At 35.0% G+C, this 121,206-nt stretch overlaps 1 protein-coding gene and 1 long non-coding RNA gene across 9 annotated transcripts; both read right to left on the bottom strand.

The window, feature by feature from the left end:
• Positions 1-22,930: 22,930 nt before the first annotated feature.
• On the bottom strand, positions 22,931-43,705 carry LOC141378224 (uncharacterized). Of its 5 annotated transcripts, XR_015511560.1 has the most exons (6): positions 43,610-43,674; positions 43,439-43,513; positions 31,410-31,474; positions 31,063-31,277; positions 23,505-23,706; positions 22,931-23,305 (listed from the first exon to the last, which is right to left on the bottom strand). It is a non-coding gene; the product is annotated as an uncharacterized LOC141378224 (long non-coding RNA). The 5 variants fall into 5 exon arrangements; XR_015511561.1 differs by lacking the exons at positions 22,931-23,305; positions 23,505-23,706 and adding an exon at positions 42,517-42,617 and having other exon boundaries at positions 28,669-31,277; positions 43,610-43,705; XR_015511558.1 differs by lacking the exons at positions 22,931-23,305; positions 23,505-23,706 and having other exon boundaries at positions 29,441-31,277; positions 43,610-43,696.
• A 454-nt stretch (positions 43,706-44,159) lies between these two features.
• mroh1 (maestro heat-like repeat family member 1) lies at positions 44,160-119,710 on the bottom strand. Of its 4 annotated transcripts, none has more exons than XM_087287211.1 (43): positions 119,497-119,710; positions 117,368-117,464; positions 112,195-112,340; positions 109,793-109,924; positions 107,714-107,876; positions 106,961-107,059; positions 105,497-105,648; positions 103,554-103,694; positions 101,804-101,896; positions 100,151-100,229; positions 97,849-97,962; positions 97,646-97,719; positions 93,702-93,824; positions 93,226-93,333; positions 87,766-87,910; positions 86,962-87,005; positions 84,551-84,692; positions 83,926-83,978; positions 81,692-81,799; positions 80,570-80,689; positions 77,876-77,998; positions 77,459-77,605; positions 75,591-75,617; positions 74,837-74,959; positions 72,535-72,614; positions 72,263-72,401; positions 72,048-72,143; positions 71,857-71,961; positions 67,247-67,382; positions 66,986-67,098; positions 63,725-63,877; positions 60,059-60,213; positions 59,794-59,959; positions 58,055-58,260; positions 57,047-57,184; positions 56,657-56,771; positions 55,004-55,150; positions 54,522-54,710; positions 53,351-53,500; positions 53,075-53,209; positions 52,178-52,280; positions 46,824-46,889; positions 44,160-46,537 (listed from the first exon to the last, which is right to left on the bottom strand). In XM_087287211.1, the coding sequence occupies exons 2-43, from the start codon at positions 117,396-117,398 to the stop codon at positions 46,461-46,463; spliced, it is 4,956 nt and encodes a 1,651-aa protein (XP_087143337.1). In that variant the 5' UTR covers positions 117,399-117,464; positions 119,497-119,710; the 3' UTR covers positions 44,160-46,460. The 4 variants fall into 4 exon arrangements, with proteins under 4 accessions (XP_087143337.1, XP_087143336.1, XP_087143339.1 ...); XM_087287210.1 differs by having other exon boundaries at positions 117,368-117,467; XM_087287213.1 differs by lacking the exon at positions 75,591-75,617.
• Between the last annotated feature and the right edge of the window lie 1,496 nt (positions 119,711-121,206).

Below are 121,206 nucleotides of genomic sequence, written 5' to 3' on the forward strand. Positions count from 1 at the left end.
ATAAAAGATGTTATGGAAAGGTGCAAAGAATTTCTCAACTTTTCTAATTGCATACAATTAATTGACAAAATCTGTTGTTTTTGTTAATTAAGTATTATATATAGTTATAATTAAATGTGTTAATGCTCAACTATAAGGCATTCTTTGAATATTATCTAAGACATGCATTCAACGAGTCAAATAGGCTGAGAACCACTGACTTAATATACCTGTACAGTGAAAACAGTGAAGGATTCATTCTTATATTGATTAAAGTCCATTCTGTGAATCAATCAACTTCAATTTTCAAAAGGTCTTATTAAATAACAATAGCTCAATTATCTAATGCAATAATAATTGATCTGCAACAATTACTACACAGCATTGCATTTTAATAAATCAAAGGGTGTTACAGCACAAAAATAAACTGGTAAAGGCAAAAGTAAAAGACAAATGATTTATGATTCAGTTGATTCATCCTAGCTCTCATCAGTGCCCAAATATGTATTAATAATAATAATAATAATAATAATAATAATAATAATAATAATACCACTTATCATTATGATTACAATGTTTTAAGTTATTAATAAATAACAATAATGGTATCTAAATTAAATAAATAATTATATATTTTATATTCATATTTATATTAAATATTAATTACTGAATGATTAATAATAACAACAACAACAACAGCTATCATTATTATTATTATTATTATTATTAATTCATTCATTTTCTTGTCGGCTTAGTCCCTTTATTAATCCGGGGTCGCCACAGCGGAATGAACCGCCAACTTATCCAGCAAGTTTTTACACAGCGGATGCCCTTCCAGCCGCAACCCATCTCTGGGAAACATCCACACATACATTCACACACACACACACTCATACACTACGGACAATTTATCCTACCCAATTCACCTGTACCACATGTCTTTGAACTGTGGGGGAAAACCGGAGCACCCAGAGGAAACCCACGCGAAGGCAGGGAGAACATGCAAACTTCACACAGAATGGTGTAACCAATAATATTTTTAATAATACTTATTATTATTATTATTATTATTATTATTATTATTATTATTATACCACTTTTTTATATTTGTGTTTGTATGAAATATTTTGTAATTAATAATGTGAGCTGTATTAATTAATACCTGATGGCTTTTAGACTGCCCCTTTGTCATAAAAAGTTAATGTTTGGACTTTAATTGCATGCTGTGTTTATCACTCCGCTATTCAGCTGATGAATGATTGGCTTGATTCAAGCAAGACTATGATGAACAAACAGAGTCGCGTACAAAGTGCTGTTTATGCACACACGGTGAATCTGGACAGAGAAATCAGTCAAGATAATGAACAGAAAAACAATGGGCTGATAATTAAATGCTAAGACAGGCTCAAAACAGCCGCATCTTTCACTCACTACACCTGCAGTGCCATACACTAATATTAGCACCCTTAGAAAATAGGAGCAATGATGGATGTGAAACGAATATCTCTATTGTTTAACATTGTCATCTTTTGATCAAAATATTAACAATAAATAAGCACATTGATATTTGACATACTGAGGACAGCTGGATGACTAGAAACAGGAAACCTTTTAACCATGATCTGTTTCACAAGGATAGAAATATGAGGTAACACATATGTCAAACTCACTTATAGTCTATTCACTTTCAAATTCACTTAGTCTCATACGTATATCATAAAACACCCGTATACCCTTAAACAGTGCACTATTTGAGGGAGCAGCCATTTGTAGTGGTGTCACAAACAATAGTGGACATTCTGAAGTGCACATAATCAATCCTATTATACACCACATTAGAGAGAGTGTAAAACTGATTTAGAGAATACACAAAATGCACAATGAGAGTTTTCATGCCTAATAAATTCGACAAAAACTAGTATACACAAGAAATGCCCCTTGTATAGTAGTGAATAGGGATAAATGTAACAGTCAATTTGGCATATGAAGCCTCACCTTCTTGTACCAGAGCCAATCATCAATCACTAACGATTCTCATTTCCTGCTAAACACTCTAGCATTACCAAACATATGCAATCTCAGCAAGTACTTGCTTCACATAAAAAAAAAATATATATATATAAAAATATATATCCATATAAAGCTTGAATATAGCAAATGACCCAACTGCACTTAAAAACAAATGTTCTCTGGTTCTGTAATCCGTATGAAATACAGTCAGTCCCGACTGACCTCATGAAGTCGCGCCTCCACAATTAAAATGAAAATCTAAATGACAGCAACTTCTTGAATGCCCACAAACTCATAAACTAAGAGGTCGTTTTGATTTTTGCAAGAAGATTTCGCTTCAAGACCAATTCGGGAATTACTTATAAAGAAAACAAAGAGGTATTACTCAGTGGATGACATTGTGTAGCACAAAAACAGAAATGGCCATAAGGGAGGTGGGTGTCTTGAACTTTATTTTACGTTACAGAAATCAAATTACTTTGATAACTACAAGTCAGCTCATTCATCTATTTATGTAGACTACATTATATGTTATAATAGGAATAATTTATTTTCTTTTTGGGAAACAACATAAATGTTAATCATTTTAGTTCCAATGCAAATGTTTATTAATTATTTGTATATCGAATTGTTTGTACTTTTTGAGTATATGCTTAAGTTCTAGACTGTGGGAGTGTGCATGGTTCAGGTGAAGTTTGCTGCTTGTCTGTTTGTTTTGATTTGTTGTACTCTGCAAATGCATACTTCTTAGGGACGCCCTTGAAAATTAGATGGTTAATCTCAAGGGGTTATCCTTTCTAATAAAGTAAAAATATAAGGGGTGATTGAAAGTAGGTATATCAGCAATTTTAGTTACAGGTAAAATAGATAATAGGTAAAGCCAAAAGAAAGAAGATGCTGAGCTTCACGAAATGAGAAATTGCTAGAAAAAAGCAAAATACTTTAAAGGTGCAGTTCCACCACCTGGGCAATAATTATTAAATTTCAGTCAACTGTAAGAGTTGTGAATGAGCCTGGAAGAGGACATGCTTCCATCTTGTCTTGTCATTGTCAGAATGATGCTTTGAGTGGCCAAAAAATCTTTAGGAATAACAGCTACATAACTGCAAAAGTTAGTGGAGTCTTGGGCTCAGAGAGTCTCCAAAACTACAATTCAACGTCACCTACATCATTACAAATAGTTTGGAAGGTTTTCAAGAAGAAAAAAAATCTCTAACCTCATGCTCAGGCTTTGTTTCTGTGACTTTAAATTCTCCAAAATATACTTACTTATGTTTATATCAAAGTTGATTTTTAGCCGCACAATGTTGCCGTTTCATAACATCAAATTTTTACAAGATGGGTTATATAGCAAAAAAAAGCTCATCCCCCAACCTGGAGGACCAGGACAAACAAGCATACACTACAGACAATTTAGCTTACCCAAGTCACCTGTTGTTGCGTAAGGATGCTTTGCAAACCGGGGTAGTTCCAAATGCAGCTTTATGATGAGAATAGTCAATCAGGCAGGGGTCAAATATCAGCATAAACAGTGTAGAAGACCATCCAGAAGCGAGATCCAAAAACAGGCAAAAGGTTCAGGGCAGGCAGCAAAGGGTCAAAAACACAATAAACAGTCCAAGATCAAAAACACAGAAAACATAGAGAAATGCTTACGTACCAACAGCAACAGCTAAACAATACTCAGCACAAGTGTGTGAAACAGAGGGGTTTAAATAATCCAAATAATCAGTGTGTGAACAGCTTCAGCTGTGAGTGTGTAATCAGTCTGGATCTGGAATCGGTTGTGTGTGTGTGTGTGTGTGTGTGTGTGTGTGTGTGTGTGTGTGTGTGTGTGTGTGTGTGTGTGTGTGTGTGTGTGTGGCATGATTGGGTGTTGTAGTCCATAACATGGCAGATTTGTAGTTTATGTGAGACTGAATGTTTACCAGCAATCTCTGGTGGTTAGATCACTGGTACACTGGTAATCATGACACCTGTACTGCATATCTTTGGACTTGTGGGGGAAACAAGAGTACCCTAAAAATATAAAATAAAAAACTGGCTCAGCCGGGGTTCGAAACAGCAATCTTCTTGCTGTGAGGCGACAACGCTACCCACTGCACCATCGTGCCACCCAAAATATACTTCTAACCACAAATAATCATTTTATACATCTTTGCTGCATATCATTTTAGCATAGTTTGTGCTGAATTAAATCAAATTACATGACAGCCAAGTGTATATTATAGGTAGAGCATATCAGAGATTATACAAACATCCCAAGGGCCCCAAAATCATCTTAGACCCCAATGGGTTAACAACTAATGTGTTAATATTTTGAGCAAAACATCAATCAATAATTTATTTTTCAAACCCTTCTGTGCTCAAATTTACCATTTCTGCCAATATTAGTGGAGAACACTGTTGGTACAGAATTTCCCTCAAACATTTCCTTTTTAATCATTTGTGAATCACAAGAGCATTTGGGGAATGTGTGAGATTTCGAAACGATTAAATATGAATTAGTTGAGGCAATTAATCAAAATTACAAACATCTGTGTACATCTTATAAGCCCATTTAACCTTGATAAGGGTGTGTTCTAATTAGACGCACTGCTTGTCATTACTCGGTTTAGAGGTGCAGTGTAAAAGTTGGACTCTTATCAGCAGAGCGAGTGATTAAACGGCTCTTGGAGGATCATATGAATCTTCACTCCGTCTGGGCGTGGTTTTCCAACAGACTCCCACAGAGCACCAGTCTGCTTGTCAACACCTTTATTCCAGATGGTGCATGACAACAAACACACATAAACACACACACACACGCTCACATTCACAAGCTTTTTGTACCATTCACCAGGCATTGCTCAATAAAAAAAGATGTGAAGCTTTGACAGATGTTAAGCTATTATTACAGATGGACATGGAAGGAATTTCAATACATGGAGTTGTTTCCTCAGATATCACAATAAAATATGTACAGAAAACTCAGTCAAAAGCTTAAAGTACAATTAAATGTGTCTGATGATCAACATATACTTGTCTTAATTTTTAATTGTTTGTGTTTAATAATCCAAAAACAGTAAACATATTTAAGATAAAATTGCATAAAAGAATAAAAATAAACAAATAAATAGAATAATTTAATGTACAAAAACACATAATGTATCAAACACCGTCTCTCTGTTTTGGTTTCTTTTTTGTGTGTGTTTATTTATTTATTGCTAAAAAAAAGTAAGATTTTTATTTAACCATTTTTTTGTTTTTGTTATAACCAAAACTCACAGGATTAACGTTTTCATTTACATTTGAACAAAAACTTTAAGCCAGAATTTGCTATGGGTATGAATAATTTTGAACTTCCTTTGATCCTCCTTTTTGTACTATTATAAATATACAAACAGTATTTACACATACAGATACAAACACTCAGCGGCCACTTTATTAGGTACACCTGACTATTACCGGTTTGGACCCCCTTTTGCCTTAATAACTGTCTTAATCCTTTGTGGCATAGATTAAACAAGGTACTGGAAATATTTCTCAGAGATTTTGGTCCATATTGAAATGATAGCATCAGAGTTGCTGCAGATTTGTCGGCTGCACATCCAAGATGTGAATCTCCCCATCTACCACATCCCAAAGGTGCTCTATTTGATTAAGATCTTGTGACTATAGAGGCCATTTGAGTACATTGAACTCATTGTCAAGAAAGCAGTCTGAGATGATTCGCGTTTTATGACAACAAGCGTTATCCTGTTGGAAGTAGCCACCAGAAGATGGGTTTACTGTGGTCATAAAGAGATGGACACGGTCAGCAACAATACTCAGATGTGGCGTTGGTACTAATGGGCCCAAAGTGTGCCAAGAAAATATCACCCACACCATTACACCACCACCACCAGCCTGAACCATTGATGACAAGATGGATCCATGCTTTCATGTTGTTGACTTCAAATTTTGATCCTACCATCCGAATGTTGCAACAGAAATTGAGACTCATCAGACCAGGTGACGTTTTTCAAATCTTTTGTCAAAATTTGGTGAGCCTCTGCGAATTGTAGCCTCAGTTTCCTGTTCTTAGCTGACAGGAGTGGCACTCGGTGTGGTCTTATGCTGCTGTAGCCCATCCACCTCAAGGTTCAACATGTTGTGCATTCAGAGATACTCTTTTGGATACGTTGGTTATAGTGGTTATTTGAGTTACTGTTGCCTTTCTATCAGCTCAAACCAGTCTGACCATTCTCCTATGACCTTTATCATTAACAAAGCATTTGCGCCCACAGATAGAACTGCCGCTCACTGGATATTTTCACTTTTATCTGACCATTATCTGTAAACCCTAGAGATGGTTGTGCGTAAAAATCCCAGTAGAACAGCAGATTTTTAAATACTCAGTCTAACCTGTCGGGCACCAACAACCATGCAAACAGAAATTGGGGAAAAAAATAAACAGGGGGCTAATAATTCTGACTTTAACTGTATATACAGTATGTATGCTGTATTGTATTCAAAAACCGGAGCACCTGGGGGAAACCCACGTGAAAGCAGGTAGAACATGCAAACTACACACACCAGCGACCTTCTTGCTGTGAGGCAACAGAACTACCTACTGTGCCACCACGTCACCCAATCTGCATTTACTTTTTACATTTACTATTAGTATTGTAATGCATGTTAATAGTAATGCATGTATCGTTGTAAAATTAAGACAAATCAAAAAACTGTGTCTATTTCAATAAGTTCTTAAAAAGTAATAATTGAAGCAAAACACAGCAAGCAATGTTACTGCAGTCTTCAGTTTCACATAATCATTCAGAAATCATTCTTATATGATAATTTGCTGCTCTAGAAACACATAAGTGATAAAACAAAAACACACATTATGTCAAATCAATCACTTGTTGTATTCATCATCATTTTATGCCACTCTAAATTGTAAGTCTTAGAGAAGACATTAGTAAGTATGTACTGTAAGTCTTAGAGAAGACATTAGTAAGTATGTATTGTAAGTCTTAGAGAAGACATTAGTAAGCTAATGATTTTTTTTTTCAGGATTCAATTTTAAATAGTTGTCCATGTTCATAAATTTAATGTATTTTTGTTGAACAAAATAGAATTAATTTCTTTAAATAAAAAAAGATTTACAGCAAACTATAAAACACTGACACGCAATATGTAAAATCTAAGCCTCTAAGACATGCTTTTTTACCTCTGTATCCAGACGTTTACCCTGCCTGCACTTTCGGTGATAATAACACAAGCACAGATAAGATGAAAACAGCCCAGCATACAAAGTTACAACAACTCTCTCACCCTCTATTTCCACAAAGAGGTCATAGCGTGGGTGTTTGTTTGTTTGTGTGCAAGCTATCACCCACAGCACAACACACCATTTCCATATGAAAACAACCCTGGCTGTCCAACCTAGGTTGATTAGGTAAAAGAAAAAAAGATGCATTCCTGCAAAAGTCAATGAGACGTCAGCATCAGTCTGTAAGCCTCCTGTGTCATCATCACAGCATCCAAATAGAGTTACATTAACAGCACTGATTAACATAAGTGTCAGTAGAAATCTGCCCGAGAGCATTCTAATGAGTTTTAAATGGATCCGTGGAGGAAGCAGCAGGTTTAAAGCAGCTCGGGTGATAAAAAAATCAGCTGGAACGAGTAAAGACTTTTTTCTTTGGAGATCTATTAACAAAATGGTAAGTAAATAAGGGACACACTGAATGAACTGAACTTTTTTTGTGAGTTCAAATTCTGAACTGTGCATGTTTTGCTTGGGGTCTGGAAGAGCTAATGCATACAAATATATAACAGAAATATATTTGTAAAAAGATGGATAACAGAACGAAAGAAGGATTGAGTTTGAAAACTTATTTAACACTTTTAAAACACCATCATTTCATAATCTTTAAGCAAAATTCAAAACTTTGAGGATAAAACAGACAATACAGTCCTATTAACAATACAGAGAACATTTCCAACAGATAAAAATAGCAAATTGGTTGATCATTTTTAATAGATATGCACAAATCTCAGATTTTTCGAATTCAAAGAGTCAAGCTTCTAACAATCTCCTCGAAAATTATAGACCTCTTTTTGATTCCTTATTCTGAATTTCGTTTTTTTTTATCCATATGTAAAGTTTAGTAACTAAGCTACTCCAAAAACAAGAAAATAGAAATAAATAATTTAGCAAAGAAGGAAGGAAAAAAGGAAGAAGGGAAGGAAGGAAGGAAGGAAGGAAGGAAGGAATGAATGAATGAATGAAGGAAGGAAGGAAGGAAGGAAGAAAGAAAGAAAGAAAGAAAGAAAGAAAGAAAGAAAGAAAGAAAGAAAGGAACGAAAGAACGAAGGAAGGAAGGAAGGGAGGGAGGGAGGGAGGGAGAAAGGAAGGAAGAAAGAAAGAAAGAAAGAAAGAAAGGAAGGAACGAAAGAACGAAGGAAGGAAGGAAGGAAGGAAGGGAGGGAGGGAGGAAGGAATGAAGGTAGGAAGGAAGGAAGGAAGGAAGGAAGGAAGGAAGGAAGCGAATGAAGGAAGTAAATAAGCAAATGAAGGAGGGAAAGTAAGAAGCAAATGAATGAAGGAAGAAAAGAAGCAAATGAAGGAAGGAAAGAAAGAAGCAAATGAAGGAAGGAAGGAAGGAAGGAAGGATGGATGCAAGGATGGATGTAAGGATGGATGGGTGGATTAAAAGACAGTTTATGGTTGGATGGATGTAAGGATGAAGGGGTAGACTGTTGAAAAAAAATGCAACCATGAATGAAGTAATAATAGAAGGATGGTTGGATGTAAGGATAAATAGATGGACGAATGGGTGGATTATAAACAAACAGATAGAATATGGATGGATGGATGAATTATTAATAGACAGACAGACAGACAGACAGACGGACAGACGGACTGACGGAAGTACAAAAGGGCGGATGGATGGATGGATTGATGGATAGAAGGGTGGGTGGTTTGTAAACAGACAGATAGATTATGGTTAGATGTATGAATGGGTGGATGAAGGGATGGACCAAGAATGAAAAAAAGTATGGAGCAATGAATAAAGGAAGTATCAATAGACTGATTTAATAAGCTGATTTAAATTAACCTTATGAGTCCATTGAACTTCTATTATGCTAAAGTGACTTAAAACAGCTTGTTTACCTTATAAAATTAAGCAAGTACATGATTAACTTAGTTTAATGAGTTACAATGACTCTACAACATATGCTGTCATGACTAATTTTTCATATACTAAAAAGTGTGGATGAATGGAAAGAAAGAAAGATAGATAGAAAGAAAGAAAGAAAGAAAGAAATAAAGAAAGAAAGAAAAAAAGATCGATCTGACTAGAACAATAAGATACAGTATTAATAACCCATTATCTGTAAATGTGGCCATTTTGCAGAACATGTAAATACATTGTCTTGTAGTATTTAATGTTAGTGCTTAAGTCCAGCTAATAAAAAATTTCGACGCAGCACAACTATTTTCTAATTGCTTTATAACGACATCCGGTAAGCAAAATCTGATAGCATATTTTACTACATACTTTGAGGTAAATTACACTAATCGCTAAAGCAGCTTCTTCATTGATTTTTTAAATTGGATCCAACATGAGCAAATTAAGACTCATACGGTTAATTCACATTATGGATCCAGCAGGATGTGTCACAGGATTTACTTGCAACCATCTGAAAAACTATGATAAGCTATGTTTGGTGGACCTGTTGATGCCGGTGAGGACTTTCAGGTATTTTAAATACAAAATACAGTTACAAAGACTCACCTTTTTAAATAAATCACCTGATAATTTTTTTAGGCTAGCAAAGTCAAATTACATTATACACAAAAATAATTAATATACATGTTAAATACATAAAATGATTAAAATACTGCATGCCTTCATACATACACACACACACACACACACACACACTGTAAAAAGATATCTATAAAATTTACAGTTGCCAAACCTGTACCATTAAAATATGGTCGTGTAACAATAAGTGCTGACAACTGAGATGGAGTTCCAAGTGCAGTGTTATTTGAAGATAATGATCAGCAGGCAGGGGTCAAAACAGGGGCAAACAACAATGTAAAAGTTATTCAAAAAGGGTAAATTCAATAGGCAGGTGGCGAAGTCGGGGCAGGTGGCAAACAATCACAAAACAATAAAGAGTGCGAAATCAAGAAAGCAGGGCAAAACATGAAACCAACAAATACTGGCAAAATCCACAAATAAATACACAATACACACAATCAAGCTGTGTGTGTGTGGTGCTTAAATAGAGTGTGTAATGTGCTGCATGTGTCAGTGTGCAGACTGGTTAACTTTTTCATCTGTGAGATGCAAAGCATTATGGTAGGTGCAGTCCAGGTGAATGGCTGGTGGAGTGTTTATATAGCTGGATTGTCCTCTAGTGAGTCTGGTGGGGGCGAGGCAGTGGCGCAGTAGGTAGTCCTGTCGCCTCACAGCAAGAAGGTTGCTGGTTGGCGTTTCTGTGTGGAGTTTGCATGTTCTCCCTGCCTTCGCGTGGGTTTCCTTCGGGTGCTCCAATTTCCCCCACAGTCCAAAGACAAGCCGTACAGGTGAATTGGGTAGGCTAAATTGTCCGTAGTGTATGAGTGTGTGTGTGAATGTGTGTGTTAACGTTTCCCAGAGATGGGTTGTGGCTGGAAGGGCATCCGCTGCGTAAAAACTTGGTGGATAAGTTGGCGGTTCATTCCACTGTGGCGACCCCGGATTAATAAAGGGACTAAGCCGACAAGAAAATGAAGGAATGAATAAATGAGTCTGGTGGGTACTCCAGCAAATGACTCGTAACTATTTTATTAATTAATGGTGTTTATGTTTTCCTTCATTCATTCATTTTCTTGAGCCCAATGAGCCTTACATCTAAAAATAGAGCAAGGGTGTTTATTTAGTGATATCGCTTTGACTCACACACTGAAAATGGCAGATGTAAACAAGAAACTAAGGATATGATCGTGACGAGCGGGAAAACAGCTCCAATTGGTCCACCATTTTTATGTTGTTAAATTAAAAAAAAGGACTGTGTGTTTATATCACCCCAATATGACGGTCTATACTCTATACTAACACACATGTCTATCCAAACAGCTTGAAAAGTAGATTTTTCACCATAGGTGCCCTTTAAGTAAAGCAGTAAACATTATTTATGAAGATGATTATCTCTCTTTTGTTGTTAAAACCTCTTTTTTCCATCATCGTAATCACACTTTTTCCTTCTTCTCTAACTCTTGCCAATGCTGAAATCTTAGTCCATGCAGTAAATCACATCACGTCTAAACTATTGGAATGTGTTTTTTTGGACTGCCTAAAAAACTTATTTTAAGGTTGCAGTATGTTCAAAATTCAGCAGCATGAGTTCTCACCTCCACCAGGATTTCTGCTCCCATTCTCCACTACTGCACAATCTTTACTGGCTACCTGTGGCATTGCAAATACAATTTAAAATATTGCTCCTGACATTGAAGACATTAAATAGCCTTGCACCTCCATATCTGTCTGACCTACTGCACTCTTACTCTCCTGCCCGATCCCTCAGATCATCTGAGCTTGGTCTTTTGTGTGTTACTCGTTGTGGGTTGTCCACTGTAGTTGGAAGGTCATTTGGTGTTCATGCTCGCAAATTATAGAATACCCTTCCCTTATCACTTAGAAATATAGCATGTCTGTCTATCTATCTTAAAGTACACATGAAATTTAAACTAACCATATTGATTTTATTAGCTCACATTGCTAGTTTTAGTGGTGAACAATTCATTTGTGCATGTCATTAAAAAAAAAAAAAACATTTGTTTACCCTTCTAATCTAAAACTAAAATCTTCCTGTTTGTTTTCAGTTCAATTCTCAGATTACGTCTGTCTGAGGTTAATACTTAACCACGCCCCTCCAACTGTCAGTTTTGACAGCACTATGATGACAAACAGAAGTGGTGAGTAGGAGGTGTCTGCTAGGCTGTAATAATTTCCCCCAAACACCCACCACCCAAATCCTTTTCCCGATCTTTCTAAATGAAATATCTACTTTACTACATCCAATCAGCTCGCAGCAGAAATAAACAAGCCACGCCCACTGTTTTCTCATTTAATATTTCCTTTCTCTAGGAAATGCGTCAAATGAAATAAAAATGGTCGCAGTTTCTGGTTTATGCGAATTTTAAGGCTCAGCCATAACATTCTTTTCAATAAAAACCTATACATAACTAAAATAAACCATAACATACTTAATTATACACATAAGACAGGCAATATAAGTACTTTTACATAAAACTGAAAAATGTTGAGCAGGATATTGTGCAAGAGAGATATTTAAGGTTTAATATTGTGCAAAAGAGTTATTTAAGGCTGAAGAAAGCAGTGCAACATGACTGTGGTGCATTTAGAGTAAACATTGCTTTCATTATTGAGTTCTTGTAAGAGGTAGTTTAGATAAAGTGTCAGGTGCGTAAGAGAGAAGAGTGTTTCTACAGGTGGTTTGTCAAGCCCTCTCACTTGAATGAAGTACAATTTGAAATGGTCATCACTCCATTTGACATGACAAAATGATGTCCGCTTTGTTAAGCAGTCTTGAGCAATGGAGAGGCACTACATAAATAAAATGTCTTCATCTCTATCTAATTTATCAACATTGGATTGATAAACTATCACTGAAAATGAAACCAATAACATTTAAACTCTAATGTACAGTACATTAATGATTGAAAAAAAAAGAAAAAGAACCAGAGCAATGTTAACGACAAAAAAAAAAGTCTCATGCAGAGAATTCTGGGAAAGTCAATTTACAGTTATTCACTGTAGAATACATATTAGGGACGCTTACTGTTAACCAGGTAACAGATTTGTACAGTTTTTCATGGATGGATTTTTATGAAAAATGTCAGTTAAAAAGATGCAGCATAGAACTTGAGATCAGATTAAAGGTCTGACTTAAAGGACACCTATGATGAAAATCATCTTTTGGAAGCTTTTTGGACAGAACTGTGTGTAGGTATAGTGTGTTCACGGTCATATTGGAGTGATATAAACACAATAAATAGAATCGAAATCCCTCCCATTTTGAGGCCGACCGCAACTTGACATAGGACTGCGGTTTCTCCACCCACCGAATTGATTGAAAGCCACATATTAACATGTCTCCACAGTAATGCGTATAATCATATCAACAAGCCAGAATGTGCACAAAGCAACTGGGATTAAAAGATCTGTTCAGCTTGCTTTGATCATCAAACATCATCAATTGTGTTTAAGAATGAGTTTTTAAAGTTTAAAATGTTTTTAAATCAGTGCATGTTTGTAATGAATTACAGCGATTTTACTGTTTTTATCACCACAGCCGCGTGTCAGTACAATTAGAAAAAAAGATGCTTCAATCCCAATTTGTGAATGTTAAATCAGGTTTATTTTGTACTTTAACATAACGGATATCCATACAACAGTGGATATTACGGTGTATCCTGTCACATTTGCCATTCAAAGTTAAACGCGCGCTGTTTGTGTGAACTTTGTTACAGCATTGTGTGCGACTCATCCTTGCAGAAAGGCTTGAATTAACTCCACAACAAATAGATCAGATAATCAGTGAGAAAGATCTTACTCACAAACATTACGTGAGATCTGCTACCTTCATATCTGTCACTGTGCTGTTTATCTGATGCAGCCAAGGTGGCAATTGAGGCACACTCTGATAGGCATGTGGAAACGGTGGGTGGGGAGAACTTGCATTAAAGGCACAGGCAACAAAAACAACTACATTGTGTTCAAAGCAGAAAATTCCAATATTCTGAAAGGTATAATAAATAACCTAATGGGTGTTTTAAGCTGAAACTATACAGACACATTCTGGAGAAACAAAAGACGTATCTTAAATCTGGACAAAGGGGTAAAATAGGTGCCTTTTAAAGTGCAAGTTCACCCAAAATTTAAAATCCTGTCATACTCATCCTCCACTTGTTTAAAACCTATTTTACTTTAACTCTTCTGTTAAACACAAGAGAAGATATTTCGAAGAATGCTGGAAATCTGTAACCTGTGACTTCCACATCTGTTTTCCCTACCATGGAAGTCAAGCGTTAGAGGTTTTCAGCTGTTTTAGAATATGTTTGTTCATGTTCAACATAAAAATAAATCTTATAAAGGTTTAAAACCACACAAGGGTGTGTAAACTTTCATTTTTGGTTGAACTATCCCTTTGAGCTCGGAGGTTGGAGAGTAAACGCTCACAAAAAAGAGATCTGTTAGAAGGAAATCTGCTTTTGGAAGAAGAATCAGAAGAATACAACACTTTAAAAAATAGGATGTTCAGTAATGTGGCCTCGTCAGATCAACACAAAAATATATGATTTAGCTCATTTCAAAATTCCTATCAATTTTTTAAACATACGTTATCAGGGAACAGACAGCTTTAAAAGAGTATACTGCACATGGCGTTATGAGAGTTATCATAGTACACATACTTGTTTATATTCTTGACATAGCTTAACAATCAATAAACAAGTACAGTAAATTGCTGCAAGTAAGCCCACCAAGTCAAGGCTGAGTCAATTGTTCAGCCTCTGAGTGCGTCTGAGTAATCATAAGTTCTGAAGCGTTCAATAATTCAGCATGACTCTGCAATAATCATAAGGATATTGCAGAGAGAATAGGTGTGCTCAGTCTTACAGTACGATTATTCCACTTTCTCTTTGTGTCTGCTTATTCTAAGGCCGGGTTGTGAATGTTATTGCGAACTTGCCTTGACTCTTCAGGGTCCTCTTTACCACAGTGGATTCAATGAATATGCAGCTCTTAAGAAGGCACTGTTTATTTTTTTCTTTTACTTTTTCTTGTTGTCTTTCTTCTCATTCTCTATGCGGCATACTGAAGAAGAACCACTTTGCTTTCAGCAGTTACAATACCACCCCAGCTTTCTCTCGGATACAAACACTCTACTGTGCTTCACAGTTATTCTCAGTTTGTATTTACACCAACAGGTGGGAGATGTAAATGCCAGGTGGAGGCTTGCTGTGGGTGTACTTGTTGTTTTTACTGAACTATAAAGGTTTAGGCAGTGGAATATTCATTTTTCTCAATTCAGTCAGCTTTTTTTATATTTATGAGCCTTTATAAGTTTTATTCGAAGTGTTGTTTCCCCAGTTACCTTTTGCTGTTATATCACTGCCTTAAAGGGTAAGATGAGCAATAATCTTGACTTTTTTAACACTTCATAAAGAGAGACCATAGGATAGATTCAGTAACTAGCTATATGATTTGGTTCATTTTAAAATAGTTCATTTTCATCATTTTCTCGTCGGCTTAGTCCCTTTATTAATCCGGGGTCGCCACAGCGGAATAAACCGCTAACTTATCCAGCAAGTTTTTATACAGCGGATGCCCTTCCAGCCGCAGCCCATCTCTGGGAAACATCCACACACATATTCACACACACACTCATACACTACGGACAATTTAGCCTACCCAATTCACCTGTACCGCATGTCTTTGGACTGTGGGGGAAACCGGAGCACCCTGAGGAAACCCATACCAAGGCAGGGAGAACATGCAAACTCCACACAGAAACGCCAACTGAGCCGAGGTTCGAACCAGCGACCTTCTTGCTGTGAGGCGACAGCACTACCTACTGCGTAAAAAAAAGAAAAAAACATTACATTGTGTACACTAAAAAGAGACATGGTTGTTCTATTTTAAAACTACTTTAAAATGAATCTTTATAACTATATTGCACTAAACACTACATTTAAATAGTTTAGGGGGGCGTAATGCTTTTTGAATGAATTAATACTTTTATTTCAGCAAGGATGCCTTAAATTCAGCTAAAGTTACAGCAATAGATTTCTATTTCAGATGAAGAAATGTTCTGTGAGGACCAAACCACCATATTAAACAGGACCGTTCTTCTATTTATTTTTTCTATTTTTTTGTTTCAAATTTTATTTAATTATGAGATTTAAATACTTTTAATTTAGTGAAATTTTAAACACTATTTTTTAATTAGCTTGTCGGATGGTCATCATAACCACACTTTTTGATGTAACAAAAATATTTCCTAAAGATTTATAATAAAGAAATGTGAAATAATACCTAATTTTAAAATACAGATTAGTACACATTACCACGTGATTATCGAACATCATAGAAAAAAATTGGAATTTGTTAAAATCTTAAATTAAAATCTGTAGTCCATTGTCATTTATTAAGAATATAACAAACTGTCAAGCACATTCAACTTTCCTCACAATTTGGCCATTTGAATAAAATAAAAATAAATAAATAAATAAATAAATAAATAAATAAATAAATAAATAAATAAATAAATAAATAAATAAATAAATAAAGTCTCTCTTGTAAAGAAAGTACATTTAAAAATTCATAGATAATAACAATAGCCAAAATAGTATTCAAATCAATGTCAATATGGTCCCCTTTTGGTGCATAACACCTTTTTATTGCTCATTTTTATTTCAGAAATAAGGTCCAAGATTTAAAATAAAAGTTACCTGTACAATGTTTTCTCTGTTTAAAAACAATACAGTAGCGAAAGAAGACTTCTCTTAGGTCAGATTATAAAATGAAAAAACTGATTAGCTAAAGTCACACCGAAGCGACAGCCAATTCCACTTGGTCCAAAAGCTTTTTCGATGGGTTATTTTCACTATTTATGATGCCATAGCAGTCAAAATAGGTCAAATGAGCTCATGAATGGGGCAAATTCTGGACCTTTGTCAGCAAGGGGAAACCACCCGAATCCTCCCTGGCTACAGGCCTGTTAAAATAGTTTATGAAAACACTGAAGGCTGAATGCCTTGCTGCTGAAAATGTAGCTTTGAGTCAAAGATAGTTAAAAACTAGCTGTATTTAACTAAACCTAACTGAAATTGTAACAGTCATTTACTGCTATTTTAAATAATTAAATTAAAATAAAATTTAATAGAATGTAAATCCGTACATAGCATTGAAGGACTTTTACCTCTGGTGACTGGAAGAATGGTTACAAGCTTTAATTGTTATAGATACATTAAAACCAAAAATACAACTCAACTACGGCTCATTCACAAACTGCGGTCATACACTAAAAACAGAGCGGCACCTATTTCAAACGGCGGCGGTACCAGCCGCGGCGTTAATAGCCACTTTGAACTCTCACCTACTGTAAATGAATCTCTGTCATCTCTGTTTAGGCTTTTTTTTTTTTTTTTTACTCTATTTTATGACAACCTAAATATAATTATTTGTGTGTATTTCTGTGTGTGTGTGTGTGTGTGTGTGTGTGTGTGTGTGTGTGTGTGTGTGTGTGTGTGTTACAGTAGGCACCTTTCATCCTGTCAACAGTAAACAAAATTAAATGACAAATAAAAAAGAAAAATAAATAAATAAGAAACATTCAAGTTAAAATAATGTCAAATTGATGGAGTATTTTGTCAACTGTCTCAAAAATCTAAGATTTACTTGAGTTACTAGTGTTTAATGTTTACTAAACTCAATTACAGCAGCGAACCTTCCCTGAGGCAGGAAAATATCCCATTATTATGCAAACAGACAGGAGAGGACAAAATGAAAATCCCACAATCAGAAGTCACCTTCCTGCCATGAGCATTGACTACAGGTGGCTTAATCTGTGAAGCTAATTATCAGGATTCTGGTCACACGAATGCACCGGCGGATCTCCTAAAGAACGAAGCGGCACTCCACATCTTAATGCAACATGCCTGTGACCTGTACCACAGCAGGGGCGAAGGGGGTTGCAACATGCAGATTTCATTTGATTATGTAAAGCTCAGTGAGGTGATATGGATTAGGACTAGATTATTTAAACTTGGATATCCCACGAGGGTCGAGGACAGGGACATTTTAGTCAGCAAAGCTGAAAATCAGATGTGATTGTGCATTTGGTGGTAAAGCAGAGACAACACTGTTAATCATGTATATACATTGCCATCATATTCTCATCTTTTCCTAACAGTTTTCTCAAAAACTAATCAACACTATAATCCATGAGAAATCAGTCTGTGTGGTCAGCTGCCACAAGCTTAAATCTTCTTGTTCTTGTTTATGGGTTTTACATTTTGCTGCAACTATAAAAAAAGCATTCAATGGTTATTCAGTACAAGTAAAAAAAATGTTTTTTTGACATTGAACAAAAACCTGTGACAATGAGAGTCTATACAAGGAAAGCAAAGAAAGCTAACCAACTGAACCTGGAACAGGGGTGTAACTCAACTAAAACCCAAACTATGATCAAAGAAAACTAAACCAAACATGACCATAACACTTTTTACTCCTCCTCAGACAAAAGATGATTACAAATGTTCATTTAGTCAGTGACTCACTTTCACATTGTTAGTTTTACAATATTATATATGACCTCAAATCCCTTTTGCCAGCATTAAATTTGTAAAATAGCACATTTAAAATTTTGTATGCCTCTTGGGCAGAGCTGAGCTCCAGCAAGGGGTAGCTTGAGCTCCAGCTCCTCCTTCCTTGTAGCTCTTTTACAAGTGATGACACTGGGGGTTGGGGTTAGTGGTGGGGTGGGGTGGGTGTACGCATTAAAACAGCCAATTGGAGGAGAAATCGGAGCTCAAGCTCCTCCTCATTGGAGCCCAAGTGGCTCTGCAGCGAGCAGTGACTCGAGAATGATGGAGAGGATTGGGGCGAATATGATTAACACAAAGATCTTCATTTCTAATTTGACGTAACCTTTTTTGTTAGTTGTAATGCTGAGCTACAAAAAAAAGCAAACTGAAATTAAATGTTTCAATTCAATGTTGTAATTGAATCTGAGTTTTTAAAATGTAAATAATGCAACTCGACGGATAAAAGACTATGCAAAAGACTTCGACAAGCAGATCAAGGCAAAACCTAGTGTAATTCTGTTATAAATGTTTTGTTTTTACTGTAATAAATTTATTTTAATTGTAAAAAAATACTGTATTAGTTAATGTAAAGTAATGTTTTCTTGTTATTTTTCTATTTTATTAAATAAATTAGGAAAATAACCATGGCAACTTCATTTATCTTCAGCCCACTAGCCTCAATCAAGTTTAGTTTTTAGCCCTTAATAAGAAAAAGTTTGAGCGCCCCTGCTCTAAATGTAAGTATATAAATATCTTGTGATACTTTTCTAACTCCTGTTTATGTCTCTGCATCCACATATTGTTTTTTTTTTTTAATTCAGAAAATTTGCTCTGCTGCTGGTACAGGGTTGCTTTTTCAAAGCAGAACAGGTGAAATACAAGCCAGGGAGAAAAATATGCAAACACCAGGTAAAATGCCATGCTTTATTCAGCAAATGCATTTTCTGTTGTTGATTGGTTTAGATTAGGATAAGCTTTAATAAACGTAATAAAACAAGTTGCCCCATTTATCTGCCATTTGATTTCTGAACTGCCACAATATATCCATAAACCAACGTCACAAAATATTGCCATCTGTCTCTGAGAAAACTGAACACACTTTTGCACCATTCACAAGATATTTCACTTTTTAAAAATGTACAAAAAGCAAAGAATATGGGTTTTGGTGTTATGTGAACATTTTCTTCCAAGAGGATGGGTTGCATAATCAGCAAAATTACTGAATAAAGATTTTTGTTTGCCTTAAGTATTATTATTAGAATCATTTTAAATGTAACAACCACATGTTGTATGGCAGTTTTTCACATCTCCAAAAGCAAGTGTGAATCTCTCCTTCTCAACTATGATTTTTCAAAACTTGTTTTTGCACTTGTAAGCAGATTTTCAGTTTGGCAAGGGAATACATATTCTTAAAGCTGTATATAGATGCATTACTATAAGTACAGTAGCTCTATAATGCTTAAAGTTTAATGCAACTGGGCCTTAGGCAGCAAATAGTTCAAAGTGCTATCTATAGAATCCTTACAATAGAGATCTGTAGGAAAGTACAGTACATGAAAGCACATACTGTATTAAATTTGACTCATCCTAATCTTTCATGCATGTGCAAACCTTTCTACGCTCCTGTTTTTCATATAAACCTGATGAACTGGTAGTTTCTAACAGAGGTTTCCAGCAACCTGAAGAGCCTTTATTTATGCTACTCTGACTCCTTCTCTCTAGGTGTCCTTGTTGTGATGGAGGTGGCTCCGAGAAAGAGGGTTTTTATTGGACCATGAGTGATTTTTGAGTCTCTCGACGACTCTGAGTGGGTTATTTCCGCCGTGTAGCCCATCAAGTTCTGGGTCACCATCTGGAGTACCTACACCCTCACAACCAGCCAAGGAGATTGCTCTTTATCTGCCTGTCTCCTTTCTCCCTCATCATCTCTCTTTCCATCCTACGTTCCTTTTTTTTATTTACCGCCTTACAATTGCTTGAGAACCTGCCAGGATAAAGGAGATGTGTAATAGGGGAAGAAAGGAGGAAAAAGATGAGAGCAAAGCTAAATCTCACCCACATCTCCCTGGACCAACCTGCTCCACGTGGGGAGTCCAATATCTTCATACCAATTCAGTTGTGGGATTGATTTCAGCTGTTGGTCAAAAGCCCAAAACTTCCCATGGGAGTGCATTTTCTGTGATTTAATAAGCAGGGATCGAATGCCAAAATCATATATATATAAAAAAAAAACTGGATTGCCTTGAGCAGAGCTCATCTAATATTATTCACTTGGTCCATTTTTTTTCTCTTACAGACATAATTTGAAGCATCATGGTAAATCAAAAACCAGCTGCTAAGGGAAAGAAGTGAGAAAACTGGGGAATGTAAATGGGATAAGCAGTAAAGGATAATAGCAAACATATAAAGCAAACAAAAGCCAAAGAAAAGGTAAGAAGAAGGGAGGGAAAGTAAGATCAAAAGTGAAGGGAAAAATAAGTAAAGAGAAAAAAATCAAGTTAAAAGAAAAGAAAAACAGAAAAAAGCAAAGCAGACTGAATAAATAAAGCAAAAGGAAGGTAAGTAGTGAAAGGAGACAGAAAATAAAAGAGAAATTTAAAAGGAAAAAGAAATAAATCCCGGCTGCACGGTGGCTCAGTGGTTAGCACTCTCGCCCCACATCAAGAAGGTAGCTGATTCTATGTGGGGTTTGCATGTTCTCCCCATGTTCGCATGTGTTTCCTGTGGGTGATCCAGTTTCCCCCACAGTCTAAAGACATGCGCTATTGTGAAATTGAATAAGCTAAACTGGCCATAGTGTGTGTGTGTGAATGTGAGAGTGTATGGGTGTTTCCTAGCGCTCAGTTGCAGCAGAAAGGGCATTCGCTGCATAAAACATATGCTGGATAATTTGGTGGTTCATTCCGCTGTGGCGACCCCTGATAAATGAGAGGACTAAGCTGAAGAAAAATGAATGAATGAAGAAATAAATGCACAGGAAAATTTTCATTGTATATGTAAAGAAAGCAGAAATATTAGAAAAGAAAAAAGACAACAATTTAATTTTTTTTACTTTCTTTTCTCGTCGTGGAAAAAGACGAGAAAAGAAAGTAAACATGGAAAAAAGAAAGACATTGGGATAAAAAAGTGTAGAGGCTCTACTGAAAAGAAAAACGCAAAGGAAGGATACAGGAAGGAAAAAAATCAGGTAAGGAAGAAAAGGAAAACAGAAAACGAAATTCTAAAAGGAAACAGGATTCGAAAGAAAAAATGTGGAAAGACAAGAGGAAAATATGATAAAGGGCAAAAGAAAAGTTGAAGAAAACAACAAGAGAGAACAAAAGCAAATAAATACAGAAAGGGAAAAGAAAAAAATGGGATAGAAAAGAAAAGAAAAAGGAAACAGAAAAAGTAAATAGAAGAAGATAATTCTGGAAAGCATAGCAGAAAAATAAAATGTAATTTACAAACAAAAATAAATAAACAAAATAAACAGCAGTCGAGAGCATAAAACACAAGACCAATAACTTTTGGATCCTTAACAAGTGGGCACACATGTAAACTGTTGTAATTCCTACAGCGTTCACCTGATTTGGATGTAAATACCCTCAAATTAAAGCTGACAGTCTGCAGTTAAAGCATGTCTTGCTTGTTTCATTTCAAATCGAGTGGGTTGGTGTATAGAGCCAAAAATGTTAGAATTGTGTTAATGTCCAAATATTTGTACACCTAACTGTATACCGAGGAATTAAAAGGTATTAATAGAAGTAATACAAAGATAAATGAAATAAAAAACAGTAAACTGTAAAGAGAAGATACCAGAAAATGAAATAAAACAGTCAAAATTAAGAAAAGAAAAAATGAAAGGAAAAGCTGTCAGAGGAAAAGAAAGGTAAAGATAAAGAAAAAGAAATTAAAGAAAGTGGGAAAGGGAAAAAGCAAGAATAGGAAACAAACAATGAATGGAAAAAGAAGGCAAATGTGTATAATTAAAAAAGAAAAAGAAGGAAAAATAAAGAAAAAGACAAAAAAGGCATAAAGGAAAAGGTAAAACATAAAAAGGAAAAGAAAGGAGCAGTGAAATGTTCTTAAAGAAAAAATAAACATAAGCCATTAAAATGAAATCAATTGCAGTAAAGATGTCTTACAGGAGTCTGTGTGGGATTCTCTGCTTCCACTTCACCACATTTACAAACACAAGCGATTCCCCGAGGAGCTTTTATTATAGACAAACACTTCTGCTTCTACAGCATAACTATGTGTAAACCCACACTTATTCTCTACGAGCATTTAGAAACACAGCCTCATACGCAGTAGAATAAACTTTTAGAGTCTGGAGCCTCCCCAAAGCTTAAAGTGTGTGCGTATGTGTGTGCGTGTGTGATGTCTGCTGTCCTCGATACAGGCTACCTGCTGCTTTAGGCTGATTTTCACCCTGCTTATCTCTGGTTTACATGGGACACAGGTTTTAGGGAGCTTTTATTGTGCACTGTATACACAGCCTTGGAAAAAAAAAAACTTAAGAGACCACTTCAAAGTTCTCTGTTAATAGGTATGTGTTTTGTTTTATCCTGATAAATTAATTTCAGATATGCAATTATGATCATTTAGAGCATACACTCACCAGCCATTTTATTAGGTACATCTTACTTGTTTCTGGTTGGACCCCCTTTTGCTTTCAGAACTGCCTTAATCCTTTATGGCATAGATTCAACAAGGTAATGGAAATATTCCTCGGAGATTTTGGTCCATATTTATCACGCAGTTGCTGCAGATTTGTCGGCTGCACATCCATGATGCAAATCTCCCATTCAACCACATCCCAAAGGTCCTCTATTGGATTGAGAAATGGTGACTGTGGAGGCCATTTGAGTACAGTGATATCATTGTCATGTTCAAGAAATCAGACTGAGATGATTCACGCTTTATGACATGGCGCATTATCCTGCTGGAAGTAGCCATCAGAAGATGAGTACACTGTGGTCAAAAAGGGATGAACATGGTCAGCAACAATACTGAAGCGTTGACACAATGCTCAATTGATACTAATGGGCCCAAAGTGTGAAAAAGAAAATCACCCATACTATTACACCACCACCACCACCAGCCTGAACCGTTAATACAAGACAGGATGGATCCATGCTTTCATGTTGTTGACAAAAAATTCTGACCTTACCATCAAAATTTTGCAGCAGAAATAGAGACTCATCAGACCAGGCAACATCTTTACCAATCTTCTGTTGTCAAATATTGGTGAGCTTGTGTAAATTATAGTCTCAGTTTCCTGTTCTTAGCTGACAGGAGTGGCACTCGGTGTGGTCATCTGCTGCTGTAGCCCATCTGCCTCAAGGTTCGACATGAAAGGGGCTTTTGACAGCCTAGCAAAGAGAGAGAACCATGCTCATTGTTCACATTAACACACTCATAATATTATAAAAATACAATATTAATAATAATATTATTAAAATTACCTGCAATTTTCCGGAAAGGTGTGTATGTGTGAACAGGCCCTTTTTGAAAATACCGGTAAATTCGTTCTGGCTATTTTCTGGAAAGAGAAGCTGTAAGATTACCGGTAATTTGCTGGAATGCTGTACTGTGTTTGCCGGATTGAGCGCGTGCACGTGTAGAATTGTTTATGAGAATAAAAGCCTTTGAATATTTTTCCAGACACATTTAGCTGCTAGATGTTAGTCAGATAACGTTTATATGTTCATCTTAATGCCAACCGTGTAAATAATTATCGATAAGATGCTTATTATAAGCCGTTGTTTGTTTACCTTCAAGCTTTGCGTGTGCCTGTGAAACAGCCTGTGAGCGCCAGCACACAGACATTTCATGTACATCTCGACATGCGAAAGTGTTTCTCTATGTGTTTTCACCGGAGTTGTTCACAATACTGATCCATCCACAGAGTTTGTAATTTAGTCAAATGTTTACGAATACAAGCCCAGCCGTTTAGAGCTCATTTCTGGTTATTGATGTCAGAATTTACCAGTATTTTGGAATGGGTGTGTGAATGCTCTTTTCTGGAAAAATTCCGAAATGTCCTCGCCTGTGTGAACAGCGCTTTTTTGTCGTTCCGTAAATTTTCCATATATTTACCGGTATCACTGTGTGAAAGGGGCTTAAGATTCTTCTTCCGTTTTATTCAATAGTTTTATGATTGATATGAGCATATTTATAAAAGCTCAAATAAGATTGTTGTAAATTTGACTCAAATTATATAATAATTGCTGGTTAAATGTGTTCATTTTTATCATATAATATATTTTCCATGCATAAAATCACTTGTATTCAATTCAATTGTATGATGGTTGATCTGTATATTCTAAAAGCAGTGTAAACTAGATTATTGTAAATTTGACAATAGTAATTTTTTTAAATTATTTATATGTTAATATGAGATTTTTTCTATCAGACAATATCTTTTCTATTCTCCACTGTAAAAATTCTAACAATATTATTATTATTGTTGTTATATTTTATAAGGGATTATTTTATTGTTTTATCATGTAAATGTTGTTTATCATGTTTATCATGTATTGTTTTATCAAGTAAATATAAATAGCAGTGCAAATTAAGGTCACACTTTACAATAAGGTTCATTAGTTAATGTTATTTAATGCATTTACTAAGATGAACAAACAATTTACTACTGTATTTGTTCATGTTAGTTAACGTTAGTTAATGGAAATACAATAGTTAATTGTTAGTTCATGTTAACTCACGGTGCATTGTAACAAGCATGGATTTGGATGTTAATAATGCATTAGTAAATGTTCAATTATGATTAATAAATGCTGTACATGTGTTGTTTATGATTAGTTCATGTTAGTAAATGCATTAACTAATGAACCTTATTGTAAAGTGTTACCCAAATTAATGTAACTTGTAAAGTTAACATAATGATATAAAAAAAAAAATCTTGTTTCTGTCCAATATTACATGTTCCATGCATACTGCCACTATAAATAAAAGTTATTTTTTGAAGAATTTGACATCTGGCCCTTCACTTTACCATAACCCTTACTTTTGCCATTTGTAGGTTTTAGTAATTGTTTTGGCTTTATTTTTTAAGATCTAAAGGTCTCAAATTTCAAATAAAAATACAGTCATTTAGAGCAGTGTTTTTTGTTTTGTTGTAATCAAAATCATGTTTTTTTTTTTATGAATCATTTATTTCTTAACTCTTAAGATGTTAAAACGTTGGTATTGTGTCGTTTACTGAATTAACATTTAAAATGTCTGAAAAAATGTGTAATTTTTGCAACAAAAAAAAATATTAATAATAAATGACCAAAAAATATTTTAATTTGTCATTTCTAGTTTACAGATCACCCAAATGCATAATTTAGAAAAAAGTTGAATTATCAAGAGTCTTCAAACATTCAACATTACAATTATTTATGACAGATATTTATTTATCTGGAATATTTTTAATTGACCTAATGTCATTTTCTGTAAATAAATGCTGAATTTAATTTTTTTCTTATTTGAAATGTTATTACATTATCAGTAGTTCATAAAATAAGTACCAAAAAGAATATTTAGCTCAAAACATGTATCTGCATGTATTTATTTTTATTTTTTCCCAGAGCTCTTTAACTCATAAATGGCCCAAAACTGACCAAGAATTTCCAAAACATATGATATGTCAAATGATATCAGACGCCAGATTTGCTCCGTACCCTCTATTGTGTCTGCCCCTCCCCCAAAAAATATTATGCAGACGGGACTCATGAATATGCATGATTATTTTGGGATGAATAAATTCATAGCATTTGAGTTTTTTCTTTTTTTTCCACAAATAATTCAGCACTCGCGACTCTTTGAAATTCAAAGCTTGCACAGCATGCGCACGCAATTGATTTGGAAAAAAAAACATTCAAGAAAATAAAACAGTGATAAAAAGTAATGATTTACAAACTGAGCTGGTGCATGAGATGCTGCTGCTGCTTCTTATAATTTTGTAATTCGGTATTTTTATATTTATGCAGAAGCCTGAAGGAGGTTTGCTGACTTGGCCATTTCCTCAATAATAATCTTGTCTTATCTCTTCATTTAGTCTGTTTTTGTGCCACCACACCTCATTATTCCTTCTCCCCTCTGCTTACACTTCCCTGAAAAGCTCCCAAATAACCCTGAAGTGCCTATTCACCATATTAATGTTGTGCTGGAGCAACAAAGGCAGAGAAGAGCAAAGGAAGGTGGGAGTGTGGTGAAGGGGGGGCTTTATATATGCTCAATGACAAAAGAGCTGGCAGGTCTGAAAGCAGTCTGGACCATCACACAAAAACAGGCTTTACCAACACATCACTTTTACTTCTAACACACCATTACGGCCAACACAAACAAAAGCAAAGCATACGGTAGGTCTCCATATGGGACAACTACAACTACAAAATATCAGCTAAATATTATGTGTCTTTTGATTTTTCCTGTTTATTAAAATTATATTTTATATTTTCTTCAACATAATAATTTGGGTGTACAAATTTTAAACTGATTTCTAAAGTTTTTTGTTTATTAGTTCCAGTTTTGGCTTTGGCAATGACTAAACTAATGTATATGCACACATACAGTATATTATGGTAAAGTCCTAAAGAAATTATTAATTAAAAAAAGATCTGAGTGGGGTGTACTCATGTATTATTTCAATATCTTTATTTTCAACTATATCAACTATGTATGTACAGTATATCAAATATAGTTCATAGTAAAAAAAAAAAACAGAGAATGTGGATAAAGATCTAAGCCATTATTTAAAAGAAAATAAATGTATTGTATTTATGTACAATAAATATATTTCAAATGTTTTCATGTATGTAATATAATAATATTAATAATAATAATAATAATAATAATAGTATCAATTAATCAATAAATCAATCCTTTATTTGTCACACACACTTTCATGTCGTGAAATACAATCCTTCCACTTTTTTTTTTTTTTTTTTTTTACCATATGGGTCACCCCTGTTGAGTGTCTATTCTGGTTTTGTGGGCAGTAAGGGGGACAATTATACTGCCACTGTACAGAAATATTTAATGCAAGATCTAGATTTAATTTAGTCGCTATCAGTGTGAAACAAACTGGCAGCCCCAGAGGTCTGACATTGTCTGATAAGAACCGTGCCACCAGAACACCCCAAAACACACACAAACATACACACACACACACACACCTGACACTGGCACCTATGAATGGTGAACATCCACCAGAGGCAATGACATGTAATAAAAGAGATCCCCAAACTGGTGGTCTTCAAAATGGTCTGCGAGTTGAATGAGTGAATTATGAAATAATTAATTTTGAATTTGAATAATTATTAATTAATTATAATACAGGTCCCTGCTAGAATTAGCATGATTATTTTTTATGTTGAATTATTACATCCAGAACTTGTCATCTTATGCTCAGTTAGTTTAAAAACACTGACAAATGGATCCAACACATTTGTATCAGTTATTAATTATACCTTATACTGTATATCAGTTGTAACACTTTAAGTTGTGTTTTGCATGTGCTTTTGTCATTTACAGTTAAACAGATTTAAATTTAAACACTTTATAGGGCTAAATTTTTATTTCACTTATACTAAATTTTCATTTTAATTATTTTTTTTATTTTAATTAATTTTCAATAAATTTCATTTAAACATTAGTTTGAGTTTTAAGCTTTCGTGATAAGCTTTCCAGCATTTTATTAATAGTTTTTAAAAAGTTATTAAAATGGTTTTAGTATTTTTACTACATAAATTATTTTAGTTTCAGTATATAAAAGTTTAAGCCTCCCCCCACTTTATATCAGATTATACAAATCTATATAGAAATACACACCTCTTCACCCTTGTGTATTACTCCGGCCACATACAGCGACAAGCAGAGGACACTCTACAGTTTGACAAATATTGCTGCTGTTGGACAAAATAATGTACTTTTGAGGCGTTTTAGTCGCGCATGTAGTTGTTTAGGTAGCAAATATGTTTATTTATAAGTTTATTTTTATGTTTATTTATAAAACTAAAGTTATCACCTATTTTAAATATTTATTCATTTCAGAGAGACAGCACGTCTGCGGCCATTAGCCTGTCATTGATTAGAGCAAAGACAGTTGATGTTGTCCATCCACAAGATGGCGACAGAGATCGAATAAGAAGCCCTTAAAAACAGAATAATTTCTTACTACAACGGATCAAAACATTATTATACTGGTAAGTGACTTTCTAAGTCGATCTCTCTCTTTTGTATATTGTATATTGTAGTGCTGTATTTATACCATAGTAATTGTAGTGTATTGAGTGTGAGATTTGTATAACCGTGAGTTTAACCCTGAGTTTTTGGTTTGCCCTTTGTTTGTTTCTAATGAGTCTCTTGTTTTCATTACTGCAGACTTGTCCAGTAAAAAGAAAGGAGAAAGAAGAAATGCCTGCATTTGTTTTTCGTTTTATCGAAAACACAACAGTAATCTGGTAGTGTTTGTGCTGCTTTGGCTTTTTTAGAGATAACTATTGTGATTTCCCAGTTGCAACAGAGAAATACTGGGAAATCTCTCTAGACTGATGGCATTTCATGTTTTTCAGCCTTATAATCTTAAAATTTGAGCAAAATCTCCTGTTTTGTCATCACTTTAGATATTACGCTAGAGAATCATTCAAATACTAGCTCATGACGTTGGTGAATTAGTAACGGTTTCTGCTGTTCTGAAGTCAGCTGCGGATCTGAATGAATAGCAGAAGAAAGTAGTTCCTCGAACAAAAGGGTTTTTAGACTCTCCATGTTTGATTTTCTTTTTTATATATACACGAGTATAGCATCAAACTGTTGTATAAATGCAATATCACACTCGTAGCAGTGCAATATGGCTGTATATCATCACTGGTGGGACACTAAGGCACTTGGCCTATGCTGATATACAGCCACATCGCACTGCTACGATATATATTAAAAATTCACATTGAGAATTAAAAGCCATCTAACATTAATTTATAAAGTGATTAAATTAATTAATTAAATTAATATTTTTAATGTTAAATGTCAAATCCTAATAGCAGATATTTTTAGTATCAAAATGTATCGAAGCTGAGATTCAAAACACCACAAAGAAATAACTGAACCTGTTCATTCCATGCAAGTCCATCCAAAACAATCACATTACACTAAAAGAAGACAAAAGGTTCGAGATGTGTGTACAGCATGTCTATAAGACACACTCGAAACGCAGCAACACATGCCAGCAAGCAATCCTACAATGCAACTGCATAATAAACAACCACACCAGCAAACAAAGCAGGCGTCCATTGTCCAACGACTGTCTTATCAGTCCACTCAATAGTGATTTTGCAGAGCGCTGATAGCACACAATGAGAAAGGAAAGCATCAAGAATGCAGTGCTCATTATCACCGATGTGTGTGTGTATGGAGCTTAATGTATTCTGGCAGCCATGTGCTAGGCAGTGTGTGTGTATCCTAATGTATTCTTCCAGCCGGGCCACTTAGCATGCGCTACAGGTCTCCTTTGTCCCCCGAGACAGTGATGAACGAGTACTTCTCTCACATAAAGACCTGGGAGTTTCACCCAGCAAACACTCGCACGCACACACTCCACAAGTGAAGTGACACACTCCGATGAGCTATAATTAAAATGGGCCTGAAATAAACATATTCGGCTGACAAACGGGGCTCGAGATGCTCCTGTGTGAAGAAGCGTAAGACATATGGCCTGTGTTACATGCGGCCTCGCACATATACATATGTATGATCGCATGTGCGCTGCTGTCTGTATAGATAGAGGCTGACTAATGTACTGTACAGCAGCACAGTTCACTAATCTTTCAATAATAGAACATACAGGAACATACAAAACGCTTGTAAGGGTGCTGTAGGTACTGAGCGGATGAATAAACGAACAGTGTGGAGAATATATTGCACGCATATGGATACTGCGCATTCATTGATATTGTTGTGGTGTAATTGATCACTTATTTATTACTATTATTATAGAATACATTAATCTGAAGATGCATATTTATGAAGATAATTATCATGTTTAATAAAGCTTAATCCTTTTTAAAATAATTCACAACTTAATATAAATTGTATGTACAATTTATTTTGTTATTGTATGTGCTTCTGTCATTTAAAAGTAAACAGATTTTTAATTTAAATATTATTTTACATATACCAAATTTTCATTCTAATATCAATTATCAAAAATAATTAATTTTATTTTAGCTTGAGTTCTGTATAATTTAAGTTAAATATATTTGAAAATAAAATCTTAAAGCTGAGAAGAAAAAAATGTAGCCTAGAGACCAAAGAAAAAAAGGTTTGACATGACTAAAGCAAAAGGCAGCTGAAAAAACAATAACAGTTAAAGTGTGGTATATCAAGGCTTAATCAAATTCAACTTCAGTTGCTTGCTTCACTTGTGATGAAAAGTGTGGAAATGTGTGTTTTTATAATTAGTCTCTGTTGTGGACATTATTGCAGAGCTCTGGGATGTTTTAGCGCCTGAGGTGCAGCATCACACACTTAGGTCTGTTAATAAGCTGTCCACAAGCACAACATCTGGACCCGTTCTGCTATTTTTAACTGTCTATCTCTCTTTTCTCAACATGAAAACTTTGATATCTTACTTTCTTCAAAGAAAGTATGGCATGTGAGATATTATATTCTAATAAATTCAACTTCATCAACTGCTTCAGTTCAAAAACTGTCATTTTACGCACAGTAGGGTGGAAGTACAGAATAAGATCTGCCAACATGCTGTTTCATGTAGAGGGTTGTGTCTCAATCCTCTCTCTTTACACTGGCAAGTGAACCATTTCTAGCAATGTCCAATTATCAAAATATTCCAGCCAACTCCATAGAATGAACTTACAGCATTCACTGTCCAGAATTGGTGTAAAATTATCAGCGCTTTCTGCAGGTCAAGGCCCAACCTCTGAAACATTTAGTGACATACTAAATATTAACAAGTGTTTTATTTTTAATTACATACAGACATAAAGTCTACCAATGTGCAGATTGGAAACAGAGAGATGACAGGATGCTGTAAGGATAGTAGTCAGCTCACCTTTCTGCAGCATCAGTGCTTCCTGAGGTCAGTTCATAGAGTAATGTCACTCAGCCAGCCATGATCTGGACAACAAACAAAAATTAGTAGACACAGGTAAAACAATGAGGGTGACAAAGAGGCAAATGATATTCACAAGTGTCCTATAGTATATGATTTAAGAATTCCCAAAGCAAGAAATTATGAAAAATGAATTTTTTAAAGGCAACACAATCATTACAAATGCATCATTAACAGAAAAGCCTAAATAATCAATCGTGTAAGGTTTAAAGGATGCAGGTTTTGTGGTTTACTGTCCTTATTTTTTAAGTTTTGTTATACTAATGAGTATGTTTGAGGTTGTGCCATATCACAAACATGAGCATCTTACAGAGACCTGGAAGGAACATGATGGTGGGGAAAAAATGGGTGGAAGAAAAAAAACTTTAAGTTTCTTTTGCAAAGAAGTTTTGAAGCAAATTAATCTCTCGTTTCGGTTTGTTTTGTTTGATAGCAGAGGTGGTTCTTTAAACACTTTAATGCACAGATATATAATAAAAGCATTCATATACTTTAGTAACTGTTTGTGCTCATTTAAGAGGAAATTAGTATAAATGCCACATGCAGGATAAACATGTTTACATATTATTAAGTGTATTTGTCAGTTTAAACACACACCCAAATTCCAAAGTGTCCTGCAATTTTACTTCTCCTTAAATGGAGTGTACAGAAGGCGATCTAGGACCAGTTTATCATACGGAACGCGTCCGTCAGTCAGTCCGGATTAAGAGGTTGCATATGAAGGGTAATGATCGACGCACAGCTTTAATGGAAAGAAGGTGAATGCAGACATTTTTACATTAATTTCAACATACTTTCAAGATTAAAATTGTGGGAAAAATATGGAAAAATAGTTTATTATAGGTTGATAGTGGGATAGAATGGTAAAATATGGTAATCTTGGGAGAGTTGACATGTATGAAGTGAACGGGAAATGTTTGTCAAATAACAGTTATAACGAGATAATGCAAAACTTCTTTGCAAGGGAACACAAAAACGTAATATATATATATATATATATATATATATATATATATATATATATATATATATATATATATATTCTCCTATCACCAGTTTTTTTTCTTCCACCCATTTTTCACCCATCATCACGTCCCTTCCGGGTCTCCGTAGCATCTTGACTTCAAGATGCTGTCAAAATAATAAATAAAAATTTCTTATGATTTGTGTGGCCACTTGTAAACCACTGCCTTGAAACACAAACTTACAAAGTCATTTGAAATTTGTCTCATTAGGATGCCAGATCTGAATAACGTCAAATTTACTCTCAGCTTCATAGATGCTGGATTAGAAACACCATGCTTGAGCAGTAATTTGTTTTTTGTGCAAACATGGTGCAATCCATTCATAACTGCATATAAATATTCATACATTTTTAAAAAAATCTAAATATTAAAAACTTTCAAATATTTAAGATTATGATGACCGTTAAATGCGTCATAACAGTCTTGTGAAAAGGTTCCATAAGAATAATCATAAGACTTTGTGTCTATCTTTATGCAAAGGGCACAGTCATTAAACTGGCATGGTAAATTTTACAAAGGTTGTCATGAATTTTTTTCTTTCGCTTTTCTGTTAGGTGACATCTCTGCCACAGACACTACAAGCATCACCATATACTTTAGAATTTATTTAGATAAACACTGAATCCAATGGTGTGCCTTGGAACCCTTTCCAAACCCTGCGTCCTTACAAACTCTGCTTTTCTAGCCATCAACTTACGAGTAAGTAAAGCAACATGGCACCTGCCTAAGGTTTCAGACACAGCCTATATATGTTTTGAGCTTGAGTTGACGGAAATGCATTACGTATTTTAAAGTGCCGCAGTCATTCCCTCCTCGTTTCTCCTTAGGGCATCCCACACTTTTTTCTCCGAGAGCAGTCTGGGCAATTATTCCAATTAACTACAGAGCGAAGTTATTAAGCATATGCACAGATCACTGAGGGAGAATTTCACCAGGTGTTTCTCTCTCTTTAGCCTCCTCTGGGCCTGCTCCACCATTTAGAGGGGGGAAAGAGAAACAGAGTGTGGAATTTCTCCGTCCTGCTCGTGTCAGACTCTATCGTTTGTCTCTCAGGGACAGCAGATGCTCACTCGGTAATTATTTTCGGTGTGGAAGCTGGCGGCTGACAGAGTAGATGTGCATCACTCTAAATTGGCTGGGAGTGACCCCTGGCCATCCAGGAGCACACGGGGCCAGCAGAGATGGAGGAGAGGGGAAGCGAAGGAAGACAGAGGTCCTGGCGTACTAACAAGCAGCCAACTCAGGACACCGAGGGCCGCAAGCATCAGTCCGACCTGCAGAAACTTTATTCTTTCTCTGTGTCTGCCTCCTCTTTTCTTACCATTACATTTCTCGATTGTTCTGCCTTCCTCTGACTAACAAGCAGTTGAATGTGTATATGGGATCATTGGCCAGCTCAGCATCACTCACTTGTGCTTCCCAACAACATAACAAGGATAAATTTGACCACTTGCTACAACCTAAACAGAGCGGAACTCACCTGTTCATACTGGGGGAAGGAATTGCACTCAGAAAAGGAGGTATTTGTTTGCACTCTGCTTGTTTTGTTTTAGAAACTATGCAACAGACTGAACCTAGCCAAAAAATTGTGTTGAACTGACTTTTCTTTGTGCAATTCTGCAAGAGTAACAGAGGCTAGCTAGAAGAAGCAGTGCAGGTAAACCTATCCCTCCTGGCCTCAAGACACACTTGAAACTGATGCTAGAGGCTGAGACCTTTAGTGTTGCAATCAGAAATGGTGCCGTAACCCAGATAGGCATTCTGTATGGGGGATGAAAGTTAAATACCTGGATATACAGTCCCTGACAAAAGTCTTGTCGCTTATCTATTTTGTAGGAACACCTGCTATTAATTTGACTTTTAATTAATCAATCTGTGTTAGAAATAGCTCATATGAAAAGCTAAAAACCGTCTCAAATGATGTTTAATGCACAATAAATTTGTTTCAGTGAAAAATGATTTATCATTTAATAAAGACAGAAAGGTCAAATTTCGGCAAGACGAAAGTTTTGTTGCCTATACAGAATACATTTACTGCAAATCTGAAATTTATTTTGTTAGCAAATTAAGTAGTGTTGCCGTGAGATCCAAATTTGATATCTTGTATGACTTCCATGAGCTTGAAGGACTGCATACATGTGGTTTGGCAAGTATTCATACAATTTATTGATGAAGTCATTGAGAATGGCAAAGAAGGCAGTCTTGCATGTTCTTCAATGGCACCATCCTGCTGCAGAATTTGGCCTCTTTTATGATTGAGAACATAAGTGGTAGCTAAGATTTCTTGTAATTTTAGACTATTGATGTTATCTTCCACCCTGCAGATCTCTCGCACACCCCCATACTGGATGTAAGCCCAGACCATGATTTTTCCACCACCAAACTTCACTGTTTTCTGGGTGAATCTCGGATCCATGTGGGCTCCAGTAGGTCTCCTCAATATTTGCGATGACTGTGGTGTATTTCAACAGAAGATTCATCTAATAAAAATCCACCTTCTGCCACTTTTTCAGCATCCATCTTTTTAGCAGGCTGTGGGCCTTGGCAAATACAACATGGTTTTTCAATTGTCTTTTGTTTAGTGCTGGCTTCTGGTCACTGATTTGGCCATGGAGGCCATTTCAAAACAGAATCCAACAAACTATTCTGACACAGATACTTTATGTGAAAGGTGTCATGGAGCTCTGCTGCAGTGGAAAATAGGCTGGCCTTAGATTTTTAAACGGTCCTCTTGAGCAGTTGTCTTGTGGGGTCTGCCTGACCTGGGCTTGTCAAAAAACCTCTCCAGTCTCTTCAAATCCTTTTTTTTATTCTCTGAACTTGACGCTGAGACACATTGAAGGTGTCCGCCACATCAACAGTGAATCTGGTCTTCAGCCTCTTGATAATCAACACTTTACTCTCAGGGTGAATCTTAGACATGTTTGCAGAGGTCTAGTTGCCGTTGATGTGAATCACTAGTGTACTGGGGTTCTTTTTATATTCACCTGAGGCCCAACTGACACTTACTGAATACAAACATTGACTCATGGGTTTTACCAAGCTAGGAATATTAGAATACTTTTTGACAGTATCATTTACATTGAAACATTATTACAAAAGCTGCTGGGATTAAAATGAGCCGTTTCTTGTCAAAAATCTTGATTAGAAATATATTTGAGCAGCACTTCAGGTCAATTTGTACACAAGCGACAAAACTTTTGTCAGGAACTATATTCAAGTAAAGTTCTTTGTCCTTTTAATCAGATGGACAACCCATAAGATTTTTCCTTTCACTTAGAATAGCAACATCTACTTTTATTATAAATTAGGTCTACAGTATTTGGGTATCTGAACTAATAAATCAAACAGATGTTTCCAGAGGTTAAAATTCCAAAACACGCCTATTATACAATCACATTGGACCAACAATAGTCCAAACGTGAGTACCAACTGGAGTGAACATTGCTGGAAATTTTGCATTGGTGTGCAATTTCGAATTTAAAACAACATGAATTTGTTTTGGCTTCATTTTCTTTGGAATTATCCTGTTATTACAACTTTAACACCGCCTTAATGGAGGCCAGATAAGAGCCGTAAGTAAACCTCAATCCTCTTGCCTTAAGGTTTACTGGCGACTGACACAATAGGTTGTAGTTTGTAGTTTCCACCAATCTCCTATAACAAAGATGCCACTTCAAATGCCTTGAGCAGTGCACGGAGAACTAAAGGGGTAGCACTGGTCCAATGACCTGAATGGGAATGTATATATATATATATATATATATATATATATATATATATATATATATATATATATATATATATATACATATTATCTTGCACCACTCTATTAGGCTTTCCACTAGGGGTGCATTCACACCTGTGAATCGATTCAGTAGTTCCGAAACAGAGATTACAAATGTTACATTGTTGCTCTTTGCGCGGTTCGCTTTCACACTGCAAAGTTTCTTATCGGACCAAAATATCTTAAACAAGTCACGTGCGAGTAAACTCTCCTCACATTGGTCAGTGTCAGCGTTTATTTTGCAGAGTCCTGCTCAGCTGTCAGGAGAGGTGGTGGTTTGGTGGTGTTTGACAAGGTGCGCGCGACGTGACTTAAGAGTGAGGAGAGATGCGGTGGGGAGGGGTGAGAAGGGTGCACGAAGTAGCCTATTTGAGGACCTGGATGGAGGCGCGAGATTATCGGGAGATTATCATTTGTTTGCGGGCATCTGGAGACTCGCGAAACTTCCCGCCCTACTCATAATTCTCTCTTTATATAGCCGTATGCCTATTACATATCCATAAAACACAGTGATATAACGGCGCTCAGATCGGATCGCTTTCTCACTACAATCGATCCGCTCCAGAGTTCGTTTCAATCGAGCCGAGACCACCTCATTCAAACGATCTCGGAGCGAGTTATTTGGCGCGGATCCGAGAGCAATTGGTGGTTTCACATATCCCAAACAAACCGTGCTAACTGGGCAAACAAGACAGGTTCTGAAACAAAAGTGTAGGTGTGAAAGCACCCTAAGACTCCTGATTGGCCTAAATGAGATGGGATTTGTTACAAAGTTTTGCAACATCTCTTTCATATACTCTTGACTTTGTTCTGTCCCTAAAACTCTGCTCTAAAACCTATCTCTCTTTTTTTTCCCATGCCTCCTTGTGGACCTCAACAGAGGTTAACTTTTCTGTGTGATCCTGGGTCAGAGTTAAAAGGAGTCACAACATGCTGACATTACAGCAGCATGCAATTATCACCTCTTACTCAGAGATGTCTTTAAACTGGCTGTCCTCTTCTTAGACACATATTTCTGAACAATTATGAGTAATTTCAACATGTTTGAAGTTTGCCCTCAGAAGATCTTGACATCATTAGCATTAATATTAGACAACGGCACAGAGCTGTGATGAGTTTAACCATCTGAGAGTTGAATTCATTAATTGACAGTTATTAACACGCAAAGGTAGCTTGTCCTCTACCAGAACGACACTTTAAATTGATTCTGAGTGGCTCAACCAGACGTTTAATTTGAAGAGGCAGAGTAATTCTCTGAATGTCCTCTTGACAAAATAATTCTCCTCTCTCCCTGAAGGACGTTTGTCCTCTTCAACTACTGAAAACAATTTAAGAGTCCTTCTGATAAAATGAATCAAATGTTGTTTAATTAGTTTAAAGGAGTAGGTGATTTCTGGTTAATTAAGATTCTATTAACAGTAGTGATTCCTCATTAAAAATTGAGCACATTTAACCAAATAATTCCCAGTGCAGATGGTTCTGATGTAGCATGGTGTGCCTTTTTGTCACTCTTAAAAATAGCACCTGTGGGTCCATGAAAAACCTTTAGCAAAGAGGATATATATCATGGTAAAAGCTGCTTCAGGTTATTAAAATGCTCTTCACATCAAGAAATCTTTACAATTTTTTAGGAGAAAAAAAAACTGTTCAATTGGATGATTGATATTACCAAAGTCCCTTTCAAGGAAAGTCTTCAGTGCTCACTTGGTGGCCATATTAAAAGCTCCTCCATGAAGATCCATCCAAAGACCAAGTCCTATCTAAATCAATGGGGAGGTCTAAAATCTTAAAAACTGCTTTCTTAACTCAACAACCTATACAAACCTCTCCCTCAAAGATAAAGATTGATGATTAGTTAATCTGACCGGAAGGCAAGTCTTCCTTCTTTGTGGCGGACATACTAAGCATTGCAATTTACCCCATTCACTGTAATACAAGTGAACCATTTATGAATAGTACTTGATAGCCCCCATCTGGAAGCTTTATTATAAAGCCTGTTGTCAAGTGTCTCTTGCTGGGTAGAGATATGCATCTATATATAAATCAAACATCTAACTTGACTGTTAATCAACAAACCAATCAATAAAAGAGTCAATCAACCAAGGAATGGACATGAAATTTCACAAATATTATATACATAAAAAAAAGTTTTATAATGCTCCTGCATGGTGGCTCAGTGGTTAGCACTGTCACCTCTCAGCAAAACGACGCTGGTTCGAGTCGCGGCTGGGCCAGCTGGCATTTGTGTGGAGTTTGCATGTTCACCTCATGTTAACATGGATTTCCTCTGGGTGCTCCGATTTCCCCCACAGTACAAAAGACAAGCGGTAGAAGTGAATTGGGTAAGCAAAATTGTCTGTAATGTATGAGTGTGTGTGTGAATGCAAAAGTGTATAGGTGTTTCCCAGTAATGGGTTGTGGCTGGAAGGGCATCCGCTGCATAAAACATATGCCAGAACAGTTGGCTGTTCATTTCGCTGCGACGACCCCTGATTGCAGAGACTAAGCCAAAGGAAAAGGAATGAATGAATAGGTGCATCCCAAATTGCATACATATGCACTGTTCTATGCCATTTTGTAGTATAAATAGTGCAAGCAGTGCGTTCACACTGCAGCCTCTAAAAATAATAAGTACACTTTAAATACTCGGATGATGCACTTAATAAACCGTTAAAATTAATTGTGAAATGTTGGACACTTCACTCACTCAACAGCCACTGATTTGCTCATATAGTAGAAGGGGCGGAGCCTTCAGCACTGATGTTGGATTACTTTATTTATTTTGGATTGTTAAAGCAGTATTTTCCTTCGAGAGTGATTACACCTCCCAGTGGTGAATGCGGTTATACACATGGCAGGTATTATTTGTTAGTTTGGTCTTTCATTTAGCTAATTTGGCATTTCATTTGGGATAACACTACATGCATATAGTATACTAGGCAAGAGTAACACATTTTTGTTTTGATCAAATAATGAACAAAGTAATGGGGTTAGACAAACCCTATTTTTTAACCAACAATACACAAGCCTCTCATACAAAGCAGCAGTAAAAGTATGATTGCCGGACCTATGGTTTCTGTGCAGTACTGCCAAAAGTGCCAGGAGTAAAAATTGTATTATTTACCCCACCTGCGGGTCAAGTTGTAACAGTCAGAGGATTAGTAGTAACACGTGCTTATAAAGTCATATTTCACACAATTAATTTAAATCCAATTTACTTTAAATAGTAGCTATATTTTTTTTTATTCTACATAGCACAGTATGCTTATTTATTTATTGGTAGGATAAACAATAAATTTAAATGTATCACTTATTTATTTATTGGATTTATTTGCATTGTTATCCATTATTATACAATTCATTAACATTATAAGCAATAAAAAATCTATATTTTAAAAAATGTAAATATTTTAAAATTTAAAAAAATTTATAATAAAAGTTCTCAACAATACACTCAAAATTAAAAAAAAAATTATTGTATTAGTTTAACTGGTGTCCAACTGTGCAGTGTAGCTACAAAACTGGCAACTTGACCCTGGGCCTAGGGGAGTGCATTTTAATGTACCTATAAAATCAAAATGTACAATTTTCTTATATTTATTAGTGAAATATTGCAGTTCATATTTATCGATGAACATGCATGATGTTGTTTCTTTATTTTCTAGCGCCGACAAATGTATGTTCCCTTCTGCCAGCAACTGTTGGTATTATTGAGGCAAGGGCTGATCCAAACATACAAACATTTGCTCATGGACAAAATCAAACACCACCCCTATATATTTTCTTGATTGAAAAGCCTTTTCACTAAGTTGGGAAGAAAATCACATCTTCCATCACATGGCACCTTCAAGCAAAAAGCTAACATTAAGTCATCAGAAAACAAGGCAAAAGCATTAACTTTACGTAATATATAAACAAAATAATACTCTTATCCTCTTTTTGTCTTCTTTTAATATTAATGTTGCCATAACTTGGTTTCCAAAGCAATATTCCCTGAAAAAAAGCAGCAGCTAACGCAGAATTCCATTTAGAAAAAGTTTAAACATCCACAAAGCTACAATCTATTTTGGCCCTGGCCTGCTCCGGCATCATCCACACTGAAATATAATACCCTCAGAACTCTGGAAGGATTTTCTCCCATTGCATCACAGGGTATGAATTGATGGGCACTATCACATGTGAGCCAAGCAATCGAGTCTAAGATTAGATCCATATGTTCTCAGAGAGCCAGGTCAACTGCAGATACGCATTCGCTGTCTCTCTCTCCTGCTCTGACACCGGGGAATGAATGAGTGTAATTTCGGAGAAAGGGTGAGGGAGAGCCAGAAGGATGGATAGAGAGAGGGAATGAGAGGGAGATAGAAACTTTCCCTTCAAAGTGTGCGGAAATCATTATGGTGCAGAAATCGCGGCATTTGTGGAGAATAAACAATCCGAGTTCTGTAAAGTAGCCCTGACAGAAAATAACATTCGGGAAATTATTCTGAAACCCGGGTCGATAAAAGTAAATAAACAGCATGTGCTCTTAGTTTTTTGCTCTGTAGGTACAAAGACATTTCAGGAGATTACTACTGTATTTATAAAGCTGGAATGGGGTACATTACACAAAAAACAAACAAAAAAAAAAACACTCAATGCTATTTATAAGCAGTGGTGTAAAATATCAAATTACAAATACTCAAACTACTGTAATTAAGTAGTTTTTCTCAGGAATTTTACTTTTTAAGTATTTTTTAAAATGTGTACTTTTACTCTGAGTACATTTTTAGTTCTGTATTTGTACTTTTACTCCACAACTTTCCCTCAACATGCAGTCACTATTTTATTTCTTCTCGTCTATGGTACAATTGCACAATCGCACATCTATCGGATGGGACGTTAAACCGAGGTCCTGACTCTCTGTGGTCATTAAAAATCCCATGGCACTTCTTGTAAAAAGCAGGGATGTAATTTCGGTGTCCAAGCCAAAGTCCCTCAATTTGCCCTTACAAGCTTGGCCTCCTAATCATCCCCATCCACCTTATTGGCTCTATCACTGTCTCTTCATTCCACCAATAGCTGGTGTGTGGTGAGCGCACAGGCGCCGTTGTCCTGTGGCTGTCGTTGCATCATCCAAGTAGATGCTGCACACTGATGGTGGTGTGGAAAGACCCCCCTCAATTGTGAAGTGCTTTGGTTGTATGGCCATACACAGTAAATACGCTATATAAATACACACCACATTACATTACATTACACATAGAAGTAGAGGTAAATCGCATCATAATGAACTACCACAAGACATGGGCGACTTACAATTGCAGCAAACTGTTTGGAAGCATTAAAAGTGTCTGAGATGTCCAAAATCTTTACATGTATTCACTCAGAGACTGTTTAGATGCATGTCACTGATGAGAAAATGACAGATATTTACTGTATGATGACCGAAATGGCCTGAAACAACGCGCAGGCACAAGACATCAACATGACGTCAGATTGGAGTTGTACCCCAACTTGGTGGGGATGTTACATTTTGTTTGGAAATGAAAATTGGGTTGACGTCAGAACTCAACGTCAGCTCAAAGTCAATGTCCAACGACCAAACTAAAATCAATCCAATATCAACATCTAATAATGTTACACCTTGATGCTGTGTGGATGTTACCACTATGACGTCTATCAGACATTGGATTTTAGTTGAAATACCTGACAAATAAATGTCAGTATCTGACGTCAATGATGCTGATTTAAGATGTTCGCTCGACGTTTGATTTTGGTCACTTTCTAACACAACCTAAAATCAACCAAATATCAACGTCATTTTACATCGTTATTGGATGTTTAAAAAAACAATGTCCTTAGACGATGGCTAAATTTTGGTCACTTGACAACACAACCTAAATCTAACCTGATATTAATATCTGATGATGATGTGTGCCTGCTGGGCAATAACTAAATGCACTACAGAATATCACGTTTACACACACATCCACAAATTAGATGTAATGCATCAGCTTTTTATAGCATAATACTACGCACTTCTCTTGAGTACTTTTGAATGGTCTACTTTTTACTCATATACTTTGACTAATTTTTAGGCAAGTAATGGTACTTTTACTTGAGTATGATTTTTCAGTACTCTTTCCACCACTGTTTATAAGTTATATTATTACTGTAAATATTACATTGAGCAGTGTTAAGCCAGTTCTTTAGGTAGGCCTACAGTAAATAGAAAAAAATACAGTAGTCTACTCACTGTGTGATTGTATCAGCTGAACTTCAGCTCTTGGCTTCAAATGCAGTGATGAAGCCTCCAAATTCTGAATGAAGCCCTGAGGAATTATCTGATGTTTCAGCCTGTTTTTAATGAAAAAGGGCCTGTCGTAATAATTGCTGTGATGAAAGGAGCCGTATTAATATAAAAAGTGAGTTATTTGCAAGCTGAGTATTTGTCTGTGTGGCCTGGGAGACACGTAGGATGACTGAGGATGCTTTAAAAGTTCATTTATTTTCCCATTTTCAGCCTGTTTTTAAAACTGAGGGACGTGCACAATGAAAACGTTATCAAACTGCAAACAAATGAAGGCTAATCTGGCTGCTATAGCCGGCAGAATAGGTGGAGAGAGTCAATAGACGTGAGCCGAAAGGCAAGATGAGTTTGATTAGTGAGAAGGACGGCGGTGCATCCAACAGAGAAAATTACCCTCAGGTACACACCACGTGTCCACAGTCACAATCTCATGTAGTCCTGCCTCTAATCTTTCAAACACCTTCATTAAGGATTAAAAGGCCTTTCTATTTGCCTGCAAATGTAATGTGATTTTGAAAATCAGAATCTAATCAAGGTAGCTTTGACCTTTTGGTCCAGTAGAATTATTGTTGGATGAGCAATCTCATTCAGTTAGGCTGGTCATTTATGTTGTTAGTCAGCTTTTAATGGTGGGAGAAGTGTCAAGGGGTTTCTTTTACACACAACGTGGCGGCCTCTTGTGGCGGGAAGTGAAATATACACTGTAGTATACGTTTCAGGTTCCAGTACAGAAAAAAACACAAAAACGTGCACGATTTTATCAGATGATACAATAGTACTTGTGTGTTTGGAGTATCTCTGCGTGAATGTGTTTTATGATCAGTATCATGGTCTCGAATTGTGTATTTCTTTAAGAGGAAATGCTTACCTTCACAACAAAGCCTCGTTATATCGTCAGAGAAAGCGTAAACAGTCACGACGACGTCTACCTTTTGATAGCCAACTATTAATGTTAAATATTAAGACATTATTGAGAAGAAGATAAATGCCTGTTTTAAAACATCTTGGGGTATTGTTTGTTGATCGAACATCAAATTACCTGAATCGGAAGGGCAGCCTGTTGAAGGCAAACATTTGAAGCACATGCGTAACTCAGGCCACTATAACGTACTTCATTAAATAAGACACACTTATCAAAACCTTGGGTCGTAAGATTTTTTTTTTTATCAGCCTTTAGTTAAAATTTTGTATTTTTTGAAAATTATTTACATTAGCCTACATGTTTATTATGTAAACTTTTGCAATATTTGGTTAAATGCACATTGGTTGAAGGTTACCTTGGTTTAACATAACAATATTAGACAAGATAACATAGATTAACTGTGGTTTTGCTATAGGTCTACGTCTACTACTAACCAGTTCAACCATGATATTTGTACTGAAACTGTGCTTCTACAAATGGTAATAAATCCACCAAAATCATAATTTTACATTCACTATGATAAAAATGGGGTCAATATTCACAGACAGACAGACGGACGGACGGACGGACGGACAGACAGACAGACAGACAGACAGATAGACAGATAGATAGATAGATACAGTAGATAGATAGATAGATAAAATAAAAGCAGCATGACAGTTCCAGATTGTCACGTATAATAACTTTAATGATTTAGAATTACATATTTCCATCTCCATCATCCAGAGATCAGCTACATGATACAAAACTATTTTGTCAAACAAAAGACATTTAAAAACAAGTCGATGACTGTATATGACCGTACATCAGACAACATGATCATCCAGCAGACCTGTGAAACCTCCAGTGGCAGTTTGATTGCAGACACGAGCATTCAGGGGTTTTATCCAGGAATTAATTCCACAATCATTACTTAAATAAGTTCCTGACCGAATGGAATAACTGCCACTGATTGCTAAATTCTAAAGTATTCAGATTAATGGTCTGTGTCCTTAGTACAATAATGTCTTTTAATTGACTTGTGCTAATACATATTCAACAACCTGAGCAACAAAAACAGATGCAATATTTTTCTCCGTCCACATGCAGAGCTGCAGCTCCTTCTTATGTCAAATCAGATCCACCATTTTGGAGAAAATTTTTTATAGATAGTTTAAATATCTGAAGTAAATCTCCTCCTGTTTTCCAGTAAAAGAAAAATATTGTGTGAAATATTTGTGTTATTTTTGTAACTTGCATATGATGATTTCATGCTCAGTAAGCATTTGTATTATTGCCTGCATTAAAACAGTCATGCTGCTCAATTTTATTGCAAAAACCACAATATAGGTTCTGCTTTTAGAATCTTTAAAGAATAGAAAGCCACATCAAACCACTTATATGAAATATAAATTGTATGTAAAAATGCCTTTACTGTCAATTTTGATCAATTTAATGCATCATTGCTAAATATAAATACTCAATGACCCCCAAAACATTTGAACTGTAGTGTATTATACTGTATATATTTAAATATACTAGCATTTGACTCATGATCACTTTAATCATTTAAGACTCTAATGTTTGCAATTAAAAATGAGACTTTTATGAAATTTAGAATCACACTGACATTCACAAATTAAATCATTCATCACCACTGATCGTTCCATGAAGAACCTTTAGCAAACTTCCATTCAACAAATGGTTCTTAATAAAAAATAAGCTAAAGTAAATCTTTAGATGGTTCTTTGAAGCACTGTTAAAGTGTTCTTTTGAGAACCAAAAATGGTTCTTTCATTACATCACCCTTTATTTTTAAGACTGAATGCTGTTTAGAAAGGGGTTTGTTTACTAATTCTTTAATGCCTACGTTCATTAAATATTAATCAGCCAAATCAATTAAGACATTATTAGGCTATTTACACTTAAAAAGACCCACTACATCAACTGTTTAATTTACAATTCTGTGGTTACATAGTGCTTCTTGAGGAGGTGTTTTTCTTATCAAATAAAATTTTAAAACACTTCACTTAAATTCTCTCCATGCTTAAACTCTGAAACAGCTGCAATAATTGTGAGCCTTTTAACATTCACTTCACAGAAATAACTTACAAAACGGAACAAGACAGCTGGCACAAAAAGGCCAGAATTTACGTTTTGCTACACAGAAACAGGTATGAATTTTTCAGAAAACCTTAATATTCACTGTAATGCGTTTTATTCTTTACAAATCTACGTTTTGGCACTGTTTTCATTGCTTTTCTGACTTGGACGCACAAGAAGAACGCACAATTGTGTCTATACTGTAGTGCATGAGATACAATCAGAACCACAGATGTCACAGCAAAACACTTGAAATGCTTACAGTAAATATCATTTGTTTGATTGTGGAAAAACAGATTTCGGTTGCTCTTAATGGCTTAGAAGCTTATAATAATAAACATCCCTATTAGGGTGATTTATTGCTGAAGCTTTATGGTGGTCAATATGACTCAACCGTCTGCTTTAAACATTGGATTAAACTCTGAGCACTACATCAGATTTCATTACCCCAAAAAAACCCTGCGGACTGGACTTCGGTTTACAATATATCGATTCATCCTACATACATTTTTAATGGTTTAACGATTCGAAGTGTTGATATGCATTTAGCACGCTACAGGAATGGTCAAGCAAGTATTATCAGTGTACCCATGTAGAAACTTTAGCTAGACTCGCTTTAAAGGGTTTGCAGGTACTTTTCTCACTTTAAAAACTGCCGCAGATAGAACAAAAAGTCATGCTAGGAATCACACGCTGAACTTATAAGTGCTGTAACGTCAATACACGTCTTCTCCTTTTTATTCTTCTCATTTCTTACTAGTGCACAGTCTTTGGTCGATAATAAAAACCGTTCAAGGCTTATTATAAAGCAACAATTCAAGGTTTCCTCCTCATTTAAAGCCACAAACTTAAAATCAAAGACTAATCTGATTGGTCGCAGGCAACGTCAGTGGAAATGACCCATGGCTTCTGCGGCTTTTACTCGTACAAGAGGATCTGGATCCTGCAGCAGCATCACCAGACCTAGAGTGGACAAATGTATGATAGAAAATCATTTACTTTGTCCATTAAATCAAAGTCAAGGGATTGCTATTGATAATCAACCCACAGCGTGGCTGATTTGTTGGTATAATAGCTTTATACTGTACAATGCACTCCACCAGACGGGATTCATGTTAAAATAGAAGCAGAAATAATAGATTCCTTAGGTGCCACGAAACAGCAAATGTAGCACAATAACAAGGATGTGCTGTCCTTCCTTAAATATATCTCATGACTGCAGATATTAATATAGAACTGCAGTACCTACCCTTGGTCACTGACCCCATATTCATATGGGAGAAATGCTCATCAGGCAGGTTTCCAAGCAGAAAGCCTAAAAATACACAAAATATGGTTACAAAACAGACACAAAAATATATAAATACTAAAATAATGTTGGTTTTTTATATTTCCCTGGAATCCTTCTGTTTGCTCTCTGTCATTTGTGAATTAAATGTCAGCTAAGTATTACCAGACTAGTTAGAATACTTTTGTGCGCAGTTAAAAATTGTTGAATCTTTATTTAACATTTTCTTCTCCTTAGTATCAGCACAGGGGGCATGTTTATGAGCACTTCGCACTGTTGTATACCCTAGATGCTCACACGCAACTTCCTGTTTGAAACAAAGCAGTCATAAACTACTGTTCAATAGTTTGGGGTCAGTGCGATTTTAAAATGTTTTAAAATAAGCTTATCCTGCTCACCAAGGCTGCATTTATTTCATCAAAAATACAGTACAGATTGTAAAATAGTGAAATGTTACTGCACTATAAAATAACTATTCAAAAGTAGTTTATCATTAATTTAATCATTTATTCCAGTCATTTTACAGATGAATTTTCATTGTTCCAGTCTTTAGAGTTACATGATCTTTCAGAAATCACTCTAATATTAATTATTATTGTTGTTATTATTATAGTTATTATTATTATTAATTATAATAGTAATAAAGAAAGCAGTTATTGAAAATTGAGTATTTATTTTTTTTATTTACATTTTATAAATGCTGCCTCAATGAACACAATAATTTTCTTGTAAACATTTATTTTTTTTTTTATTTAAAAACTGGCCCCAAACTTTTTACAGTTAATGTATATGTGCTACAGTGTATGTGAGCAGTGTAATACATGCCGCATAAAAAAACACATAAAAAAGTGCACACAAAAAGCGCAGTGCTCTCGTGAACATGCATCCTATACTGACACCGAGAAGAAGACACTGTTAAATAAAACAAAATATAGAATATAAAATAGAGATTAAACCACTGAAGGCATATGGTCTGCTTTGATTTTTTTTCTGGACTTTGAATGAGTCAGGAACCTTGCTGTCTATGGAGAATCTGGGAGCTCTCATATTTCATTCAGTTGTTCATTTATTTATTTATTCATTCATTCATTCGGCGTACTCTCTTTGTTCATCAGATGTCGCCACAGCGGAATGAACCGCCAACTTATCCAGCATATGTTTTACACAGCGGATGCCTTTTCATGCTGTAACCCAGTACTGGGAAAATATTTCATTTAAAACATCTGAATTAGCAAAATTTCATACAAATTTTTCAAACAAATTTTCATATTTGTGTGAGCTAACACTTCAAGATGTTGAATAAAGCATTTTCTTCCCAAAGATAAGATATTTATAATTGATTTATTTTATTTTAAAATGGAAGAGCCACATAAAAAAGGCAGTTGTGTAATTGGGTGTGCTCATCACGAAGTACGTTTACATGAACACCAATAATCTGATTTTAATCCAATTAAGACAATTCTCTGATTAAGAATCTACCATGTAATCAGCCATTTTTTATTAATTGAATCCGATTAAGGTCATAATCGAACTAAACAGAAATTGAATTAAGACACTTTGAGTATATGTCGGTTTTATTCACATTATGGAAGTGAAGTATAGACATGTAAACACCACAATCAAATGATTACCATTGTGTAAGGTTTTCGCCACATTTTGCGACAGGATAGTCTAAACACACACTGCTGTTTGACACTATTCTCTACACCAGTAGTTCCCAAACTTTTCAGCCTGCGACCCACAAAATAACAATGCCATTGACTCGCGACCCCCAATATCCTCTGAGGTGGTTATAAATACAGAAACCTTGCATGCAATAGCGCACACACACCAACACACCCAGGTCTAATCTTCGTTTAATTTTTTTAATGTATGTGAGTGCTGTAAATGGGCCAGAAAGTTAAACCTGGTGTTATAAAATCAATCTGCTGCATCTGTCTTTAGGATAATGTAATTACCACAGGGGTCATAATCCAATAGAACAAGTAATTATAAGCTAGTATCTATATAGTATATAGTAATTATAAATGACTATTTTTCCTCTTCAGTAGGTTATGAATACAATATGGTAATTCTTATGGTTTAATAAAAATAGATTTTTGGACACCAGGCGACCCCCCCCCTTCATTGTCCAGCGACCCCTAGGGGGGTCCCGACCCCCACTTTGAGAACCACTGCTCTACACCTTCTGAGTCAGTGAAGGACCACAGACACCTGCATTGCGAAATGCAAAGATTTTTTTTTTCCCCATACGGTGTGCGGTATCAAATTCCATTAAAACAACACTCTTACAGCAGTTCATACTTGTAACCAATATCTTGTTTATCACGGAGACATGAATGAAATGTTCCTGAATGATAATGAAAGTGCCAAACTGCAGTTAAAGACAACAAATAAAAGATGAAACACCTGAAATGACTTAAAACTCTGGAGGAAATGTGGGTAGCGTGGTGACACAAAGACGCTAATCAATCTGTGTGCTATAACATGTAAAACGGGATCATGAAAGGAACATTCAAAAAGCAACTCATGTAAACACCTTAGTCATATTATTGTCTGATGCAAATTAGGCCAAATAATTTGATTACGGATGTCCATGTAAACGTAGTCACTGTCACTTTTAGCAAGCCATCCTAAAGCACACCAACCGACTAGTTGAACAACAAAATCAGTTGTAACAGTACTGCTGATATTCCAAATCATTATTTATTATAGTCCTACTTATTATTAGGTGTTTTTAACTAAGTACTTAATAAAAAGATCAATTGGATAATTACATGTATTGATCATGTTCATGTTTTTTTATTATTATTACAAAACACTTGTTATTTTTAAGCGAATGTGTGAGTTTGGTGTTTGTGTAGGCTTAACAATTGCTGTAAAAATTGTTGTACTTTTTAAGTGCTCTATGGTGGAGTCCTTTATACAACGTGTATGCTGTAAATATTGGATACACATAGCTTACTGAGTAACAGAAGGAAGCTTTGAAATGCTTGCATGTATTTTTGTGTGTATTCGTTCTGAACAGCATTCATGACATGCGGCTGTGCGCACGCAGTTAAATGCATTTGCATCTTCAAATGCTTTTATGATGTAAAATTAATGTAAACACCGCCTGTTATGTCTTAAGGACAGAGCAAAACATCTGATATGTTAAAACGGGTCTGTGCATTAGTGTGAATGCAGCCTGTTAGACCTGCTGCTGTCTATGATGTCATCATTAATAATCAAACAGCGATAATGCTGTGAAAAAAATGCATCATCGCGCATGTCTGGAACAGTCAGATGGTTAAAGCACTCTTACATACTGAAAGGACTTTTCATTGATTGTATATGAATGTTCTCCTTTATTCCATAAATAAACACGCCTTACTGTCTATCTAAGTTGTGAAGCTATATTTAGTTAGTAGTATATTTAAGATATTTTTGTTAGTGGTTCTGAATTTTGTCATCAATTACTCTCCGTCCACTTGTTTTAAACCTGTTTAAATTTATTTCTTCAGTTGAACACAAAAGAAGATATTTTGAAGAATGTTGGAAACCAGTAGCCATTGAATTCAATAGAATTGTTTGGATGGACGTCAATGGCAGTTTCCAACATTCAAAATATCTTTTGAGAAAAAAAAAAACTCAAAAAAGATCTGGAACCACTTAGAGGTGAGTAAATGTCAAGATGTTTTTTAATGTATTAATGGGTGAACTGTCCCTTTACGTCTAACATCTACAAAGTTGCTGCTACGTGCACAAGTTTCTTCTTCTATTTGGTCTTTGCAATAGCAGGATGTATGCAAATATACTGTACAGAATATTACAGGGAAGTTGTTACATCCCTCAAATTAGTTTTATTCATAGCATTTTGCAAGTAAATGTTTAATGCTCTACTGCCTGTAGAGAAAAAAAGAGGAATTTAGCAAATCCAAATGCGTTTCATGCAAATATCAGAAATTTCTTAACAAAAAAGGGTAAATATACAGTTGAAGTCAGAATTATTAGCTCTCCTGTTAAATTTTAATACTTTCATATTTTTTTTAAGAAAAAGTTTTTATTTTAACACATTTCTAATCATGACAGTTTTAATAACTCATTTCTAATTACAGATTTCTTTTATATTTGTCATGATGACAGTACATAATATTTGACTAGATATTTGTCATAATACTAATAGTATTCAGTTTAAAGGTCAATTTAAAGCCTTAACTCGGTTAGTTAAATTAACTAGGCAAGTTTGGGTAATTAGGCAAGTCATAGTATAATGATGGTTTGTTTTGTAGACAAATCGCAAAAAAAATGGCTAAAGGAGGCTAATAATATTGACCTTAAAATGGTTTTTAAAAATTAAATAAAACTGGTTTTATTCCAGCTGAAATAACAAAATTAATACTTAATCTAGAAGAAAAGTGATCCGAAATACTGAACAGTGTTGCCAGATATAGCTGATTTTTTCCAACCCAACAGCTGTCCAAAATTAACCATTTTAAACCTTACAGCAACCAGCACTAGCAGTCACAGAACCACAGCATAACCGGATCATTTCAAAACGCTGTCCCCTCTCACCCACACACTGCACTTAATGTTGTTGAAGGGTGTTTTTTTTAAAAGTAAAAATTATTTTTCTATTCTTTTAAAACATAATTAGGTGCTGAGTGTCATCAATCAGACAATGCTTTGTGTTCTTGGTGTCAATTGCAGAAAAAAATGATCGATAAAAGTGTCATGATAAAACTCTGTGAGTTTAACTGCAGGTTCTGCATGATGCGCGTGTACGCGAAGGGGAATCTGATTTTGATACAACTTTCCTTCACCTCCTCTTGGGTGTGGGTCCACGCAGTTTGCACAATGCACTGGTCACTACTAACTGAATGGAGTAGGAGCACACAGTTATGTTTTGTTAAATAAGTTGCCTATAAAATTTACGTATCAAAACTGCCCAAATGTTGTCAATTAAACCCACACAATTAAATTCAAAACCTCCTAATTGGATGGGAAACCTGACTGTGAAAATGTCCATACTCCATTAAATATTACTTGAGAAATATTTGAAAAAGAATAAATATTTCACAGCAAAAAAAAAAAACACCAACAAATAAATATGAAATAAGGTCAGCTGTAAAAATAATGTTTTTACTCTGTTTCTTTAGTAAATCTTGACAGCAGTTTATGAAAGCTTAAAGAGGGTTGCACTGTTGCAAACTGTTATTAAATATGGCTGTTTATAAAAAAAATGGGTGCAAAAAAACTATTCATCAAAAAAAAAGCACATTAATGTAAAATATTTAAAAATACTAAACACTGAATTAATTTAAAACATGCTTTACCAATAAACATGGCAGCACTGGCCCTGATTTCAGCCCAGTTACTCTTGAAGAACTGAACCACTGTGATGTGGTAAAAGTTCAGCATTCCTGGGAAATCCTGGATCTGTGTGGAAACACAAGATAATTATTGTTATGTGCATATCAGTAGCAACCAGGGAAGCATTAACATTCTGTTAGTCCCTGTTTCATAAATTACAACTGCTGCAATCCTCAACAACACTGAGAATTTAAATACAGTTGAAGTCAGAATTATTAGCCCCTCTTTTAATTTTTTTTCTTTTTTAAATATTTCCCAAATGATGTTTAACAGAGCAAGGAAATTTTCACAGTATGTCTGATAATGTTTTTTTGTCTTCTGGAGAAAGTCTTATTTGTTTTATTTTGGCTAGAATAAAAGCAGCTTTTAATAAAAAAAAATATATATATATATATATTTTATGGACAAATTTGTTAGCCCCTTTAACCACATTTTTTTCCGATAGTCTACAGAACAAATCATTGTTAAACAATAACTAGCCTTATTACCTTAACCTGCCTAGTCAACCTAATTAACCTAGTTAAGCCTTTAAATGTCACTTTAGGCTGTATAGAAGTGTTTTGAAAAATATCTAGTCAAATATTAATTACTGTCATCATGGTAAGATAAAATAAATCAGTTATTAGAAATGAGAAATAAAACTACTATTTTTAGAAATGTGTTGAAAAAAAAATCTTTTGGGGAAAAAATAAACATGGGGGTGAATAATTCAGGGGGGCTAATAATTCTGACTTTAACTGTATATAAACACAACAGAAAGCAATGCTACTGTGACAAAGAGCAGTGATTTTAATAATCTTCAGAACTTATAAAAATGTGGTTTGAATCAGATGAACATAATGAACTGAGCAATTACATACCAGATATTTGGTGAGGTCATTAATGAACTCCCCATAATGCAGACCCTTTTCCTCAAGAAGATGATTCTGGAACATGGCTGAGATCTGCTCTGAACCTACGACCGGAGCACATATACGCATTGCATACTTGCATGCCTGAGGGAACAAAAGCACATATACACACACAATATTCTCAATCTATTCTTTAAAAAGGTCTTTTAACAGTGTAGTTCTTGTAATTGACTTTCAATATTTACAGCCATTAGAGGAAAAGTAGTTGGTGGACTGAACACTGACCTTCACCACGTGTGGGTTGGGATCACTGAGGTGCAACAGCAAGCTGACCAGAACATTGTGGATTTGGTCTTTAAAGACCGGTTCACCCGAGCCAAACTTCGAGAGGTTCCCCAGCAGCATGATGGAAGCACATCGGATCTCATCGTTCTCCTAAAAGAACATGACAAAGCAGTAAAAGCTTACAACAAAAACAAAAAAATTTACAAACCCTGTACTCTAAAAGCCTGTATTTACCAAATCAATTAATTATTTTATAATTAATAGGGTAATTTTACACTTTATATAAAACTGACAATGACTGGAAGTGTTCTACTTTTTATTAAATGCCGACTGTCAACAAACAAAACATGTATTTATGTGTGTGTTTATGTGTGTGTGTGTGTGTGTGTGTGTGTGTGTGTGTGTGTGTGTGTGTGTGTGTGTGTGTATATATATATATATATATATATATATATATATATATATATATATATATATATATATATATATATATATATATATATATATATAGCTTTTTTTATGTCAAAATATGGGTTAGCTAACATTATATAGTGTTACTCACAGCATTACAAACTGTACTTGTACATTTACATTAAAGAATAAGTGATCATACATAATTATATTTTAAATGAAAAAAACGTGCTCAGAACCTGAAAAAACTTAGTGGTTTAAAGTATAGTGGAAGGGTTTAAAATGTACTTAGTATTTTGGGTCAAAGCTAGATCTGTTATTATTCTACTTTACAACTGTTGTACTGAATGTAATGAATGACATATTAGTAAGATGTATGATACGATGGTCATTATTTTTGGCCCAGAAATAAAAACAATTTAAATTAAAAAAATTGGGTTCTAGTAATCACTTACAGTGTTTGTTAAAATGTTATTGGAAAATAATAAATAATGTTTTAAAACATATATTTAACTTGTTTATGTACTGTAACTTATTAGTATTATTATTATAATTAACAATAATAATAAATGGTATTATTGAAAGTTTAAATTATGTTGTTTCAAATGCAACAACATTTGAACAGCTGACTAAGTTTTAACCAATAATCATTTGAGATCACCTTCTATTTTCCATTGAAAAATCAATAACATTTTTACAGCTACCTAACTTAGGTTTAGATTGTTGTGTGTTATTGCGTGCCCTCTCTCAACACACTCACGTTCTCCAGAAAGGGTTTAATCTTCATGAAGATGTACACCACCAGCAGATTGACATTCTTTTGGTCCAGGTAAAGCAGTATTTTTGACATTCCTGACATGGCCTCCAGTGTGATGAGTTTTCCTGGATCATCTTTCTCTTCCATACCTGAACTCATGGCTGCTAAAAGCTCTTTTGCATACTTGTTTACCTAAAAAAACAACAAACATGCAGAGAAAAAACAACATATGATTTGATGCTTACCTTGATGATTAAAAATGCTATTAAACATCACTCGACTATAGAGAGACAACATTAAATGCAAGGAACAGGGTGCGGGGAGTCATAAGCAAACAACACTGTGAACTTTAAGGCAGCAGTTTTTAAAAGTTATTTTCTTTCTGAAAGTTAATAAACATGTTGCCAAGAATCACTCCCAAAAAAAAATCAATGGTGACTCCTCATCCAGTGAGAGTTTTCAGATGTCCAGCAGAGTGTCTCTACCTTCTCAGGTGAGCCCACAGCGATGTTGCCCAGGCCTCGGACAGCCAGCATGCGGACTGTACCACAGGTATCGGTGATCCTTTCCATCATGTTGTTCATCAGCATGTCCAGAATCATCAGTTCAGTCGCCACGTGATGGTTCAGCAGCTTGAAAAAATTAATAAAAAAGTAAACATATTGATTCTTAATGTATAACTAAGTGCACACTAAAATGAGAGTAAATAGTTACTCAAAAAAAATATATATATATATATATATATATATATATATATATATACTTTGAGTGCCAACTGCACATGAAGGCACACTTTTCCACTGCATGGTACAACGCAGTTCGGTATTGCTCACTTTTGGGGATTTTCTACTGTGATGTGTATAAACAATCCCAGACCACTTTATTAGGTACACCTGTCCAATTGCTCATTAAAGCAACTTTTTAATCAGCCAATCACATGGCAGCAACTCAATGCATTTAGACATGTAGACAGGGTCAAGACAATTTGCTGCAGTTTATACCGAGCATCAGAATGGGGAAGAAAGCTGATTTAAATGACTTTGAACGTGGCATGGTTGTTGGTGCCAGACGTGCTGGTCTGAGTATTTCAGAAACTGAAATACTGGTTTCTTAAACATGACAATGAGTTCACTGTACTCAAATGGCCTTCACAGTCACCAGTTCTCAATCCAATAGAGCACCTTTGGGATGTGGTGAAATGGGAGATTCGCATTATGGATATGCAGTCAACAAATCTGCACCAACTGCATGATGCTATCATGTCAATATGGACCAAAATCTCTGAGGAATATTTCTAGTCTCTTGTTGAATCTATACCATGAAGGATTAAGGCAGTTCTGAAGGCAAAAAAAGGTCAACCCGGCACCAGTAAGGTGCTAGTTAGGCCGTACTGTTACTGAAACATGATTATATATATATAACTGTTATATATATATATATATATATTATATATATATACTCCTGATCATCGATTGGTGTAAGGAAATCGTCACTACCAGTGTCATTGGATTTACAAGACAAGATTCTAAATCTGGAATATTTATATTTAAATAGTCAGCGGTCACTTCGGTATTGTTGGTTTGCAGGACTAAACCAATTTTATACCACTGCAAGAAAAATGGTCTCTTGTTGTCAAAAGAAAAGGTCCAGATGCTCCTCTTGTTGACATCTTGGGATGACACAGAACGAAAAAATTTTTCTGCTTGTCACACAGCAGTATAGGTGCCGCAACTACTCTATAGCAATAGTAGTTGTGTTAAATGGTACAAATCCACTTTAAATGGTACCAAACGGCAGTGGAAATGCATACTCAGCCTAGCAAAACTGAACACAAGCAAGCCGAGCTGTGCCAAACCATGTCGGAAACAGAAAAGTGTGGCAAAAAATGTGGAAGAGTGAAAAAGAAATAGCGAATATACAGCAAAATTGATTACGTTTTCATATCACCATTGTAAAATGTAAATGTGAAATGAGCAAATTAGTTTTTTTATTTAATATACACAATGATAACACTTTTAAAACTTTTATTTTATTTAATAATGATGTACTAATTTTTGCTAACTGACATTAACACAAATTGTTCAATGTTAAAACCTGAGGGGAGGGTTAAATCACATAATAAAATATAATTTCCTCACCTCAGAGAAGAAGGCTGTGACAGTGATCCTCTGGCACTCATAAATATTACAGAGAGAAGGGCACAGACTCTCCACAATGGCAGGCAGTCTTGGACCAGCATGTTTTGCCATCGCTCTAACAGAAAAAATGGCTCCGTTAAAATGTTGCATTACAGAAAAACACACTTGACTTGTTAGCTGCTAACTCTAACTTTTATAGGTTTGACCCTGACAACATCCCCAAATAATTTGCCATATGTGATCCAACAGCTTGAAAATGACACACGGTGTTCCCAAAACATTTGTGTCTTCGAGAGCGATTCTGCTGTCAATTCTGCTTGTCTCCTTTACCAAAGAAAACAATCAACAGTCCAAGTGCAGTGGTGTGTGACGAAGGACAGGTGTGTATACCTGGAGAGCAGAGTGACTCCTGTTGTGTGCTGCTGCGGGTCCTTCATCTTGTCCCAAGCTCCCTCCTGATCTAATGGTTTGACGACAGCGTCCAGCTGAGCTCGAGCCAGCAGGACCCGCAGAGCCTCCACTGCCACCCTGACAAATGAAAGACAAAACACAGATGACTTATTAACTCCAAACTCACCTGGTACTTCATTAATATACACCATGTTAGAACTGGATTGGATCTACTTCTGACTTCACAAATTCTACAATTATTCTCGAGGCACTGCGATTACAAAGGGATGGATCCATGCTTTCACACTGTTTATGGCAATTAATCTGAAATCTAGACTCATTAGAGCAGGAAATCTTTTTTTCAATCGTTTATTGAGCAATGTTGGTGAGCTGTGAGAATTGTAGACTCAATTTTCTGTACTCGGCTGACAGGAGTGTCACCGGTGTGCTGGTCTTCAGCTGCTGTAGCACATCTGCTTCAAGTTTAAATGTGCACAGAAATACTTTTTTTGCAGACCTCAGTTGGATCGAATGGATATTTCAGTTACTATTGCCTTTCTATCAGCGCCAACCAGACAGGCCATTCTCTTACAACCTTTAAAATCATTTAATATTAAGTAAATAAACGCTAACCCTAAGTCTTTTTCTGTTTCTTTTCTGTGGGCTCGTATCAGACTAAATAGCACTTTTGAACGATCTTAATCATAAAAAATAACCTCCACAAACACATCTTAAAAAATATCCTAATTTGACTAAGGCCTTGTTCTGGCGTAAGGTCTTAAGGTAAGGTAAGGTAAGGTAACATTTTGTTAAACCTCTCCACTCGTAGCTCTCTTGTCATCTGTCTTTTCACATTCAAGCAATCATTATTAACTCTTAAATCAATATATTGTTCAATAATTTATATATTTATCAGAAAACTATGTAGTAAAACCGCAAATTCAATTACTTTTGTTGTCTGCATAAGAGCTGATACAAAGAGCCGAATTCTGTATTTATGCCACTCACCCACACACATCAAAATTGATCACAGTGTTTTTGTTGGTTGCTTTGCGGTCTGAAATGATGCTGTTGCTGTTGAGATCTTTTGGCAGCTGAACTCCCACACTGGAACCCAATCGCACCAGAAGAGCGCTGAAGAGCTTCGGAAGCAAATGTGCCACAGCATCAGCTGACTGTCCATTCAGCATCATCTCACGCAGGGCACAAGTCATCTAGAAAACAGTTCATAAAAATCAGCAACTATCAATTGGCAAACAGGACACACAACTGACAAACATCCTTTTAATTGTTATTTTGGAGTATACATTTTATCTTACATGGATGCATTGAACTGATTGACAGAACATAAATACTGTACGTTTATATGTCACAAAACACTTATATTTAAAAAAAAATGTCCTTCTGAACTTTCTATTAACCAAATCATGCTTCCGCAAACACATCAAGCAGAACAACTGTGTTAACATTACTAAAAACTCTTTTTAACACTAATTCTTAAGGACTAAATCAGCATATCAAAATTATTTCTTAAGGATTATACAACATTGACGATTAGAGTGCATAGAGTGTTATTTGAAATAGTTATAATATTTGAAAACATTACTGTCATGTTTTCTAACAAATGCAGCCAAGGTGAAGAGACATCTTTAAAAACATTGATAAAACTCACTGCCTCTTTTTAAATGGTAGTATAGAAGTCACTTAATGGCACAGACCTTAATGAAAATCTTAATGAATGTGTTTTTGTGAAAAAACTTGCAAACAGACATTTGAAAATAGCCACTGACGTCTGTAGTAGTATTGATGTTTTTTTTTCTTCTCTTGATGAGGCCAATATTTAGAAATCAGGGCAGCCAATGGCCAAAATGAGATGCAAATCTTTTGGCCTGTTACGTTTGGCAGATTTACTTTTTCTGTCATTATTTAAAAAATGCAACAGTTATGTATTCAGATACAGAAATTTGCTTAAATTAAACTTTCATTGAAAAACAAAAGGCTGATTAATAAGTGCAATATAATGAACACCTTTTAGATTGATCGATTGTTGCTATGTAATCACAAGTAAAAATTGCACAATTTTAAAATAACCATTTCACAAAAAAAAAAAAAAGACTATTTAAAAATATTTTAAATTATGGTATACTTTGTATGTGAACCCATTTGGTAGTGAAATGGTGATTTCATATATGATTAGATGATTGATTTGAATGAACAGTGTAAATCTATAATGACCTCTATGAAAATAAATCAAGGAATAGCTACTGACAGGCTTTTAATTACACAGATTATTCAAAATATATTCTTTTGAGATGAATAAGAGAAAAAAAATTTAGGCCTGGGAAAAAGTTTAGAGTAAATTACATGATGACCAAATTTTCTTTTTTGAGTAAACTTTCTCCTTAATAAATAAATTTAAAAAAAGAAGCAGAAACATTTAGCACCATTTCCTAAATAACGGAACAATAAAGAATCAAGCATTTATCCGCTTCCAATAGCAGATCCGTTTTAACAACCTGTCAAAAGCATTATGTAAAAAGATTTCATGATGTAAAGTTCCTCTTAAGTAAAATATCTAAATTCTTCTTCACAATGCAGCATTTTAAACATGCTTTTTAACATTATTTGGTGCAGTTCTGTTGCTTTCTCCTTCAGTGAAGACAGAAAAATTATATAATGCTATATAATTGACACATTGTGCCTGAAGTGTTAGGCGTTTAAAAAAGGCTGTATATATAAAAACTTACAGCCAGTGGATGACTTGTAGCAACTTTGGTCAACCCGGGCCTCAACATGGACTCCTTCTTATCTACATAGGGAACCATGACATTGAGCTTCTCGATAATCATCTCCATGATTTGTAGGGCCAGAGTGCTGTCCGCTCCCAGAGCCATCCACATCTCACAGCTCCAGCTTGAGAGAACACACATAAACACATCATTATTATTATGCTTGGGACACATGACAGACAATGAATTCCAATGCACAAAAGCACACACGGATGCTAATCACCTGTCGTATGGTAGTGGGTAGGCGACGAGCGTGTTGACCACGGTTTGCAGATGCTGCGTGGCAAGGATGAGGATGGACTGACCGATGGCCACCTTCACCTGCTCTTCTCCAATCACCTGCAGCCGATTGTGCAACACCTCCAGCATTTCTGGCACCTGACAGAGGACCAAGGACACAGGAAGTGAAAACTGACAAGATAGAAACTAATAACTGTTTCACTGAACATGAAAACAAAAGCATGAAAAGTTCTGGTCAGCGAAAAAATACAGGGTGAAAATGGCATTTTCAGATTTCATCGGAAAGAGAAAAATGGATAAAAATATGAGTCAAAAAGACAGAATAGGAGATTTGTATGTAGCATATTTGCACTTGCAGCTTGCAATAACTCTACTGTGCTGTCATGGCAATGCTGGTACAATGATGCCCCATTCACTGTCAATAAGATTTTAGAGTGTACGTACACTAGGCTATCAGAACCGTGCCCTGGCACATTTGACCCCCATTTTCCGGTTTGTTTGACAAGTGTGAGTGCTCCAAACCGGGAACAGCCATGGTTCAGTCGGCATGCCCTGGCCCGGTTGAAAAACGTGTGCCAGATCGTGGTTCGATTGGGCTTTGGCATAGTATGCTTAAAGTTTAAGTGCAAAGCATGCCTAAGCGTGAAACTGAAGGAGCAACTTCCTAAGCCTGATTTATACTTCTGCGTCAAGTGACCGGCGTAACCCACGGCGCAGGCAACGCGCGTGGCTGTGCATTTATACTTCTGCGCGCTGTCTCTGTCGGTCTGCATTAACACTTCCGAAACGCTAGTGGGCAGTGAGGTGTTAATGTTCCTCTGTGTCGAGTTTCTTCTCTGCTTTTTTGCTTTTCCTGAACACTCCGGGATGTACAAGTGGCTCAAACTCGCTCATTTTGAGGCAGGAACCGGCGGACGTGCAACAACTTTAACTATGAGGTAAACACAACACAAAACTTTCCATCCGGAGCTCCTTCACGGGACTCCACACTTGTAAACAATCGCTCGCGCCATTCGCGCGGCTCTCGGTCCCGCCTAGACTCATCAGCGCTACCAAGCCGACCAATCACAGAGCTTACGCTACGCGTCGTTGCGACGTGTAGTTACATTTTTTAAGAGGTGCACGTCAGTGACGGCGATGGCCACGGCGAAGGGATATGCGTCAGCGCCGTAGCATACGCCGACGTTTGACGCAGAAGTATAAATCAGCCTTAAGGGACTGTTTCATATGGATTTATTAATCATTCTTACTTTTCAAAAAAATACAAACTGTTATAAGCCCCTTTCACAAAGTGATACTGGATAAATATCCAGAAAATTTCCAGAATGATTTTACCAGTAAAATTTAAAAAACAATGTTCACACAGGCCAGGAGATTCTGGAATTTTCCCAGAATAGACCATTCACACATCCATTCCAAAATACTTGTAAACTCTGACATCTAAACCAGAAATGAAATTGTCCCCCCACCCAACACAAAACATCAGTAAAATAGTCTCATTAATTTGTGCTCTGTTTGTGTTGCAAAAATATTTGTTAGTGCTGTTTTGATTTTTGAAATACAAAAATAATATTTGTACGTCAGCCCCCAACATACTTCAAATTCACCTTAAATAGTCTCTTTGGTTTGTGCTTCGTTTGTGCCGGTGAAAGTTGTGCTGTTTCCACTATTAAAGTATTGCTCATTTAATTATGAGCGATGACGTCAACAGCCCCCTAACATGCTCCAAATTTATCCAAAATAGTCTTGTCCATTTGTGCCTTGTTTGTGCTGGTTTGTGCCGGTGAAAGATCCGTTTGAGTTGTTTCTGTTAATAAAATGTTACACATCGAATTATGGAAAATGGTCAGAAATGAGCTCTAAACAGCTGCACTTGTATTTGTAAATAAAGAGATGTCGTGTTTTTGTTGATTGTTTGACTTTTATTTAAAGCTTTATGCATAGCTTCATGCAGCTGCTTTGTCCCAGAGACATCCAAAGGCAGAACCGCGAACCATAGCTAAATGTTTACACATTTGACTATATTAAAAATTCTGTGGATGGATAGGTATTGTGAACAACTTCGATAATAACATATGGAGGAACACTTTCACATGTCGAGATGTGCATAATATGTGTGTGAGTGTGTGTGTGTGTGTGTGTGTGTGCTGGCGCTCACCGGAGCACTTCTTCACGAGCACACGGGTCAAGTAACTGAAACAGAGCTTGAAGGTAAACCAACAACGGTTTATCATAAGCATTTTGACAAAGTATTTTTACACAGTTGGCATTCAGAAGGATCAATAAAAAGTTAACTGACTAACATCTAGCAGCTAAATGTGTCTGGAAAATATTCACAGGCTTCTATTGTCATAAACAGTGTGGATGTAAATGCGTTTGAATGTTTGAACGCGCTCTTTCTGGCAATTTTCCTTCTGCGTTTACACAGAACAGCAATCCGGCAAATTACCGGTAATGTTACAACTTTTCTTTCCAGAAAATACCAGAACGAATTTACCAATATTTTCAAAAAGGGCCTGTTCACACATGATCCCTTTCCAGAAAATTGCCTTGAAAGGTCTGTAAGTGTAAAAAGGGCTATTGTTTGTTAAAGATACAAACCCTCAGCTGCACGTCAGCTGCCACCTTCAGATACCTCCTAATACATGCAACGCAATAATTTTCATGAACATTTATGAGCGTCAAAAGTGGTGGAACTGTTCAGCAAAAGATCTGATTGTTTGTCACTGCATATCAAATGACTTAAAATAATACAAAACAAAATAACTAACGCAATCTCCATTGTATGGAGCGAGAGTGATTCTCTTCTGTTAAACTAAACAGTCGCATCTTCAATGACGTAAGAGTGCGCAGGTTTGGAAGGCAAAAAATGCAATGCGAGTACATGCTGAAGGGGAGAGGGGAGGGGGGACAATCGCACCTGGGAACGGTTCAAGACAACGGTGTCTAGTTTGAATTTGAAAAGTCCTACAGTATTACTTTATATTATTTAATAAATTAATAAACAATCACTACAATGCATTTTCGGTTTTCACACATCATTTTGGTCTAGAATTTTCATTTTGGTTTATCCCTAAAAAACTTTTCTTATAATTCTTTTCTTATAATAAAGTTTCAAATAGTTCATTAAAAATGTAAGCCTTTTTCAGTGAAAATCTTTTACCAATGTCAGGACAGTTTTTTGTTGTTTTGTTGCAAAACTTTGTGAATTATTTATAATTCCTAAAATCATCATCTGAGACTAAAAACTGAAATAGCTCTCATTTTTATTTAGTTTAACAACTAAACCTTAAAAAAATGTAAATAAAAGATAAAAAACCCTTATACATATTTAGGAAAAAATTAGTTTAATTAAAATGAAAATGAAATACACGTTACTTAGTTACTAAAATAACTGCTTTGCCATTACAATAATAAAAAAAAACTTCAAACAATATTTCATAATATTACTGTGTTTTTACTGATTTTACTCAAACCCAGACTTGGAGAGCACAAAAAACTCTCACCGACCACATGTTTAATTTATTTACCCCCTTTTTTTTTCTTTATTTATCCTTTCAAAACAGACCAAATAAATACTGACTGATGTAAGAATGTTTGCTAATGCAAAATGTTTGATTTCCCAGAATCTGATGAAACTGTAATGTACCAGATCCTGCAGGCCCGCGCCTCGGTTCTTCAGTAATGTGTTGAGGATCACACTGGAAGCTCTGGAACAGTTGGACTGAGAGTCCACCAAACCATCAAACAGCATAAACAGCAGGGTGCTCAACTGCTGCTGGGGCAAACGCTTACTGATGATCTAAAACACAAGAGAGATGGAGCAAAACAGGCCGTTTCAGAAAGAGAGATGCTGCAATGGGATAGTTTAGCCAAAAAATAAAATTCCATCCTCATTTATTCACCCTCTGCTTGTTCCAAACCTATCTAAGCTTCTGCCTTTGATTAAACACAAAAGAAAGCATTTTTGAAGAATGTTAGAAATCGGTAGCCACTGAATTCTATAGTATTGATGGATAGCAATGGCTGCCAGTTTCCAATATTCTGTGTTCAACAGAAATAAGAGACCATTCACACAGAACATGTTCCGTTTCAATACGCTACTTTTCTGTGGGTTTTATTAATGTAAACATGTGTTTGATGGACATGTGTGACGGTTATGCTCATGCAGGGGCGGAATGAGCCAATAAGCGGAGTAAGCAGCTGCTTAGGGACCTAGGAAATTTGGGGCCCCCCAATAAATACCTAGAAGTATTGTATGGTAACAAATTAAATACATTTTAATGTAATCATAACATAAAACACAAATTTGTCTCACTCCCCCCAATCATGGAGCAGTCCAGTAGTCCAATTAGGTATAGATTTAGTTTTAAAAACAATTTATTATTTTCAATTTATTTTATTGTTTTGTTGTTGTTGTGAATTAATTTTAGAAAACAATTCGTTAAAATGTTAAGATTTCAATGAACATGGAAAAGGAGATTCAGTGTTATAGAAAAAAAAACCTGTCAAATAAATAAATAATTTATAAAACTACAAAGGGCTTCGATTTGGTAATGGGTTTGATTTTAGATCTGTTGGACCCCATGGCTGGAACTACTTAGGGCCCCCAAATCACTTAGGCTACGTTCACACTGCGAGGCTTAGTGCTCAAATCAGATTTTTTTCTCAGATCTGATTTTTTTGCATTGCTGTTCACACTGCTCTTATAAATGTGGGCAATATCAGATTTGCAGTGTGAACAGATCATGGTCCTAAACTGACCCGCATGCGCAAAAGTACAATTACGCAGAGCACAAAATGTCAAACTGTGCACACAATGTGTATACTGTATGTAAGCACATTGTCAGATCATGCTTATATGATTATTACCCTTTTCACAGACAACCGTGATGTAATTTATGAACTGTAAATGATTGTTCTGCTACTACTAATGTGTATGTCGGCATTTGAAATCTAAAATAAGTCTTGTGACTGAAAACACTAATCATTTGTGATTTATGACAACCACGGCGCATAGCGATCTGACCACCGGTGTAGTGAACTCATCAAGGGTTAATAAGCAGCCGCAGACTGAACTGTGAAGGCGGAGTTGGTTTATCTCCGTTTGCAGAGTTATTTTTTTTTTACTTCATTATAAATAACAGACACGTACAGAAGGGGGGTTTGGGTGCTCGAGCACCTGCCCTTTTATCTCTTGGAGAGAAAGTTCTCCGTCCTTTGCACACAGATCCCCTATAACACGCACGACGCTCTTCAGCTTCGCGATCAACCTGTGCCCCAATCGTTAACAAGCACCAGCTTTGCAGGCAAAATCTTTTTCAAAATAAACAAGCAACTTTTGTGGTAAAGTAATTGCCATGTTTGCTATTCTACTGTGCTGCTGAGGAGTAGATGATGTTTGCAGCACAGAATGATAACGCATGTCGCTCAAAGATTATGTAAAAGTCACATGAGATCCGACATAACCGTTTACACAGTGGTCGCATTGCAGAACGTCACATCTGTGTCTGATTTAAGACTACATCTGAAAGTGGCACAGATCTGACCAGAAAAGATCAGATTCCGTGCGGTTTGGGCTGTTCACAGTGTCATTACCTGAGTCCAAAAATGGGAATGTGGGCAAAAAAATCTGATTCGGGCCACATTTAGCTGCAGTGTAAAAGTAGCCTAAATCCGCCCCTGTGCTCATGTTTTGCATGTTTTGTAGCGTTTTTTAGATGCTGTGTCTAGTTGAAATAAATTTTTTTTGCGTATCTTTTTCAAAATAAACAAGCAACTTTTGTGGTAAAGTAATTGCCATGTTTGCTATTCTACTGTGCTGCTGAGGAGTAGATGATGTTTGCAGCACAGAATGATAACGCATGTCGCTCAAAGATTATGTAAAAGTCACATGAGATCCGACATAACCGTTTACACAGTGGTCGCATTGCAGAACGTCACATCTGTGTCTGATTTAAGACTACATCTGAAAGTGGCACAGATCTGACCAGAAAAGATCAGATTCCGTGCGGTTTGGGCTGTTCACAGTGTCATTACCTGAGTCCAAAAATGGGAATGTGGGCAAAAAAATCTGATTCGGGCCACATTTAGCTGCAGTGTAAAAGTAGCCTAAATCCGCCCCTGTGCTCATGTTTTGCATGTTTTGTAGCGTTTTTTAGATGCTGTGTCTAGTTGAAATAAATTTTTTTTGCGTTCTTGTGAAGACCGGTCTTGCCAGGTGTCCTCGGAAGAACGAACTCTGGAGACTACGAGAACAGAGAACGCATCCTGTGAGAAATGAGATGCTGCGTTCTTCCTGATGGTCACATGACCTTTACATATTTTAAATGGAAAATTATTTAAACAGTTAAGCATTCATAAAACGTTTTATTGTTTTTCCCCTTTTTTAATAATAAATCTAAATAAAATGCTGCGCTTCCCACCTCCAGTCGCAATGACTTCTGGGACTTCTAGAGCGAGATCGGTGCTCAAGTCTGCATTGGTGCAACCTCGATATCAAGATCACATCAGGGAAGTTTCATGCGTCCTCCGTTCTTGCAGTCTTGAGTATTGGAACTGAACTTTGGAAGCTGATGATGACGTTACACGAGAACACGAGGACGCAAGACCCCAGAAGAATGCATATTGAGAAACAGCCACTGTCAGTTTTACAGCTGTCGACCAATCAAAAAAGCTCAAAGGCGGGGCAACCGTTGCAATTTTCTGTTTCCTGTGCTTTTTTTTTTTTTCAAACTACCCACGTGTTTTTAGAAAGCAAAGACGCATTTAGAATGAATGAGCCTTAAAAAGCTCACAAACATTTGGAACCACTTGAGGATGAGTAAACAGCCAGCTGATTTTTATTTATGTTTGAACTACCCTTTAGATATCCCTTAAACATTAGTTCTTAAGGAGAACATTATATTACCTTAGTCAGCTCAGAACAGGTTTTATACAAGACGGAATGGTCAGGATTGCTAAGCTTCTCACGAACATCTAACAGAGCCTCAACTGAATCATCTTTGTAGTCCAGTGAGAAACCTGTTAGACAAAGACAAATAGGCATTGTAGGAATTTCCAGCATCACGTAACATTGTAAACAACTTTATATTGACACAGTGTCAATCTGAAGCCTACTGAATGTTAGGTCTTTCAAAAGTGAGCTGTGTTTTGATAGTTCTGCGAGTACCTTCATAGCGCAGCTGAATGTACATCAGGCTGTAGATGCAGTCAATTGCTGCCCGGCGAACCTCAGGGTTTGGGTCCGTGCAACGCGGGGCCAGACGGCCCACAAGAGCTCCCAGATTATGAAATGTGACTAGATTCTAGACACACAAGAGACAGAGAGAGATTCTTTATTACAATACACAATACATACAAGCAAATTTAAATAAAGCATTAATCAACACAACTCGCCTTTAATAAGACTACTGACAATTTTACAAAACACTCACTCCCTTCGGTAACATGGGGGTGTTCATTAGACTGAGACATGACACCTTTATAATCATAACATGACGTGTTGTGAAATTGAAGATTTCAAGCATACTTATTACACTGAGTGTCTTTAGTTCAGTCTTGTCATTTTAAATGCAAAGATGACAGTTTGAAATGTCTTTGTTATGACAACTTGACATAACCAAATGCATCAGAACTGAGCCAATGATATGACTGAGCCATTGATACGTAATGATAGTTTTCATAAGACTACATATAATCGTATTCATATTCATGACATAACATGAATATAAATATTTAATGACACCTTTTTAAAAGGCTGTACAAACCAATTGTTTGAAAACCAATTCATTTAAACTGTGTCAGTTAATTTATTGCTTAATAATAGTTTTAGTCAATAGAAATTCTAGACTTTATAGAATTACAAAACACTAAGCTGTTACATACACCGTCACCTTGATTAATTGTTCCTTGTCATGTAAATTGATATTTTCGCATGACCAAGAATAAAATGATACAACTGACATTAATATTTTTGGTTCTTTGGATACTTAAAACCACAAATGGAAACCTTTAGAGAGAAACTATCATTAAAACATTTAAGAGAGAGAGAGAGAGAAAGAGAGAGCGAGCAAGAGCAGGAGAGATTCATCAGCGCTGAGTTTGAGATCTATTAAGATTTTAACTACAGTACATTTGTTTCCCAAAGCACATATTTCATTAATCTGCGCCTTGAGGAAAATAAAAAAAGATTTTGGGGAGAACAGAATAAATGATCCTACTTAACATTTCAGCTTGGGCAGAATAAGACTAATAGCTGTTTAATGTGAATGCTTTGCATTTAAAGAATGTGAGACGAGTTGCCAAGGTCTTGAATATATTGGTTGACAGTGTTCCGGGTATAGACTAACAAATAACTACAAACTCAAAGCACAAAGTAACAATTTACTCATACAATTTACATTATGAAGACTTCAATAAGTTTATGAAACATTAAATATATGTAATCAATAATATTTATTTCCAAATTTTTGGATTATAGTTTTAGTCAAACTACTTTTCATTTAATCTGTGTCAGCCTGAAACCGTGTATGTACATTTTCAGTGGCATTATTTTTCATAAATCACTGCTATTGGTGACTCTTTATGTTTTACAAAGGTTTTACAAATCTGACTACACCTCGTACAGTACACCTCAATTCAGTTCTTAAACCACATAACTCTGACTCCCAATCTCTATCTCGAATTAAGTGCCACACACAGGGGTGCCTAAGACTCATTCATTCATTTATTTTCCTTCGGCTTAGTCTCTTATTTATCAGGGGTCACCACAGCAGAATGAACCACTAAATATTCCAGCATATTACGAAGCGGATACCCTTTCAGCCGCAGCTCAGTACTGAAAAACACGCACACACAATTCACAATTGCACTTATACACTAAGGCCAATTTTCATTCATTTTCTTGTCGGTTTAGTCCCTTTATTAATCTGGGGTCGCCACAGCGGAATGAACCACCAACTTATCCAGTACATTTTTACGCAGCGGATGCCCTTCCATCCGCAACCCTTCTCTGAGAAACATTCACACACACACACACACACACACACACACACACACACACACACACACACACACACACACACACACAAACACACACACAAACACACACACAAACACACACACACACACACACACACACACACACACACACACACACACACACACACACACACACACACACACACACACACACACACACTACGGACAATTAAGCCTACCCAATTCACCTGTACCCTGTACCGCATGTCTTTGCAGGAAGAACATGCAAACTCCACACAGAAACGCCAATTGACCCAGCTGAGGCTCGAACCTGCGACCCAGCGACCTTCTTGCTGTGAGGCGACAGCACTACCTACTACACCACTGCGTCACCAGGCCAATTTTTGTTTACCTAATTTACTTATACCAGATGTCTTTGGACTGTGGGGGGAAACTGGAGCACCCGGAGGAAATCCACATGAACATGGGGAGAACATGCAAACTCCACACAGAAATGCCCGCTGGCCCAGCGACTTTCTGGCTGTGAGATGAGAGTGTTAACACATGAGCCATCGTGCCACCCATGCTTTTGAATGGTATTTGCAATTTACTGTACAAAAGGTACAATGTTGTACCAAAAAAGGCACAAACCCTTGTAACTGGGGCAGTACCTTTTTATGAAACAGAATTAAACCTTAAGACAAAGAAACAAATTTGTACCATTGCAGTTTGTACCTTTAAGGACATGATTTGTACCAGGGGAAACCGAAATATACCTTTGATTTTTGAAAACCTGCAGATACAATATTGTACCCTCATCAAAGGTACAAATCTGATCCATAAAGGTACCACTACAGTGACAAGACACTTTGTACCTAACAGGGTCAAATGTGTTCCTTCAAGAACTATTAAAAGGCATTTTGCTATGTTCAAAATGCGTCAATTTATTTTCATTTAATATAAAACATCAAATATATTTTAAACAATATTTTTTAAAAAGTTTATATTTGTGTAAATGCACCTTTTACATTTACAATAAAGAATAAAAAAATACTTCAACATAAATCAAAAGATCTATTTTTTGCTAAACATTTCACAACTTTTCACAAAAATAATACTGAAACACATTCTCCCATGTACAATATAGAAAATTTTTTCTCCAATTTTCACGCAATACCTTTGTTATCACTTAAAAGTTTTATATTTTTTTTTTTATAAAAAGTTAATTTAATTTACTGAATTTTAAAATAGAAATGTAATTATGCAAAAGTATTGTAACGAGCACAATGTTTGATTAGTTTTACATTGATAAAATGTCTGCATGAACACTTTGCATATGCAGTGGAAAGCAAACGCCAAAAGGTGCGGATATCAATCATGAAACTGTATTTTGTCAGAAAATGCTCACCAAATGTTAATTGACAATGCCTTAAATGTTCAGCTAACAATACCCATAGTTTTGTTTTACCAGTTGTTTTGTCTTATAGAACTTAATAATTAATGTGTATGAGTTTCTTTAAACATGCTTTTAAATGATGGAAATTATTCATAAAATCACTTTTAGTCATAATTTATCATAGATATTGTAATAAAAGAGGAGTTGTTCAACACTTATGTACCTTTTTATGAGAACAACTGTGTACCATCATTTAGGCTGTACCATAAAAGGTACAGAACAGTATCATAAGAGGTCTTTTCTACACCATATAAGGTACAACTTTTACAAAGGTACAAAACTGTTTCTTTAGGAACATTATTTGTATCACCATGTACCTTCTTTTCTGAGAGTGTAGTCAAATAATGTTTTAAAAAAAAAACTTTGCAAAGTGTTTAGCTAAATGTATTTAAGAACTACAATAATTCTGCATCTACATTGGTAAAATATTACAACTTAATAAAACTGCATAAATGATTGCATTTTTAGACATGTTTATATCATAACATGATTATATTTTAGACAACAAAATACATTTTTTTTAACTTCAGAAAGCAACATATAAATATAAACATACAGTATTCACTAACAGCCAAGTTAAATGAGCACTGTAAAAAAAATGCTAGTAATCAATTTTGGTTGCAATAACTCTATAATTTTCAAATGCGCTGTAAATTAACAATTGCAATTTTGCTGTATGGCTGTTCATGTCACGGTGGCGACCCCTGATGAATAAAAGGACTACGTCGAAGGAAAATGAATGAATGAATTGTGCTGTAAATCTACCGCACAGTTGTAATTGTTAATTTACAGTGCTCTTGTGCATTTTGCCAGTAATTCTGTAAAAATTACAAGAGCACTGTAAATTAATAATTACAATTGATGAATAAATGAATGAATGAATGAATGAATGAATGAATGAATGAATGAATGAATGAAGAGTATGCTGTTATATTTGGCACGTCGTTGTATTTGCACTGTCATTTTATTTGCACTATCTGCATTTTGTACTGTCTGGAGCCAGCACCTAAGCTTTTCCCTCAACATAGCACACGTGCTGCTGATGATGTGACAATAAAAGTGATTAGATTTGATAAAAAAACGGTGCTGTAAAACAACAGCACAACTGTAACTGTTTACAGTGCACATGTAAATATGACAGTATTACTGACAACCAAAAATGCAAATGATATTGTACATTTTACATCTTTTTGACAGATCAGCCTATGTTATTAGTTATCTGTTATTGAGGAAAATATGCATTGGAATGCCATGATTGACAAATCAGAATTCCAGACACAACAGTATTCCATAATGCCTTGAAATAAAAGCAGATATTGTACCATCTCCACACAAGTCTTTACCTTGACACTGAGATTGTCCAAGTAAAACTGCAGTAAGTGTGCCGTGGTCTTTACTGCCCTCTCCCTCTCGTGGTCCTGTCCTGAGCTCAGCCAGCTCTCTATATGCTGAGAAAAAGCCAAGGCACTCAATAAACCAGATTTATACAAAAGCACTACAAAACGGCACATAACTTTTACACTTTCTCCTTTACCTTGAACACAGCCTGCAGACCGTCAGGACTCAGATCTCTGGCTAACACATTCCTTAGCAATTCATGAAGAGCGTTAAAAGTGTCTGAATATAAGACCTGAGGGGGGAAAAGCACTGCAGTGAAAAACATACTTTATATTTAAAGCATACAGGAGACGGAGAAAAGGGATGAAAAGTTCCAAGGGATGTGCATAAACATCTATATTTAATTCTGACCTCTCTCTGCTGTGGATCCAAAGCTTCTTCATCTTTCCCTTTATCTGGAGTGTCCGCAGTTGGAAGCCCGTATACACCATTCAAGCAGGTTTTTAGCAAATCAAAGTTCTCGTTTTCTGTTAAAGGAGGATCTAAGTTTCTGAAGGTTAGAGTTAAGTATTTAATAAACTGTGAGCATAAGAATGAATTTTATGTTTAAAAATAGCAGAGATGAGCACAAGGAAGATTAAAAATAGCACACATTAAGTTGATAAAGAAGACTGTCAGGATACATAAGGTTGGCACACGTAGTCAAAACAAGATAGCGAACGGGAGTCCGCATGACTTCTGGTGGTTCAGCTTTGATGAAATCCTGCAGGAAAATAAAAGACAATGTCAATCAAGTCACATGATGTCTCGTTGATCGAAATATTTAGTCACCTTGGAATTATAAGGTTCTATCTGCATTCTGAATGGTTTTGAGATATTGAGCTTCAAAGTTTTTGCATTCCATAACAAACAGTACATGTGTAACACTTGTTTTTTTAAATAAAAAGTCTTACAATGTAAACAACATAAAAAAAAATCCCATAATGAAAATAAGTTGTCATTTAATAAGAATACATGTCAATAACTCAATTTTGACTAAAATGTCAGATAGAACCTTATAATTCTAAGGTGACGATTTATTCAAATGAAACAGGTCTGTAAGATGTATACAATAATGTGTATTAAACATGAAGGATTACTGTTCTTTAGATTTTGATTGCATCAATTGTCTGATTTACTAGTCTAACAATCGATTAAAAGCATTTATTACCAACGCTTTATTCTATTTTCAACTTTTTTAGATCTGTGTATTTAAAACATTGCTTTTACACATCTTTCTCAAAAAAATAAATAAAACTGAGCTAAGACAAAAACGCTTTATAACAATTACAATCTATACACTTTCTCTCTCTTTAAAAAGACTTCTTTTATAATATTCAATCATTTCCTTTTCGTTTTATTTTCTTTATTATTCAGGGGTCCCCACAGCAGAATGAACCACCAACTTATCCAGCATATGTTCCATGCAGCAGATGCCCTTCCAGCTGCAACCCATCACTGGGAAACACCCACACAATCTCATTCACACACATACACTCTAGACAATTTAACTTACCCAATTTACCTATAGCACATGTCTTTGGACTTGTGGGGGAAACCGGAGCACTTGGAGAAAACCCACGCGAACAGAAGGAGAACATGCAAACTCCACACAGAAATGCTAACTGACCCAGCCAAGGCTTGAACCAGCGACCTTCTTGCTGTGAGGCGACAGTGCTACCGACAGCGCAAGCTTCTTTTATATTATTTAAAATATATAATATGAATCATCTTCATTAAATTCTTCAACCATTTATTCTCATATTATTTTTGTTAATTGATATTTAACTTTCTTTCTTCCTCTCATTTATCCATCCTTTCCAAACTCAAAACATACTAATGATATAAAGATCTGCATTTCATACTCATAATAATCACACACCAATAACTCACATAATTACATGTACATTTAATCTCATTGATTGTGCTTTTGTTTTATTTTGCCATTAGTTGTTAGACCTGCTGAATGTATGCACAACCATTTTCTCCTATTGTGCAGTTTTTTTCTTCTTCCTTTCTTTTCCTGTATGTCCTAATTTGTCTTGAAAAGCAAAAAAACAAAAAACACTATATTCCATATTCTACATATTGTTGTATGTGTATGCCTTTTATCACTTCTTTTGTCCTCATTTGTAAGTTACTTTGAATAAAACATCTGTCAACTGATGAAAAGTAAATGATCTTCAAGTTATCAGGTCCTGAGAAATTAAAATATTTTTTTTAACCTGTTAGCATCAGTATATTAATTTTAAGGATATCTATAAGCTAGTGTGCTCCAAAGCCCATTAAATAGCTTGCAGCTTTTCACTTCCACCTAAGCAGATCAATGTTTTTTTATCTCATGTCACCTCATACTTCTCATCAAATTTTGACCAATCCAATGCTCTTTAGTATCTGACATGTCCTGCCCCCTTTTAAGTAATTTCTCATTTGCTTTTCATTTGCAGTCTCACTGTGAAAAAAAAAAAACTAAATGCTACTGACTGTTTTTTAAAGAGGATGGGCTACTCTTTTTCCCACTCCCTTTTCATGTTTCCAATGAGATTATGTCAAACATTGAATAAAAACACCCATTTCAAATCACTTCATTGGACCTTTAAAGTCAGGTTTAACCAGAATTTCCTGACACTTTTCTTTCAGTATGTTGATGTACTTCCGGCTGAAATTAAGTATTGAGTAGGAGGTGGGGCTTTGATTTTACACATCATTCCCTCATAGGAAACTTATAGTAAGAGGGACATGGTTAAGAATATTACGAATGAAGCTTTAAAGTTGATGTCAACAGAGAAGTACCGCCACTACAAACACAAAAGCAAATGGTCAGAGTTTGAAGATTACCAAAACAAACTTTTTTTTTTCAGTAGATTAACGTGAAAGGATTACCTGTTTGCCCAAAGAATAACAATGTGCTAGCAAAATAAACATTGTAAATTGAAAACCTCTTACCGTCATAACCCCCATTAGCTCATGTTTTCGAGTGAACATGAAGCCCTGTTTACGAACACTGTTGCTGATGGCCTTGGCAATGAGTCCGACACTATGAATGAGACTAAGCTTCATAGTCAGGTCCTATGATGTGCCCACATACAGACATATACAAATACACACAAAAACAGAGAAAACAACAAAAAGTATGCAATCAAAGTGTGCTTGCCAAACGTTTGACATACTGCATGTCAATCAAACAGCAAAGCCAAACAATCCACCTAGAATTAGAGAAGCATTTCCTGGTCACAGTCACACCAAGCATGCTCATCATAAACAAATATACATGTAAACGTAGTTCTATAAAGGATTAAAATCACAATGTAGAACATAATTGTGATTCGATAGAAAAAGAGTTGAACTGATGAACCAAGCCACCTACAGAAAAGCCAGAAAACCAAGTGTCTGAAGGTTATCGTGTTAGTGAGCACTTTTTGAACTTCTCAAAAAAAACAGTAAACTTATATTTACTAGTATGAAATGTCATCCTTATATTAACAACTAATATATCTAGAGACCTTATAAAAACATAGATCAGGCTTTAAAAAACTCTGTAATAAAAAGATACCTGGGTGGTTTATGCATTTTTCTGAGAAGCTCAAAAGGTTATGCTGTAAAGATTTTGATTGCGGCATCAAGACTGAAGAGAAAGTGCGTTAAAGTTTAAAAGTCAAAGATGAGAGAAGGTCCTTATCATCAGTTTCCTTCACGGTACCTTGGTCTCTACTTTAATTCCCAGAACCTGTTTAACAATAAAAGTAATGATGCAATGTAATTCAACAAACATGAGAGAGAATCCATTACATTTACCAATATTCAGAAAGTTTTCACAAAGTTTGTGGTCCAGCATTATATCAAGTAACCTTAATTACTACATTTAATTTAATGGTTTTGTACAATGTACATATTATTTATACATGTTTTTTACAATGTACTTACATTTTTAAAAAATTATCTGCATATAACCACATCTGTAATTAATATCTGTAATAGGGGATATACAGAAGGACTTTTCAGTAACCTGGGTCAAACGCTTCCGGTGAACTGTAAACAGTTAAAAAATCAGCGTGTTTAAAGTCTATTTTCTTTAAAAACAACCATCTCCACTGTCTGATTCACAAACGATATAAAGTGGGTCTCAAAATGTACAAGAAGCACCATATCTTTAAAATATTACCATTTATTTTATCCCAGTGTTTTAATGAAGTTTCTGCGCTTGCCTGCTGATACTGACGGGCATGGGTGTGTAAATGGCTTTTCATCTCGTTTTACGCTTGAACAACTAAACGAATGTCAATTGCTATTTAACTGATTGTATTTTAAATACATTACAACATCAATGCTGTAAAAAGAACTGTATAAAATTATAAAGTCACATTAACTGTTCAGCGGAAGTTTATCGATATGAAAAGAAACACTAGCTGTGCATATATCCCATTATATTTATAATTGCAACAAGTACATCTTAAGTCATCTTTAAACCACAGTATACTGTAAAAATGCTGGGTTCCACGCAATCGATTTATAGTGGGAAAACTTGAAGGAATTATGTTAACATATTTCTTACCAATTTAAGTAAATTGAACATAAAACAATCAAATAAATTTTAAATAAATAACCTGAACAAACGTAACAAACTTTTTTGACTGCATAGTAACTAATATGTCCTTTACCCATATCCAACCTCAACAGCACGATAAGTGTTGTGCAGTACCAATATGAACACAATCAGTACATTGTACTTATTTTTATTTACATAAAATTAAGAGCACCTAACATAAAGTGAGACAAACTTTGCCATACAAATGATTAAATATGTGTCCCTTTAGATACTGTATGTACATTGTAAGACAAATACAAATACCTTTAGTCTTTCATATATAAAACATCCGACTTTAGTGAATTCACTGACAAACTTCTAAAATCTACACCAAAAACATTGAGCTAAACTTTGATATTTAAACTTGGAGTGCAGAAAACAAAATGAGTTACATGGTTCCCTAACAGTGAAATGATTTTAATTGCGCTATTACATTATGAATATTGATGAGACATGATTCAGCACTCATAGAAAATTAATGATCCTTGTCATTAAAAATCATTTAGATCAAACTGTCATAACCGCAGCCTCAAAAGCAGCCGAGTGAATCTCATCAACAATACACTAGGACATTCAGAGGACTTATTTAAAGCACCTCACAGCAGCAACACATCATTTTTTTTTCACTTTTGTGCCTCGCTGCTGCAACAAACAACAAGAAATGATTAATGTATTATTTCTGATCAAATAAATGAGCTGTTCATCTAACATAATAGAACTACGGAGGCATGACCGTTTCGATGTTTCCAAAAAAAAGAAAACTCTGAATGCAAATGCAAGCTGACTCGTCAATATGTTTGATCCACTTTCCCAGATGAACGAGACTGTAGATTATAAATGTGTACATCAGCTAAAAGTTACTTTTGTCAACTTAAAGGATTACTCTAACATACTGACTAAATGAGACAAACCTCAAAGGAATAAATAAACAACCTTTTAGAATTTATAAATGCTGACAGGCAAACAAAAAAGTTGTGCTTTACCTTAGTGTTGAAGTTCTTGGAGATGTTTTGGAGAATGTCGCTATCGATGCGAGTGAGTAGTTGATCTTCTGGAGCGTGTAACGCAACATAGCCGTAACACAAAATGAGTGTGCTCTTCATTTTCTCCACGTCAACATCATTCTTATCCTGAAGGACAAAAAAGTGGCAATTTACATGTAGTATTTTAAGAGATATATTATAATTACTTAATCTTTGCACTGCAAACCACTGTATAAACAAAAGATTTGACAATTATTATTATACAATTATACAAAAAGTTTATTATACAATTATTATTACAAAAAATAACTCGATATAGTTAAACATAAAATTTAAAATAAATTTTAACCTCCCAATTTTAGAAATGAGATCTTTTTCATTAGCATTACGCAAACAACTCTATGAAACTCGTCCTACTTTGAGAAGACCAAATATCCCTGAGGCTTTTCTGAATGCATCAGACTTCCCAAACTCCTCCAGTTTCTCCAGAGTGCCGTCCAGATGGCTGCTGGCACACAGCCCGATTCCCATGGCAACACCCTGCCAACCAATTTTCACCTGTTACTTCCAGTATCGTAAATGAGCTTTTAAATAACTAAACAAAAAACTTTTGGATCAATTTTGCACCTAATTGTGTTGACAGTGTTGTCTATAACAGTTGTTGTGATAACTGGTAGTAGCTAGCAGACAGTAGAAGAATGACTTTAAAGTGGGTACAGTTAACTGATCATCTAACAATGGTCTACTGTATTTTCTGTAACATTCATTGTTTTCTGACACATACAACTTGCACTCACCGGCCACTTTATTAGGTACACCTTACTAGTGCCAGGTTGGACTCCCTTTTGCCTTCAGAACTGCCGTAATCCTTTGTGGCATAGATATTACAACAAACTGGAAATATTTCTCAGAGATTTTGGTCCATATCGATAGTAAATCCATGATGCGAATCTCATGTTCCACCACATCCCAAAGGGAGGCCATTTGAGTACAGTGAACTCATTGTCACATTCAGGTCTGAGATAATTGTTGCCATGTGATTGGCTTGTTAGAAATTTGCGTTAACGAGCAGTTTGACAGGTGTATTAAAGTGGCCGGTGAGTGTATATCGCAAAGCCATTTACATTACACAGCTACCATCAAATAGGTCATGCAAGCTTAGACATTTGAACTGTGTTACAACCCTATATTGTCATGCTCCATCTGTCTCTCTGCTCTGCCCAGGAAGCATTTGATTTCCACTTCAGACTGACTGCTTCCTCCCTATTGGCCTACAGTATATTAAAAGCTGTGACACAACTTTCTTGGTGGCCATCTTAGTTTGGTGACTCCTGCTTTGTGTTCTTTAAAATGTTTATATGTTGGATAGTGCAGATTTTTGTTTCATTTTATGTTAAAGTTTGTGATAATTGTAAATTAATAAAATACATCAAGTTATAATTTCAGAGTATTTGTACAAGTTGAGTTTCAAACTCTGGCCATTTGAAGCACAGTTACTTTGTGCACACGCACAGTCCACTAGGCTAGTGGTTCCCAAAGTGAGGGTCTTGGGATAATGGGGGCGTTTCCCTTGGCGAATTCCAATAATTAAAATAGTTTCATTAAACTATAAAATTACCATATTTTATCATCAGCCTTAATTTTTTGAAACCCCTGGGGTGATTTCAATCAATTAAAGACACAGCAATAGCAACAGATGGTGCACATTGATTTTATAGGTTAAACTTTCTGTCACATTTACTGCACTCACATATATATAAAAAAAAACTATGGCCACAACTGAACATGGAGGATGGTCTCAGAGAGGCGTTCTTCAAAATTAAACGATGAATAGATTTGGGCCTATTGGTGCGTTGTGTGCAAGGTTTATATATTTATAACCACCTGAGAGAATATTGGGGTTCGTGAGGCTGGCATTGTTGTTTTGGGGGTCACGGGCTGAAAAATTAGGGAACCCCTGCACTAAGCTACATGAGATAGAGATTCTTTATGACCCTGCCAGTCAAACGCAGCTTCGCTAGGTCTCAAAATGCTTCTGAAAAGGCCGGTGCTTTGAATAGCTTTGCTCACGTAACCTGGGTGTTTCTAATCACCTTAGTCACGTGACCTGGGTGCTTCGGATAATGCTTTGAAGCAGTGTTTCGAAACACTTGCGCTTCAGGATCGAAACGTCAGTTTTATGTCAGCCATCCCTACTTTTCTGCCCGTTGACACTGATTTTTTGGATTGTCCCTCAAATGCAGTTGCTTGTTGTGTAAATAGTTTGTAAATAGTAAAGATAATGTTGGAATAGTAAGAAGTCTAAAGCCAGTTTATTTGTAAAACCTTTTGATCTGTTTTTTTTGTTAGTTGTTTTTTGTTATTTAGGGTAGTTAATTGTATTTTCTTTTCTTTTCAACAGGTAAGGTAAGCTTAAAATAAAGAAATCTGTTTGTTATTTTGGCCTTGTTAGCTGCCAAATTCAAACCACAAATATATTTGATGTCATATTTTCAGTTTTGTCTTTTATGTTGTGCACCTTCCCTAGACAGTGCATAACAAGAGATTGGTGGCTTTTCCATTGACTGTATGCTCTATTAGACTCTGTGAGACTATTTACTTTGCTCATTTAGAGAACCCAGAAAACTAGAAAGGTATTAGTATAGATTATTTCAGTACACACTGGTTATTTCAGTTTTCTTTGATTAAATTCATTATTATATACATGTATATTTTTACATTTTTATTGTGGAGTAAGAGGAACTTTAAATACATATTTACTCTGGAGTGTTTAAAATGTTTGTATTTTTCTTTACATTTTACATTATTTGTGACCGTGATAAAAATGAGACTTGTCTACCAGATGTGACAGAGCTTTTTTTCTTCTTTTTTTCTAACAATAATGCAATTTTTTAACTAGTTTGGGTTAGGTGCATCTTTCTAGAAAACATGGGAGTCAGTTTGGTTTATTTTCCTAATATTTGGTTTAGTGTGTGGAAAAAAGGGGTGACCTATGAAATTATTTTGTTGTGCTGTCATGCATTAACAAGCTGTTTGACTCTCAGAACAACTCTAATTATGCCTATATGAACTTGTGAAGTGTTTAATGTACAAGCGCTCAGAGCCATGTACCGTTCTCTCCACTGCATCATTGTGACGAGTGTTGATCAGGATCTCCTGCAGCTGTTTCCTGACCAGCTCTTTATTATAGCACTGCTGAAGAATCACACCAACACACCTATACAAAAAACTCTGGAAAACAGAGAAGGAACAGTTTATCAAATAGATATAAAATAGAGTTTATCAGAATAAGCAAGGGCATTGAGTTATATTCACATTCAACCGCTTATTTAGTTTGGGCAAACAGTGATATTCATTAAAGAGATTAACATTTTATCACCATATACATTATGAATTTCTTCCTTCTGCTGAACAGAAAACAAGATATTCAGAAGAATGTTGAATAAAAGCAGATACTGCAAAGAAATATAATGTAATTATTTAACGAGTGCCGATCACGACCCTTTAAATTATACTGTTTACAAGAATAACGCAGCAAACTTTAAATACCGCAAGAGCGCAGTGTACTCTACACTACTGAACTAAAAGCAGCCGCTGATATAAATAGTAGGAACAAAAATGTTTTTTATTTCAACATTCTTCAGAATACCTCCATACCTTCCTGTGTGTTTAACAGAAAAAAAACACATCAAACATGTTTGGAACATGTGGAGGATAAGAAAATGATGGCACAATACTCATTCATTTTTGGGTGAACTATCCCTTTAAGCAGGCTATACATATAAAAACCAGAACAATATTCCTGATTTACATATTTGTATTTATTCTCAATCTCAAACAAGTTCTTACCAGGGAAGCTTTTAATGCATCAATACCATGAAACTGTTTACTTATACAGCTATTATCAACAAATTAATTAAGATATTTCACCCTAAAATGAAAATTTACTGACCATTTACTCACCCGCAAGTGGTGAAAAATACTATAGAAATCAACGGCTACCAAGTTCTTCAAAATAAAATTGGTGTTTAACAGACGAAATAAATTCAATTATGTCTAAAATGTGAAGGGCGAGTACAGGATGATGAATTTTGCAACAGCTGGAATCACAATGATGAAATTTTATTTGAGTAAATGTGCAGCCCAACTGAAACAAATAGTCAGACTGATCACTTTCTGTCATTAAAAGATGATTTATAATACAAAGAGTCACAGATGGATTTGTGAACTGACCTTCTCCTCCAGAGAGTTGTTGTAGGTAGGAAGGTATCGTGTGGCTTCTACTGCAAGCTGATTGGTCCACCTGCTGTCGTCAATGGTTGCCAGAGTTTTAGACAGGAGCTTCAGAATTCACAAGCAGAAGGCACAATCCGATCAATCACAATGGACATATTTGGACAAGAGGATGTACTGTGTAAATGGTCCTCCAGTCAATGTTTTACTTTTAGCTAAGGCCACATATTACTTTAGATTTTATTATGTTGCATTAAGTGCATTTGACATCAATTTTAAAACAGCCTGTGCTATACAGCCATTACCAACTGTGTGAAAAATCAATTTGCAGGTGCACTTTTGCATAATGATCTAGGCATTTTAATTTATTAAACGACGATTAAAAAGTTATATACAGTATGAATGTGAGTAGTATGAATTATAATCTGCTATTTGTCATTATCACTATTGGTATCAGTTGCGTTGCTTCACTCCCATTCATAATCCCATCCACCAAAAAACATTGCAGTGGGTTGATCATAGCAGCTTGACATATTCAAAAGAAAAGAGTTCAATATGCGCGCACACAAAAGACACGATAAGTGAACAGCCTCTTATCATCACATTCAGAAGATACCTTCACTCCCGATGCTGCACAAAAAAAAAAATTCAGTTTAGCTTGTTTAGCCTGAGCTGGGCTGCTGTGTTTTTGGATGCCAGTGTCCTCCTTGGGGATGAGTATTGTCCTAGAATGCTTTCTCTGTTCAAGGGCAAGAACAAGTTGCTGGTTGAGCTAAAAGCAGTCTAAAGTCCTTTAGACCACATTCCAAAGCAATATTTTAGTTTTATGAATTTTATTTTTGAAATTGAAGTAATGTCTGTATTTCCACTTGAAGAAGCAAACACTCTTGACAGCAGCTATTTCAGCTCCCGTTCTCCAACAATTTAAAAATGCGTACCTAATTAGTTGACGTTACAGCAGAAAACGTAATTAAAAAATAAATTTTTTCTGCCAAAAACTGTATTTGTAATGCAAGCAATGCAATTACATTGACTTTAGTAACTGTAATCAAATTTCACATATTTAAAATGTAATTTGTTACATTACTGCGTTCGTCAAAAATGTAATTAGAATACAGTAATGCATTACTGTGGAATGTGTTATGTAACGGAGAGTGACAGATGCTATGGTCTTTAGCCTCCTTGGTAGAGCAACCAACTCCCATACTCGATACCAGCTTGGAGCGGGTTGGGTGGCATAGATTACGTTGGTGCTGTGACCCTGATGGGAGTGAGGTTTAGGGGGGTGAGTGTAACGGAGGCCAGCTATTAAGTTCTGTGTGGGTAAACCTCACTCCTCTGACCTCTAAACATCCTCTAGTGACAGATGCTAGAGACTATGGACTTAAGCCTACTTGGTAGAGCAACCGACTCCCATGCTGAAGGTTGCCGGTCCGATACCAGCTCGGAGCAGGTTGGGTGGTGTAGGACCGGCGGGGTTACAGTTAAACCCAACTCTGTTTTTCGCACTATGTTTTTTAAATACTATGAATTCGGACATACTACTCTCCTGGCATACTGTTTTAACATCCTATATAATATGGATTGCCAGATTATTTATAGGTTGCTAAGTGGAAGTGAGTCTGTTTTCATGTATTCTTTGTTTTTGAACAAAGGAAATATTTGATTGCTGTCCATATCGCTGTTTACATTACACTTGCATTGCCAAGGCAACTACTGAGACATTTGTATTACATACCAGAAAACTCCATTATCAGCAACACTTTGGAAAATTAAACAGTATCTGTGGTGACTTGCATGGAGCAGCACAGTGGAACAGTTAAGTAAAGTGAACCTAGCGATAGTGGAAAAGGAACTATAGTTTGTCCACAAAGAATGAGTAGTCAAAGTTGCAAAAAGAATTACAGTAAGGATAAATTAAGTGAAACTAATAGTCTATTAAATGTTTACATGACATATCAGTACTTTTATGGGAAAGAAAAAGCATAGTGTGCATGTATTGAGCACAGTGTGCATGTACTGAGTTCCTATGTGCACCATCAAATGGAGTTAACTTTGTCAGGCAGTGCATTTAACTGTGTGTGTCACTAAAATACTGTACATTATTATTTATTTATTTATTTATTTTTATTTATAATTTTTTCATAATTTATGATTTTGGTATTCCTGTAGAATTTCTGATAGCATTTTTAATAATGCAACTCATTTACAAACTCATTAACATTACTACAGACCTGAAGTAAACTTTCATCCCATTTCTTTTTATCCAGAGAATCTTCAGTTGATTCTGGAAGACACGTGAAAAACAAATCACTCAGACAAACAATCAAAGCAAACTCTGGAAAAAGTCTAAGCTAATGGAATACCCTGTATATCTCTTTAATGCTGCACCGTGTAATTATCTTGGAAGAGTCACTGAACGTGAAATACGAAAATTTCTCAAATTTAAATATGGCTTTGGCAGTTTCTTGAAAACATCTGGTTGTCTTGTGAGTCTCTAAGGGCAGGTGGTAGTGCTTTTGGAAGACACTTGATAGGCTTCATTGAAACCTCATTATATCAGTCTCTGCTTTGACTGAATCTGACAGAGCTAGTCTGAAGAACCTGTGAAGTATTAGTTACTGGACAAATATCTACTTTCTATTATTATTGAATTATTGCTGCAGGTTAGATTAGACAGTCTGCTGTTTCCTTGCAAAGGCCATCAGGTTATGTAGACGCCATTGCTCATGATCATCAGTTTCAAGATGGCTGGACTATTAGGAACATTGTGTAATGCTGAAGCGATGTTGTGACCAATAGGTGACGTGGTCTAGTGATCTTGTGAATGCACTACAACAGTTGTATATTTGAACAAACCTTCAAGATAACTGAGCAGCTTTGGAATCTCATTTTCCCAGAGCGTCTCGGCTTTGGGGTGAATGTTAGGGCTGATAGCATTGAGTAGACTCAGCGAAGGAGCGCCATGTCCTCTGTATCGAAACGGGAATGAGGCATTCACCTGAGGACAGTGTGAAAAATTCATTTTACACTTTCAATGATGACTAAATGAGACAGTGATTTAAAAGTGTTTGACATGAAACAATGGAAAATGTATGGTCAAATAAAATAAAATTAAATCTATAAAAAATCCAGTCGAACAGACATTAGCTAGTTTCAATCCAAAAATGCATATTAACTTTATGCCCAAAACTGGAATATCGCATATAAGACGTGCAATAAAGCAGCGTTTCCATCAAACGAGTCAAAGAAATACATTTTTTTTTAAAAAATCGTCACTTCTTAATTAACTGGCACCAAATATCAACAGTAAAAACAGAATTTGCTGTGGTAGAAGATGCTGTGTGAATCTTTTCTTTATTTAATAAATTCCACTTTGAATAGATGTTTAGCTGAAATAAACTCTGGATTTCAGCAAACATTGTAAAATGAAATGATGACAAAACTAAAGCCCTACTCATTGGGTCTAAAAGTGTTTTGGATAAATCAGAAAATTTTACAATAGATATTGATAATAGCATAATTCGTCCCTCTGTGCAGGTCAAGAGCTTGTGTCATCTTGGATAGCACCACTTCTTTATCAGCTTCACTGGATTCAGGTAAAGAGTAATATTGATTTAAAAAAATCTACTTCTCACTTTCAAGGCACTTCATAATCTTGCTCATCAATATCTCACCAAACTTCTCGCACTCTTAGATCAACCAACTCTTTCTCCCTGGTGCCACTTCGCACTCTATTAAGCACAATGGGAGCCAGATCTTTTAGCTCCACAGCTCCTCAGGCATTTACAAATTAAATGAATAATAATAATTATTATTATTATTACTTGCGCCTTGGAAGATGATACAGAGACACAATGAATGTGTGGTGGCATTTGAAGGCGTGAGCACTGATGCCCTTGACAGTTCTGGAGGTCTTAATAATGTAATAACACTAATATTGAAATGGTTAAGGTGTTTTAGAATTACCAAAACAACATTGTAGTTTTTTTTACAGTGTGCTCAGCCTGCTGGTTTGTCCATTCACACACATTTTCATCATCACATGATCTCACAACCAAATCACATGACCTTCTATAATTCAAATACAGGAAATTGTTCAGTAAAAGTGTTTCTGTTGTAGTTTGTGTGCATCTTTTCTAATCAAATAAAAAGTTTATCCTACTCAGTTATGCGCATACATTTTTTTTTTGCACATTTTCAAAATATATGCGTACCATGCTGTTTCCATCAACCAATTTTTTATGTGCATATAAAAAATGCGCAGGTGGATGGAAATGTAGCTATTGTTAATTTGACACCAGCATTATGATAAGTAGACGTGTGGGCTTATAAAATGTGCAGTTTAAAAGTTTAAGGCCAGTAAGGTTTTTTTTTTTTTTTTAAGCGTTTAAAAAAAGATCTTAAGCTCACCAAGACTATAACTATATAATAATAATAATATATATATATATATATATATATATATATATATATATATATATATATATATATATATATATATATAGTCAAATATTTCTGCAATAATTTGATATTTATTCATTTGCCAAAAAAGCTGAATGTTCAGCATCATTTGATCCTTCAGATATAGTCTCAGAAATCTTTTTACATAAATCTCATTTTGCATGCTCTCTTAATCAAATTTAAAAATATAAACTCATGAAACACTTGGCTTTCAAGGCATATTTTTTTGTCTAGGACATTACATTAATGTTTTCCTGTGTTTGTATATGGAAAAACAAATATTGAACAAAATAAAATTTCTTCTTCTCATAACTTCATAGTGTATTTTTGAGCATAAAACTTTTTCTTTTACCACAATAAAGCCAAAAGTGCATTTTTTTGTGTGTGTTTGTAGCTTACTAGAGTCAAGAACGGTTACAATTTAAAGTTAGGTAAGTGTAAATCCCCAAAAGCAAGTGCTAGCTAACAGGTTTAATATATATATATATATATATATATATATATATATATATATATATATATATATATATATAGACTCTTAACTGCCACTTTTGATCAATTTCGAACATTCCTCCATCAAAAATTATATATTTTTAAAAATATGTAATTTAAGAAATTGGCACTGTTTCATTCCAATAAAGAAAGCTGAAATATCAAATTAAACAAAAATATTTGATGCAACAATTGACACAAATCAGGTATTAAATATTCCAAAGACAAAAGTGTAATATGTTTACTTTGTCTTAGGTGAAACTGAGCGTGATCTAATTGGAAAAAACCGCAACAACTCTAAATTGAACACTTACCAAGAGTCGAATCAACAGGATATATTGTGAAGGAAGACTAGAGCCTGCAGGAAGAGAAGGAAAAAAAGTAGTAAGACAGAGAGAGGAGGAGGCCAGACAAGGGTAACCCATTAGCACATGATCCAAAAGCATTACAATTAACGAACAAATAATCACTGAACCTGGGACTTATTTGTCCTGCTGGAGTTCAATTTAATCACTGTCAGCATTAAAAAAACAATTACCCTCTGCCCCAAAAACTTTATTCCGTTGATAAATACCAGTTTTCATTTGACTAATTAGAAACAGACTCAGCAGGCAAAGCAAATGACTCGCAATAAAAACAAAACGTCTGTGAGTCCAATTTAGTTTCAGGCCAACGATGGAAAAAAACGTAGGCTGCTGGATTTGCTGTACTGTTGAGGAGACAGAAAGTGTAATTTCAGGCTGTCTTCAGGTCAGACTATGGAAAAGCTCTTAGTCTGGCTTAATGACATCATGATCGTGTGTGTGTGTGTGTATACATCGTTTATGTGGTTTACAAGGACACAAAATTGCATAAAGACATGGCTATGACCTAGTTTTACTCTTTTAAGGTGGTTGTCCTTATTAAGGCATGTCCTCTAAATTCAATATGCTTAAAATCAACAAGGTCTTTTGATATTTTTTCCAAACTCTGCCGTAGGTTTCCCTTGAGGATTGGGTTTATGGGTAGAGTAAGGCTATATATTAAGTGGTTTTTACAGTTAAAAGTACATTACCTCTCTGAAACTTCCTTGCAAACTATAAATGTGTGTGCATGTGAATGTGTGTTTGTTTCCACACCTTGTGCATTGAAGTCGATCATGAAGTTGGGTTCTTGTGTCGCTCGCTTCTTATTGGCCAGCAGAATTAAACTTTTGCACAATGGGGTGGTGGCGTTGGCATACTGATTTGGGGTCAGGTAGCAAAGCAACATCGGCCACAGAACCTACAAAAGTGCAAATGACAATCACTTAATTCAGATGTACAGAAAGTACTGTCTATGCAAAGAAAAACAAAACATCTTAACACAGATTATGTAGGACAAATACATAACTTAATGAATGTACTGTAGAATTAGTTTATTAAATTATTTCATATTTAATAATAAAATGTAATATTACATAAATTAGAAATAAAGAATAAAGATATTTATGGAATATAGAATATAATCAACACATATTAAATTTATTTTATATGCATTATAAAATAAAACTAAATTATAAATATATTTTATAGTATACACTTTTATAGAATATCTACAACTGAAATTCTGTAAAGTATATTTATTATTAGACTTTGCACAAACACTAGAATTCTCAGTTGATAGTCAAACTATTTGTAATGATATCTGCAAAACAGCTGTAAAAACAAACGCCGAATCAAAACTTTAAAATCCTGAATCAATATTGCATTTACTTTCGCACGCAGGAGGAAGGATTACACCATGGCTGAAGTAATTCTTTTAGACATGTAATGTTATGTTTTAATAGTATTTTAGTCATGCAAAGCTTCTGTAGAATTTGTTGTTTTATGAATGGATTATATGCACTGAAGTGTTATTAACCCATTGAAATAATTACTGTGAAAGATTGATGTGACTATTTTCAATTTCATTAGGGACATTTTATAGCATCGATAGTGTCGATTTTTATTTAGTTTAACAACAAAACATCAGTAAATAGCACTATTCTGCCTAGGCTGCTTTACTGAGCTGAAGTTGGTTTTATATTCACATTGGGTCACTTTTGAGCAATGACAACCTGTAACACGCTCCCTATTTTTGTTTACCATGCTACTCTGAATATTCGGTCTGAAATAGCATGCAAGTATGGCTTAGTAATAAAGGTAATTCTTGCACCCCAGGGGCATACAGTAGTCGCTATAGGACAAAGCGTGTGAGAGAGTGAGACCAGCGATCCTTGCATGCATGAAATATTGCACATTATGACAAGTTTTGCTTGCTACACAACTGAAATGTTTTAGATATAATACAGTTTTTTCGATCAGAATTGTAGTTTATAAATTACAATAAAGTTTTCTAGTTGGCGAATTACATGATCTAGTGGGTTTCTGTCATCTTTATTGTGCGCGTGATTTAAGGAGGCATGGCTTTGGACGTCAGGGGAGGGACTGCTTTTCAAAGATATTATGTTAGCATTTAGGCAGATCACCTACTGCCCCTTTAAAACTTTAATAGACATTAAATAGCAAACCCCACGTCCAATAGATGCAAGTCACTTTGCGTTTTGTTTCTTTAATTAAGAAAGTCTCATATTTCAAATTATATTAATTTAATTGGGAAATTTATATTACATATACATGTCAATTTTATTTAAATGTGGACATGACTTTATAGGCTTCAGTTCGAACAGGAAGCGCGAGTAAACACAACCATTTCTTCCTCTTTACTACTAGTCATAGCACAGAATAAACATGATCTCATGACTCATGCAATCACTCAGTCAAGAGTTTTAACCACAGAATGTTTAAATGACTCTGGTACAAGTAAACACTACCATTACAACTATCCTGAATGCTAAAAAAGTATAAAAAATAATAATAATAATAAAAAATTCCAAACTCCAAATGACTTTAAATGTAAAACAAATCCTGATCAATCCAAAAACAAAGCATAAATCTAAACCAACAATAAATCACATAAAAGACTAAACTGAGTGTTTCAAAACAACATGCTAACAAGAAAGACACACACATGAAAAAAAAATAATAAGTTTGGCTGGATGTGCATCTCCTGACATTTTCCTGGTTATCATTCTAATGGTTTTTGGCGAAGGGAATGGAAGCAGTCTCATCGGCACATAAACTGTCTTTGTCTGTTTGCCGTGGAGAGATCCCTGTCAACGGCTTGCTGTTGATGTTGGGACGCTCGCAGGGAAAAAAGGCTATAATATTTCTCTAGACGCTCTTTCTTACAAGCGGCAGTGCTGGGCTGAGGCTGCTGACTTTGGCTGTGAAGATGATGGACTGCGCTAAATGACGGCAAAGCCCATCTCTCACTATAGACTTTCATTGAGTTGTCTTTAGGATAATAAGATGCATTGCAGATGTGCATGTGTCTGATTTCAGTGCCAGCAGGACTCAACCGCCACAGGCACTGATGTTCCCTCTGGTATTTAGAAAAGCGGGTTATCAATATAGTTTTCCAATAATTTTAATTGACTACATTTGGTCCCCATCACACAAAATCAGGTCAAAATTTTGGGGGTCAACCATTGATTTCACAGATATATGGAATATATCAAATTCATTTATTAGGGCATAAAATATTTTTTTTAAAATGCAAAAACAGCTGCACTACAGTAACACGGGGGGGGGGAAGGTGAATAGTCAGGGTTCTACAGCTTTCAGTCAGATTTAGGTACTTTACAAGCACTTTACAGGTGCATTTTCAAACTTTTACAGCACTTTACAGTTGTGGTGTAACGGATCACAAATCTCATGGTTCGGATCACACTATGGTTTTTGAGTCATGGATCGGAGCATTTTTCAAATCAGCAAAGTAGGAAGGAGACAAATGTCATTAGTTTTTTTTTTCTATTTATACAAAAATATCACTGCAAAAAACATTGGTTTTAACCAACATAACTTAGAAGCTATAATTTTAATAAAAATAAAAATCAAGTGAGAACCTGCTGAAAAAAAGAAAAATAGTCAATCCAAAAATGACCTTTGCTACTGTTGCTGATAATGCTAAATATAGAAATCTAACATCTTGAACAACATATTTATTTTTAATTAATGATTCAAAAATTCACACATAAAACTTCATGTTTCATTATAGATGGATCATTTTTGAAAACCTATTCAGTGACATAAGTTTGATGGTTGTTTGTCGCCACTCATTGGTTACACAATGTAACTGCTACAACATTCACCATCGTCAAGTTCTATTCATTCATTTTCTTGTCGGCTTAGTCCCTTTATTAATCCGGGGTCGCCACAGCGGAATGAACCACCAACTTATCCAGCAAGTTTTTACGCAGAGGATGCCCTTCCAGCCACAACCCATCTCTGGGAAACATACACACACACACACACACACACACACACACACACACACACACACTCATACACTACGGACAATTTAGCCTACCCAATTCACCTGTACCACATGTCTTTGGACTGTGGGGGAAACCAAAGCACCCAGATAAAACCAACGCGAATGCAGGTAGAACATGCAAACTCATGTTTGCAATTTAATATAATAATTAATTTTAATCTTTAACATAAACATCAGTGTTTATATCTGAACTATAAACTGTTCTCCCAGTACTTCTGTGATATTAAATTGTTTGTAACTTACTGAAAACTTTAAAAACTGAATCCAAATGTTGGATTAACCTACAAGTTCAAAAATGTTATTATTCCAAGAGTCACGTGGGCCTCGAACTGTGGGTTGTGATCTGTACGGATTAACCATGATCTGTTACACCCCTACTTAACAGCTGTGGTAAATTGCATATTTGTATACATACTTCTTAATTAAATTCTATTAAACACTATTTGTTATTGAATTATATAGTATAGTATATTATCCTGTTTGTTTATGATTGTGAAGCACTTTGAGTTGCAGGTTACATAGAAAAATTCCCCAAGCATGTTTATCAGCATTGATATACTGTGATTTAATACTCTCTTAAAATCTCATTTACTTACATCTTAAAGGGATAGCCCACCCAAAAATGAAAATGCTGTCATCTTACCTTTCACTTGTTCTAAACCTGTTTAACGTTCTTTCTTCTGTTTAACACAAAATAAAGATATTTTAAAGAAAGCTAAAAACCCTGAACCATGCATTAGTACTTGTTTTTCCACTATGGAAGTCAATGGTTACAAGTTTTCAGCTTTATTCAAAATATCTACTTTTGTGTTTAATGTTATAAAGAAACTCATAAAGGCCTGGAACCATTTGAGGGTGAGTAAATAGTGAGTACATTTTTATTTGGGGGGAAATACCACTTTAAATGTGTAATCTTTCATTACATTTCTATTTATAGCAATATTAATAAATTTATTTTTGTTCCAAAGGTTCAAATATTACTTTATTTAACAAATTTATTTAATGCTTAAAAAATACACATCAAGTTGAAACAAAAAACTACCATTGGGTGTTGCCAAGCCTCTTGCTTTGTCACTGAATCATTCAAATGCGAACTCCTGTGGACAGTAGCAAATTCCGAAACAAGACGCAGATTGAGAGTTCCACATGAGGCTATTAATTAACAAATAATATAAATAATATGAGTGTACACAAGATGTGTGGGTTGGTTACATAGTATCGCCGTGTCCTAACAACACGCTACGTGACGAGATTTGCAGTGATAAGAAATTGACTGTTTGCACCAGACCAAAGCGACAGAAATTTAAATACAGCCATTCATAAGCACAGAATATGCACTCACTCATGAAATGGTAAAGTTTATAATCTAAATAATACATATTAAACCTTTTTAACTTTATTAAATACACATCTGAATCACTGCATTGGTTTAGAGTCACAGTTTTAAATTTCAATTTCAGACAGTTTTTTTTAATTTCAAGATCTGAGGTGAATGATCTGATGCTCCTTTCAGTAGTATGGCAATACATGTCATGTGAAATGGCATTTTAACTTACATTATTAGCATTTAACACTGACAAAAACTATTCCTTCCATCCTAAATATTCCTTCTATTGCATGCCGTTGCTTTAATATAAAACACAGTTCAAATCAGCCTTTAGGCTGGTTCTTCAGACTCGCTCCTTAATCTGGCAACCTGCTCTTGCTTTTGTTAATCCAGAAGTGCAATACCTAGTTCATCCACTGGGTGTCAAACTTACATACTGCAATTTTAAGGATTTCCAACACTTAACATTTTTATAAGCAGCTTGTTTAAGAAAGATCTACACCAAAATTGTATGATTCAAAATAGTTCACAAATAGTTCTTATTATTGAAATTGCTTTTATGATTAGAGAACTAAACAAAATAAGATACTTCAGTAGAGATTCTGAATAAATAATCATTGCTGTTTTGACCTTGAAACGCATTTTGAATTAAACAGGATTTAAATTAGACAGTAAAATAAAAAATAATCAGAAACTGGAAGAAAAAACTGACTTTGGCGTTAAAGCAAATACAGTCATCAATATACTGAAGTTATCTTTAACATTTTAGATGTAAACAGGCCTTGTTGATTGTACTAGTGTCAAAAACTTTATCTTTAAAGGATTAATCACAAGCTCAAGTGTGTGTACTTACATCAGTCAAGCGGCCCACTGTAGTAGTGAATAGATGTAATGTATTATCACACATGCTTCGAAGAGCCTCATTGGTCACTTCCTCTGGATCTTGAAGTCGCTGGCCTTTCTGTATGAATACAAACACAATGTATTACCACTACTGTATTTACACAGCCAACAAAACTAAGGCTGGGCTAAACTAAGAACAATCCAAAGCTAACCAACTGAGTGAATCACCCCAGCTAAAGCAAATATTTATAAAAAAAAAAAAAACTGAGGAATGCACTTGGAAATGATGCAACATGAACTACAGACTGAATTAAATAAGCCTGCAAAATTGAATGCCCAATGAGTCACAGATCAAATTAAAAGCAGGGGAAGTCATGTGAGATTTGTTGACTGAAGAGAAGTTAAATTGTGGTCAGAGAGCAGGAAGTTAAGTTTCAGTCACGTGACAGTGCAGATGGTGAAAAGTAAGTAAAGGTTTGTTTGTACGTAGTAAGTGTCCGGCAGAGCACAGTGTTGGATTATGAAGCGGACGAGCAGATCTCCTCCATCCAGCTCTAGGTAGCCATGATGAGCCATTGCACTAATCACCTGCACCACCCTCTTCTTCACCTGCATAGTTAAACACTGATATTAGGAGAAACCCTTAACACTCAACATGAAAAGTTGGACATTGTTTCTGTACAACCGGCCTGCATCAAGAATCCCACATTACTTAAAAAATAAAACTCCAACTGAACAAAAAAAGTGCCATGTATTATAAAATAAATAAATAAATAAAATGATAAATCAAGTTATCAATGATAAATAAATTATCTTCAAGTATTTGTGTTTAATAAATTTTTTTCTTTCTAAATAACATAAAAGTATTTATTTACTCTCAGTTTCTCTGAATTTATTGAGTATGGGAGTAAATAAAACAACTATTTTATTATAAACAAACAAACAAACAAACAAACACCAATAATAAATGAAAATGATCTTTAAATATTCATGTTTAATTAATTTTGTCTTTCTAAACTACATAAAATTCTATACTTCTACTCTTAGTTTCTCTGAACTTATTGAGTATGGGAGTGAATAAAATAAATGTTTAATTATAAATAAATAAATAAACATCAATAATAAATGGATTATCTTCAAAAATTAGATTAGTGCAAAGTTAGTTCCTTTCTAAAATCATTTATTTACTCTGAGTTTCTCTGAATGTGAGCGAGTAAAATAATTGTTTTATTATAAATAAACAAACAAATAAATAAATAAATATTGATAATAATCAATTATTTTCCAATATTCATGTTTAATTCCTTTATTTTTTCTAATTCGCATAAAATTATTTATGTACTCTTAGTTTCTCTGAATTTAAGTATGAGAGCGATTAAAATTAATTGTTTTATTATAAATAAATAAACAAATAAGTAAATTAATAAATAAATATTGATAAAAATTATGTATCTTCAAATATTCATAATTAATCCATTTATTTTTTTCTAAATTACATAAAATTATTTATTTACTCTAAGTTTATCTGAATTTATTAAGTATGGAAGTGAGTAAAATAATCGTTTTATTCTAGAAATGTCTGAAATGTTTTTTTCCTAAATTTTTTACATTTTCATTTTGAATTTGGAAGAAGTGTCATGCGCAGTTTACAAAGTAAAAGAAAAATGATAAAACATGAAATCATCTTCTGCCGATCTACTGTCTGTTTTTAACTTCAAGATGAGTTCATTTGGTGGTAGGGCTTTTATTTATGCAGCACTGAAGTTATAGATTTCTTTTGTACATTCGCCAGCTAGACACAATTTCTAATTTTAAAGCTAAGATTTTTTTAGAAAAGCTTGGTTTAATATGCTGTTTAGTATGCTTGCATTTATGTTATTATTCTTGATTTTATGTTTTGCTATATACTGTATGGTATCCATGAGCCAAATGAAAAGTGTCTTTAAACAAAAGACATTTATTATTGTTATTATTAATGTTGAAAATTATAATATGTATGAGGATAAACGGTAAATTCAGAGACACAGAGAATAATGTACAGAATAAAATTTGACAAAAGTTTAAATATTTGTCACTGACAGGTGTATTTCTCCAATGACAAACTTACATTTATGTACAGTATAATATGCTATGCCAAGGTGTTGTTGAAAAATGTGCTTTAAGTTATACGTAAAGAATACTTTATATTTATACTTTGTATGTGCTATACGAAATAACAAGGAAAACTCAAGTTAATTAACAACTGCGAACAGTATTTTTTTTTAACAGGTGTTTCAAGATATGCAAGAAGTGTAAAGATATGAGTTACTGTATTCACAATTTTATGATATATACATTAAACATAATGCAGAGCTTAAAATGGTGTGACAATAAAACTGCGACAAAAATGTTAAAGTCAGTTGACAGTTTCAGAGAGAGAGTGAGCGGGGAAAAAAAAAAGATTTCTTCCCTGATTTGCATACAATTACTGTTGAACATGATAGACTAAATAAATCAATAATAGTAAAAGTGAGAAAAACATTTTAAGGCAGTTTATTTTCTAAAAGCACATTGGGGTCAATAGTGTCGAGACCTAACAGAACACTCTTTACATTCTACAAGTCCCCTAAAGCTAAACAGTTGATTTTTACCACTTTTGAATCCATTCAGCCAATCTCTGGGTCTGGCGAGAGCATTTTTAGCTATTTTTTTTTTTATTTTTAGCATCTTGAAAAAAAAAAATCCTCTCAAAAATTAAAAAATAAAGGTGCACTCTAGTACACGATGTAACAGCAGAAGAGATTTAATGACTTAAGCTAAGCTAAGCTAAGTAGGGATGGGAAGATTCATCGATATGTATCGATACGCGGCCATGCGCGTGCACGATGCGAGTGCATCGGTTGAGCAGCAGAGGATGAAAGAAATTTTGGAAGCAAATCGAGATGCATCGGTTTTTGCGAGATGCATCGATTTTTCCGAGATACAGCTTATATTTTTAATATAGAATGTATTTTTTATTTATTAACAAGAGTTGTCAACCTGTTTTTGGCGCATAATTTAATCGACCTACATAAAGTAAGCCTTAGCAACGGATTTGCGGATGTGTACACTTAAACTACAACTCAGTGTATCAGGTGTGCGGATGAAGCTAGTGGAGCGCCCTCAGAAAGCGCGAGAAGCAAAACAAACATTTTATTCCTCACTGAGTTTTAAATCTAAAGTATGGCAAGCAACATTATGGATTTAAGGATGGACGACATGACAGGACAGATGCAATTTGCAAAAATACTGTAAAAACAATCTGTAAAATACGCGGGCAGTATGACTAATCTGAAATCTCACTTGAAGCGGCGCCACGGTGTTGTTGTGAAAGCATCTTCCAGTGTTCCTGCATCCCCGGCTTTCGCACTGCTTCAACCAGCTCCAAAAGTGGTGAGAAAAGCATTGCAAGTTTTTTTTTCTGTGCGCAACAGTTTTGTGCGCTCTACGCCAATAACGAATGCTATTGCATTGTTCATCTGCAAAGATATTCAGCCTAGTGTTACGGAGAACGAAGGTTTTAAACACCTCCTCCTGTTAATTTTTATTTGATTATAATAATAATAATATTAATAATAATAATGATAAAAATAATGGGTGTCACGGTGGCACAGTGGGTAGTTTGACCACCTCACAGCAAGAAGATTGCTGGTTTGTTATATTTTTATTAGCCTGTTGTTTACAGTGACAGTGATGTTTCAAAGCAGCATAACACTGCTAGTTCACAACCTTAAGTTTTGAATATTCAGTGGCAAAATATCTTTGTAAAACTTGTTTTCATAGTTGAAAAGTTAAATCACAATTCTTGTTGTGCAATGGTAAACCTTTATGTTGAAAGAGTGCAAATATATATATATTTTTAATATATATTGCACTTATACATTCTGTTTATCTTGAAAATACTTAAATAATATGTGCTATATGTTCTAAAATTGCCCTCTACTGTAAACTGACACTCTGGCTCTGAGAGAAGAGCCAGTTTGTAAAAAAAGTCTTGGTTTTGCTTGGTTTATAAATAATCAAACTCATTCAATGGCACAGCATCCTCTTTCACATCATCTCATAAACTTGATCTAATTAGTTAGTGCTGAAATATCGCATCGTATCGTGATATGGGTGTGAATCGTATCGTGTTGCATCGCAATATGTCACAAATGTATCGCTAATATATCGGATCGTATTCTTTGTATCGAGATGCGTATCGGATCGGCATTATAGCTTATAGATGCCCAACCCTAAAGCTAAGCTCACCAGACTTGGAGATGAGCTAAATAAATTCAAAAATGGTTAACCTAAAGGTTTACATCAACATGACTTGTAAATTGAGCCTATTTCCAAAAACAGTGGTGTGTTCCTTCAACAAAATGCCCATATTTTGTCTCTTATCACATTGAGAGGATATATTTACATACCTTATTGCTGTGGTCAGCGAGAGGTTGCCTGATGCTGGCTAGAATTAGAAGCTTCTTGGTTTCCATAGTGGAAGCTTGAAAAGACAGAGCAGGGTTTTAAAAATACAGCTCCATACACATGTCAGTGTCAGCAAAACACTGAGCTCCTTCCAAGGCCTGGATCAGAGCATTGGTGACATATTTGATAATGTGTAAAAACTCACTGGAAGAGTTGATGAGGTGTCTGAGAACCGCCAGCGAGCCCATTCGGTTCCTTTCATTACTGTTCTCCAGCCTCTGGAGAACAAACACCATCAGCCGGTCCGGGAACGTGTTAGCTAGGGCCAAAACAGACAAATATAAATGTGAAAATTAATGCAATTTGTCAAGTTCACCCTCTGCTACTGGCATAGACTTTGATGGTGTTGTGTGCCAATAAATCAACTATCAAAACCTGTGAGTAAAAGTAATCGTTAGTAAACGATGTCTGGTATTAATGTATGCTAAATGATCCAATGCCTAAATATTTTTTAAAATAACCAAGATAAAACAAAAATGTTTAAGCTATTGATTAAAAAGTAGGGGCTATTTTTTGTAAATAAAATAGAATTCTAGTTTACATATTATATAATTTCAAATAAAAGAAAATAAAATAAAAGTAATTTTTACTAACTAAAACAAGTTAAAACAAAAATGTAAGCATTTTAAACTGTTGATCTAAAATCTGGGTTATATGCAGTGATTAATTTGTAAATGAATAACTCCTGGTACAAACTGCAAAACCTAGTGGATAACCTGCAAAAGCATGTCACTTGCTCAAAATGGATAGCAAAATTCTCAAAAGCAAGCATTCATCTCAATGAAAGTGTCAGTGTCATCAAGATGAAAAGTTCTCACATCATTGTTTATGAACAAGATAGTCAAATGGCTGTCATGTTTTCATTCTGACAGTCTCAGGTGAAGTTTTTTTTTCCCTCTCCGCTGTCGCCACTGGCTCGCATGGTTTAGGATTGGTAGAGCTACACATCGATGAATTTGCTCTTCAGTGTTTGAACTCTCAGTAATGATTTTAAATCACACTGAACTGAGCTAAACTGAACAGAACTTAAACACTAAAAACTGAACTACACTGCTCCAGTTACTATGACCATTTATGTGAAGCTGCTTTGACAAAATCCACATTGTAAAAGCGCTATACAAATAAAGCTGAATTGAATTGAATTGAGTTGAAGTTTACTCTGTAAATGTTTTCCAATGCAAAAAAAGTCAGATTTTGGTGACACTTCCTGAAAATGCTCAAGACAGCACTAGATACTATTTGCACAGCCATTTGAAAACTACAGTAAAAGTTAGACATCGCTGCATTTAGTGAGGTATCTGAGTGCAAGACACTGAATATGTATGTTTCACATTTTTCCTGCATTTGCTCTTCGCAATCTTAATTTATTCACAGCATTGTGCAAAAGAATAAACACACCCTTATGTACAACAAACATAAACTTGCGTTGGGCAGAACTGTGAACAACTGTAAACAATATTGCAGAACATATTGAAACTGAACCTACAACATACATAGGTCTGTAAATCATTCATGAAATTGTTCAATTTAGAAGACATTTTCAGGAATAAAAAATTTAAAGATTTTTATACATTTTGACAGATTTTGACGACTAGTTCAACATTTTTGATTGTAATGACACAAGAAATAAAATGAGGACTTTTAGTTTTAAGTGGAAGGACTATTCAGCATCCTCGAGATTATTTAATTTTGACTGACATGACATAAGCAATTGATAATGTTATAAACAGAGTTGTATGAAAGCAATTAATGCATGTCCAGAAGCATTTGCAATTTGTTGGAAGGAATGAGAAACTGCTACTATGATGTGCACAAATGACTAATTGTATTGAGAAATGCATTAACCGTTGTGCAAATGTTTATAGTGTTGTGAGAAATGCACCAAAGCGACTGAGAAAAACTGTAATAATCTAACAAAAATAATAATAAACAAAATACAAAAAAATAAAAAAATAAAAAAAACTAAGAGTTTGTTTGGTTCTGGTTAAATTTATAAAGCTGTTCCAATTTAAACATTATAATGCTTCAGTACAAACCCAGTGCTAACACCAATTATTCTCACAAATGGAAAAAAAAAACCTTCTGATTAAAACATCATAAGTGACATGTGTGCAGACACAGAAAACTCTCAACATCTCCTGGACTCGGTGCATCTGCCTGACAAAACAGAAAAGCGTGAAAAGAGGGAAATCCAGCTGCTGCATGTCTCCTCAAATCAGCAACTGTATGAGCTCATCAGTGATTGGAGGAGCCTGCTGGTCTGACACTTTAACTTAATCTCAGCACATGACAAAGATATTGCTAAAGCAGTCAGATGACTGACAGTACAACCTGCCCTCGGGTTCATGTTCACATGGCTAGTTTAACTAAATTAGATCTAGAGTAGAGGTTTACATTTGCAAGCACTTGTAAAAATGAAAAAAAAGGAGGAAAAAAATTAGACCCACCAAGAATACTGAAACATCGTAGGACCTCGTTGTGATTTTTTATAGTTGGAGGGTTGCTGAAGTCCACAGGTGAACATACCTGCATGGGGGAAAAAAAGACCGATGTAAATCAACTGACAATAGAGGACTAGGATTATTCAGGGAAAATAAAGTTGAAGTCAGAATATAAAAAAAAACATAATAGTTTTAATAACTAATTTCTAATAGTTTATTTGATCTTTCCCTTGATGACACTACATAATATTTTACCATGTTAATTAGGTTAACTATGCAGGTTTGGGTAATTAGGCAAGTCATTGTATAACAGAGGTTTGTTTGTTCTGTAGACAACCGAAAATAACATTGCCTATAAGGGGGCTAATAATATTGACCTTAAAAAATTTAATAAGTATTCCATTTTATGTATATCGTATATCTTTTTGCATTTTTGTTTTTATTTTGTTTTTACTGTATTGGTGTTGTGTTTGCACCATATACGTACACTTGCTGTGTATTTGTGTGACGCTTGAAGACTTTAATGTTTGCATACTATTAGCTATGTGCCTCTTCTGTTAAAGCGGCGTAAGGGAAATTACTAATGGGGATGTTTGTTTGTATATTTGTTTTTTGTTTTTCTGTTTTGTGCAAATTTACTTAAAAAATCCTATAAATAAAGTATAAAATAAAAATAAATACAAATTTTATAGGGCTTTTACTCCAACTAAAATAAAACATCCTGTTAAATTTGCCTTGCTCCATTAAATATCACTTGACAAATATTTCTAAAAGAATACATATTTTGGAGGAGGAGGGCTATTATTAATGCCCTCAATTGCATGTACTTCATTTGATTTAGTATATTTAAAGAAATACTTAATACTTCAATATTTTAAAAAATGGGAAAACTAAATTATTTAATGAATGAAAGAAAATCTTTCAAAGGAACAATACATAAGTTGGATAAAGAAATAATGAAATTCATCAATCAAATTTAGTTGAACTTGCAAACAAAAACTGCATTTTTAATAGATTTAAATAAGTGCAAAAATAATGAAACAATAGTAATAAATAAGTCAAATTTTAAAAGTTTGCAAATAAATATCAGTCATTGTCAATCAGAATCAAAATATCCGTTTATTTAAATTCCACTGTAGTTTTTAGACAGACAGACAGACAGACAGACAGACAGACAGACAGACAGACAGACAGACAGACAGACAGACAGACAGACAGACAGAAAGTTAAATAGTAACCCTGAACCATAATAATAACCCTGAACCAAAACACAATTGAAATCACTGAAAGATCTAAAAGTACTAGCTTCCAAAAAACAAAATGTGTATAGTTATGTTTATTTCATTTTTGTTATTATGATGAATGATTTTTAATATATTTTACATTTTGCTAATGATCATTGCATTTCAAAAAATGTGAAACATCTTCTGAACTCATTGAAACACATTCTAAAGCCAATGTGGTGAAGCTATGTGATCATTTCCTACAATAAACCATTAAACTGCCCTGGGCTGCCTTCTATGCAACCCTGCAGTTAAGCAACTCAAAACCTGTTTAACCAAAATGACTACAAATACAAGAAATTGTGCAATACACTGAGGGGAAAAACAGTGTGTAAAAGGTGAAGCGCATAAAGAGCGAGTGAGAGGAGACACTTACCTGCTGGTGCAGAGCGAGTAACAGTCCATCAATCTGAGTCTCCAGCACTCGACTGCCCATATTCACTGAGGCCTCCAGGACCTGGCACAAGCTCTGAACAAACACAAACAGCACTAGAGTCCTGGCCTTTCTCGTACACGCCTCATTAAACCTCATCTGAAGCTGACAAGCAACTGTTCATTTAACTGATCAACAATTGTTGTCATATTTTTTGATGAAAAATAAAAATTAAAAACTAGAAACTAAAGAGAAAACTACTGAATGACAAAAGCTATAATGAAAATGGCTCACCAACTATTAGGGCCACATGGAATCATTCATTCATTCATTCATTCATTTTCGGCTTAGTCCCTTTATTAATCAGGGGTCACCAGAGTGGAATGAACCGCCAACTTATTCAGCATATGTTTTCTGCAGTGGATGTCCTTCCTGCCGCAACCCAACACTGGGAAGCATCTATACACTCTTGCATTCACACACATACATTACGGCCAATTTAGCTTCCACATGGAATCACCACTTGCAAAATTCAATCAATTTATTTACGCATGTAAATATATATTTATTCAGGCTTTATATTAATTTCAGTTATGTTATAGATTATTATATAAATGTTTAGAGGATGTATGTACACTATCATTTGTAAATTCATATTTTCTGTCTTTTAGTTGATGTATTAAATGCGAGACCTGCGGTTACTTTCTTTACCAAACAAATAGTTCTAATTGATTCATATTGTATATCTTAAATCACAGTCAAGTTATTTTTATTTAGTTTGTTAGGTTTTCAGCCCCTGCCTAGAAAATTTTTCTACTTTCTTTTTTTTTCTATGCAGAAATAGCAAAAAAGGTCCACAGAATCTGTCTTGCCCTGCCTATTATCCATGAATTGGGTCTTAAAGTGACAGCAGCCTAATAAACCATTCTGTAGCTGGAAAGTAATTGCTTTTGACCTTATTAATTTTACAGTAGCTTAAAGAAATAATAATTAATTATATAAAATGGTTTTTCTTTGCTCGTAAACAACTACTTTTTTAAAATGAGCTGAAACAACACAATTCTTGAGATTTCTTTGGAAGGATTATCATGTTTTTATGTTAATAAATGCTGTACAAGTGTTGTTCATGATTAGTTCATGTTTGTAAATGCATTAACTAATGAACCTTATCGTAAGAGGAATTTTTATTCTCATTCGTGTTTACAATAGTTAAATTCCTTGAGTAAATTGAACAAGCTTAGATATTTAATCAAAGCTGTTAATTTAGTCAACTAAAATTATAAATTAATTGAGTTAATCAGGTAAAACTTTATGAAATATATTTTATATAATGTGTATAAGAAATAGGTATACTTATTAGCTGACTCATACGATTCCAAAGACAAACTATTACTATAACTAAATACAATTTTAATGTGTCAAAACACTAATAATGAGCTTAAAAATGTTAAATGTCTGCTTAATGTACTATGATTTTACCAAAACATTTTATTTTAAAGTCTAAAGTGGACTAGATTAAAACAAAATTCATTCAGCTGACTAAAATATGACTTAAACTAAACATTATTTAGCCAAAGGCCTAAAAGTAAATGCTAAAATTGCTGATGAAATTAAAACTGGATCAAAGTCACAGCAAATTAAATACAGCAATTCACAAACAATGATACTGGATGTTCCCATGTCTTTGCTGAACACAGTGTGGAAAATTTACAGTGCAGAGTGGAAGTGGTAAGTGTTGGTGACTCTACTGTACCTTGCTGATAATGTAATGCTCTGTGTTCTTTTTGTAGAGGCCCAGTATAGTGGGAAGGAGTTTGGGAAGCTGCTCTTCCAGTTTATCATGTGCCATCAAGTGACTCATTGACCCGAGAGCCTCTGCAACAGTCAGACGCAGCTGTAGAACAACACACACAGACACCCATACATGAAAAAAAATCACTACAGTAATCTAACTCAGAAACAAACAATAACAAAAAAATCAAAGCAGGCTGAAAAGATTTTATTTTTTATTTTTTTAAACATAGGAAGTTAATTATTAGGTTTAGGAAACTGAATGAATCGAAATGGTTATTTCAGTAATGATGTTTATGATTCTGATCATGTGTTCAAAAATCTGCATTTTCACATACAATCTTTATTCTTTAAACCACTAGTAACTTATTTTAACTTAAAAGATGTAACTGATGAGCAACTTCTCATTAATTAACAGGCATTAATAAAACATTTTTTCAATGTTAACAAAAATTTACTGTGATTCAAATTTACTCATTTTTATTTAAAAAAATTTATTTATTAAGGACTATTAGAGATAATTTTCCAATAAGTAATCCAAACTAGGATTAAAGAGTCATTTTTCTATGTTATATTAAAATGTATGATCATATTCCTAAAATAAATCCAAAAAAAATGTCAGGAGAAAAAATAAATAAAAATTATTAATATTAATAATTATGATGATAATATTAATAATAATAACCTTCATTTTCTTTTCGGCTTAGTCCCTTTATTAATCCGGGGTCGCCACAGCGAAATAAACCGCCAACTTATTCAGTACGTTTTTATGCAGCGGATGCCCTTCCAGTCGCAACCACTCTCCGGGAAGCATCCACACATACTTATTCACACCCATACACTACGGACAATTTAACCTACCCAATTCACCAGTATCGCATGTCTTTGGACTGTGGCTGAAACCGGAGCACCCGGAGGAAACCCACGCGAATGCAGGGAGAACATGCAAATTCCACACAGAAACACCCACTGACCCAACTGAGGCTCGAGCCAGCAACCTTTCTAGCTGTGAGGCGACAGCACTACCTACTGTGCTACTGCGTCGCCAATAATTATCATCATCATCATAATTAACAATAATATTAATAATAACGGAAAAGGGATAATATTAATAATAATAATAATAATAACAACAATAACAATAATAATAATAATAATAATTATTATTATTATGTTTTTATTAAGGGAAAAGGGATAATAATAATAATAATAATAATAATAATAATAATAATAATAATAATAATAATAATATAATTTAATTTTTAAAAATATATATTGGTGTTATTATTATTATTATTATTATGCTCCTTTTTATGGTTTTGTTGCATTTTTCATATGTTGTGTTCCCTTAATAAATAATGAGCATTTTTACAATATTTTCATGAATCTTCTCTGACTCAAAATTAACCCGAACTCATTATATCTTTGATGATCAGTGAAGTATTTAAACAACAGGCTAAAATAAAAGTTAAAACAGATGATCTATAATGTGGTTTGCAAAAGTCTCTATAAAAATGAGCAGCCTTTTCTTCCTTGTTATGACCTACATCTGAAGGGGAAGCTTTGACTTTGAAAGACTTCAAGGGTGGGTAAAAAATAAAAACAAAATAATGATGTGCATGAATAAACCATTTATAACGAATCCATAAAACATCAACAATCCTGATTTCATGGTGAAATTAAGTTTTTACAGCACAACAAAGTAACTAGACCCAATTCAATCCTTTTTAAAAAGAAATGCATCTCTCTAAAAGAAGCAGATTCAGTTCACAGGCTCACATGTTTTTCCTTGCTTGAGTTCCAAAGAAAAGCGAACTGAACCCAGCTGGCACACATCAGCATCCCCCTTTAGTCTGAAAGTGAGTTAGCTGTAATTGGATGTGTGCTCCGGCTCATTGAGTGTACCTTGGCCTCTCGGCTCTGGATCCAGCTGTTGAACAGGATGTCGTAGGCAGAGAATATCTCGCTGGAGAAGGTGTCTTTACGCACGGTGGGGTCAGGAGCTTTGTCCAGGTTAGCCAGATACTCTAGAATGCTCTCGCTAAAGCGGCACAGCGCTGAGACCAAACATTAGCACAGGAGAAGCCATGTTACCACACTTTTCAAAGCAACAGTAGTACTTCATGCAAGTAAGGCCGTACTCACACTATGTATAGTTGCCTTGAACCGGGCCAAAGCACGCTTGTCCCCCCTCTCGTCTCCCCCGACGGCCCGCACTCACATTACAATCAGGCCTGGGCACGCTTACGTCATCGATGATGCACTGTTCAGTTTAACAGAAGAGAAGCTCTCTCGCTAAACACAGTGGAGATTTCTTTAGTTATATCGTTTAGGTCGTTTGGGATGCGGTGACACACAGTCAAATATTTCACTGAACAGATCCGCCACTTTTGGTGCTCATAAACAAAGTCCTCGTGCTGCAGGAATTAGGAGGTTGCTGAAGGTGTGCAGCTGTCCTGCAGTGAGGGGCTTGCGTATTTAATAATCTACGACAGTTTGCGTTCACTGAACAGTAAAAAGGATGAATTAATCCATATCAAACAGTCCCTTAAAAGTCACGTCTCGCTTTCAGTTTCGGGCTTAGGTTAGTTTTACACTCACACTACAAGCGTACCGCGCCAAAGCCCAAGCTTTGGCTCACCTCTTCCAAACAGGCCAGGGCCAGCCAATTGAACCGTGCCTGAGCCCGATTCAGCAAACTCACACTTCTCAAACGATCAGGGAAACGGGCCTGGGCACGGTTCGGATAGCATAGTGTGAGTACGCCCTAAAACACAATGTGTGCACATTTCCAAAAGAGAAATTTCTTTAATATGGCAGATATACTTTAAATTGATCTACAGTTAAGGTAAACACATTTAAAGTTACAAAATAATTCTATCTTCAAAAATATCATTGTCATATCACAATTTTTTATTACAGTAATAATAATTTTTGTTAAGTAAAATTTTTATTATTAATTTCATGCGAATCTGAAAACTGGAGCAATTATGCTGACAATGTAGCTTCGCCAGATAGTTATATACCATATTGTACAATATTTTAAAATATCAAACAGTCAATTAAACTTATAATACATTTATTACAATTGTAATATGTTATATGATATAAATAAATGTAATATATATGTATGCATATATAATATTAAATTATAATAAAATATTTATATTGTATAATGTGATGCTTTATTTTTAAATAATTGTCAAATTATTTATTGTCACAATGTACTGTCCAGTAAAGCATTAAACAAGAACAAGAGGCTCTATTTTAAAAACACATATGTTTTGAATGGTGGGAGTGTATTTCGTTACATTTAATAGTTTAGCTAATCCAAAAAAAAAACTAAATAAAATTATAATAAACGCTTACCTGAAGAGAAGACCCATTTCATGTTGTCATGTTTAGTCATTCCCAGCATGGGCAACATTGTCCCCATTATAGCATTGAGAAAAGGCACCATACCATATACTGTGGGCAAAGGCATGACGTCAGACCAATTAAAACCGATTAAAAACACAACCAAACAAGAACACAAGACTTAAACAAGAAAACAATACTTCTTATTATATATTATGTTATATTCTTAATTATAACAAAGTAATTTAAAAGTATAAATATACATTCTTGGGATGATAAATATGTATCTGAAAAAAAAAATAATCAGACCTAAAGTTATGTAATTGTATGTAGTAAGGATATTGTTTGTTTGAGTTTTTTTTTTTTTCATCTTTCAAATGTATATTCCCCAAAAAATTTACATAATAAAAAAAAACACTATCACATTAACAGAAAATGAACAAAAATGTCATAAAAACATTACAAAACATAAAGTATACACACTCATGTGATGCTATAAAAAAACAAGGTTCAGTGAAATGAGGAACTGAAAAAATAATTATCAACTGCCAAATGCTCAAAGCATGATTCAAGAACTTCCTGACAGGTTGCAGGTCATACTGTAACTTCCATTTCATTTTTGTCTAGTTAAACACTAAAATAATTCAACCCTCATGGTCAATACTTTAATAAAATAATAAATAAATTTGTAGTCAGTTTTGTGGATATGCAACAGAAACCTCTAAATGAATTGAAAATGCATCATGTTTTCGATTAAGTACGTACCATTAGAGTCTGACAGATTAGCTAGTGTTTGGACCACAAAAAAGTGAGGCAAAACTCCTGGCTGGAACTTGCTGAGTATCTCCTCCATGATGTCATTAATATATTTATTTCCAACAGCTACCAAAATATTACTGGCTGCTTGCTGCCAGTCTGGGACAACCTCCTGTACAGAGGGGGAGAACTTACAGTAAATTATTTGTATATTCACTAAGTACATAAAGTACATTTTAAATGCCAAGTCACATAACTACTTTCTCGACAGGTTTAAAACAAGATGTAAAACAGAACCAAACAGAAGTCACAACTGTATACTACTGTTCACATTTTTCAAGATTCCTATGATCAATAATATATTAATGTAGATGTAATGTATTCCAAATGGCAAAGCAAAAATTTCAACTTCAATACTCGGGTTACTTCACAATTCAACCTAATATGATGATTTGGTGTTTAGAAAAAAAAAAGAAAAAGATTTTTATTATAATTTTTGGTTGAAAAATAGTGTAATTAGTTTCTTAAAGAGCCCATATTATGGGTTTTTGAAAATGCCCTTCCATGTAGTGTGTAACGCAGCTCTAAGTGAAGTGAAATATCCAGCTAAGGCTTAAATCTGTAAGTGTACAGTGTTTAAAACTGTTGATTCATCTATAAAAGAGTCGACTCATAGTGCTTCAAACGAGTCGTCTTGATAACGAGTTATTAGGTGTTTCGCCATGACGTGACAACGGAACCAAGTAGTTGCGCGCAAACCAGGGAGATTTGACATCTGCGGCCCCGCCCTCTAACACAGAAAAAGCCACACACAAACACAAACACGTCGGTCAAATGAAGTCACAATGTGCAGATCGATATTATTAAGTCTCTCCCCAAAGATGAAACCTCAGCATTATAGCCCAGCCTTGAGCAGTTCGAGTGCTTCTGGAAACTACATGTTACAAAGAATACTTCATCGGCCGTTTCTTAAAGGAAGGATCAGTAAAGACTACTGATGGACTATGTCAGAACCTGGATCGGTTTCTTCTTCCATTTCTTAAGTGTAAGTATGTGCGATTCAAGTTGTTGCCTCGTTTACTCTAGCTTGCAAATGTATTTAGTTGTGATTTGTTACTTGTAACCGCGTGTACTGTATCAGGTTAACTCGCTATATTCTCATATTGCATGTAAAGCCACATTAAAAACGTGACGCGAGCCACTTTGTTTACGGACCTCTGTGGAGGCGGGTAATGTGTGTGTGTGTGCAGTGTCCTCCTCCGAGGAGGGTAATGTCTCTGTGTGTGTGTGTGTGTGTGTGTGTGTGTGTGTGTGTGTGTGTGTGTGTGTGTGTGTGTGTGTGTGTGTGGGTGTGTGCGGTGTCGTCCGAGGAGGAGGGGAATGTGTGTGTGTGTGTGCGCGCTGTGTCCTCCGAGAAGGAGGGCAATGTGTGTGTGTGTATGTGTGTGAAAAGAGCAGAGTGTGACAAGCTAGGATATCTCCTCGCCAGTTCTTGGACTTTTTGCTAAATAAAATAGTTAGTCGTCGGTATTTTCAAGTCCATCGTCTGTATTTACATTTACCCACTGGCAGACAAAATCTACGCCTTTCCATTATGACGCGTGAATGCACTGTGACTAATTTTATATTGTTGATTAGCTGCTGGGCATTTCACTCTGTCTCGCGCTGAAGGCTGTCAGTATCGACCAATCGCAACAGACTGTCATCGGTCCAATCAATGCAGATTAGCTTTGCGCTAAGGAGGGGTTTGGGAACAAATGAATCACTGGACGATTCATACGGGAGTCGCTGAGATAATTAGGTAAAAATAAATGCAGATTACAAGATGATAAGAGTGTTTTTTGACCTTGCATGCATATTAGACTGTTGTTGGAGACCCTTACGAGCAAAATATGACCCTATTTCATGTATAATATGGGCTCTTTAAAATATAAAGTATTTTCGAGGAATGTTTATTAAAGCACTTACAGTTTTTGAAAATACATTTTTGTAGCATAAAAAACATTTATCCTCACCTAATCAATTTGATTTATATTTGTTAAACTGATTTAAAAATATATATTTGAACAAAAGTGTAAATTGTCTTACCTTTGATCTGGTCATCTCATCTGATGCTAGCTGTATGACACTCTTGATCTTGGGGTAAGTGATGTCATCAATCCTGCTTTTCACCACCAACTCAATGGTTTGCAAGACCACCACTCTGTGACCGACCACCAGCTAAAGGACAAAAAAGTAAGGTCATGCACATACTAAAAATATAGACATAAATGATAAGCTTCCATTTGTTAAACGTTAATGTGTTTAATAATGAGCTGTATGAATGTACAGCAATAATAGACCAATTTCACAAGAAAGTGATGATGTGTTTCAGCATCTTGAATAATCAAATGACCGATTCTTTAGATTATTTTTAAAAATCAGAATTTATAAAGCTATGCTTAGTGTCACATCATCTTTGCATCAAATGAAAAGAAAACTAGTTGGTGGTTATGAGAGGTGTTTGTAACCAAGCATCTATGGCAGGGATGTCAAACTTAGTTCCTCCTGGAGGGCCGTAGAACTGCACATTTCAGTTTCCACCCTGCTTCACCATACTTACCTGTAGGTTTCAAACAAGCCTGAAGGACTCAATTAGCTTGATCAGGTGTGTTTAATTAGAGTTTGATAAACTGCAGTGCCCTCTAGAAACTGTGGTCTACAGAGACGGGACAGAAAATTTGACAATGTTCTCTCCTCTGGTTCTCAATATTAGTGTCCTTTTTTTTTTTAAATGAAAACACTATCTTTAAGTTTTTCTTTTAAAATTTAGCAAATTGAAATGCAAGAAATAAAATATTTGTCATATTCTCAAGTTTTACCCAACTATGATGACTTCTACTGCTGAGAAACCCATAAATGAGAATTTTAAACATAATAAATGCTAAGTACAATATTTACTAATGCTTTAAAAATCATAGGTTGTGCTTTAAACATTTGCACTTAACAAGATCTAACAATAAACAGATGTATATTCATTAAGTAACATTATCAAAGATGAATAAATACTGTTATAAATGTATTGTTCATTGTTTTCATGTTTGTTAAATACAATAACTAATAGTTAATGCAATGGTTATTGGTTATAGCAGTTCAGACTAATGAATCCTAAAGTATATTTATTATAACTTACAAAGCCGGGAAGCTATTAAAAAAACAGACATAAGTCACATCAAAAACCCTGCGAGAAGTAGGTTTAACCCCATTAATCAATACTGTTCATCAATCGGTAAGAAGAAAGTTTAGAACAAATTAGTTCATTGAGTGCTTATAAGAAACCTTTCAGTTTGCGGAAAGGTGATATTGACTCCAAATAGTTCTCTGGGAAGTAAAATCCACTATGCATACCAAAAGAGGAATCATATGTTTGTGCAACATAAAAACAGGGCATGAGACTACTAGGAACACATCGAGACAAAGCAAATATTTGTGAAAGCATCAGAAACAGCATGTGCTTGTAGACATGACACACATACAGAAAGACTAGTTACTTCCTGCTTGTAGGTCAATTCAGCAATGTACTAAATCTGATGATGCAATAAGTGCGACAACTACACACCAGCGGGGGGGCAAAAAGGCTTTTTTCTGATTTTATTACTGAGGCAAGCTGTAAGAATAAACAATCACCACAGGTACGATTTTAGACAGTGGGTTTCTGGATTTGTCACAGACAGATGGCATCAAACTTTGTTTTTTTTTTGTTTGTTTTTGTGTTTGGCTCATCTTCATTGTCATTCAGTCTGACAATATGACAACTTACAGTGTGACATGAGAGTCATATTCGTGCAGTCTGACAAGCTACAATGGTTTAGTATTATTAAAAACTGCACAATGTTTAGACTTAAGTGCATGTACCTGGCCATCAATACAAACATCAGCTCATGTAATAATAGACTGGAGTGGACAATTTTCAGTAACTTTTATAAAGACATCAATACCAATCAATCTGGCTGCATTTGATTAAAAATACTGTGCAAAAATTAATACTGATTGTAAAAAAAAGAAAGAAAAAAACATTGTGGTGTTAAACATTTTTCATTTTTTCTGGTTTCTTTAATAACAGTTCAAAGAAATCAAACTGTTTCTAATATAATATAATATAATAAAATATAATATAATATAATATAATATAATATAATATAATATAATATAATATAATATAATATAATATATCTACTTGTATTGTAATGTTTGATTAATTTAATGCACCCATGCAAACCAATAAATACATATTTTTGACCACCAACATTTATGTTATAGACTGATTTCATATTAACACATGATTATATAATGCATTACAGACCTTACAGGTCATTTTAAATCCATGACATTCAGTAATTATCTACATAACCCATTATAATCATCACCACAGAGGAAAGCACACAGAAACATAGAAATTTGAAGGGTCTTCAATACTAGCTCAGATGTTTTAAGGAAATTCTTTGGCTAACCTTCGGGTGTTTGAGCAGGTAATCCTGACACATAGACAGGACTTTATCAGGCTTCTGGTTCCCCAGAGTCAAGATGGACTTCCTGACCTGTTCCTGCACCACCGGGTCCCTGTCATTGGCAGCATCTAAAAGAGCCAGGGTCACCTCTGATAACATAAAAAAAAATCAAATACACACATAAAAAGTATAAATACACACGCCAAAGGAACAAGAAATGACTTTCTGAAACATGTTTGCATAAAAACCTAAATACAAATACAAACTAATTGAAATTTTTTAGGTTGGTAGATATATATATATATATCTTTGGTATAAATAGTTTTTAATGTTCAACAGGCAGCATTAATTTAATAAAGGGATTATTTCACCTAAATGAAAAGTGGCATCCTTTACTTATACCTCCAATTACTCCAAATACATAGGATGCTACATTTGGATTACTTAAATAGATCTTCTGAATAAAATTCAAATCTGAGAGACTTTCCATTGAACGCCTATTCATTTAAAACTGACACATCAAACATTTGTGAAATTAAATCTGCAAACAGATAAAAAGAAACTTAATACAAACATAGTTATTTCTAACAAGTTCAAACGTGCCATTTCACACACACACACACACACACACACACACACACACACACACACACACACACACACACACACACACACACACACACACACACACACACACACACACACACACACACACACACACACACACACACTCACACACACACACAAATGAACCTAACTGGTTCCCTCACTTCATTTAAGCTTCTGTTGCCAAATTTAAATTATATTTCATGATAAAATTGTGACCCTGTCTGTTCAGATGACACCGATTCAACAATATGATTCATAGATTTTTTCCCCTCTTTATTTGTATTCCAACTAATTTTGTTTGGGTTTGAAATAACATATGATGTCAGAATTGTATTTTGGGGTAAACAAACTCTTTAATATATATTTAAAAATCTATTTCTGTTGTATCTATTCCATATTCTGTATTTATGATGGCACTTGCTGAATACCATTTTACTTTTAGTGTTATAGAAATCAATGACTACTATCAACTGTAAGATTACCAAAATTCTTCAAAATATCTACTTTTGAGTTCACCATGGAGTAAGAATCCCAAGCAGGTTTTTAACAATTTAATAGGCACAAAATGTAAAAATACATTAAAATATTCCAAAACCACTAGAACAGTGTTATATTTTGCTGACTTTTGTACCTAGATGATTTTTTTCTTTGCTGCATGCTTATGAAGTTACAAAGTCTCATTTTAATGTTTGGGTTTAAAGAAAACAGGGAAACACCAAAGATTTTCTAACATGTTGTGAATTTTATTAGAGCGGCATTATAACAGAACCCGAAGTGAAGTTTATTTATAAACTAATTTCGAGAGGATCACGTGCTTATGATTGCTTGCAGCCGGCCACGCATTATTCAATTTATGATTCACCAATCAGTCGATTCCTAAGTATAAACTATAAATACCTCAAGTTTCATTTGACAGCCATCTTCGTTTTGAAAAATCCCCCCTTCCACCCCTACTCCTCCTCCTTTCCTAGATGGGTGGCACAGTGGCCCAGTGGTTAGCACTGTTGCCTCACAGCAAGAACTTCACTGGTTCTAGTCCTTACCAAGCCAGCCAACGTGTCTGTGCGGAGTGTACACGTTCTCCCCGTGCTCACGTGGTTTCCCTCGGGTTCTCCGGTTTCCTCCCACCGTCAAAAGACATGCAACCTAAGTTAATTGACTAATCCAAATCGGCATCATAGACATGCTCCTAGTAAGTAGTTATCTCTTAAGAGCAATCCCTTTCTGTTCATTATCTACTACAGCAGGGGAGTTCTTGAGATCTACCTGAGCTCAAATTCCCCTCTCGCCTTGCAAACGGGAGGGAGCCCTGGGCTCGAGGATCTTATGAGCTCAGGACTCTCTCCCAGTACAGCATGCCAAACGAGCTTTATAAACAATCATCAGCTAAGTGTGAACTCTTGAAAATGTATTTAGTATAATAAACACTGTTGCTTCTTGGTCATGCTATCACTAGCAAAAGAACTGAAAGCAATCGATTGTGGCATAATAAAGCCTCAGCTGCTTTCATGCAGTCGTGCTCATGTCTCATCAGCAATTGCTCAAGCTTGTTTCAGCCTTACTCTGCTTCATACTATGATAATAGTTTTTGAATACTTTATAACATCCACAAATATAATTTCTGAAGTCCCATAAGATGTAATGAAGATGACAACTTCCATTATTCCACACTCAGCCATGCCATCAGCTATGCCTTTGTTTGCTATGAATACGCACCCTCTAGAGGTGAAAATGACATACTGTGCCTTTAAGGGTGAGCAAAAAGGGTCTTTTTCTTTTTTTATGAACCATGCCTATCATAAAATATTTCATTTATTCATTCGTTTATTCATTTACCTTCAGATTTCCTTACTTCGATCTCTATTTCAGAGGTTGCCACAGCAGAATGAACCGCCAACTGTTTCAGTATATAGTTTTACGCAGCAGATATCGTTCCAGCTACAACACAGTACTGGGAAACACCCATACACACTCATCCACACACACACACACACCCATACTCTACAGCCAACTTAGTTTACTCGATTCACCTATATATATATATATATATATATATATATATATATATATATATATATATATATATCTCGCATGTCTTTGGACTGTGGGGGAAACCAGAAATGCCAACCGGCCGAGCCAGGACTTAACCCAACAACCTTCTTGCTGTAAAGTGACAGTGCTAACCACCAAGACATCATGCTGCCTACTTAATTCAGGAAAAAAATTAATGACCCAAAACTATGGACCACTAGTTATTACAAATACTTCTTTTACATTGTTTTGCCTCTATGCTCATTTCTCAACCCTAAAAATTCTTAATCCTATGATCTCAGACTACATGGTAAATCGAGATACAACACTCCAACACAAACATCTTCTTTCAACACCAAACACTACTGCTCTCATCAACTCAAACACACTCGTGTGAGCGGGGTATCAATTAATCATTGGGATTAGTGTAATTAACTGTCTGAGAAGTGCTCTAATAAGTCACAAGCTCTGCACCGAGTACGTGATGGATGCATATGACTCACTTCTGCTCCTAAACTCACACTACAGACAGTGCGACATCAGAGAGAAGACCTGCAATGCAGATCTTAAGACAGACTTTGCGACATCTGGACGTTTTAACCACACTTAATCTTCCCATACAGTCTCGTCTGATTAGATTATTCTAATCTACCTACAGCGCGCTGAGTAAACGAGTTGCCTAAACATACTCATTGTGCAATTAGCTTCAGATCCAACCTGAAGAATTCATTGTTGAAAGACGCTAATGGGATAAGAGAAGACTGTGACTCTTTTTTAGAGTGACTGAATTCGTGTGGGAGTTTTAAATGAAAAACAGGTGCTTTCGACATCAATGAAAACATCATCTGTCTGCCTCTGCATCTCAGTTAGGGATGAGCTAATGTGGGCAAATAATTGTAATTAAGGGGTACATTTTGCTTTTGTATTTTAATAATTATTTAACATGAATGTACTATATTGGCTAAAACTTACTATTTCATCAAGCTTATGCTTCATCCCCGTTCATTTCGAACCAGCTGAATTTTTGTGTTCTTTTAAATGTATATGGATAAGTAAATATATTTTGTTGAACATGATGAAATGTATTTTGTCTAAAGAATTGTTTTAAGTGTAAATCAAATCAAATCTATTGTATATTCTATTTATTTTATTATATGTTTGCACTTCTATTAAAATGTTTTTAAAAGTTATGAAGTTTTTAAAAAGGGAAATCACTTTTGCTCACCAAGAATGCATTTATTTTATCAAAAACACATTAGTACTGTAATAAAGAATCAATTCAGTTTAAAGTTTTCTATTTGGATATTTTTTAAATGTGACTTGTCGAATAGTACTGTTTTTACTCTATTTGTATCAGATAAACGAAGTCCAAGGACAGGATTAGAAAGTCCCACTATCTCTATACACAAGTAGTATATTTCAAATATTTATGTTTGAAATACAGTATGAAATAAACCAAGAGGTGTACATATTAGGCCTGTCACAATATTTGTTATTTGTCGTACAATATATTCCACTAAAATATATTTTGTCATTTCAAGACCATTTCAAGTCACTCATTATAGTAATGCCAGAATGACAATATAATAGCATCACAATGCACACAAACTTAAAGAACACATAATATTAATGTCATAAGAATATTTCATTTAATTTTTGTCATTTTAACAATTTAACAATGAGGCATTGGAATCAGAAAGTGAAAACGCATATGCTAAACAGATAGTAATAAATGTTAGCACAAGTGCAAGGTAAACGTAACAGAGGCTGTGAGATCTGCTACCAGATCTATTTTTGGTTTTCAAACACTTACTTGAAAATATACTAAAGTAATTTATAGTAAATACTACAGTGTTTTTTTTAACCAATTGACACTGACACCTCCAATAGAGATAGAGATATTGCACTAAACTGTTGCTAGAACTGTTTTTTGAGTGTGGCCAATATATATATTTAATTACCAAAAATCATTGAGGCCATGTTCATTTGTTGTGCGATAAGTCGATATATTGATTATTGTGACAGGGCTAGTAAATATTGCTATGAAGTATGCAAATAAGTATGCATTGTTAAATAAGTAGATGCAAATCTGCAAATAAAACTACATATATATATATATATATATATATATATATATATATATATATATATATATATATATATATATATACATATATATATATATACATATATATATATATATATATATATATATATATATATATATATATATATATATATATATATATATATATATACACACACACACACACACACACATACACACACACACACACACAATGCTGTCAATTTCTTTGAATTTTTTCAATAAGCTGAAAAACATATGTTTATATAAGTAACCAGTGTTACATGATTAAAATGAGGCATTGTGACTGTAAAATCAAGCCAAAGTTAAACATGAAAATCATTTAGCATGTCATCATTTTAGGCTACATCCTAAATAATGCTAACAGGTGCTTGTGTGCAGGACTAACCTAACATTTCATGACATAAATAATGGATAAGTGTTACTCACGCTCTATGTCAGTGTCCTCTATAACGCCCATTATGAGGCCAGCAGCAGAGATTCAGGAATGCATCTGGTGGTACAAAATCTCCCAAATGAGTCCACCCTACTGACATAAACCAACAACATGAGAAGTTAAACGAAATTCTGCTTTTGTTTTAATATTTTTCACATTTTATAATATCATGTCTAGTGGTAAACTCCAAATATTCTACTTTCCTTTGTTCATTCATTAACAATACACGGTAAAAATAACGATAACACTTTATTTTGATGGTCCATTTGAGCATTAGTAGACTGTCTGCTTATTATCTGTTGATACTGCTGCTGAACACACATTTAACTGACTATAAGAAACTTTGCAAGTACATGTCAACTTACACTAACCCTAACCCCAACCTAACAGTCTATCAATAATCTAATGAGAATTAGTCTGCAGGTAGATGCAATGTAACTTAAACTCAACAAACAGACCATCAAAATAAAGTGTGACCCTTATTTTTTCCCTTTAATAATAACAGACAGAATAAGGGGTCCATCAAAATAAATTGTGACAAAAATAACCGTTATTTAACAGTTGCCAATATCTTGGTGTTATTTCCATTTATTACCATTTTTACCAGCTGCATTATATTGAACTTGCCTTGTTAACTTTTGATGTTGAAAGTTTAACTCTACAGATTAACAAGTTACTTGAAAACTTGAGGAAACGTGGAAATTGTCTGCCTGTACTTTTTCTGGTTATACAGTTTACTGTGAAAACAGAAAAAGTTCTGGGAACCAATGTCCAATTCGCATACCATAATTTACACAACCAACAAGACATAATGTTTCAAACTTTGAATTTGAGTTTAATCTTTTAATATTTTTTTTTCACATTTTTCAAGTGTCTTGAACTGATTTTTGCTGTTTATCCTGATAAATCCCTTGCCCAAAGTGCAACGACAAATTATTTAAAATACCCCTGAGCATTTTTGTTTGATTTTGGATGTCAAAAAAATGCACTTTGTTAAACATTAAAAATCAAAAGCTAGCGAAGCAAAGATTAAGGGCCCATAACAAAATTTAAAAAAACATAAATTAACTAAAATGTACACATCACAATGCAACACAAAATACTGCAAATTATTTTGCAGTGCAATATTGTTCCTTATCATTATGAGATAAATCATTATTGCATTTAAATTCACAACAACTGTTTAATTGTGTTATAAAGATTATTTAAATGTCATTGGCAAAAAGCAGGGGAAAGCACAATGGCTAGTGGGTAGCACAATCGCCTCACTGCAAAAAGGTCACTGGTTCGTGCTCCGGCTGGGTCAGTTGGCATTTCTGTGTGGAGTTTGCATGTTCTCTCCGTGTTCGTGTAGGTTTCCTAGGGGTGCTCCGGTTTCCCCCACAAGTCCAAAAACATGGGCTATAAGTGAATTGGGTAAGTTAAATTGTCTGTAGTATATGTATGGGTGTCTATGGATGTTTCCCAGTGATGGGTTGAAGCTGAAGGGGCATCTGCTGCGTAAAATATATGCTGGATAAATTGGCAGTTAATTCAGATGTTGCAACCCCCAGATTAATTAAGGGACTAAGCCGAAAAGAAAATGAATGAATGAATGAATGAATGAATGGCAAAAAGCAAAAAATAAATACATATATAAAATAATAATTTAATGGGTTATGGCTTAATAAATTACACATATGAACAGCATTCATAGAGAATATCTCTAGACAACAGAGTTTCAAAACCTAGATATGCAGCATATACAAGTGTACCTCCATGCTAACTAGGTAGGCAGCTCACTACTGTAGGTTTTGAGACACAGCCCAACACAGCATTCCATGTGATTAAGCAACATGACACAGAAAAGACGCACAGGTCATTTAACATGTACTGAAAACTGGACGTATGGAAATACTGACAGAGAATAGCATCTGCTCCTGTCTTATCGTTGAGCTCTCGTTGTAGTTCAGTATTTCAAGCTCAATGTCAACTTCCTGAAAGCCACAGCGACCTATTAAACTAGCGTGACAGTTGGTTGTTAATGCGCTCGCGGTAAATGCACTACAAATACAAACGACTAATATGATTTTATAACAAAGTGACATGTCTAAAAATGCACAATATGTCAATCTTATGTTACCTTTGCCCTCGTCTTTCTGTCTGCTTTGCTCGCTTGCCCGGAGGCTACACACTGAGACTTCCTTTTCTCCGACGCATCGAGCAGTTATTAGTAAGCGAAGCCCCTGATGTAAATCCAATAAGTGATAGCGATCGTGAACGCGACCGTAGGATTGATTATTTGGCAGAGGGTGATGATGGTCTCATAGACGCTTCATTGTATCATAGGTAAACACGCCTAATCACGTGCTTCTGCTCAGGAGGAACGCATCAGAGTGGGCGTGGGCTTTCGCGCAGTCCAACAACAACGAAGAAGACGGTCTGCATGCAAATCGAGCTAATTAATTATTCATATGCAGGAAATATGATGGATAAATATATATTTTAATATAGCAAGTGTTAGGTAAAAATGTAGATTTTACTATGTTAAGCCTGTCTTAATCTTAAACATAACATAAAATGACACTACTTTCACACATACTACTTTCCTTAAAAATAACTAGGTAACGTTAACGTTAACATATTTACTTACTTTTACAAAAAGTGAATTAAGATGGCAATAAATTACTTTTTAAAGTAATTTTACGCAACATTATATGTTGTATATACGGTGTATGCTTTTGGTAACAATAAGTTACATTTGCTTATGCATTGCCTAGTCTCCCAATCTAGATGCAGCCTTTATGATGCAAGGTGGGATTGCATCATTCAGCGATGCAATGTCAGACACAATGCACTCAATGGAGTGAATAGCGTCACTGTAAAGGGTAGGGTTAGGGGTGGGATTAGGTGAGCCGTTTGAAAAGCATTGGATGCAGCTCCGATTGCACTGCACCAGGTCAGCCTCCTAGTATCAGTTTTTAATACATTTGGTTCTGATTTAAATTCATTTTATTTATATTTAGAAAGATTGACAGAGATATTGTTCACCAATGTTAGCAAATAGAAATTTCTTCTGTAGTATCACCATTTTTAATCAATAAATGCATTTAAATAAATGTTTTATTGATAATAATTTATATTAATTGAATCAGAAAATTACAATTCAATTAAAATGCAAAGATCTAGATTTAAAGACACAAATAATTAGATATAGAAATATTCAACCCTTATGTGCTGTTATGTGCTGTTATGGGATGTTTTCATTCACTCTGGAGGGATTTTGTGTCTTAATTTGGTTTCAGCTAGCAGAATAATTTTTGGTGACAGATTATATTTTGACATATATTTTGAGAAAATGCTTTGCAATAAACAACAACAACAACAACAATACACTCTGGGCAAATTTACAACCCTTTTGCTATGTTCAAGATGAAAACATCCACTGAATTAAACTACTGTAAAAATGCATCAGATCAATGTTTTTTGTTGTTGTTGTTGTTTTTGTTTTTTTGCATAAATCTGTTAATAAACCTCAGCCCTGATTAAAACAACTATATTGCTTAGAAAATTACAAAATTTTATCTCTTTAATTGCCAAATTTAAAATTATGTCACTGACTTGGTGAAAAAACACACACAAAATGCCATATTTTCGATGTAAAAAGTAATGGGCTATGCAGACTTTTCATATTCAGCAAGGCAACCCAATGGCTTATGGTGAACTGCCTTTCCATTGCAAAATTATCAAATTTAAGATCTGATTTCTTTCAAAATCAGCGATCTTCATTGCCTGTTAGATAAACGATGTGAAGTGGGTCTCAGATCGGACAAGAAGCATTGCATTAATTCCA

The sequence above is a fragment of the Danio rerio genome, chromosome 16 (genome assembly GCF_052040795.2).
Source record: "Danio rerio strain M-AB ecotype USA chromosome 16, GRCz13ab, whole genome shotgun sequence".
Taxonomy (NCBI): Eukaryota; Metazoa; Chordata; class Actinopteri; order Cypriniformes; family Danionidae; genus Danio; species Danio rerio.

Bases quoted from the DNA above. Each gene is read 5' to 3' on its own strand.
- mroh1 (XM_087287211.1), bottom strand. From the start codon at position 117,398: ATGGGCGTTATAGAGGACACTGACATAGAGC. The intron at 67,099-67,246 runs GTACTCGCAGAA...TTTGTCTAACAG, and splicing joins CATTCAGCTGCGCTATGAAG to GTTTCTCACTGGACTACAAA. The intron at 60,214-63,724 runs GTACATTACAGT...GTCCTCTGTCAG, and splicing joins GCGCGGGCCTGCAGGATCTG to GTGCCAGAAATGCTGGAGGT.